Source organism: Sciurus carolinensis, chromosome 5, assembly GCF_902686445.1.
Source record: "Sciurus carolinensis chromosome 5, mSciCar1.2, whole genome shotgun sequence".
In the NCBI taxonomy this organism is placed as follows: domain Eukaryota; kingdom Metazoa; phylum Chordata; class Mammalia; order Rodentia; family Sciuridae; genus Sciurus; species Sciurus carolinensis.
In genome coordinates, this window is record NC_062217.1 from 167,131,149 (window position 1) to 167,260,723 (window position 129,575).

A 129,575-nucleotide genomic window follows, 5' to 3' on the forward strand; every position below is an offset into this window, starting at 1 on the left:
TTTCCCAGTACTTCATACTGTGGATTTGATTTGTAAGGGATACAGGCAAGATTCATTCAAGTGCCCTCAATGAAAAATTAGAAGACGAGGGAGCTAAGAAGCCACAGCCAAGGCAGTGTCCTGGGTCACAGAAGGAGAAGTCACTTGTCCGCATATGTATTTTAAGCTAAATTCTGTGAATGAACTGCTCAGGCCTTGGGGCTTTGCTTTGTGGAAAGGCGGGAATCCGCTGCCTTTATTTTAAAGGTCCTGAGAGGCTGGAGTCTCCCAGTGTAGGACACTGACCGTCCACCTCTCTACTGTTTTTCACAGTCCCTCCTGTGATCCCCCGAGACTGGACCACAAGGCAATTTTGAGGAGTCCACTCAAAACTCCCAGAAACCCTGGGGGAAAAGGGTGGAACAAGGGCCCTGTTCCAGAATGTCACTTAAAATGTGGAAGGATTCTGCCATCCCTGCCCTGGGAGGACAACCAAGCCGCTTCAAGGTTTCCTGGGGATGAAATGTGAGAGAAGATAAACTTCGCTTTCATCTTTTAAACATCAGAAAATAAACAACATCAAAGTGCAGGCTGGATAAGGACTCAATGTACATAAACAAGCAACAGTGCACCAGCGTCCCCGGGGTCTGCGGGAGCTCCGAGAGGACAGCGGGAGTAAAAGTGGGGTGGGAGGCAGAGCTGCACCCAGGACGCCGGTCAGAGAATCTCTGCCCTGCATCACACGCCAGCGCTCCCCTCATCTCCCAGGGAGGCCCGAGATCAACCCATCCGTCCCTCGGCCCCTCCCTGGGTGTGGAAGCCAGGCCACTCCCTGCAGTACCTTTTTCTGAAAAGCCAAGTAGGGTGACACGCATGCATCTTTGGCCCATGATCTGAATGGTGTATCTCCTCTGCTATTAAATTTTTAGGGGGAACACTAGGGTGCTACAATAAAAAACAGGACAGAAGTAAGTGTTGGCAGGATGTGGAGGGAGCGGAGCCCTCGGACGTTGCTAGGTGAGATGCAAGAGTGCAGTGACTTGGGACCTCAGCGTGGCTAACACAGTTACCACGGGACCCCTGCAACTCCACTCCTGGGTGTCCACTTAAGTGAAATGAAAACATACACGAACCTTTACAGCAGCACTGCTCTGAACAGCCAGGAAGCGAACGCCACGTGTGCCCGTCAGTGGATGAATGCGCACGCCCACAGAGGCAGGTAATTGGAAATAAAAGAAACGAGGTACAGACACATGCTGCATTGTGGATGGACCTTGCAGCAGGCTGAGGGAAGGAACCCCGACACGAAGGCCCCGTACTGTATGATCCCTTTATGTGAATTGTCAGGAAGAGGTCAATCCACGATCAATGTAGCACCAGGGGCTGGAGGAGGGGAAACCGGAAGACTGCTAACGGTAAAAAGTTTCTTTTTGGAGTGATGAAATATTTGGAATTAGGTAGTAGTGACGAGCGCACAACATTGTGAACATTTTTTAAAAAACACTGAAATGTATTTAAAAATTCCCAGGTAGAAAAAAAAATTTTTTTTTTTTTTTTTTGGAGCATCTTCTGCTGGAGCCGAGTTCCTACAGGTAACCCTTACGGTAGGCCCATGAGGCTGGGGACAACAGGTTCCACAGTGGAGGAAATCAAAGTCCAGGCACAATCTGGGACTTGCCCAGCATCACCCTGCTCTGAGAAATACGCCACTCCATCCCCACCGGGCCCACCACCCTTCTTTCTCCCACACCACACAAGCTGCAGCCTTTACTTGGACCGTTTTCCAGGCTGCTGATCTCTCATGTTCCTGTTCTGCAACTGCCGAGCTCTCTGGACTGGGCCCCTCCCTCTTTCAGAATGATGGGGGTCTTACCATACACACAGCTGCTGTTTCCCAATGTGGGGTGAGGAACTTCCCACAAATCAGAGGGAGAGCAGCTCCCCAAGGTAAGGAGGGTGGAGAGGGGTCAGCGCTCCTGTGGAGGCCACCTCTCCAAACTCCCATCCTGCCAGAGGCCACCACCAGCAGGAGCTTCAGCAGCTTCTCAAAATCTCCCTTCCTAGCTGGCAACAGAGGAGCCCAGGATCCCCCATCTAAGGCATCTATCTGCCTGTCATCTTTCATAGATCTGAGGGCAAAGGTCATCAGCCTCGGGATTCTTACCAAGTCCAGTCTAAGGCAGGTCTGAAAAAAAAAAAAAGGAGGCGGAGTATTTCCAGTCCTTTAAATGGACCATCCTGTCCCTTATCTCTTCATGACAAATGTCCCTTTCCAAATAATTCTAAAACCAAAAATGGTCAACAGTTGGATTAGAACTCTTGCCCACCCATCTCCTTGAAAGGGCCAAGTACAGCAAACCTACATGGTCAAAGTCACCAACGTCCTTTAGGACTCAAGAGTATGGAAGATGCACCACTGATCTGCCAGAGAAGAATGGCTGTGGATCCTTAGCTTGCTCTGAATACCTGCAGTGCCAGGAGGTCCACCCAGCACCTGGCCAAGGAAATGTCAGAGGGCTGCAGCATAGTCACCCTGTACACACACACACACACGTGCCCACCAGGTGACACTTTTCTTAGGTTGCTTCCACACACCTTATTTTTTGGATCACATTCTTTTGGTGGGGTCATTACCCTGCACTGGAGGTTGGCAAATCCGATGCCAGGTAAGAACCTTGCTCCGCTGCTAATGGCCTCGAAGCCAGCAGAGACCCACAGGCCAGCCCTGCCTACTAACAGCACTGCCAGGGTCTAAGAGCTTGGCTGTGGCCTGGGAGAAGGGTCCTGTTATCTATTTTTCCTGGTGCCAACATGGCTGGGACATCGTGGGAACTCACGATGTCCTAGACCCTCGTGTTAACTAACAGGCAAAACTCCATTGCTATTTCCAGATTCTTGGCGGTATGAAAACAAATTTGTTCCTATTTTCATATTTCTTGGAAATTTTGGAATGAATTGGACTTCGTGCATCCGAGGAAACCAGCCTGGAAGGGTTCAAGGTCCCTGGGATTAGGTGTCCTGAGCGTCTCCCCTCGCCAATACCTCCCCATCTGCACCACCTCTCTCCCACGCTGATCCTTGGGGACCCAGGAAGGAATGAGGACTCCCTCCCTGAGGTGCCAGTGAGCAACCAAGTCAGGGCTTGAACCAATTTTGGTAGGATCCATGTGCCCCAGGTGTACCCCAGGTGTACGCCAGGTGTGCCCCAGGTACAGCTGCTCCCTTCCAACTCCTCTGGCAAGTCACTCCTGCTTGTGGCAAACAGAGTTTTCCAGGTCTGCCTTCTGTGCATTTACATCACACAGCACTCTGTCAACACCTCCGAGCACAGGAAACCATTTGGTAAGACACGAGTATTAAAAAAATAAGCTGTGTGACATTTATTTTGTCTTGTTAACATTAATATCTGTAGAAACATTTTTATTGTCAGTATAAAAATTAACAGGTTTTATTAAATACTTTCTCCAATTTCATAACACATAAAATCAGTTCTTCTGCATTCATGTTGCATGGCTATCACAAAGTGAGTGGGTGTTTCCCAAGCAAAACACAACACTTTCATACAGAATGAACAAGATGGAGCTATTCTGTCTGATGGGCCGGATCTTGAGGTGAGGTCTTGTCAGCAGCAGACGGAAGCAAGCCCTTAAGAAGATGGAAGCAGCCCCCAACTCTCAGCAGAGCATTTCTGTGTTTCCATTTTCTATGATGGTTCTTTGAAGATCCTAAAAGGCTTCTCTGATGCCAAAGAACCTGGAAGCCATTATCGAAATGCACTGAGGAGGACGCAGGCTCATCTGACAAATGTGCGACTCAGGGGCAGAAGGCCAGCTGCCAGAGAGAACCCGTGTCCTAGGGTTCCAGCTGAAGTCTGTCCTCGAGGAATGGATTAAGGCATCTTTGAGCAAGGGCGCTGGTACTATGTGTCTTGGGAAAGCCAGCTAAAAGCAGCACTGGCCACAGACAGAGCTGCATACCAACACCAAACACCTTCCTATGAACAGCTTCCTGTTATATGGGCATTCAGGTGGTTTAAGCATAAAATCATCTGACAGCAGAGTTTAAACACAAATAAATCAAAACTTCTGTTTCCCCAAGTTAGTCATATATCGTAAATATTTCTGTTCTCAAAGGATCTGATAACTAGTTAAGTCCAAGCAATAGATTAACTAGTCCACTGTGCTGCCCGCATAGAAATGCCACTTAAATTACCAAAAAACTATAAATGATTAATTGCTTTTGTATATTACCAATTCATTAATAAATTAATGTTATACCATTTTCCCTGAAAGCAAAAGTATTTTTCCCACCTCTGCTTGGTGAAAATTAAGAAATTCTGTATAAGAACAGCATTTAGCAAATAACTATTAAAAAAAAAAAAAAAAAAAAAAGGAGAGACCAATTTTCTAGGTGCATTGGGACATCCATTTAAAATCAATACAAAAAATAATTCCTTGTAAATATATAATATATATTTATACATAATTTGAATATATTTACATACATCCAGCACCTATATACTGCATTTGTGCTCTGTAAGTGTGTGCTGACATATATTTTCTCCAATTATTACAAAATTAACAAGGAAGGCAGAATGTGTCTGCCTTGAGTCCAAGGGGGCACAGTCAGTACCCACAGTGGGTCGGGGTAGGAGGGGCAGTGGCTCGTGGCTGTTCACTGCTCCAGAAAACACCCTTCTGGCGAAGATGACAGGTTTTCAACTGTATAAATCTCTACACGTGTGCCGATTCCTTTTCCAATTATTTACTCCTCTGATCCATATATACAAGTGGAGACAACAGGCCCTGGGAGAGAAGGCCTGTCTGCTCAGTGTAGGTAGGTTCCAGGCGCGGCCCTGTGCGGGGACAGGAAGACACACTCGTTCATGTTTTAATGCTGCCATTTATGTGTGGAAACTGAGGCAGACAAGGTTCGTAAGGCATAGGGTCCGGAGAAAACACAGAGTCATCCCCTGAAGAACAAGAGCTCCTTGTGTCGGGGTAACTAGGAGAATACTGCTCGAGAGGCTGACTGAGGTCCAAGTAGTCCTGAAAGAAGGGAGAGAGACGTTTTATTTCATCTCGGGTCAGGATAACAAGGTGAATACGGCTCGAGAGGCTGACTGAGGTCCAGGTATTCCTGAAAGAAGGGAGACAAGAGTCGTGTTTCAAACGCAGGTTCCTGAGACGGTGGCACAGCTGGGATGGGACAGGGACCCCCCGGAAGGCCTGCAGCGCCCGCCTCCCCGACCGCCAGGGAGACCTCCCCCAAGCCCAGCTTCATCCACTCCCACTGCAGGTGGCGGGGTCTCCTCAGCCTCTAGGGACCTATGTGAACCCTGGCCAGGTACCCCGTTGCTAAAGCACGCAGTTCAAGTTCAAGACTCAGCAGAGTAGCCCGTCAGGCTGTGGGTCCCTAGGACCCTCTTCCATGAGGGAGACCGTGAAAATTCATTTTCTGAATTACATTTTACTATTACAGTTTCTAGGACAATTTAAGGGGAACACTTCTTCATTCAGGGCCTGATTTTTCAGACGTTTGTAATTCATTATTCTCAGAAGCTCGCTCGATTGAAAATGTAAACAGGTTCGAAAAAGGCCTGGATTCATTCGTGTACATAAATCCACAGTGGGCCGTTAAAGGGAAGCTTAGGGAAATGAAGGTCAAGTTTCAGAGTTCTGAAGGTCTAAGATTCCCAAAAGCTCCGCACTGCTGTGGCTGCTAAGATCCCCCTGCACCCAGGAGAATAGGCCCTCCACCCAGGCAGCTCCTGAGCTAAGGACAGTCGCTCACATTTGCACATGGGTGGAAAAACTCAAAAGAGGAGTAACATCTTATGGCACTCAAATGACATAAAATGATATACAATTCATAACAATTCCAATTTCAGGGTCCATAAAGTTTTAGTAGAACACAGACACCCATTTATTTACATACAGTCTGTGACTGCTTTCAAGCTATGAAGGCAGAGCTTCCACAGAGACCATATGGCCCTCGAAGCTGAAAATATTTACTCTCTGGACCTTTACCGAAAGCATTTGCTGACCCTGCTCTGAAGCCAGGGGAAGATTTCTAAATGGGGACATTCTGGTCTCGCTGCCTCAACCAAGCTGGTATGCTGGGTGGTGGTGCTCACACCACCCAGAAGCCAACCACTTTTCTGTGACACGCGGTTTCACCCAGAGGGGCCCAAAAAGTGCTGACCACAGCAGAAACAGCCTCGGCGTTATCAGAAAGGAGCCCACGGAATGTTGGCGACTATATGTTTTAAAAGACAAAAAAAAAAAAACACTATAATTCATCACCAGGGCTGCCGAGAGAGAGAGTGCCTGTCCAAGAAGGGGGATGTGTTGGTTCCAACAACGTCAGTATTAACCGCACCACTAGAAACAAACACGCCCACCACATCAAAAGAGAACTTTTTGCTTACAATGATAAAAATGAAATTTCGTCCTAAATGGAACCATTTTTCTCAAGCATATGGTAATGATTTTCAGAAGGAAAGAAACTTCAATTTTTATATCCATTAGACAATATGGCATTCTGCTTTTTTATTTTAGGATACTACATATAAATTTCAGTATGAACAGACCCTCTTTAAATGCAAATATATAAATGTGTAACGTGGAGCAGGGAAAGGAATCATTAAAAAAGAACTTTAGTGCTTTCTCCAGTTTCTAAATGAAGCCATAAACTTTCAGATCTGATAGGAAAAAAATAGGAGTATCAGTGGATTTCAAGTCGAGGGTTAAAGGAACTTATACTAGAACCAACAATCTTGGCAGGAGAAGAAAGTTGGTGTCCGCCCCCCCCCTCCAACTGTTCCTTTCAACTTCTGAAGGTCGGCTGCATTCATTTAAATGCAATCTCTCCCTTTAAGCACAAGACACAGTCAACCGCACAAGATAAAGTTGCTGAGTTGAATTTCCTATCGGTCCATTTGACTGTATTTTTATTTATTAAAAAAATCACCGTAACACTGTTCATTAAAAATTGAGTATAATTTTCTAAGATATTTGGGAGATTTTAACATTTTGTTGCGGCACAGACAATTGTATCATCTGGGGTCATTTTTTGTTTTTTTCCCCATGTGAAGGAACACCGTTCCTACATCCTCGTTAAATATCTCAGATTTCATTCATTACTAATTTCCCCCCTGTGGGGTTTTCCTGGACTCTGGTGTTTATCATCTTTCCTGCTCAGAGCCTAACTACACTTTCTTGCCACAGTGCTAATGACCACTCTCTCTCTGGGTTGGGTACCGAGTGCCAGTGTTTCTTTGGGGGGCACAGATTACAAGTATTTTAGAGAAAATAAATACTTTAACAGGTACCAGTTTTCACTAAAAAATCCTAACCATCACTCCCCATGGGATGTTGCGTGTGTTTACATGCACAAAAGAGAGGTAGGTGCAAACCACGGCCATTGCCAGCTGGGATCACCCACGACAGCATGGGTCACGCAGGAGAGCTCACTACGCGCTATCCAGGGTAAGAGGGCACCAGGCGCGCTCACACTCATGACCAGGCACAGACTCGTGAGCGCGAATCCTGAGCTCCTTCCTTCCACGCCCAAATGCTGCAGCTGCACACTTCTCCCCTGCTCTATCCCCCATTCCGGCCACACACTGCCACCAGCAGCCACCAAGAGCCACCATCGTTGGGCGGCCTTGGCCTGGCCTCCGCTTTGGTTTCATTAGTCAGAATTCACAAAGTGCACTTCTGAGAAAGACCGTGGTTCAAGAGCAGCGTGTCGTTCAACTCTGTCTGACCCCTCTGTACCATGACAGACTCCGCCGCAGACTCCAACGGGAGAGTCGGCACTGGTGAAGCCGAGCTTCTCTCCCAACCCCGCAAGTACCTCTGTGCTTCCGGAAGGAGGCTCTTACCTCATTGGTTGTGAGAGTGAGGATCCGGTCCAGGTCCTCCACCAACTGCTTGAACGTGGGTCTCTGCGAGGGCACGGCATGCCAGCAATCCCTCATCGTCATGTACCTGGCGAGAGACGGTCCCCGGGTGAGCTGGTTTAAGTACCCGGCACGCGGCTAGGCCAGCCTTAACAGGCAACATATCCCGAATGATGGAAAGGTGTCAGAACTTTCCAAGCCCCTCCGTGAGGAGGGGTCAGTCACTTTTCAAGGCCCCAGTGCTTGCTTCCTCCGAAAGGCACTGATTTACAAAAACATCGCTTTACCCAAAACGTCCCTGGAAGACATCTAGCTAGACACGCAGCGTGTTCCACTGGCACCCCCGTGACAGTGATGTCCCCAAGGCCTCCCGCTTCCAAGGAGCTTCTGAAGGTCCAGGGAGGAGACGGGTGTGCAGCTGGCCTCCAGCCTTCCACCCGGAACGTGCGGCTGAACACACTTTGGGTTTTGTTTTAAAGATTCCAGTTGACAAAGGCTCCTCAGTTTAAAACAAAATAAAGTGTGAAAACCACAACTTTAAGCAAAAGGTTTCACGAGCTGGTCTGCCCCCGCTGGGCTGCACGCTGACTTCCTGATTAACTCTTGGAGAGACCAACGGTCCTGGCCTTATCTTGACTGGGAGTTTCAACGGACCCTCTGCGTTAGAAACAGCGATAGGAATGACCAGGAGCACAATGAGTGCCTTTCTATAACACACTGTAAAACGGGGCCATTCGTCGGAGGTCCCCCGTACACCTAAGGGCACTCCTGGATTACTGACATAAAATCCCCTCGAAAAGACGCACAACGGAGCGTGGTCTCCCAGACAATCGCTGCTCTTAGTTCACCCCGGGGCTGGAGGGGGCACAGCCTGCTGTTCACAGCGCCACTACGCTTGCACGAGGCACGCCTCACTCACACAACGTAGCTCCACTTAGAGTGCTGGGAAATCAGCTCGTGGTTTTGTGGTCAGAGGCAGTACCCTCAGGACGGGTGCTGGAACAGATTTTTAGTTCCCTGCACTAAGATGTGAGTGAAGTACAGGTGAGCAGACACTGGCTCATTCACTCTGAGCAAGTGCGGCTGACGTCAATCTGCAATGGCAACAACTGTCGGTGGTCAAGGCGTTTCAGAAACACCCACTCAGTTCCCTTGCCAAGCTGGGGCTGGCGACAAGCGCCTCGGCCCTGTGAGGGCGGCCCCATGGCTCCCTAGCTTGCTGCCTGACCGGAGCACCTTCCCGTCACTGAGGCACAGCACGGGGCCCCAGGAAGATCACTGCAGCTGGCTCTGCCCTGGCCCAGGCCGCCAGCCACCTGCCCTCTGTGGCTGAGAGCCCCCTCCGTGCACCGCGGCAGGCTAGTCTTTCTTTTGGACAAGGTGTGATAGATGGAGGAGCTGCCTCAGCTCTGGGCCTGAGCACCGACGGCTTCAGCAACTCTTCTCAGAGCATGTTTAGGAAACAGAGGTAACTCGGGGGACCCGGCAGGGAGAAGATGGCCTTACAGCTCATTGGTGCAGTTGGCTGGCTTATCCATCCTGTGTCCTTCCTTCAGCAGCTTAAAGAGTTCCTCCACGGGAATCCCTGGGTAGGGCGAGCCCCCTAAGGTGAAGATCTCCCACATTAACACCCCGAAGGACCAGCTGCAAAGAAGAGAGAAAATACAGCATAAACGACCCATCCAAACTGCAGGAAAAAAATAAACACCTACTCGCTTCTTGCATTCATTCACAGATAAGTGAGTCCTGCAATTCATCCTCCCGCCCCTTCCCAACTCCAAGGAGCCTCCCCAAATGGTGGGGTATGGGTTCCTCTTGACGGAATTTTCCATCGCTCTTGGTCTCAGACATGGTGATAGAGAGACAAGGACCTCCACTCCTAAACTCCAGGCCCTCTGCTCCTCCCGCCTCACTCTTCCCTACGTGCCTGACACAAGGACTGTGCCTTAGCACTACCAGCAGCTGCCAGAATAAGACCAGCAAGATCATTCTGAGAGAATGGCTGCCCTGGGTGGCTGGTGGACACTCCGTAACTCACTTAGGTGGCACAGGAGTCGGTGTAGGGCCTGAGTCAGGATGGGAGAATGCTGTGCCACAGAGTTTCACGGGAACCCACAGGGCACCATTCACACAGGCTTTTTTTTTTTTTTTAATTATTTTTTAAAATTTTTACAGACTGCATTTTGACTCATTATACACAATTGGGGTACATCTTTAGCCCAAAGGACTTAAAATTAGCATACTACAGTGATGCAGCCACATCAATGTTCATAGCAGCTCAATTCATAATAGCTAGATTGTGGAACCAACCTAGGTGCCCTTCAATAGATGAATGAATAAAGAAACTGTGGTATATATACACGATGGAATATTACTCAGCCATAAAGAAGAATAATATTATGGCATTTGCAGATATATGGATGGAATTAGAGAATATCACACAGGCTTTTTAGAGACCAAAAGTTGGATTTTTTTTTGAGCCTAGTTCAGGGGACTCAATCCCTGGGAAAATCAAGGAGAGACCACAGGTTTAACCCGGGCCATGAAAGCTCTGGAAACTATCCTTATTGACTCTCTGCTGGGTGGGCTCGGGAAATGAAACCATTCCTGGCTTCCTGTGGAGCAAAAGCAGAAGCGTGACGTAGGCAGAAAGAACCGCTGGACTTCAAATGGGAACTAGGACCCTTCCTGCTTGGGCTGCCGAGAGGGTCAACCAGTTGGCAGAGTCTGGGCCTACCCCAGAATCCTCCCGCTCAAACAGACAGAACAGATGGAATGACCTTAAAACAAACAACAACAACAAAAACAACTTTTTCCTTTGGAAAAATTATATACTCCCAGAAACTTGCAAAAATAGTTCCTTTCCAACTTCTCCCCAAGGTAGCAAGATCTTGCAACGGAATCTCCAAAATCTAAAATATCAGTTGGAGCCTGACCCTAACAGCATTTTTAAGTGCATCATAGAAACATTCTGTGATTTCTACCATATTTCTAATAAAAGAGAAGAAGACCAGACCAGATTTTTGTTTTGCTTTTCTAAAGAATCATCCCAGCGAGCAGACATGATGAAGGTCATCTGAACCGACCTTGCCTCACTCCCTGTCCCCTAAGGACAAGCCCGAGTGTGAGCAGGAAGCAGGCAGGATGACTCTAAGGGAGCACAGACAGTGGCCAATGCGGGCTGGCCAGTTGGACAGCCGCTCTGCAGGTGCACACCCGGTGCGCTGGAGGGACACGTGGTCAGGCACCAGGGGTGGGCAGTTCTGCCTCCTGTGCGTTTCGAAGGTGGCAGACTAGTCACGGAGCCCTGGTTAACCAGCCGACCCTAACTCTGATGCTTCCTGGGGCCTTCTATGAACGTGGGGGATGCAGCGGCCACCAAAGGATGCAGCCAGGAAGAGCATGCAACGTTCCTGCAACTGGACCCCACGACAGGGTCGGGGAGCAGAGGTCACTTACACGTCACTCTGGTGTGTATACACTCTGTCGAAAAGGGCCTCAGGAGCCATCCACTTGACGGGAAGCCGCCCCTGCCAGGGAGAAGGAAACGTAGAAACCCACAGATTAAACAAGCTTCTCGCGGGAGGCTCGACAGGCTGCACGCGATGCAAGAGCTGGAACCCTAACGGAGCTCCTGAGTCAGTGGTGAGGGCAGAGACGAGCGCCGGCTGGGCTACGCGGAACCCGTCAGCTTGGGCGCGGTAACGACCTGCCAGCCTTGGGGTCTCAGTACCATTTATCCCCCTGGCCGGGTCCTAGACAAAACTGACCCAGCAACTTCCAGGTCCTGTTCCTGACTGACAAGAGCCACGCCAGACTCCTGGAGGCTGCTGCTTGTTCTGGATAAAAGAATGTTCCGCCTTTCCTAAGATCATCTTAAATACTGCCTGAACTTGCTGATTATGAAGATTACGGCCAAAGGACACGAGTGGGGGGTGGAAGCGCCTTCCAGCTCCCAAGGCCAGGAACGTCCACCTGGGAACCTCCAGCGCTCCCGGCCCCCTTCCCGCTGCCCGCCGTGGACTCACGTTCGTGGTCTTCTTGTAATAGTCTATGTTGTTGATATCTCTGGCCAGTCCAAAGTCTGCTATTTTCATCACATTATTTTCTGTTACCAAAACATTTCTGGCTGCTAAATCTCGATGAATGCACTGAAATCAAGGAGAGAAAGAACGAATTTCAAAATGCTTCAAAGAAACTAAAGCAAATAGGCTCATTTCTTAGAAAGCAGAGAGAACATACATCATGAGTCAAAAATTGGTTGGCCCATCTTCCAAGTGTCCTGCTGGGGCTGGAAGATGAAGCTGGTCAACCATCCGAGAGCCCCGACATGACTGGTATTGATTTTCTAATTATAAATTAATAACTAAACCAAGGCCAGGTCTGCTCATCTCGGGAGCAGAGGTAGACGGATAACCACGCTCTTTGGTCTGCAGCTGCCCCATGGCCCCAGTGGTGTCCTCCTTCCGCTACACACAGAGGCCATTAGAGTGTCCTACGCCTCCGATCCCAACACCTGCTCCTGAAGCCAATTTTGCAAAGAGCTGGTTCAATCCAACATCAGTCTTTACCTCCTGGTCACTTCTCTGACACTCTGCTCCGATACAACTCTGGTCTCAGAAAGGTCTGGTACAACTTTGGTATTTCCTTCCCACAGAGGACGCGTCTCCCTGACCCTCCTCAAGAGGATGAAGCAGCTCTCCACTCAAGACCTGGCGGCCCTCAAACACCCCAAGTTCTTCCTCTCTACAGCTTTGGACACTGCTTGCTTGCTTGCTCATTTTTGAAAACTGTCCCTGCTCTGTGTCCTTGCTCTCGGTTCACTCTCTTCCTCTTCCCAACTCTCTCAGACTCCATGGCTGGCTCATCTTGTCCTCTGTCCCTCGAAAGCAGAGAAAGAGCCCCATTACATCTGTGCGTCTCCATCTGCCCCCGTGGTGTCAATCCCAGATGATGTACACCAATAGTCACAAAGTCCCATCTCCACCCGGCCTCTCCCGAGACCCGTGTTCTCATTTTCAACTCACCGTGGGGACATCCCACACTGGGGTCCCCTTGACGCCTCCAAGGTAAGGCTTCTCCTCCGCTGATTCATACTCCTTTGTCTCTCTCAATCAGAAAGGGACACCCAGCACTCCTTACATACAAGTCCTACTGATTCCAACTCCAAAGTGCCTCTCCAGCCTGTCACCCTACCGCTGCCTCCTCAGTCCAGGCCATGGTCACTGCCTGCTCCCTGGCACTGCCAGACTGCTTGTCCACGCTTCCCGCTCGGCGGGCTCCTCTGCCTCACTTCCCATGACTCATGTTTTAGACGCAGGCAATGGTGCCCCTGCCTGGCTCATCTCACCATCCCATCTATCCGGATCCTCAGCCCCTGTGGGAACACCGGGCCTGCACAGCCCTGTAAGCTGCGCTCGCCACCCACGTGGGTGCTAACAGCTGCAGTGCCTGCTAGAGGGACTGCCAGCGAGGGCTGATGTTTTCCTGGGAGTCCCTCTGGTCTCAGAAAGGTCTAGCCGTTGTAACTTCCGTATTTCCTTCCTATAAATGAAACACACTCATAAGCTGTCGTTTTAGCTGCACTTTAATACACTATGATTTCATCATGGTACGTGATAATTAGGATCCTGAATCCTGTAATTTTGGGAGAGGTAAGGCATAAAGCAGCAAGTAAACAATACCATCCAATGCCTGTATGCAGGTTACCAGCAAAGGGTAACCGTCACAGGACGCAGAGGCTTAGAATCCACTGGATGAGGCTGCAATGGGCCACATTTCCAAACTCCTCTGGGAATAAAAATTAAGGATTCTTAACTCCGCCCACACCCCCAGCTATGTTCACTCACTTCTGTGGGACGGCTGAGCTCAGAAACGGGGAAGCAGGAAGGCCACCAAGCCTGTGCATCCCTGGCCAGACGGGAGCAGGGAACGTGAGCACTCCCAGAGCTGCCTGCAGATCCGCCCGGCTGGGGCCGCCTTCCTGGTCTGGAGGCCTCTTCAGATGGAACTTCCAAGCCCTGGGCCAAACTCCCCGGGTGGTGCACGGCCTCCACCACATGCTCTGCGTGTTTGGCAAGCTACTGGTCAGGAGAAACCGGCTTCCCCTGCCCTGGGCCCCGACCACACATCAGGGCTCTAGGGGAGGAGATGCTGCCTAGGGCTACCCCACCACCAGTCTAGCTCGGACACCCCTCATCCTGGGGAGCCAGGACACACCAAAGGCCCTGTTGGGCTGACAGAAGACTTGGAACCCAGAGCCAGAAAAGGGAAAATAATTTAAAGCAAGCCAGATCCCATCATTCACAGAAATCCAAGTTGTTCTCCAGCCCAAAGAGCCAACTATTTATATAATTAGGGGCCCGAGACAGTCTGGCAACCCCTCCTACAGGAGAAGGGTCGCTCAGGAAGGAAAGCTGACTGCCCCCACCAGGAGGCCTCCGAGACGGGATGAGGGGACTGCCGAACAGGAAAGTCCCACCCGCTCAGGATCCACACTATGGAAGCTTAACTGGATGTGCAATTTCACTAAAAAAGAAAAATTAGTGCACTTTGAACTAAAAACAGCAAGGATTTTATAAACTGTGTAAGGCTCAAATACCCACTATGAACCGCACCCTGTTACCACAGGCACCCTGGTGCTGCTTCACTTGACTGGCTCCCTCTGTCCCCACCACACACCTGGATCTGGAATGTCCCCCACAAGCTCTGGTGTTGAGGCAGTGCAGCAACGTCCAGTTTCGGGGAGATGACGGGATGATGAGGGCTCTGACCTCATCGGTGGACGCAGCAATTTGCTGGATTACGCATCTGAATGGACTGCTAGGTGGCCAATGTAGGCAGGCAGGCATGGCTGGAGGAAGGAGGTGACCACACCTTGTCCCCAGCCCTTCCCTTCCTCTGTGTCTCTAGCTGCCACACACTGAGAGCCTTCCTCCTCACACCCTTCCGCCATGATGGTCGGCCTCACAGGCCCAGAGCAAGGCAGCCGCCAATCACTCCCTGAAACCGCGCTGACCTTTCTTCCACTAAGTTGTTTGTCCCAGGTATTTGTCACAGTGACAAAAGACCAACACACCCGCATACCCCCACACAGGCGACAGCGGAGTGACGCCAGGCACCCTGCGTGACCGCGATATCCCCAGGGCTGAGCACTCAGCCTGGCCAGGGAACGGTCTGCTGAGCCGACCTCCGCCCCTCCTTTCAGGGAGTGGGTGTCTAACGAGGCCATCTCTTTGGCTGAGGGGGAGGCTGGGGGGAGGCAGGCTATGGCCCTTCCCCTGCTTCCTCATTCTCAAGCTTCAGGAATGAACCTTCTGGGTTGGAAGCAGGCGCCTCCCAAGGGGAACATTCTTACAATCTCCATCTCCCACCCTTCGCCTCTATTCCGTAGGTCCTTAACTGCAGGTGGCCTGGGCCAGGGGCTATGGACCATGCAATGCCCTAAGGAAACATTACTGTCCCTCTCATTCTCGATTCTTCTGCAAAGTCAAGGAGCAACTCCCCAGGTTACTAACTAAAGCCCCTGCACAGGAACTTTCCTCAGTCCTACTCGAGTCCAGAGAGGTGAAGACCACCTGGGAGCTGGGTACGGCTGGGTAGAGGAGCAGAGGACTTAGCTCCAGGACCAGCACGTTACTCTGGGGGCCTATAGTTCTCACCCCATAAATAAGGACAGTGATTCTGCCACGCTCGGGCTCAAAGCTTTGCTGTCACTTCCTAACAGTCCTCGGCATCCTTACTTATAAAACTGGGATCTTAGTCCCACCTATTGCAAAGTCGTGCTGAGGGTTACGTAGGATCCTGTAGGCAGGTGCTTGCCACCATATGCCTGGCCAACCACGCTCTGGAAAGGCAGTAATGGTAACGATGCGGCTACTCCCATCCCAACGCCCACCACGAGGGATTCACCGCCCACTGTCATCCTAAAATGTTCTCTCACATTTTGCAAAGTTCATTTGACTCCTAGTTCTTGTTCCCCCCTACTGAGCAACTCCAAACCAAGAAGGGACACAGGTGCACACGGATAGGGTGGTGTGGGGCTCCCACTGGCTTTGCCGGCCAGACCCAACTTGGGTGCTTCTCTCCTCATTCTGAGCACTGATTCCAAGTCTTCGGTTCAACCCAGAGAGTCCTTCAGTGTGTCCTAACTCTCTGGGGCGAGGAGTGTCCACGCTAGACAAGACCGTGCACAGGTCACCTCTCCCCCTTCCTGAAGTCCTCCTTCGGGGCCTCTGCTTCCCTCCTAAACTTCAGCCAGGGCGGGCTCAGCCTCCACTGTCTCCTGCTTTTCACCATCTTGGGATTTGAGAATTTTCCCAGGGTTCCACCTCAGGCTTCCTGGCTTCCTTTTCTAGGTTTCCCCCTGGGTAACTGGTTCACAGCCACAGCTTGAAAGCACCTTTCTCCTCAGCTTTCCAACTGCCTGCCCAGTCCACGGATCTGCATCTGCATGTTTGACACCTTGCTCTGAATGGCTCTCAGATACATGAGCTCTGAATTTTCCACCAAAATCCATTCCCTGCCCTGCCTCCCAATTCCCAAGCCTTCCTTACCTTGGAAAGCTGTACCACATCCAGTTTCTCAAGCTGGAAATCAGGAGCCATTGCTGGCCACCCCTCTCCCTGTACCCAGTCAAGTCATTATCTGTTTTTGTCAGCTTTTTTTTTTTTGCTGCTGTGACTAAAGGACCCAACCAGCACAATGGTAGAGGACAAGTTTAAGGGTTCAGTTTCAGAGGTCTCAGTTCATAAGCAGCTGGCTCCACTCCTCGGGGCTCAAGGTGAAGCAAGACATAATGGTATCATCGGGAAGCAGAGAGTGAGGACTCCACTCACCAGATATAAATACATATCCCAAAGCCACACCTCCAATTCCCACCTCCTCAGCCACAGCTTACCACTTCAGCTACCACTCAGTAATCCCATTAGGGAATAATTCACTGATTAAGACTCTCACAACTCAATCATTTCTCCTCTGAACCTTCCTGCATTGTCTCACATGTGAGCTTTTGGGGGACACCTCACATCCAAACCATAACACTATCCTGACAGCAAAATAAGACTGAAATCACACTCGCAACTTCTTTCAACGTCTTAGAATCCAATAAGCCCTAGCCCAAACCTACCAGCAACTTCCACAGGGACTTGGTGCTTTCCATCTGCCATGCAGGCAGTACGAAGAGCCATCTGAAAAGCACACACCTGGCCCTGTTACTCTTCCTTAATGGTTTCTGACTGCACCAAGGGCCAAGTCTAGGTCCCTGCATGGGGCCCTAAGGTCCTGAATGAATGGGGCCTTATCATACTGTTCACATATCAGTTTTTTACATACTAATTTTGATTCCCACATTAACTGGCAATCTCTTCTCTGATCACTCATGGCTCTTGCTATAAGAGGTCACAGGCTAATCTGGTTTGGAGTGGCAACTGAAGTAGTAGGGTGTGGCTGGAGGAGGTGGGAATTGGGGTGTGGCTTTGGGTATATATCTGTATCTGGCCAGTGGAGTCTCTCTCTGCTTCCTGATGGTGTGAGCTGCTTCCTCTGCCACGCTCTTCCACCATGATGTCCCACCTTACCGGAAGCCCAAGGAATGGAGCTGGCCTTCTATGAACTAAGACCTGTGAAACCATGAACCCTCAAATAAACTTCTCTTCCTCTAGAGCTGTGCTGGTTGGGTCGTTTAGTCACAGTGTGAACAAGCTGACTAAAACAAGGGCTATGTCCATTCTGACCTAGGGCAGGAGGCATCCCGGGAGCCCTTCGGAGTTGAAGGACTGAGCTGCGGCCAGTCCTCCTGCCATTTTATATTACTAGCAGCATCCTTTTGGGTCCAAAAATGCCCTTCCCATCTCCCCCCGAGGGAGAGCTAGGAGTGAACAGGCCCAGGAGTCACCAGGCTGCCTCCAGGTAGACTGCCCTCCCTGTGTTCTACCTGAAAAGCTGCAAAAATTTCAGAGAAAGTGAAAGAGTGCAATGGCTACCCACGGTCACCAAACTGGCTTATTATGCTTTCCTATGTGCTGTTTCTCTTTATGTTCAGCCTACACACACACAAACGCACATGTGTGCACGCGCGCGCGCACACACACACACACACAATATTTTTATGGCTCAGCTCCTTAAAAGCTGTAGATATCACTAACACTTCACATCTAAATTCTTCAGCATTTATAGGGTGAATGAACATCCCTAATCCAAAAATCCAAAATCCAAAACATTTTGAGTACTGACATGTCACAGCTGAAAAATTCCACGCCATAGAACTCCATTTTATGCACAAAATTAATAAAAATGTTGTATAATTATACCTTCAGGCTGTGTATATACGTATTCTGTGTTTAGAGTTGGGTCTTATCCTCAAGATACCAGTAGGTGAATGGAAATATTCCAAACTCTGAAGAAACTCCCAAGTCTCAGACACTTACTTTGATTACAAGCCACTCAATCTGTCTCCTCCACCTTAGCACAGTAACCCTGTGGCCCCTCCAAATTCGACTTTGACATAGTAACGTGAACCACGACATAGGACATGCTCAAGTTTTAATTGTGCACAGTGTCCCGGGTAAAAGCTGGCCCTGCCTCCCAACCCAAAGGAACCAGGCCACACTTCACATGTGGCTGCCGTCTCTCTCACCTCCTTTACTCTGGAATGATCTCCCTGGCACTTTTTTGTCTCTTGATATTGACATTTTGAAGCAATGTCTTGTCAAATGCCGGCATCCTGGATCTGTTTCCTGATGCCTAAGACATTCTGACTGGCAAACTCCCCTGCTTACATGCACATGCAAAATCATAAAACTCAACACTATTTTAATTAGTTTCCTAGAACCTATATCCTGGGAGATTTCACAGGGGCCGGGGGTGGATTTTTTTTTTTTTTTTTTTGAGCTCTAGATTCTCTGGAAAATTTTTTTAAAAACTTAAAATATTTTTAAAAACAAAACAAAATAACAACAAAAACAAACAAAGAAGGCAGAATCTGTGGTAGCCCTGGGCTACGTTCCCACAGGACAGAGAACGGGGCTGTAGCATGGCTGTACCTCAAGTCCACCTCACTCATCAAACTCGCGAGGTCCCTGTGGGGATCCAGGTTTGTGACTGTCCAAGCAGCCCAGGCCCCCAGGTGACAGAAGTCCACACACCCATCAGACCTCAGCTTTCTGGGGACCCAGGAAATGTCTGAGGCTACACCACACTTCCCAGCGAAGAGGAATGGAGCCCATGTGGCTGAGGAGGGGTCTCTGCACCCCTCCCTGAGTGTGGGCTGAGGAAGGGTATCTCAGGTTCCCCAAAATGCCCCCAAGCACATCTGGGTACCTGCTTAACTGCTTCCAGAATAACTCACATGTTTCAAGTTCCTTCGTAAGTGGCATGTTTGGAATGCCAGCGATTTACCTCAGGGGACCTGGCCCACTTTGACCACAGAGGGTCACTCACCCAAGAAGCCAAAAAGAACTCGGACCTCCAGGATTCTGTTTCTAAAATACCCTTTCACTTGATCTTTATTCTTGGAATACTTAAGGCTATAGGAACTCAAAATCCTAAACATGGCACCAAAAGTCTATGTCCCCAAACTCAGTAACTACCAAACAAATGAAGCCCAAACAAAATAAACCAAAAACAATCCCACATCCGAATGACAGGGAACGCCCCTGAGCGAGTCACTCGCCGGACAGCGTCAAACCCAGCTTGTCTCAGAGCAGAGACGTCTTTCCTGCCCCTCTCTGCAGCGTCGTCCTGAGTTTATGAGGCTGCTTTGCTCTTCAGAGTTCGTTAAACTCGAATGCGCATAACGCCATAAATATTTTCCAGGCGGTACGAGACATGCAAGGGCTTGATCTAGGGAATGAGCACATCCCAACCGCCGGGCTCCTTCAAAGGCACTTGGAACTGGCGTTCCCCCAGCCAAAAAGAATGTGAAGGACTCACTTTTTGGGAAGCCAAGTACTCCATGCCTCTGGCCAGTTGGTAGGTGCACGACACCAAGTCCTTGAAGGTCATCTGCTCCTCGGGCACGCGGTTAATGTCATAGGAATATTCCATGCCGGGGGGCCTGCGGGCTCGAAGGTACTCCCGGAGGTTGCCTTTCGAAGCGTACTCAACTATGACATAGAGCGGCCCTGTTGACAGAGAGGACACGCTTCCTGAGGCAGTGGGCCAGGACCTGCCCTGGGGCCACTCAGCAAAGGGTCTTTGGTTGCTGCACCGCCACGTTGCTGTCTGTGGTTCCTACAGTGCTGGGATGAGGGCACACTGGGTAAGGGCTCGACCACTGAGCCGCACAGCCAAGCCGGTTTTTTCCCCCTTAAGTTTTTACATGCAGAAAAGCAGACATTAAAATAGAACACCTGTGTTCTTAGCTCTTCCAAATAAGAATCAATATTTGGTCATGACATCTTCAAAAGGCTTCAAGAAATGACACAAAGAAGTGGTGTGCCCTCCCTGTCACCACCCTCTTGGAAAGCAGCGGCTCTCCTAAATCTGCTCCTCCACTACTTCCTTCCAGTTCATCTTGGCTACCCTACCTGCATCTAGTATTGATAATATATGTATTATTTTTAGTTACAGAAACAAGGAATAAAGAGAGCTTTGCTACATTTTCACTGATACATTATCCTTGTGGAGGATACATTTCACAGATACATTATTCTTTTCTTTTTCTTTTTTTTTTTTTTTTGCCTACTTTTGGATATATTACTCTGTACAGCCCAGGCCAATCATTCTTTTTCACAGTGACACCCTGCTCTGTCCCACACACTACACTTCATCTGTTCCTCTGTATTTGTGGGCATTTAGGTTGCTTCCCGGTCTCCACCATAACAGAGCAGGCAAGGAACATGGCTGTGTGTCCTTCCTCCTACAGACTGTCATAATTTCCCATGGCACACCACAGCCTGCAGGCCAAAGCTTGCCCACTGTCTGTCTGGGTCATTGGCTTCCATTGGCAACAACCAGGTCCATGCATTTCTGCACTCGGGTGGCTCACCCAGGACAGTAGCGAAGAGTGGTTTCTTCAACAGAGACCACAGGGTCCACAAGACTCTAAAATACCTACAAGTGTCCTTTACAGAAAGAGGTTGCCAGTTCCCAAGAAGACCTGAAGGAAAGTTACCAAGACAAACGGGCATTTCAAGTTTATTGATCCGACTGTCACATTGGCTCCCAAAGTGCCAGCAGCCAGGGAATCCCTCTGCTGGGGGAGAGGCACTCCTTCATGCTGCCCCCCTCTTTCCTCCAGAGCGCCTCCTGAGAGCCCACCATCTGTGGCCCACAGCGGGATGGGGTTCCTCGACCCCTACTCTAAGGAATTACTTCTCCACCAAACACAGGGTCTCATCTTCACACAAAAACATAAGGAGGTGGCCTTTTCCCCAAACGCCTCCAGGTCATGACCTCGAGACAGTGGGTCCTGACACCCACCTCTCCCCAGCTCCCAGGTGCAGCACAGAGCCCCCTTCATGTCCAGGGCTGGGGACACCTTACGAATGGTATTTCAACTTTAAACATGCACATGAGGGGGCCCCAGAGCAGGGTCCAGAAGCTCAGCAGCTTCTAGAAGGAGGCCAACTCCCGTCCATGGCTGGGAGGACAGGCGCATTCCCTACTCACCGTCCTGCGTGCAAGCTCCAAGAAGGTTGATGATGTTTTTGTGCTTCCCCATCATCTTCATCATCTCCATCTCCGACACCAGGTCAGACAGGTCCTTCTCTGTGGCATCATCTATGAACATCAGGTGAACCACCAATCAGACATTTCCTCTGACTCGAGGGCTGTCGCGGTTGGTGGCCAAACTCTTGATTGAAACTGAGTAACAGAACCAGGAAGGACTTTCCTAATCATCTCCCTCATTTAATCAGGGGAGTGCCCTGTTCCCAGCCGAAGGGTTCTTCGGGGGTCACTGGAGAAGAGAATCAGAACGCGGGCCTGCGAGGCTAAGGCCGAGTCTTCTGGCGCGGACCTCACAAGCGTGAGCGTGCTTCCCTCTACTGTGAGCAGTCCCATCCTCTGCCACATCTAAGGAATCTTAGAAAACACATCAAACTTCATGGTACCCAAAAGCAACTCCGAGGACAGCAGAAGAAAACACTGTGGGAACATTTGGAATCACTACGGATTTTCTCCAGAGCAAGAATTCCTAACCCAACCCCAGTGGCCCTTGAGACACCCAAAGCTGGCTCAGGAGGCTCCCCACAACTGTGCAGTAAGCGTGCACGTGCACGCGGACTCTTGAGTGGGCCGATGGCCATGGCTCCAATTGGCTACTCAGAGCGGCTCCAGTTCCCATCTTAAAAAAAACCTCAAGCAAGAACAGCACATCCCGCACCCCAAGGACAGACCTCTCTGCCTGGAAACCACAGAAACACTTGGCCTTGGACCTCCTTTCTGAGATCTCTACGATAGGGTGTATAATGTGACCGTCCCCTATAACCCTTCTCATAAAAGAACTCCTGGGGAGCTAAGTTAATGGTCAGACGTTCCTCAGCTCCCATGCAGCAGCCGCAGAGGGTTGGTGCACGCTTTGGACTCCCAGGAGCGCGACCGGGTTGGTGCTCACATCTTGGCTGCTGTTCCCACGTCCTGGGCTCTGCACCAGCCCCAATCCTGTTAGTTCCTTGGTAGCTTCTAAGTGGCTCCCCAAGACCGGACTCATTCCTGTGCCTCTCCCTATGAAGGAAGAGGTGTTCTCCTCCCTGAGCCTCTAGCTCCCTCTTAAAATGCCAAGTTCTTTGTCTGTAAGCTCAAGTGCGAGTCCTGAAGCCAGTGGGCCAAGCCCTGTATCAAGCCATCAATGAGGAGTGGATTCTTTCTGAGCCCATAAAAATACAGAGGGGGTGAAGAATCCCAGGCACCTGCAGAAAGCCCAGGAACAACCCAACCTGGGCAGCTACCACTGACTAACAGAAGCAGGCTTTTCTTTCTTTGTAAGTACACATGGCTCAAGATAAATAGTCTGTCCAAGATGCTGATTTATCCTGAAAACCCCTCAACCTCTAGGTCAACTATGTGCTCTCTGACCCCTGCCATGACAGAGTTCACATGCCACAAAGGGGACATTCTTGATAAGACCCTCCGCGCCCCGCGCCCCCCACTCACCTTTCAACATCTTCACTGCCACGGTGACCGCCTCCTTGGGCTTGTCTTTGTCGATTCCCACTGCTTCAGCCATGACCACTTGCCCAAAGCAACCTTCCCCCAGGGGTTTGCCCAACGTCAGCCTAAACGTGTAAATAGGGGATTAGCGCACGGCATCTGGTGGAGAGGCGCAGTGAGGGAAATTCCAGAACTAAATATAACAATCTTTCAGCAGCTTGCAAAAGCATGGCGCATTTATCATATGGAACTAATGAGACTTAGGGTCCACACGCGCTGGGGTATTTTCTTAGTGAAGTTTCAGAGAATGTCAATTACGGGTGGAACAGCGATTAAGTTTCACGTTTGTGTTCTCCATTTCTTTTCTTTATGGAAGGAAGGCACCCTTGCTAGGGAAGTGGTCGGTGTGCCCCCTCCCCCACCACCACCAAGGGCCAACAACGAGGTGCTTCAGATCTTGAGCCAATTAAACATTTGTAATTTTGAATGTCCCAGAGAACAACGTTAAGGCTGTTCTTATTTTTTGTCCCCGTAAAGTGGCAGCTGTAACAATCACTATTATTCAAATACCAGTAGATTTTATGGTCACATTCCTTGCCAAGTTACAGGATCTGAATCTTAAATGTGTTTCAAGAAATCTTTAATTTATCAATAAAGGAAGAAGAACATCCTAGAAAATGGGGAGCATACTTTTCTGATGTAGGTTTGGAGATCCTTATGACTACCTGAAATTAACAAGGAAGAAACTGTAGCACAAGACTCACAAAGTACAATTCTAAGCCCAGCAGCTCTGTGCCCACTACAAGAATAGCCATACACTGCCCTTGGGCAGTGCCGAAACTAGCAGGACGCAGAGTCTTTGGAATACTTCTGGATATGGTTTCTTAAGCATAACAGCAAAATACTGAGCTGCCATCAGTAAACAGTATTTACGGTAAGTACACAATGGTTTGCAAAAGTTCAGGAAAAAAAAAAAAAAAAAAAAAAAAAAAAAAAAAAAAGAAACCAAACCTGAGGGCAGCGTATGCTATACTGAGGTCATCCTGTTTCCATCCAGAACTAAAATTAAATTTAACATCTTGGCAGAAAATAAACATTTGCATTGGAAAAATGGCTAATTTATGTCCTTCTGCCCCGCTACTACAAGCATAACAATCCTCTCTTTGTACAAATTCTGCCTCCGATCTAATAAACTGCTTCTAAATAGCCTTCATTCATTGGAAATCGGCTCCACCTACATTTGTGCTAAATGCTGTTTGGAAATGCGCAGCACTCAGATTTTCCACACTCGGGGTACCCCCGGGTGGGAGCTAACAGTGCAGCACACACAGACGCCCACTGTTGACCACGGTGTCACAGGTGGCAAAAGCTACAGACCTAACCTGAGGCTGCAAAGTTCCTCACACATGAGCACAACTCCCCTGCTCAGTCCTATATACAGAGGAATGTGTGCAAGAACTCACTTATTTATATAATCACACACAGCCAGGGGCTGGCAGGGTTCACGAGAAACACCCTTTCCTCTCTCCACACTCTGCAGGTAAAGAAACTGTTCTTTGTGTTTCCTCTGTGCCTCACCAGTGCCTGTCCAACAGCCATGCCTGAATGAATGGTGTTTTCCCTACAGTGTACACAAACTGCAAATTACTTCCATTAATACTCTAATTGAATCATACCTGGACAATTACTCGGTACGAGCTTATGATACATGCTCGTATCTCTAAATTGGCTGTTGGAAAAAGTAAGCAATGTGAAATTGTATATAACTCAAAATCACCAGTGACACATACACTTCCTCTCCCTTCCAAAGAGAGCTTGCCATAGGATCTCCAGAAAAGCTGGTCTTTTGGGTTTCCAAATCTGTACATGTACATGAGAGAAGTGTACGTTAAATGTGTCTCTGATACACTCTCAGATACTGCAAATGTTAAGACAAACAGGGAAATTGTTCGTTCATAAGCAGGTCAAGAGAACATTCCAATTGATCTGATACAGAAATAGAATCAGTATTTGCACCCTCCACCACTCTCGAGCTTAGTACAAGGACCCTGAGTGAGCACCAGTCTTCCAGGGAGCTCTGCTTCAGAAGACGGGGCTGGGAGTGGGGGTCTCCACGAGCAGCCTGCGATCGGCCCCCCTGGCTCTATGCCTGCTACCATCATCTCACTGAGGGTTTTCAAGGTTACCAAGACATGAATGGAAATGAAAGGGACTCCCCAGGCCAAGAACTGGGCTCAGTCCTGGGAGGTGTGCAGCATGACCCTCATTTTATAAGAGTCGACTGGCAGAGCCAGGGTTCGAATTCAGCCCAACAGAACCCAAAGTACATGGGCTTGTTCAAGTGACACTAAGAGACACAGGCTCCCACAAGGCCTTCAGAGCTACGAAGCCCAATGGCAACCTTTTATTATTGCAACACCTGTATACCACCCCATGAAGACAATACTGTGGACCACAGAAGTCAAGTATTAGCTTTTCCACCCCAAATTACACTGATAACCATTAAAAACAGCAGCACTGGGTGAAGATTCTAAAGGCAATTTACACTCTAATTTCTCCCAAAGAAATAAACCTGAGAACAATCATTTTCCAGTAACCAGAAGGTGGAATGTCAGGTCTGTTTTACAGACTGGATCCTTCCACTTTTATTCCATTTGACTGGTTTTGAATTGCCTAGAAATTAAAAAAAAATAACCAGATGCCATCTTGTTTGGGACAAGACAGAACTTTGTAGCTCTGATTTAAATAAGCTATTTTGTTTAAAAAAAAAAAAAAAAATCCATTCTTTTGTTTTCCAGGAGCTGTTACCTGGAAAGACAATCTCACTCCTGTTGACATCATCAGAGCAAGACCTTTGCGGTTCAAGACCATAAAATCCAAAGTGTTCATCCTATATTCCCATTTCCATCCAAGTTTCCATTCCGGGCTGTGCCTGCCAGAGGTACTCACTTGTCTCTGGGGAACTCCCATTTTGGGTCCTCTGGCAGCTCGTACTCAGAGACCCCGGCCAGCATCGGGGTGTCGGCCGCTGAGGACAGACGTGTCGTTATCCTCACCAGCGGGGTATTGGAGTTCATGGATGAGCTGGACTCTGCAGAAACCTGGATACAAAATGCAAAGACAGATGTAATCCTGGCTCTACCTGGGAGGGCTGGAAAGTGGCTGGAACCCAGCCAGAGTATCGATTCTTAGAAAGAAAGCGGGTGGAGGCTCAAGAAATCCACGAACCACAACGAAAGCCACTGGACTTCGATCCCTCTGTCCCCCGACTACGCAGCACTTGGATCAGGTTTTCAAAACAAAATATGCACCTAATTCTGATTGAATTATTGAGTCTCCTTTCTATCCTAATTAAGATGGCCACTGCAGGCCCCGCAGGCAGACCTCAGGGGCTTAACCGGACCCCCTCAGTCATCAAACTGCTCCTCCTGCTTCTCACAGACCAACGCTGGGCTCATGACAACTTGTAGGAAATGAATTTTTCCATTTTTCCTCCGTCTCTGGGAATGTAAAGCAGAAAATCTCAAAGAAAAAGCTCTAGGACCTGAATGGGGAAGATGTTCCAGGCCTTACTCAAGGCAACCCCAGACCCAGGCACTGGGCCATTTGGTTGCTCCCCAGTCCTTTGGGAAACTTGTTGATCCCCAAGTTATTCGATGAGAATGAGCTGCCTCTGGTCAGCTTCAGCTTCAGAAGCCAGCATGCTGACAAGGCAGAGGATCCAGGGAAGGACACCTTCATTCAGTCACTGGGGAGCAGGCAGGGCTCTTTGCTCCTGCACCCCGATCCTTTTCATTATGCGTTTGATATGGTAACTATTTCTTAAATACATCACCCTCCTTGGCTGGTGTCTGTAAAGGAAGACCCATGCAGAGCCCGCCTGAAGGCCACCTCTGGGTATGACTATACAATCCCTGCTGGTCACTGGCTGTTGGAACACTACCTTACCCTACACCAGGGTCAAGACTCTGGCCCTAGAGGCAGAACGTGAGGTTAAACGTGAGCCGCCCAAGCAGCCCTCTGGGCCCCTGGCTTCTGTCTCCTGGGAGGGTTGACAGAATGCCCAGCTACACTTACAAACACCTGTCGGTCGAGCTGGCAACAACTGAGTCCAGAAGAACAAATTAGGTTGGGAGGAACATGGCAGATCTTGGACCCTTCTCCCAGGGAACCAGAGGGCCTACACTCCCCGCCCTCACCTACTCAGGAAGCCTCCAGACTACCCTTAAGGCAGGTTAGAAACTCAAGAAGATGCTTAAGAATGAATAGGGGGGTTAACTGAGAAATCAAATTGTTTTCAGTATAAAAATCAAGAAGCAGGCCAAGGCTTAACACAGAATTTTGATTATCTTGTAAAATGTACACGAGTTCATTTCTGACAGACAGGGGGGAAGTTATTGCTCAAGTTTACTATGCACGTATTCTGAGTTATGGTTTATTCATTGTGCTGTATCAAAACCTAAAATTTTGTAGGTGAAAGCCTCACACCCAAGCGTCCAAAGGCAGAACAAGCAGGAAAAGATGAAAGAGAAAATGTATGAGCTCCTGTAAAATCCACTCCCGCAGCCCACCAAGGACACCGTCCAGCAGGGGCCCTTCCTGGGCACAGCCGGCAATGACTTCCAAAAGTCCCACCAGAGTTCACGTGGCATCCCACCTGGCTGTGGTGGGCTGACCTCATCGGCGGGATACATCAGAGAGCAGGAGTTTTCAGAGACTATCAAGTTTCCACTGACCACACCTGAGCTTCATCCGCAAAGAAGGGGCTCAGGAAGACTCAGGAATGGGAGTGGCCAAGGATGCTTCTCCAATCTTTCCTTCCACCCAATTCATTCTGCGTCATGGCTGCGTGCTGTGCTTGCAAAAGCTACAAAAGGTACCTGGTGTTTTCATAAAATAAAAGGATCTTCTGAAAAGTTCTTCCACATGAACCAGCAAAAATCACCACTTGTTGAAGTAGACGTTTGTGCTTGAAGATCACAGGCAAGAAGTTCCAGCCAAACTAGTAAAAGTCGGCCTAGCAATGAGACAAGACAGGCCCCAAATGGCAAGGGTCCAGCAGATTCTGCAGCCAGGACACTCTGCAGGACCACCAGCGTAGACCCCCACCAGGGCACACCAGAGTTCCCAGAACTGCACTGTTGGGGTGCACTGTGTGCCGCCATCGATGGAGGACGGGAAGCGATTGGGAAATCACTGGCAGCCGAGTGCAGATGACGTCAATGTCCAAAAAGCATGTGTGGCTTCTATGCCTCGTCCCCGAAAATCACGGTTCTGAGGAAGGCTCAGGGGATAGGATGTGGGGAAAGCAGCCATCCCATGGAGGGTGAGCATGAAAGCGTTCAACACAGCTCTGGAGGGTCTCTAAGAGATGTAGTCACCGAGGAGGAGAGAACAGCAGTGGAGGAGAGGGTAGACATAGGCCTTACTTCAGAACTTTCTAGACGGTTTGGGTTTTATTACCATGTATGTGAATTTCTTCTATGTTTTAGAAGAAGCACTTTCTCTAACAAATACAGCAAACGCCATCTCTAAAAACGAGAAATGGCAAGACTGTCACTTGTGTTGCTCTCTTTGGCTGTGAGGTCCGCGTGGTGGCCCTCTGCACTGCTGGGTGTGGGCACCCCATTGACTGTCCATGGTCACTCCTGCCTCAGGCAGGTCACATCCCCCACCACTCAGGGTCCTCATGGCAGCTGCAACAAGCGCTAGTTCCGTGAGCTTCGGGAAGCCACGAGACCTTCCCAGCCCGAGGTTCCTCACTCGTTACACAGGAGGCAGGCCCAGCCCCACCTCACAGCGACCAGGGGGCTGGAATGAGCTCCGGTCCTCCGCGAGAGCTCAGTTATATTTGCTCCCAACCCCACTGCATTTTTCCTCGGCGCCTTGAACATCAGTTGTGTCCAGATCCCAGTGAGTACAGATGGCGCCTCTTGTGGACCACCCGGAGCCCCGGGTTGTTGTGGGTGTCAGATATCATTAACTGCAGGAAGGCAACCGGCTGACGGGAGGGCTGCCTGCAGAACAGGATATGACCTAATGGGCACATCTGAGATGGGACACAAGGCCTCTGCTCCCAACCAGGTGGGACAGGGCTCCAGCAAGCAAGATATGAAGAATCCAGGAGTCAGGGGGAGTCCCAGGGTAGGAGAGGGACAGCTAAGAGTAACACAGTCCTAGTGGTAAGCAGGACAGTGAACTCTAACATCCAATCTGACACCAACTGCCTCACGGTGGACCTCTGACTCAAAAGGAGCCTGTGTCCCCTAACTGTGGCAAAACTTCACACCTACGTGCACCTTTGCCCAAACACAGCATCTCCACAGGTTGTAACGTGAGAGCTGTTAAAACAGGGAAGCTAGACCTGTCATCCCAGCAGCTCAGGAGGCTGAGGCAGGAGGATCGCAGGTTCCAAGCCAGCCTCGGCAATTTAGCAAAGCTCTAAGCAACTCAGCGGGTCTCTGCCTTGAAATTTAAAAACAGAAGGGGCGGGGGTGTGGCTCAGTGGTTAAGTGACCCTGGGTTCAATCCCTGGTACCAAAACAAAATGGAAAAGCTATAATAAATAATAGAAATGGAAAACGTTTGCAGACTATGTGGTTCTCTTGAAAATACAAAACCATGTTTACTTATGGGAATTCTGTCGAGATGAAGTGTAGAGATTCAGATTAAATGTACAAATCTGGAAAATACTTTTGTTGTAAAAACACAACGGGGAAGAAGGGAAGAAAAGGCCTAAGTATACGAGAGCACTGAGTTTGATGGCTCTGTCTACAGAGGTGTATCTTAATTTTACCTCCACACATTTTTACTATGCTTTTAAAACCCCCTCCGGGACCGTAAAGCACAACTGGCTTTCTCCTCGCTCCCTCTCCTCCGGCAGCAAGCCTCCTGGAGGGCTTGGCGCAACCCGCCAGGCGGGTCCCCAGGGACGCCCTGCTTCAGGGGCTGCCGGCCTTGGAATCGGGGACCCTGGGCCCCCACGGAAGCCCTCCTTCCTCAACACTATTAGATCATCACTTTTTTTTCCCCCCTTTTCCACAAAATCATAATGTCCCATTACATATTCTTCAATTCCTACCTAAAAACTTGAATTCTGAAGTTTTCTTTCCAATTAATTAAAAAAAATTTTAAAAATGCCCCATTGTGGGTGAGGAGCAAGTGACTGATAAACAATAAATGCTAACACTCCTGACCTGCTTTCCCACCCAGACCTTGCAGGCTTTTTTTTTCAAGCATGTATTTCCAAAGGTTCCAATTCAGCTTCCTTACTTTCCAGAATCTCCCTTTACCACGTGCCATAAATCAAGCTTTACACTAAATGTGCTTTTCTGTAAATTTCCACATACATATGGGAGATTAAGCAACGAAGTGGGGTTGGGTTTTCTCCCCTCCGTTTAAAGGGCCACCATGAAGGCGCTCTCTCTTTATACCAGATAAAACCGAACGCCTTGAGGGGCCTGCGGACAGGAGGGCGGGCAGGAGGGTGCTCTCTGCGTCTGCTCCTGAGGACACCCAGCCCTGGGCCGCAGCTGCCCACGAGCCCGCCCCCTTCAGCTGTGGCCAGCTTCCCAACCAGAGAGGCCTGGGGGACAGCGCTTCTGCCCCAAGCCTTGCCCACCACAACCTGTGGACAGACATGCTGCCGCTGGCTCAAACCCGGGGGTCTGCATGAAGCTCCAGGGGTTCCTTAGGTTGGCTTCTTCCCCTCCATGACAGAAGCTGGGTCCTTAGGCAGGGAGGCTGGTCAGACACCGAGTTTCCCCGTTAACGAGCCTCCGCCTCCCCCAGACTCTTGAGCAACCTGCGGGGCAGTGACGCACTGGCCGGGCAGCCAGTCCTGCTAAGAAGGTCCTGTCAGCCCGAGTCCAGGCCAGAGCTCAGCCAGGCCACGTGTCCTTCAGAGGCTGAGAGATGAGCACTGCCAAGCAGGGACAGGGGCGGGCTGGGGGCCCGCAGAAAGGGCAGGTCCCACCGAGCCGTCCACAACCACGCTCGCTACCAAAGGCTTTCTGACGAGGTTTCGTGAGGCCACTGGACGGCCCTCCCTGCAGGGGACATTCATGGTGTCCAGCTGAAGCACAGCTCCCTTCTGCGGTTTGGTATAACCCGGTGACCACTAATGCAGGGTCCCCAGAACTGGCTCCCGGGTCGCCCACTGCTCTCCTGCACCTTCGCCTCCCTCCCAGCCGCAAAGCTAGCATTAGAGAGACACCGCGATGTTTTCTCTGGTCTTCACTCCACCCGAATTTGGCTGACAGGGTGAAACTGAACTCTGAGAAAACGTCCCCCGCAGCCTGCACCCCGCCTCCCAGCCTCCTGTCAGCTGCTGGGGCAGAGGGACACAGTGTGAGCTGCACAGGACACTTGAATCTCCAGCCTGCCCTACGGATGCTTCTGGCTCCAGAGAAAGGAGCTGACGAACTCCTTTCAGCACACCCAGCTTGTTCCCTGCGCCCCCCCACCGCCACCCCCCACGTGACTTGGGAGCATCACAGGGAGCCAGGCCCTCCCTTCAGCTCATGGGTGTGCAGAGGCTGCTTCTCCATGGCCCCTGGTCGTCCCAAAGGGCCACAGGAGAGCCAGCGGGCTAACCAAGAAGCCCCTCTCTGGGTGGGCGGCTGCTGGTCCCTCTGACGTGCCGAGTGCTCAGGGAACAGCAGCAGGTGAGCAGGGCCAGCACGGTGTCCGAGCCCTGACCCTGAATGGGGAGTGAGTCCCCACCCAGGGGCAATGCCACGCGCCACCTGCCTTTCCCAAAGCATCAAGGCCCATAAAAGGTCTCGAAAATTCATAGTTAACGGAAAGTGATCGCAAAGAATTCCTTCTTGAATACTGGGAAAAGCTCTTTTTGCTTCAAAAAAAATAACATAAATGTCTGTCTTACAACCAGTAAGTCCAGTGCAGATTAGTAAATGTCAAGACAAATCACTTACAACAGGATCAAAACATCAACTTTTCTCCTTCTGAAAGGAGGACAGTGGCGGATGGAGCGCGTGGAGAGAGCCCGTGTGCATTCGTGTTGGGCCAGGAAGATGCCGAGTGTGACCTGTGTCACACAGGAGGCTGAGCCAACACAGGATGCCAGTGGCCTCCTAAGCGCCTGGGGCCAGGGTCCTGGGACAGCTGACGACAGGCTCACCTGTCACCTGGTGAAGACACATTAGCATCCCTTGGGGCCTTTGTGCGGCTCCTCCTTCCAGCATGTTCCAACAACCCTCTCTTACCCAGACACTGGACAGGCCTCTCCCTCTCCACCAAAGGGGCCATTATTGCTCACTGACAGGGGTTCTTGATAAACAACAAATAATGCACCCATTTTACATATACGAAGAGCCGGGGTGTGCTGACACTCCCCAAATAACTCCCAGAGACGTTTCTCCACTCATTTCTCTTATGCTACTTGCCCCTATCCTACACAAGGCAATCACACTTCAAAGAACAGCCCCCAAATAACCATGAGCCTCCTGTGGAGCCTGGGTTGGACCAAGCACCAGGTGAATGACAACTGGGAGGACGGAGGGAAGAAAGCAGGAGGGACCCTGGTCCCCCTGGGCTTGCACAGTGAGCGAGGGGACTTAGGTGGTGGTGGACGATGGCCGGGGGGAGGGAAAACACAGTGACCACCGTGTGTGGAGGGGATTTAAGGGCATCTTCCTCTTTCATATGAAGTAAAAAGAACACCATTGTAATACTGCAAAAAAGAAATGATGACATAATTACAGGACAATAGTCTAGTTACACCAAATTACAGGGTTCTCCTCCTTCCCTATTAGAAAAAATTAATAGCGATGGGAACACTACTCCCTTTTTTCAACTCCCTGTGCCAGATCCCAAATATGGATGCTTTAAGAGCAGCCCAAAGGTGACTGTACGGAGGAAGGGTGGGGCAAAGTCGCCATGTGGCCTGAAGCCACAGCACTATCCTGCCAGGTAAGAGTCATCTTAGGACTGGACTCTCCCAGAAACGGGTCAGGCAACTGGCCCTGGCCCACTACTGCTTCTCTGGCCCCACAAATGACAGTGCTGTCACTCAAAATAACAACAGCATTCTTGGTGGTAGAAATGACCCAAAGGTCCCCCTTCCCCCAGGATCTTGGCACAACTTGATCATCTGCCCGTAATTGACACACACGCAGGTTCTATCCTCAGCCTCCTCGAAGCCAGACCTGCTGGGGAAATGGTCTCAGAGAAGTTAGCAAGGACCCACTCAGCCAGGAGTCTGGAGCTGGTGGAGGTCAGCCCATCCATACCAAAACTGTTGCTGATCAACGGGTCCTTAACACTTCCCAAAGACTTGGCTACCTAAGTCCCAGGACAGGCAGGGGTGGGCAGGAACCCAGAGTGTCCCAAAGCACTTTTAAGAATCATCTGGGACTTATTTAAAACGCAGATTCCTGGTTATATTCAAGATCTGCTGAACAAGAATTGGGCCTGGGACTAAGGAATCTGCGATTTTAGCAAGCACCTCATAAATTCTACTAAAATTTACACTGAAGCAGGGCCATTGAACTGGCTGTGGAACTTGCTACTTAAAAAAAAAAAAAAAAAAGAAAAGAAAGAAAACCACTGTATCAGAATCGAGTTCCAAATACTTTCCTAAAGACTTCACATTCATATTTACTCTCCCCTGTTCCTTCACAGCATTTTCTGACCCTTGGCTTAGGGAACAGTGGAGACCCTATCTTGCCCCATCTCCCAAAGCCAAAATCAACCGATCAAGAGCAAGTATAAGAAAAGCAGCCACCAAAGAGCAAAGTTAAGGTTTTGAAAGCAATCCTTTCCCAGTCCGTGGAAAAACATCCTACCACCAAGCTCATGGCCACACCTGGGACCTACTAATAAAAGTAAGATACATGCGTTCAATGCTATTGGAAGAGTCAGAGGAATTCAGCCAAAATTCATTTTGGAAATAAGTCACTGGCCAATCTAAAACAAACAGTAGTTCAGGTACATCTCTGACCCCCAGGGTTCAGATCTTGACTTAAATCAAAGAGGACCAGGGTTTCTTTTCTCCTAGAGGTATAAGCTCATTCAATATCCATGCCTACCTCATAAAACAAAAAACAAAAAAAATGAGAGCACAGGACACTAATGTGACCTATGATTTGAAGAGATGGCTATACTTGGAGTCTCATTAAACACACAGATGGAGTCACCTCCAGAGTTTTTTCCAGTCCTCCTGAGTAGCTGACTCTCTCGTTACTGTCCTTTCTTGCCCTTGGAACTAGACTTCATTCACCAACTCCTGCAAAGCACTGCGACTTGACTCTCCAAGCTCCAAACGCTCATCTGAGCCCACCAGGCAGCACGAAGGAACCACTGCTGGCACACTGAAGACCACAGAAGGAGGAGGCATCAAGCAGAGGCAAAGCTCCAAGGGCTGGCCGGGTGGTCAGGGAGAAGTAAGGTTCTTTAAACTCTTTATCTACTTTCTGTTACCTGTCTCCGCAGGGGGATGCGCTTGGTCAGCTTGTGCACAGCGGGTTGGCTGCTGAAGTCTGGCTTCTTGGTGGTGGTCTTCATTCGGCAGAGGATGACTGTCACCACCATACAGGCGATGAGGAAGACCCCTACGCAGTAAATGGCTATCTCCAGGTAATCTGGGGAAGCCGTGATCTCCTTCTCTCTTACGGGAGCTGGATTGCAGGTCACAGAGGAGGAACAGAGAAGCAGGCCGCAGAGTTAGGGCAGGGCAGGGATGAGTCACAGCATAACTAAAGGAATCAAGGGCAATGGCCGTTCTCCAAGTAAGGGGGGCTTTCCAGTAACTCCAGGCTGCAGGATGACAGGGGCCCCACTGCCAAGTGCCTCTGGCCTGCGCCTCTCCCAAATGCAAATGACCATGGGTTCCTCACTTTACCACCAGGGATCAGGAGGTCACTGTCTCCAGTCTCAGTGGGCGTCTGCCATCAGTGAGTGGCTGACACCAAGTTACAATGGGCAGGCTACAAGCCATACTCTGTTGGTCATTTGGGCAGAGCTGGACCACTGATTGTACCCATGACAACAGGGCCATCTTTCATGGTGGCCTCTGAAGGCAAACCAAATTTAAAATTCCTAAAAATGAACACACCCCTTTTTTCCTAAGGAGACTGTGATGGTGCTTTATGTCACCGGGGTGGGCTCTTCCAGAGCAAGGCCCCACAAGCTCATTTTCCCCAGATGAACACAGCACTGAGGGAGAAGAGTGTTCAGTTAGGAGGCTGGCCCCAAAAATGTTTGGACAGTTTCTTTAATACAGTCCCACATGTTATTTAATTAAACCAATGCATTCTTCATACAGACAATCCTGATAAAAAATCCTTATACACATAATACACAAAGTTTGTAATACTCCTTAATAACCATTAAGAGTTTTGTATATCTGGTTATACTGATATATATCTGGTTATACTGATATGTCACTTAAGAAAAACGGCACTACATGTTGAGTACATATGTAATGAATTTAGCACATTTTTATATCAGATAATGTTTGCCCCCTTCTTAGTTTTCAATGATCAATCTGTAAGCAGTGTATTTCCAACACAATATATATATATATATTTATCCCCCCCAAAACTGCATTCTTAGTTAATGGGCTAGTATTATCAGGCAAACTGGTTAAGAAGTGCCAGGTAGGCACCTGCAGAATGCAGTACTGCAAGTTAAAGCAAGCTCAACAGGAGAGGCATCTCATCATTTCAAAGCAAATATTCATAAGCAGATTCACAACAAAAGGAAAAACGGATGCAATGGTATTAAAGCTTATACATTTTAATCAGAAAAATATACTTGCAAGATAGTCAAAACTCTCAGCAGCACAGCACAAAATGAAATGATCAATTTATTTTTACTAGATATAAAACAAGCATGCAGGTAGGCACTGTACTCTAAAAACAAGGAATTAATAACTGGAGTGGAACATCATGAGCTAGCAAACCACAGTCTATGCAGTTTCACAAAGGAAATGACAGCAGCAGATGTAACAGAGAACAGTGTTTGTAAAGAAAGACTGACTAGGACAGAGATGTTGGTTAGACTTAGCAGCAATGTTTAGCAACAGGGCTTCACTGATGTTTATTTCTTTGCAGGGCAGAAATAACATCAAGCCCAAGATGGCAAAAGCATGCTCTGTAAGAAAGGCCAACTGAGTCCATTCTATTGCAACATGCAGCAAGCCACCGATTCCCAAGGTAGGTAACACACTGCTTCTGCACACCTACATTCCAGGGTGCTCCCCCCAAGCACCCCAATGGACATCCACCTGCTCACATCTCATTGGAAACACAAGGTGGGACAAGAGGGAGGAAAAGCCACATATGGAATTTCAATAGGATGGAATTTGCAATGAGAAAAAAATTACTTTGGATTTTATAAAGTAATTTCAACTTCTTATGAGAAAGGGGGATGGGCTAATTTATACATTGGCTCAATGACTCACTAAAAATATAAGATCCCTTTGGGTTTTAAGGGTGAAATTTTACTTGATCATAAATGTGAGTGTGGGATCTCCTTGTAAGTGAATTTCCAAGGCAACTTTCTTATCCCTGGGGGATCATTTTGCATATTTTTTAAATCTTTATGCAAGGATAAAAGGGGCCATTTCTGAGAACAGAAGCTGTGTTAATTTTATAGCAATCAACCAAGAAAAGGGAAAAACCCACGGAGAGAAAGAGCAGTATATACCTGGCAGAACTGTCAACCATGCAGAGTGAAAGGATATCCCAATAGAATTACCCGCCAAGCACGTATATTCCCCAGCATCCTCAAAAGTTACATTCCGAATATAGAGAACCTCAATCTCTTTGTCCGTGGTGTTAACACCGGCAGCCTAGAAAACAAAGGAAGCGAGAAAAAGGCTAGACGACAGGAATGACTGGAGGGAGCCACGGAACCACGAGGCCTCCACCGGCGGCTCCAGGAGATGCTGGCCACCGCGAGATTCCAACTGCAGCCATCCACAAAGCCCACAACCGAGACCCTGAGCGACACCGGCCAGCTCACCTCCGCAGGCCCGTCACCACACCGGCTTCACCACCTAGACATGCATGCAATCAAACGCATGGAAAAATCAACCCACAGAGGTCCGTTCTCTTGGTCTTTGCTTTGCTTTGGATTGAGGGATGGTTTTCCAAAGGCACGGTGCCCAAAAGACTAATTGAGCTTCTGGTCTTACTGGCTGCAGATTCCCAGCTTGGGAAAAGGATGGTTCTCTCTACATGGCTGTGTCATAAAGCAAAGCACTGTAAATGAGCCCAGGTAGACACCTCTCATGTCCCCATGGCCCTGTAGGAACCAACCAGGGTGGGAAGGTTGTGATGGTTACCAGATCCTTAATTTCGTTTTTGCAAAACCATCTGGCATTACAAAGCATTGAAAAAGAAAAATGGAAGAAAGCACAATCTCGAGAAGAGAAAAACTGTTTTGGTTTTTCTCCTTTTGTAATAAAACACATTTGCACGTGAGTCATGACAAATTAAGACAGTCGACCTTCCCGCCTTCAACAGCATCCCGTAGTATGTTCACTAGGTAAGATGCACTATCCTCGAACTTGGGATAGGATCAACTATGGAGCTTGGAATTTGTCCAAGAGACTTTCTTGGACAAATAATATCATGCCAATATTTCTCTAAAAATCTGGGGTAGAAGGACAAATGTTTCTGCTGATATTCGAATGGTTCAAATTCAACAGTTGTGGAAGTTTGTGGGTTTAAAAGGGTGCTAACGTGCAGCCTGGACAAGATAAACCAGAAGGGACGACTTAAAAACCGGGTAGGGGCCAAGGGCACTCTTCAGAAGAAATGACAGCAAGCACCTTGAACATCGTGGGCATTTTTCCATGGCTGCTGGCACCGGGCCAGCCGCATCACCAAAGAAAGATTATTATGAATATACCAAGGCCACAGGGGTTATCCTAGAAGCTGCCTGCAGGCTCCCAAAGCACCAAGTCTTTTCAGCTTCTATATCCAGCTCTCTTTTTTTAAAAAAAAAACGAAGACAAAAACAAAAACATTGTTACCTTGCTGTTTTGGCAGGACAGTGAGCCAGGCAGACTGGTTGGCCTGCCCTATATAATTGGAGACCTTACATATATATTCCCCAGCGTCCGCCTCAGTCACATTGAACAGAGCCAGCACTTCTGCATTGGAACTATTTATCCCCGAGTGCTAGAACAGACATAGGAGAACAATATAACGGCCAACCACGAAGGACTGGGCGCTGTCTAGGGTCCCACCACCAACACACCACAAGGACACAACCTCCACTACGTTTAAAGAGCTGTGAGTTGAGGATAAATGAAAAAGGTCCAGCGATGGACATAGCCTGAGGTGACGGAGAGGGAGAGGGTGGGACTGACGGCGGGTGGAATGGGGAGCGGCTGCCCAGGCTGCTCGTCCTTCTCCAGCGTTTTGGCTCCTGGGTATTGGGAGCTGGAGAGATCTGGTGGTTGAGTCGTTCACCATCTACGGTTCTTTTTAAGGACATTCTCTATGGGCAACTCAACCGGAGAGACGCGGTTGGCAGTGGGCAGTGGGCTAAGGGTTAACTTGGCCGCCAAGTGCTACTACCATCCTGGAGAGCAGGCTGGGTCAAAAAACTAGAGAGGCTGATGCTATGGAAATGGAGGCTTGCAAAACACCAGACAAGGAACCCAGGGGGGGAAAACATTGAGTGGGCACAGAAACAGGTCCCAAAGCTTATTGCCTAAACCATGTGTGAATGGATTTCAAAGGTTTGAGGGAATTTTTGTAAAAGAAAAAATGTTCCTAGAAGATGGCTACTTAAGTTTGATCCTAACATATTAATAAAAAACATCAGAGTAACATCAGCTCTTTCCATCAACTCCATCCCACTGACACTGCATGACCACCTTGTAGGGGAGACAGTGTCACAGTCCCCACTTTTATAGAGATGCAGCTAAGCCTCACTGTTTGGTCTAAGATTTTAGGGCTGATAAACAGCTGAACTAGTCTGACTCCAAGTTCAGTTGTTCTTCCCCACCCCACAGTTCCCTTCTGATATTTTATTAGCAAGTCTAAAGATCTGCTAATTCCTCAACATACTGGCCAGCCCAAAAAAGAGAATCGTCTCTCAATTCTAAAAGGAAATCAGAGAACCTGGCCAAACCCGGCACCCTGGGATTTGGAAAGTGCTCACCTTCAGAACCTTGAGGTAGGGCAGCCCGTCGGGCCCATATTTACTGCCGTTCTTTTCGACGTGCTTGATCCACTGGATGTGGGGCTGGGCGTCACTGTACACTTTGCACACGAACTCCACATCCCCGCCAACCACCGTGGAGGCGTTCGCCGGCAGTCCAGCCTGGAGGATGGGCCGGTGGGGGGATCGCTCTGAAGGAGAGAGGGGAGAAAGGAGGAGAAGGGGTGGGAGGAGGAAGAGACCCGTCAATAAGCTGTGCCGTCCAGGAGGCTGGAGGGGGACCCACGCCAAAAATGCCTCCCGTCTGCTGGCCAACTCCTCTGGAATAACACGGAGGCTCCATGTACGACAGAAACAACGGACTTCAAAGGAGACCGCTGGAGCACAGTCCTTGTAAAAAGGATCCTTATTTAGAAAAATCAGAAAAGAATGTATTATATCCCAAGTTACTGGTTATCTGTGGCCAACTAATGAATAAAAGGAAAGATTTTATTTTGATAAAAATCTAAAAGACAAATGGCAACAGGCCTCTTCACTTCTTCTACTTGGGATGGTCTCCAAAACTCAAGGTAACCATAAGCTTAACATCACGGGCCAGTGACAAGACACCTCACACACACCCATGGCTCTCCAGAACCAACCAGGGTGGCGGGTTGTCTGGGTTAGCAGACCTTGACTTGGAACTTCTAGGTCCCAGAACGAGAAGCGAATATGTGTTGTATCAGGCAAACTAATTTGGGATCATTTGTTACTTAAGCCATTCATCTGTCCCCAAACCACCCACACAGGCTGAGTGAAGAACCCAGTCACTGTGAATACCAAAAAGGCTCCTATCCTCATGGTGTCTCCTGAGCATTTCTAAGACTTTGAAAAAACTTGCATCCCTTATTTTAAAATAGAAACTAGAAACTGAAGTCTCTAGACCAAACTAGAAACTGGATTCATCTCCACCATGCAGCTTACTCCACTGATCGGTTCTCAATTCACCCATTCATTCATTTGATAAAAGTGAATGTCACTATATGCCAGGAACTACATGAACAAGCAGATATTCCTTGGCTTACTCAGATGTGGCCCTGAAAGAAACACAGGAGATGCCAGTTCCCAAGGCTAGGCTAAGTTTTAGACTGTCTGGGAGGAGGCCTGACACAGGGAAGGCCCGCCATTGCTTCCCAGGTCTCTTTGTCTCGTAGATCTCTCCCTGCAGAGAGTTCTCCACAAAGTGCAGGCCTTCTTGTCCTGTGACTTTGGGGAAGGCCATTCTCCAGTGGAGAGGGGCTCTCTGCAGAAATTCTGTTGAGGCCACAAGCCAAGGTGTGCTGGTATCTACACCCAAGGTTCCTCAAGAATTAAGTAATAACCAACTGAAAGATGGGCTAAGAACCATAACAGACATTTTTCCAAAGAAGACATACAAATGGCGAACAGGTATATGAAAAAATGCTTCATTACTAATTGTCAGCAAAATACAAATCTAAAGCACCATGGGCTATCACCTCACGCCTGTTAGGATGGCTAGGTGAGGACCTAGAGAGGGGTCTCCCACACACGCTGCTGGTGGGGGTGCAGAACAGTGCAGCTGCTATGAAAAACAAGATAGAGGTTCCTTTAAAAAGTCAAAGCAGAACCACCACATGGTCCCCCTCCGAGGTATCCATCCCACAGAACCAGCTCAGCCTCTGAGACGTTAGCACTCCCATGATCCTAGGTACCACTCACAAGTCGAGATGCTGATTCAGTAACAACCCAAATACCCATCAACTGATGAATGAAAAATTTTAAATGTAGTCTCTGCACACAATGGGAAATGATCAGCTTTAAAAAAAAAATGGAAACCTTGCCTTGGATGATGACATGGATGAAGCTGGAGGGACATGACGCTAGCTGAACAGGGCAGCCGCGGGAGCACGGGCCCTGAAGGGCGCGGCTCACGTGAGGTGCCTGCATTAGCCAGCTGCGTACATTCAGGGTGCAGGCTGGCTGCGAGGGCAGGTGGGGAGTTGCTGATATGGGGCATAAACTTTCAGTCAAACAGGATGAATAAATTCCAGAGATCTATACAACCTTGCACCTTACTCAACAATACACAGTGCACACTTGAAGACGTGCTAGGTCAGCAGATCTCACGCGAGGTGTTTCTACAATAAGCTAAATAAGAAGCAAGCTGCTGTGTCTTGTCCACAAGTTCACATGGCAGTGCCAGCAGGAGCCACACTACATACATCCAATCTTTGCTCCATTCACAAACACGATTCCATCCCCATGCCAGCCTCCTCCTTTCTCCCTGAAGGGTGGGTACCACTGCCTTTAACCTGCAGCTTCAAAAACAATCAAGCGAAATGAGGGTGCCCAGGCCAGCCCAACACACCGAGGATGTCTTCACACCACACCGAGGACCCTGGTGCTGTGCTGTAAATCAGAATGATAGATATCTAGGCCTTTCTATATTTGGCCCTTTCAGATTAAAACATCAGTTAGTGGAATTTCTTGGGCAAGAGCCAGACCATGTGCAAATTGATTTTACTGCACAAGCCTACTGCTGGCCCTTTAAAACTTTTAAGCAAGAAAAAGTACAGTAGTTACCCTTCACACATTTATTTCTGGAATCTCCCATGGCTTCATAGATATCTACATTTTCACATTATAAAGATAAGGATGTCAGAGTCCTCAAGAAGTCATTCATCTGTCCCAATAGCACCCATGCAGGCTGAGCAACCAACCCACAAGTCAAGACTTCCAGTTGTTCTGGGCAGAAACTCTCAAACCTTGGCTTCTTCAAATGTCACAGGAACTCCCCGCCACCCTTGGCTGACATGTGTTCCCAGGCCCAGGACAAGGGGCCTGCTGTGCCCCCAGCAGTGACAGAAGTCTGGTTTCAAGGTGGCTGGCTCCGTCCATGGGAGAGAACCGAGTTCAGTCCACTCACGCTCCTCCACGCACCTCCTACCGGGAGATTTAACTGCCCACGGGAAGCCATCCCCTGGGCTGGACGCTGCCAGCTGGGTTCACAAATACACTCCTTTGAACAGGTCAGGAATTAAGATGGCTCATTCCTTCAATTTTAGTTATCAACTCATTCCCTGGCTCAGTGTTCCACTCAAACACGCGTGTGCGGTGTGTGTGTGTGTGTGTGTTTTGAAGATAAATCTTGACAGTGGGCCTAAGATGTCTTTTCTTTGAAACAAAAGTCCTATAAACTCTTTCATATTATAAGCCAGATTTACCAAATTTCAAAACAAGTCCTCTTTCTGAAACACACGAGATTCTAATAAATCGTTTCACAAGCAAACACTGAGCACGTCATACCCAAAACGCTGCCCGCGAACAAGGAGCGCTTTCAGAGCACGCCGCCTCCGGCCCGCGCCAGCCTGCGGCGGGCAATCCGTCACTGGGCAACACTGGCAGGGCCGGCGCAGAGCTGGAGCCCCGCTTGACTTGCGGTCAGAGCACTGCCGAGCGCCAGTTATTAAGTTATTCCACTGCTATCCCGGCTATTTTCACCCAAAGGAAAAGAGAAACCTGTGCAATGGTTTAATGTTATTGCATTTGCAAATTACGGCATGCCAAATGTTACCGCTGGCAGGCTTGAATCTGTCTTTGCAAATTTTCTCACCTTATATGAAATAGCCTCTTAGCCACCCCTTCACCCCTCAGCTCCTTCTCACTTGAGGTACCAAAAACTGCAAGCAGGGCCGCTCTGTAATAGAAACCTTACACCATCTCCCAAAACTTATTACAGCTGCTTTCGGTATAAACTGAAACCTCCAAGAACGTTATTTAAAATGTTTCTAAAAAGTCAGGAGGACTCATGTTTCGTTTCTCCACATCAGGCTTTGATTTCCTTTGCAACCTTATTCTCTGCCCTTAAACAAGTTGGAGAACGAGGCCTGAAGCTCCTGGAAAAGGTCCCGGAATGGCAGCATCTGCCGAGCGCCACGCTCCTCTTCTTGTCCCCTTTGGACATGGATTGCGCCTTGGTGTCCTCTGCCCTGAGGAGCAGGGATCGGGAAAGGACCACGGTGCCTGGACTTCCGTTCTGACTTCTGAGGTGCTGGGGCGAAAGCTAGGCATGGATGGCCATGACGGAGCTGTCCGGGCAGAGGGGACAGGGCAAGAGCAACAATGGCCCTCCAACAACGACCTGCTGCCGGAACCTCACGGGCCCTGGGCGAGCAGAAGCACCAGGGTTTGCAACTTGTGTCAGCAAGCAGAAACAAAAGGGATTATCCAGGAATTATTTCTGCGTGAGAGACGAGAGCCCAGTGCTGGCTCAGCTCTTCTCTGATGTGATGTGATCAAAAGTCACGCCTCCCCACCAGGGGGGACCTGCCATGTTAAGCACAGTTCTCCAACGGCGTGTTTAACTCAGGTGTTCTATAAGGCAGGTTTCTCTCTCCACGAGGGGAGTGAAATACATTCGCGAACAACCACATGGCCCACGAACAGCTCACCTCCCACTCTCAACTGCAATTTTAAAACAGGTATGTTCTGACTCGGCAGGTCGCACATGCCCCCCACGCGGGCCTGAAGCAGGGCGAGATCCTTCATTTAGAAGAGCGACGTCGAGGTCCCTGTGTGAATTCCAAATTAAGACACAATGGAAAGCTGTCCAAAGGGTGTGGCTGCGGTCGGCGGGACAGGACAGTTGGCCACACTGCTGGAATGAGGTTCCACCGAATCAATGCGTATGTAGTAAACACAGACTGGAGCCCTTGGAACACATTCCCTCCCGCCTTCACCCCCTCCCCCTCCCGCTCCATTTTCAAGTGTCCACTTCACTAAAGCAGAAAGCGCAGCTGCTAAGAGGCTAAGTGTCCACACTGGCCCTCTCAAGCCAGGCTCTGTCGCTGGGGGCCATAACCAGCTACAGACTGCAGAGGAAAACACAGCCTGCTTCATTCCAAGAGGTAATTATGGAGCAAAAGAGAAAAAAGAAAATACCTGTGTGACAAAGAATAAATCTTTGTTAATTGACCATTGAAATTTTACAACATGCCAGTCCTCTGCTGGACATAAGAATAGGTTCGCTCCTAAGAGATCTACAGTTTTTGCTCTGACATGGCTAAGGCCATAAAAAGTCCACAGAGCAGAGAGACTCAGTAAACATGCATCCCAGGGATCAGGAGGAGAACCAGGCTCTTAAATTACACCTATAAATTAATCAAGCCCAGAGCCGCTGGTTTCCCAGCACACACTGGTCTCTCTGAGTATTTCTCCCCCAAAAGTTAGGCAGCACTGGTCACAAAGAACCAGCTCAAAACCACTCCCTCTGGCAGCAAGACACCGAGAGTCTGTGGCTCACAGCAAGTTCCCAGCCTTGATCTGGAAGTGGCCAGTCTCCTGCTCTCCCACCCCCATTCACTGAAGGAGCGTGGATCACCTTGCCTGCTCTGCCTCTAAATTAAAATCAAAATTTAATTACCCTTCCTCCGAAATGGCAGTTTCTTAGCAACTGCAAGGAGCTGAATAGGGAAAGAACACCCTGAGATTTGGAAGGCAAGTGAAAACAACTGAGAATTCTGTTTTCTAAAGCCCAGCCTAGCTTTTTTCTAAAGAATAGGCAGTGGTTGCTTTGATGCATAAAAATGCACCAAACCACTTAGCAGGAGGCTCAGTGAGGAGGAAGAGGAGACCGATCAAAGCCCTCTGAAGTTGGAGGGGCCAGATAACCTGCTGAAGACTTCATGACTCACTACAATCACTAGAGTTCATTGCCTCGTCAAGGCTCCGCCCCAGACACCCAAGCCAGACAGGCTAAATCCAGTTGGGGTCTGAGTTTTGTTTTGTTTTGTTTTCCCCAAGTTTTAAAAATGATCAGCAGAAAAAGGTAAGGCCGGGTTGGGAAGAAGTCGTACACTTTGGGAAGGAGTCCCACTGGTCAGGGTCAGTACTTCAGTTTGCCATGTTCTGAACAGATGAGGGCCCTGGATGCTGGGCACCCTGGGTGACTTAAACAAAACTACACCCTGCAGCTGGCTAGATTGCTGCCCTCTCCTCTTCCAGTGTTGTTCTTCTGCCCCCCTCCCCTCTTTGCTGCACGGTCACCTGGGCGCTTCACCTTCTGGTCAGACATCTGCTTCTGGACACTCGTGCAGAATGGAGCTGGAGATCCAGCATCGTTTTGCAGAGACAGCAGAGTCTGCAGAACGAGCTTGTTTAGGGAAAGATGAAGTGTCTTCCCTGCAGCGCTAAAGTCACAAAGTGACTCGTGAGGCTGCACCATGTGAAATGCTAGAAGCCAAACACCACTAATTCCTTTGTGCTTGTTCACCGGGGTGGACGGGCAGGGTGCAGTGCAGGGGGCGTCTACAGCCTGGGAAGATGAAGCACCTTCCCTGATTGATGTCACAGACCATATGATTTGGTTGAGGACTGAGTAGCTTCTACCTGCAGGGTGTCAATCGGATTTTTTTTTTTTCTTACATTCAATTTAACTTTTATTGTGGTTGAAAACACAGGCTCCACAGAAAGGGGCAGAAAAATCCCAAAACCTGAGTTGTTATCAAAGAGCAGAATTTTTCAGATCATCAAATCAAAGGGGATTCAGTAGAATAAATTAAATAGAATGAATGAATCTTCTGCTTAAGACAAAATACAGGAACGGGGCTGTATGTGTTATTTACACCTACAACGTTTAAGATATCAAGCCCGTGACTTCAAAAAATTAAGCCAGAGCCGACTACTCTTTGGTGACCAGAAAGCCATGCCAAATGCAGATTTTAAAAATGCCTTTCTTTTTGTTAAAAGGAAAAATGGCTTTGAGATAATGAGAAAGTTCCAGAGACGGACAGAGGCAATGGCCACACAACAGTATGAATGTGCTAAACCTCGCAGAAGCATCTATTCAAAAATGCTAAATTAATGGTAAATTTTATGCTATGCATCTCTTACCACCATTTTTGAAGAAAAGATGAGGTGAAGGTGACATTACGACAGAGTGCATAGATACATCTCTAGGGTCACGGGAAACGTCTGTTCTCAGATAGCTAAGCGTGTTTATCTCCTCCAGTTTACTAAATGAGAGCTTTGCTATCTTCAATACAAAGAGTCCACACGAGGTCCCTCCCTGGACCGTGCTCCAGGGTGGACACTGATGTAAACTCCGACGTCAGGTCTCTGCAGGCTCCCTCCTGAGGAGTGGGGGTAAACACAGCTGAGAGCAGTCCTGCAGGGCAGGGACAGGAGCAGTCTCAGGAATGCAAGATTATCAGCTGGTGTCTGCAGAGCTGGGTTTCCTTCATGGGAAAAGCACGCTGGAGAAGTTAGTTGGTTTTCTGGTTTGTTTTTTTTTTTAATTGTTTAGGAATTAAATATACCCTTTTGTTAGAAAGGCTGAACTCCAAATTAGAGTAGTTTTTTCCTAAATGATTTGCAAAAAAAGCTAAAAACCAAACCAGTGGCAAACCCCCAAAGTCAAAATGAATTTCCTTAGGTTTAAAATGTTTCGCAACTATCTAACAAAAAGTAAGACCCCTTTCGATATCTGTCCTATAAAAATATTCACACAGGTGCCTAATAAATAGGTGTAGACAAAGCTTGTCATTGCAGCGTTCTTTTTTTTGTAACTGGAAAACAAAAGATGAGCGCAGCCTCAGTGTGATTAATGACTTTTACTATATGCGTGACAGCCTAGCACACTGCTGCTAGTGAGGATGAAGAAGATCGGCGTGGACGGACACGGAAGGATGTCCACGGCGCAACTGTTCATAGCTTTCATCCGCTTTCATCCTCTGAAACGCCTTTCTTCTAGAGGAAGTCCAGAAAGATCTATGCTAATCTCAGATATGTTTTGCTCCTGGGGTGGATCGAGCAGTAGGAAAAGCTTTCAGCCCATCTGAGCAAACAAGAAATGCCTCCCTTTGGCACCAACAGCACGGGAGGTTGAACAATAAACCCCATTTGTTTTCTTGGGGACAAAACTCAGACACTGGAAATAACTGTGGTCCGAGATATTCCTCGGGACAAGCATCACCTAAAGAGAGGCTTTGAAATGGTCGCCAGATTCCAAAAGGCTCAGATCCAAACTTCAGTTCCCTGCTCTGGTGGGACCGGACGTCTCAGTCAGCCCCCACCCAGCCGGTAACAGCACTCCATGATGATCTTACATACAGGATGGCTTTGCTTCTTTAGGACAAAGCCAAAGATTTAAAGACTACAGCTTTCACCTTTCCATCTCATTCCAGGGCATATACCCAACCAGTAAGATAAGAACTTCCTTTTCCAAATCAATCACAGCTTCCAAGACCCTTCCAGACAGAATAGCCAGTGCTCCTCCCTCCACACCACCACCCCCTGATCTGATGGAGGCACTCTCTGACTCAAGTCCCTACAGGCCTTGGGAGAATCCTACCTGACGATGCTCTAGGAGAAGAAAGAAGGTGGAGTCCACCCAGATCCAGGAATCTCCAACCCACTCGTTCTCTCCCCACTGTGACGGGTTGGGATCTTTCACACTATGCAATGAGGACTCCCAGAGGACCAGTGTGTCCCATTCGAGTGACTGTCCCACGTAAGGCCAAGTTCAGGCTGTGCTGACATTATGGGCTCCACAGACAGAGGGCTCAGCATCACAATAGAGTAAATACAGGCAACGCCAGCTGGAGTGTTCCGATCTATTCTCCAAACAGGGACAATGACAATCTCACTGCCCCATATCTCTCTTCTCAGAAGCAGAACAACTTCTCCAGAGCAACATCAGCGACCTCTGCCATCTCCTCCCCACCAGCCCTGCTATAGTGAGAGATGCAACAGAACCCTTGAAGCCACCCTTCCAATCAGACCCACTCTCCCAGTGAGACAACAGCCTGTCCCATCCTCCCTTCTCCTGCATGTGGAATGAATGGGACATGAGCAGGGGAGTAAGTGGCGGGGTCCTGAGGGAAAGAGTTCGAGAGAGCAAACCAGCGGATGCACCTCTTGGAAGGGGAGGACCTCAGCGGCACCTCCCCACGTGCGCCACAGGGAGGTGGCGTGAAACGTCCCAGCAGGGCCCCTCGGTTTACACAGGTAGCTGTTGATTAAGGTGGGTGAATACTGAACACCCTGCTTCAGAATTTAAACAACATTAAGAACTACGGAAGTCCAAATATAAATAACTCATTAACTTATTTGTCTACTACAGGTTAGTATGCCTCATCTGAAATGCTGGGGACCAAAAATCTTTCAGATTTTGAACTTTCTCAGGTGTCAAAATATGTGCATAGATCTTACCAGCGGAGCATCCCTAAATCTAAACTTTAAAATGCTCCAAAACAAAACTTTTAGATTGCCAATGTGACAATGTTCGGTCTATAATTCGATCAATATGATGCTCAAAAAGTTTCGGATTTCAGCCAGGCAAGGTGGCATATACCTGTAATCCCAGAAATTTGGGAGGCTGAGGCTGGAGGATCACAAGTTCAAAGCCAGCCTCAGCCACTTAGCAAGGCACTAAGCAACTTAGCAAGACCCTGTCTCAAAATAAAACAAAACGGGCTGGGCATATGGCTCAGTGGTTAAGGGCCCCTAGGGTCAATCCCTGGGACCAAAAAAAAAAAAAAGTTTTGGATTTAAGCTTTGGGACTTTCAGATCAGGGATGCTCAGCTGTATTTCAATTTGGTACGCAGAAACCTGGCTAAGTTCTGGAACACTGTGCCTGCTGCACATGAACCCACATCTTCAGGCCAAGCTTTCTGCACCCAGGCCTCACCTGCATCTCACCTGCAGGTACAGCAAAAAGACCTGTTTCTTACATACAACTGCCAAACATTAACCTGATCATAACACTGATCCTAACACTTCTGCATCCTCTTTGCTCACAGTCCCAATGCCAAAGATCAGTCACAGACCAAATATCAGCCCTCTCTCCAGCCACCTCAGCTGGGCCTCCTGCCAGAATCGAAAGCAATCAATAAAGTTTCCTTCCTCAACTGTGGACCAAAGGGCACCTGTCAGCTTGCAGAGGACATGGTAAAAATGCTGATATGGTCAAGTGCTAACATGCCCCATCCACGCTGGCTCCACGGGCACCACCTGCTCCCAGAGCCCAGAGGGAGTCACCTCAGCTGGGAAAGTACTTAGTTGCCAGTCAGTGTTGGAGCCGTCACGCTGTCCGCTGGCCAGCCTTTGTCCCTGGAAGTCCTGCTGCGAAACAGGAATGAAGAACAGCTCTGTCGCAATTGGACACTCATTAAACAGTAGCAACCTGGGGTTTTGAAATTACTGTCCTGGAGGAAGGGCTGAGACCGAGCACTCCTTTAATCAGGGATGGGCTATGGGTCTCACTGGGGACAGGAGAAGGGGTGTGGGATCACCTACTGAGGGTCCCCTGGGGTTGTTACTAACAGCACTGCCCTTCTCACCACCTCGCCCTCTCCGGGCACTGCACAGAAAGTGGGTCACCACCCTCGAGGTACAGCTGAGGAAACTGAGCCTCGGAAACGCCATCACTTCCTAAGGCCATGGAGCTGGCAAAGGATGGAAACAGGATGCAACACCCCTCCAACTCCATGATTCCCACCTGAACCTCCAAAGAGACCCCCACAGGCCAATGGTGGTAACCAAGGGTTTGGAGAAAAGGCCAAAACAGCTGCCCAAGCCAAAAAGCAGCAGCAGGTACGTGCTTCCCGCTCAACCACTGCTCCAGAGTCACTCACAAAGGGCCCTGCCATGACCCACTACCCTGCAAGCCACCTCCATCCCATCTCCGTAGAGGGGCTTTCTGCCTCCCTCCAGCTGAACTGCAGAACTCTACACTGACACACAAGGCCAGCGTCAGCGTCAGGCACCAAGTCTTGGCCTCAGAGCAAGGAATGGAAAAGCATTCACCGGCGGCAAGCTCACAGAGATGGAAAAACCAACGGAGGCCAGGCCAGGAGGCTCGAGGTCAGAAGGCTTCCAGTTCAGAACATCGTAGGACTCTGGAGAGCAGAGATAACAGAGCCCTACAACCAGAAGGGGAGCCTGGGCATGCGGTGCACCGAAGGACTTCCAGGGACTCTCCTCATCACAGGGCAGAACAAAAGCCCATGGCAGGGTGGAAACTCAGTCTAAGACGGGATCCTCCTCAGGAGAAAGGGAGTCGGGATAATCCTGATGCTGCTGGGCCCAGAGATGAACTCGCCTGCTAACTAACTAGGCCACCACCTCCTCACTGATGTGAACGCCACTCTGCTCCACGTTCATGGGGGGTCCACACTCACACTCCAGATGTGGTTCAGGGCCTCTGACTCTAAGTCTCTGAACCATCACACCGGAGCCTCTGTCTTCCCAGGACTGAGGCTGTCCAGTGCCTCTGCACGATCTGTGTAGTCTCTCCTCCTGCTGGGGCTGGGGACTGGGCTGCCAGTCGCTCAGTGCCGGGGGGCTGAGAATGAGTGACGCCTCATTCCTCCTGAACGCACACCTGAGGGGGAGCTAGCAGGAATGGATTCCTTCAAGCTCTCAGGCTGTGTCCCGTCATGTCCAGAGCGGAGTTACAGAGGATTTATGTCAAGGCGAGTCAACAGAGCCATTGTGGTCTGCCACCAGGCAAGTTGGGGCTGGTGCTGAAGCTTGCATGTTCCCCATCCAAACAGAGGGCAGTGCAGCCCCCGATGGGCCCCCACCAGCCACACCAACCCTGACTACTGCTTGCGGCTTCAACTCCAGAGTGGGGGTGAAGTTCTAGAAACTTAAAGCAACAGGGGAGAAGACACGGCTAGCCTCAAAAGTCCAGCCTCAGCAAATGCACTTGTCACCCAAAACACTTAATGCCAGGTGGGTGGTCTCAGGGGGTACAGAACGGGAAACCCAAAGAGGAAAAGTCAAAGGGTCTTTGTGGGTGAGGAAGAGCAACCAGTCTTTTGAATACTTCCACCTCCTGTGGTTTTTGAGCTAGAGGTCAGGTGGGGTAGCAGAAGCTCCTTCTCAGTCACTGATGGTACACACCACAGTGAACACAACAGGAAGGAGCTGCTGTGCACTGAACTCGGAGTCAAGAACACCTAGACTGAGACCTCACTCTGCTGACTTCTTCAAGCCCTTACACAAACCTCTCGCCCTCCTGGGCTAGATTTCCCCTGCGTGGGAAATGGACAGGGTGGAGCTTAGGATCAAAAAGCCAACTCGATGAACTTCAAGCATTTGAACTCTATGATTCTCTTCTGCAAGTGCAGCAACCAAATCAGTCTCAGGATGGCCTGTGATAGTGTCAATCAAAGGTGGAACTAGGAAATGGGAATAGCAGCCACTGGCCAGTTCTGTTGGTACCAAAATGGTATTGAGTCTGTTTAATAAAACTTCTGACTGAGGCAAATGAAAGCTATTCAACATAGCTTCTAACCCTCAAAAGAATCCAGCTTGGGAAGGGAGGAAACTGGCACTGGTGGCTAGTCACCTACATGCCAAGGTGGCATGTTCACCTGCTAACCCACCTGAGGTCTCAAGATAATTGTGGGTTGAATTGTGGCCCAAGAGGAACTGTCTATGTCCAAACCCCTGAACCAAGGAGGTGGATTTATAAAGACACCAAGTCTTTGCAGATGTGATGAAGTTAAGGATATAGAGATTAGACCATCCTGGATTTAGGGTGGGCTCTGAATCCAGTGACACAGGTGTCCTCATTAGACAAAGACAGAGGAAGTTTTGAGATGCAGAAGAGGGATGTGTGAAGGTAGAGACAGACAGAAGTGATACATCTCCAAGTCAAAGAACACCAAGGACTGACTGGAAGTTGTGACAGAGCCATAAAGCTCTGGTGACATCTTGACTTTGGACTTCTGTGTATGTACTATTCCAAACAAACTTGTTGGGGTCATTTGTTATAGCAGTTGTAGGAAACTAATACAACCATCCAAGGAATGAAGCAAGGATCATCATTCCTATCTAACTGATGACAAAACGGAGGTTCAGAAGAGCTAAGTCACTTGTCCCAACTCTCCTGGTACCCAGGTGTGCCCTCAGACAGACCTGCTAACTCATGTCACACCACCAAGCTGCTTCTGTTTCTGACACGCGTGGGTCAAGCACAGCGAGAGTGAAGAGTCCATGACTTATCCTAGATGCAGCTTCTTGGTGGCAGGGCTCCCGACGAACCAGCTTCAGCATCCCTGACTGATGAACCACAGCAAAGACTTACCACCTCCTACAGCCAGCTATTTTTATTATTGCCACAATTCCTGAGACAGGAGCTTCGTGCTCATTTTCCCTTGCAGTAAATGGCTGAAAAGTAATGGTGTCAATTTTAATGAAGATCATGCAGGCTCCTAAAAGGGCTCCCACAAACGCAAGCCTTCCCCTCCCCACAACTGTTTAATTCCAGGGCACGATCACGTCACTTAAATTACACGGCCTTTACATTAAAGTGCTTATGGGGGATACCTTTGCAAGGAAGGATTTCAGTGAAAAGATCTCACCCATTTGATGCTTCCTCACATCTGAGCCACAAACCTATGTATCATAGCAACAAAGATAAAACCTCACGAGAATGTGAGCAAGAATAGAGTTCCTGACCCCCCTGGAGCAGGGGGTCGCTGATAAGCCATGATCACACAATGATACACTAAATTTGGGCCCAGGGGCCACCAGAAACTTGCTGCTGAAGCCTGAATCATTCTTGTTTCCTTTGCTGAGATGTTCAGAAGGACTGCCAACTCCGTAAGTCTACACGAGGCTCTTTCGCTGACTCAATTCTTATTTTATTACTGCTTCTCAAAGCAATTACTAGGGTTCTCAGCAAAGATGAGAGTATTTCACGCCTCCATCTTTACTGAAAATGTCTTATACTCCACTGACTTTTGGCTTCTATTTATAAAGAAGGTTCAAGGCTTGGAAAATTATTGGGAGTGGAGCTTTAATGGATATTCCCAACCAGCATTGTGTCATTATTGGCCCGCACTGAGCTGGGCCATCTCCCAATTTTGTGACATAATCAGGCCTCTCTCTGCATTACTCCATACACTGCAGGCTCCCTCCACATTACCCACTGAATCACACGCTCTTTTCAACAAGACCGATTGCCAGGGGATTAACATTAGACAGCACAATTCCATTATTCAGCAGCCCAATTCAAATCCCAACCCTAAACTCTAAGAGAGATTTCAGGGCTTCACAGGGATGAGCTGCCAGAAAGCTCAAAGGGGAGGCGAGTGAGGGGCTTCTGAATGCTTGACATGACAACTCAACGTAAAAGCCGCCCTAAGCAAGAGCCTGCTGCTACAGTGGCCGTGACAGCACTCTGGGATTCCTGGAGTGGCCCCAGCCAATCTCAGTGAACAATTTATAGACCTATGCCGAGCATGATCCCTGAAGACGGCTAGAGCACCATTGGTTTCTTCCCCCCACAATAAACTACTTAATGACAAAATTAGGTATTTAGAACTTTTCACCCAAGATCTAACTTGCTTCACTTCAAGTCAAATTCAGGACACATGCAGCCCCAAGTAAATTCCAAGTCATGTACTCTTTGCGCTTTATAGTGCATTAATGCCCAAATATATATTAACCATTTTCTTCTCATATTTGACTGTTAGGCCTCTTTGTGTCTGCTTTGTAAAATATATAAACATAGTAATTCTAAGAATCATACCACAAATATCTCTATGAGAAAAGAGGACTCGGAGTCATTCTTTATCCATAGGATAGATAGTATACAAAGGTCTATCAAATTCCACATAAGGCTTCAGAATGACTCAAATGTTCAAATAAATCTTCTTTTCACTCAATGCTTATAAAATGCAAATAAAGGCTTTATCTTGCTTTCTAAAGCAGAGTGTCTTGTGAATTTAACTTCATTTAATTTGACAGAAAAGCAAAATGGTTTTAATTTTCAGTTAACTTAAATCTTCAATTAGCCAAATCTACGCCATTTAGTTAACCTCATCTTTTGAAAGGTTTTTAATGGCTCTGGGGGCAATTCAAGTACCTGTGGAATCTCTCTCTGCAAAGAGTTAACACATTTTACGAAAGAAGAAGAAATAACTCAAGTGAGGCGACACTGGGAGTACCTGCACAGGAAATGAGGTAGGAGGCTGTTGACAGAGCAGAGTGGGTGGACACGTGCTCACAGAGCTACCAATAGTCACATTAAAGCAACACGGGTCCACGCCAGCCCCGAGTCGAGTCTTTACCAGAAGTCAGTAACTTGCACATAGAACAGGGCACACCCATTAGGTAACCCAAAGAAAGGCCCAAGAACAGGGACAGATAGCTTCCACTGCCACTCCCACAACCAGGAGACATCTTAGGTGCAGATCCACAGGTTAGCGATCCTCCGAGACAGAGGAGCACCCTCTTGTCATCAGTTACAACAAAACCCATCCTAACAGGCAAAACTTGGGAAGAAATATGGGCTTGCAAGACACTGGGCTACACGAACTTAAGATGTCTCATTAAAATGCCTCTTCCTCCATGCCCTCTGCCCAAGAGTACTTACAAACTCATCCACGGGGTTCCCTCTGCACAGAGGAAGGGCCTTCCAGGAACAGCCCCTGACCCCGAGTGTCTGGCAACTCCCGACGCAAGGGCCCCTGCAGCCAGTGTGGGCCCAGTGCTGGTGACACCTTTTCCTTTCCTCTTCAGCCCACGAGACACAACTGTCCTTCCTTAGGAAATGTTGCCTCTGTTTTAAAAGCAAAGTTCTCCTACAGCATATCTGACTCCTTTTCCACACACACTTTCAGAAAAATATCTCAGCTTCAAGAACGCTAGACAATTCATACCCTGTCCACCTTATAAAAGGTTAGGTCTGGGGACCCTGAAGACACTGCAAAACCCAGAAAACCCAGCAGATCAGGAATCTGAAGAGGCAAATGACAGAAAAATCCTTCCTGACTCAGTGTTTGTGTGTCGATATAGTGGCAAAAAAATTTTCCCCTTGAGGAACAAGTGAATCCACTTTCGTGGCTTCAACTAGAACAGGCTGTGCAAGGGGCCCTGGAGGAGCGACTCACCGACGACGTCGAGGTGGTAGGTGTGATTGATGGACCCGTACTCGTTCTCTACCACACACGTGTAATTCCCTTTGTCGGAGGGGACCACGCTTTCCATAATAAGACTCCAGTGCTGGTTTCGTACCTGCAAAGATCCAAGTAAAGGTGGTTATTCAATCATCTCCGCACAGAATACCAGGCACTTTGCTTTCTTACTTTAAAATGAAGTTGGTTGGGGCTGGGAATAAAGCTCAGAGGTAGAAAGCGTGCTTGGCATGGGCCAAGGCCCTGGGTTCAACCCCCAGCATCCAAAAAGGAAAGAAAAAAGCAGAACAAGAAGCCCAGGGAGGCAGGGCAGGGAGTGCAAAGAAGAATCACCTGGATTCCACGCTGTGCTCATAAATGGCATTCAGAATGGTAACAAAGGAAAATAATCACCTTTATCGCGTGAACGCCTATGAGGCGGACACTGGTACATTCACACACTCAGGTATACAGGGCGCCTGGGCTGTCATGGATTGACCGATTCCTCCAGGAGAACCTGAGTGACCAGACGGCCTGCACAGCAGCCCACAGTGTCAACACCCTGAGCAGGCGAGCTATGAGGTCACTCATCCACTGGAACCCTCAGCCCTACAGCACCCATGAACCATCCAAAGCTAACACTGATGAGCACCAACTATATGGTAGGCACCTCCCGGAGCCCTCCATCCTGACTGAGCCCAGTTAGTTCTCCCCAGGAGCCACGAGGCAAGTTCCATCACTGTTCCTGAGCTTTCTGGTTTGGAGCCCCTCCCTTCTTTCTTCAAGGTTTTCCCATGCTGTCTAGAAACCTGGAGAAGTTTCAGCTGAGAACAGATCTGCTCTTTCTATCCATCCCCAGTGCTGGTTCAGGAGATGCCTGTTCCCTAGACATATCCAGAATTCCAAATATGGGAGCAATGAATCCTTATGAAACAAGTTATATACCCATTTGTTTGCAAACTTCTTGAGACTTTGCAAAGATAAGCAGCACGTGTAAAAACACACTATGGAGACTCCTACCCAGTCTGCACATATTGAACAGACTAGATTCCAGCATTCTCACCCTGCTTTTGAAACATTTCAATAGACTAAGATTTTTAAACAAAACTGAAGTTTGCTCACCAGGAAAAAAAAAATGCAAATTTCAGTATCTTTAGTGTTCACGGCTTTAATATTTCCATCCAAATCATTGTCAGCATTTTGGACCAGGCACTCCAGAGAAATGGAAAGAAAAAACAAAAAGTGGGGGCCAACTAATCTCAGCTATGGGTTCAGGCATTTCGGGTGACCTTCTGAACCATACCCTGGGCACCACAAGGGTTTTCAGCCTTAATCACTTAAAAACCGATAAGACACACAGAGCCTTTGCGAGCACAGGGGAGGTTCAAGGAACCAAACTAGAGAATAAAGAAGATCGCCTCGTAACTACTCCAGTTATAAAAGCGGGAAGGCAGGTGGCTGTCCTCTCTGCCAACAGAGGTAAGAGATCACAGGCACTGGCCTGGGCCCTGCGGCGTCCACGTTAGCAGTGGCACTTCACAGACTTCCTGCAGTCACCCCCACCGAGTTCAGACAAGACCACCACCCATCACCGCCAGCCCCGTGGAGGATCACCAGGGGACCGGGACTCCTCTCAAGAGCACAGGCATTGAGTCCTGGGCCGTCACCCCACTCAGATGCCACGACCCTGGGGGTCATCTTGCGGTCCCACGTGGAGCTGGTGACAGGAAACTGATCTGTCTCAAGTGAGATTCCTGCCACTGAAGTGCCCCTGGGCATCTGGTCCACCAAGGACAAAGTCTGTCCTCCACTCAGGGAGCCTGTGCGCGTGGCTGGGCCATAACATGTCAGAGAACCACAGCAAAGGGCTAGGTCTCTTTAGGAGGGAGAAAATCCTCCCAGGTGGGGGGGCGTTCTGAAGCAGGAGGTGTGGACACCACAGGGCCCGGCTCTGTGAGACCTACCTCTCAGTCCTGGCCCCTGGGGGCCACCTGCAGCTGCAGGACAGAGAGTCCAAGAGGCAGGTGCCAGCTCTCTGGCTCACCCAGAGGCAGGTGGCCCCACAAGGAGACGCTCCTTCACCCAGGGGTACATATACGGTTCCCCCCTTGCCTCTGAGGCACCAGTCACACGGAGGGCAAGTTAGGCAGGCCGCAGAGGCCAGCGTCACCGAGCCACGTAATCCAGCGTGTAGCCCTGCTGTAAATATTCAGTTCTTTGAGCCCCGCTCAGATGTCATGCGCATAAGCCCTTAATCACAGCACTGCCTGCCTCTGGACCTGCTCCAAACTGTCAATGTCTTTCTTGCGCCTGGACCCAGATTTGGCACATGGCATATTCCAAATGGAACTGAACCTGAACTGCGTGGGGAGGGGACATTAAATCTTGGCATATGCAGCTCGGCATGGCAGCTGCCGTCCCCCGCTCCTGGGGCACGTGGTCAGCCGAGGTCTCTGGTTGGGGCTGTGGCATTCCGCACAAGATCCCTCTTCGGGGACCATGAGCCCTCAATACCGACTTCCTGGAGATGTGCTACAAATATTAATAAGTTAATATTCATAAAATGCTTTGACAATGAGAAGCACATTTACCAAACAGGAGTTCCCCACCCTCCCAGAACCTGGGTGGTGGGTCAACATTGCAACCATGCGGTACTGTTTAATATTCATTTTTTACACCACTGATCCAGTATTTGATTCCTTGACATACCACCAGTCCCGAATGTTACAAGCAGTGGCATTTTCTAAATGGATACCAGTGGGGCTCTGGCTGGCACTTCAGTAGGGGACAGCCTACCACTAATTAGTGGCTGCTTAATAGCAAGCCAAACAGCAACAGTAACTCTATAAAAATTGAGACAAAGCACAAAGTTAAATCCCTGTGTTTCCATGGCAAGCGTCAGTAAAAACTCAAAGCATCTACCCTCCAACAAAACCAACGATGCACCCCTCCTGGCATTTTCTAAGCCCCTCCCCTTCTTAGGGCTCCGATCATTTTGTACAATTATTTTGAACATATGCCATCTTTGCTTACACTGAACAGAGACTGTAAGATACCCAATAAACACTGGAAAAAATGCATAACCTCATTAACAAGCAGGGATATGCAAATTAAAATAATAATGAGACACTGTTATTCACCAGCTGATTAACAAAAATTAGAAGGATCCGTGTCATTCAGTACTTGGAGGGAGGAGGGAGACTCAAACTGAGAACAGGAACATCCATTGAGAGAAACCTTTTTGTAGAAGACTTTGGTGGTACCTATTAAAATTAGCAATGCATTTTTTTTTTCAACCTGGTTAATTCCACTTCTAGGAAACTAGCCCACAGAAATTGCATGATTACTTCAAGGCATGTGAAAAAAACCTGCTTCAAGTGCTGGAACAACCCAAAACTGCAATCCATCAAGTAGAGTCGTTAATAACGTATAGGTCACCCTACAGGAACTAATGTGTAGCTGGTTCCGATGGAACAGTATACAGTCTAAAAGAAGGAGACGATCTCATGTTCAGCCCTGGTAAGATGTCATCAGAGTAAATGATAAATGACAAAAAAAAAAAAAAAAAAAGAAACAGGTTGAATACAAGCAAGGATATTTGTGATTCCATTTTATTAAAAAAAAAAAAAAAAAAAAATCCGAACACTGTACACAGCACAAACCCCCTAAGCTGTGAGCAGGCGGAACGAAAACAGCTGACATCAGAAAGCAGACAGCAAGCTGGGAGCCATGTGCTTTAATTAAACGGTCAGAGTATGAATGCTGTTTACTTCTTCCTCGTTTTCACTTTTCAAACTTAAACAGAAATCACACACACAACAAAAAGTAAATCAGGAAAGTCCCTCAGCCAGCTACGCAGCCCGGGATCCCGCAACACAAGGCTGAGTCCCTGGGCCCAGGGGTCTCTAGCTGACACACACACAGGTCAGGAGGAAAAACCCATGTCAACCAACACACACCCAATTCTTTATTTTCATTCCTGCCCACGGCCAAGTCTTTGTGGAATTCATCCTTATTTTCCATCTGCCAAGTAACAGAATTAGAGAGCACGGGGCTTCAAAACTATGTTCACTGCAGTCCTTTTTAAAATAACATTTCAATACTGAAACAAAGCAGAGAGGAGCTCAGGGCCTGAACTCTCTCGCTCCAGTACAAAAAGCAGATTCCACAAACATTCCACACCCTGTCCACGCGAAGACAAAAGGTGGCCCAGACAGGTCCTCTCAGAATGCTTGTTACCCAAATCTCCCAAGGTGCCTGTTAAATCCTCAGCTACCTTCAGGTGATGACAAGGAATGCAGATTTAGGCTGTGTAGCACCCAAATGTTAAGGTCAAGGGTTAAAGGTCAAAGACCCAAACTGTCACCTGGATGTTTGTCTTCCACATTGCAAAATAAAAAGCCAACATTTCCAAATACCCAGGTGTTCGACAGCAAGTGGAATAAACATCCTGAAGCTGTCCTCTGCGCCAGGTCGAACACTGTCCACGTGACGGTCACCACTCCCATGACTTCCTTCCACCCACAGCAGGGCCTAATGCGTCCAGGAAGACAGCAATCCCTCGAAACCCTGGCCTGTGGGAAGCCACCCCAGGAACTACAAGTCTACACAGGCCAGCTGTCATTAAGATGCATAAAAAACCCTCCTCTCCCACCCCAAGTCCCACTCTCAGCAGGCTCCTGGCTCCAGAACACCCCTTGGAAACAGGCTGGTACAAAGTGGGCTGTCAAGGGCTGTGGCCCTTGTTGCAGCTCGGCATGCAGATGTGACCTTGGTTAGCACCTGTTCATGCTTCAACTCCACATCCACGGAAGTCTGATGTCCAGAGAAGGAGCCACCTGATGGGCTGGGACCAGCAGCAGAAACCTTTCCCTTCCCCTTGGTACACAACCGCTGCGTCTCTCCAGAGGAGGTGGCAGGTGAACCGCAAAACGCAAGGCTGTTCTCTGAGATGTCTGCTGCCTGCGGTGGTCACAAGGTGGGTGACAGCAGGACATCCAGCACCTTTTGAACTTAACTCTAAAACTACATGACCCTCCTCAAAAAGCTCAACAGGGAGCTACAATAGGATCTAACAATTCTACTCCTAGGTATACACCCACAGGAACTGAAAGTGAGGACTCAAACGGATTCTTCACCAAATATAGCACTACTCACAACAAACAAAAGGCAGAAATGACCCAAGTGAAAATGTGGTATATCCACACAATGGAATACTATTCATCCATAAAAATGGAAGTTTTGATTCAAGCTACAAATATGGATGACTCTTGAACACAGTAAGTGAAAGAAGCCAAACACAAAAGCACAAATGCCCTGTGATTCCACTTACGTGAGGGTCCCAGAGCAGGTACATTCATAGACAAAAAGTAGAATCAGAGATCCTAAGGGCTAAGGAAGGGGACATGGGAGATTACAACCTAATGGGTACAGAAAAAGTGTTTTTCATCACACCTAATGGGTGATGAAAAAGTTCTGGAAAACACTGTGCTGGTTGCAAATGATGTGAATATAATTAATGCCTACTGAACCTAAAAATAATTTTAAAAGGTAAATTTGATGGATACTTTACCATAATTTTTAACAAATCTCATAAGCCACAGAGGTCAATGGAAGTTGGGAGATCGGCACTCTACCCACGACTCTGCTCTCAACAGTATTCTGTGGGCCAAGTGGTATTTACTTCCACTGTGATGATTCTGATTCAGTTGTTAATGTTTTTATAAAATGAGGAAGAAACCTCCTTTGAAGGAAGCAGCTTAGTGAGAGCGTGAACTAGAGAAAAGAGCCAGGGTCCCATGGGGTACAGGATGACCTTCTTCTGCAAAAACAAAAAGCACTTGGCAAAGGCACAACCCAGGTGACGGTCAAGGCTGCTGATGCCAACTTACCCCATGTCCTCATCACGGATTGCTCGATCTGGGAGCTGAAATGTCACAGCAGAGGAAAACCTCAGTGAAGTGTAAACACACTAAGACAAGCTGAGGATCCTTTATTCCAAATGCTCAGGACCAGAAGCAGTTCAGATTTAGGGTCCTCCCCCGTCCCCATTGTGGAATATTTGCATATTCATGAGAAGTCTTGGGGATGGGACCCATGTCTAACCAAAAAAGCCATTTACGTTCCCTATGCCTTACACATGAAATCTAAAGGTCATTTTAAGCAGTCTTTTTGGAGCCCCTGTGTTTTGACGGTGACCATCACCAGGCTGTTTGTTATTGGTGTCATGTCGGCACTCAAAAAATCACAGACTTTAGGGCATTCTGGGTCTTGGATTTCCAGATTAGGGACGTTCAACCTCTAAGTACATTAGTACTGAATTTCTCCCTAAACGCACACCCAGGGCTGGGGACAGAGCTCCGTGGGAGTCTTGCCCAGCATGTGGGCACATCTCGCTAGCAGGGTAAACCCAACAGTTACATCGAAAAAGTCATTCAAACAACATCTGAGTAACCAACCCAGAAAACGAAACCTACTTAACCTATGCATCAAAAACACCAGTCCGGGCGTGACGGCCATGAAACACTGTCCTCAGCTGTCTCTCCTAGGTCTGAAACACCCTGGAGGTGGACAGTCCACTCCATGAAGCGCTGCTCTCCGCTGAGGGGCTCCGACCCCAGGACGCTCCAGTCTTGGGCTTCGGGGTCTGTTCACAGACGTCAGGGGAGATGTGTCTCTGTGCTCACTCTTGGGTATGTCCTTCTGCACTGAGAAGTGGCATCAGAGATGGTCTTCAGGAATCCTCTATGGCCAAGTCATTCCACAAACAAGGTGGCAACTGAGGCCTATTCACTACCCCAGGTCTCGTCTTGCATTGCCGCATTACGCTGCAGTGACTGTTCAGAGACCTATGAACTATCCAGCCATCGAGGCAGCTCTTCATTTCAGAAAGGAAAGAAAAAGTCAGAGCTATTGTTTCAGAAGAAAAATGGATGGTGCCACATTTTGGTTCAGCAATTAGCTCACACAGTTCTTGGAGCTGGAAGGGACCAGACGTTCTCTCCTCGCTCCTGACTTTAAGGTGGGGGAGCAGAGGCAGAGCCCAAGGAACTCCCAGTCTTCAGAAGCCAGCCCAGGAGCCAGCCCAGAGCCACCGAGTCGCGGAGTTGGCGTCACTGTCAAAGACTAACGCGTTGCTAGCATTCAACCAGCCCTGAGCGCTTACTCCACAAAACAATCATCTGACCCTTAGTCACCTAGGGACAGCTCGGCAGGAGGCCCCTGAGAAAGGAGACCGAGCCACAGCACGCAGGGTGAGGAGCTGTCCCAGTCACGACTCTGATTTGGTTTTGTTTTTCGTTTTCCCTTCTCCCTTCGCCGGCCACGTGTGCACACCATTCCAGAGGAAGCTGCGTGCAGCAGAGGAGGGCCACCGTGGCCAGACGGGGAGAGGGCGGGCGGGCAGCTGGGCCATTACAGCCCAGCCTCAGTTGATGGAAAGAGCAGATTTACCCAGGAGAAACAAAGATCATAAAAATAACAAACATGTGTTTGTGGGCACTTTCAGGTCTTTGCTTTCTGGGAAATAAAACATGTTGGAAAACTTAACACTTTGCTTGTCCATTCAGGGGCCAAAGGCAGGAGCGGGCGGGGAGTGGGGGATGGACATCAGGCCCTCCCCTTTCATGGAGGCCTCTCGAAGGGAGGGAGGAGGGAGGGAGGAAAGGAGGGAGGGAGGAAGTATTGGGAGTGAGGGAGGGAGGAAGAAAGGGAGGGAGGGAGGAAGGAGGGAAGAAGGGAGGGAGGGAAGGAGGGAGGGAGGGAGAAAGGAAGGAAGGGAAGGAGGGATGGAGGGAGGAAGAAAGGGAGGGAGGGAAGGAGGGAGGTAGGGAGACTGCGAACTGCATAACTAGCTCCTGCAGGGCAGATGCACAGACACTTTTCTTTAAAAGGGTACCTAGGTGATGAAAATACCAGGGGACCACACCCCCAAATGCTGCCCTGCTCAGGCCCTGATGAGGACCAGGAGCCTGAAGCTGACCCAGGTCAGGCAGGCAGCTGGACATGTCCAGTGCCTCTGCTGTTATGCAAACACAATCATCTGCCTTGGATGGGCTCACCTCCCAGGCCACCCCATCCCTCGCCACAGCCAGAGAAAAGTCCAGAAGGACAAGAGGCAGGGCCTCATTGCTCCAGCCAGGGCTCTGCATTCCGAAGGTGTACTGCTCCTCTTCCTTTTGCTGTGTTTCTAAAAAGCAAGATGCATTCTAGGTTTTCGTCCCCATCTGCTCAAATTCCATTCCTCTTCCCCTCCAGAAAAGGCTCCACCAGAGGCCAACAAAGAAGCCCCGGCCGCACGTGTCCCCGTGGGCCAGAGACACTGTGGAGGCTTCCTGTATTGCTTTTAGAACACAGGCGCTCTTTGCTTAGCAGAACATTGTCATAAATAATCAAAACCCAACTGCACCTGTTAAAAATCAAGGCGCATCTCCTCATTAAGCCCCTAGTCTCCCAGCGTATTTTAATCACTAATTCAGATTTGCAAAAAGCTCCTCACCCATAATGATGATGTTGGTCTCATTTATTTTGAGACCAGGACTCTCTGGAGGCTCCTGGGCTTGTTTTATACTTATTTACAAGGCTGCCTTAATTGACAGAATTAGTTAAACGCTGGGATTCTGACCACCATTCTTATGCTTAAATTATATTTAAATAAATTGTTGGAACTGCACCAATTATGTGAGTCTCAGTGAGCTTGGTTAAGACAATCCCAGGGGCCACAATTTAGTAGTTTAACTCTTCCTTCCTCAGCGGCACCGCCTAATGAAATCTTCGTCTACTTGTTATTAAAGATTTTTTGTTGAGGGCCAACCTCCCACACTCATGGTACTTGGTCTAAGGACTGAATTCAAACGTAAGGGTGAATCTCGCCACAGCCTCCTGCCTCCACCAAGTAGGAGTCACGGCAGACGACGGAAGTATTGAGAGCGTCGAAGGCCAACACCCGCCACGATCCACCTGCCTTCCACCTGTTTCACCCTAAACTCTCCCTCCTGCTCTTAGAGATGGACTCAGGCTTTTCCCATTTTCCTCTGGGTTTTGGCTTCCAGCTGACGATTTTTAAATGTTAAACAGGCAAAAACTTGTGTACAGATAATCCTTTAAAGATGAAAACCTGTGTGGGGGGTTTTAGGAAAGGACTCCCGGGCTCTTTCAGGCAGGGGCTCATGTAACCACAGCAGTGGTGGAACAGGGACGTGCCTGCCATCGAGTGATGTTAAACAGGAGGGAGGGACCATCCTACACGGCCCTCCACGGCCACCAAGAACTCCTCCCCCACCTGACTGAAGGATGGGTTCCAAGCAGCTGCATCCAGGATGCACGTTTCTCAGACGGGGCCCAGTGATCTCCACCCCTGCTGGTACTGGTGTCCTCGGATCATCTCCTCCCGAGAGACTTAACAGAAAACCACAGAAGTGCTGGGATGTCACTTCCAGGATGAAGTCGTGACTTCTGTGCTCCACTCTTGGCTCCTTGTTGCTTAACTGAGGACAAGAGGGCAGCTGCCCTATAAAGAGGCCATAGCACGGAGCCCTGGGCAGCCAACTACCAACTTCCTGCCGGGACGTGCACCTGACAACAGCCACAAGGGCAGACCCTTCCCCAGGTGATCCCTCAGGTGAGACCCTACCCTAAGTGGCACCCAGAGGTCAGTGCTGGGAGACATCTAGAGACAGAGAACACACCTGGCTGCACCTGGATTCCTGACCCTCGCAACTGATACAATGCTGTTTAAAGTCACCATGTCTCAGGATAACTTGTTATGCAGCAATAGGTAACTAACATGCCCACTCACATTCCAAATGCACAAAGAATTTCATAAGGAGGTTTCCTCAAGTCCTCTATAACTAAGTTCTAGAAGTTCTCTCCTTCCATACCAAATGGAGATTCTATGGCTCTCTCTCTTTCCAAGACACCCTTCCTGCCAACACAGTCCAAAACTCTTGCTGGATCTCCTTTATTCTGATCACCCCAAGAGCTGACCCCACCTCTCCTGTGCTGTGTCCCCACCAGACACAGCACACTTGTGACTTGGCCCTCATCAGCATTACCCACCGCCAACTCTCCCATCTGCCTCCCTGCTGGACCAGGGCCTCTCTGAGCTGGAGCCACACCCTGGCCTCTTAGCTTCCTTAGAGCCTAGGACAGTGCCGGCACGGAGGTGCTCAATCGACATTTGCAGAACAGATGAACCAAGACCAGAAGGAGCATTTGGGCATCTCCAGGAGGATGCTATCAATCTTAAACCCCCCAAGAGTATTGAGATTAGATTTCAGAGCATCCTAGGATGGGCTCTTCAGAATGCTTGACGACAGAAGACAGTGGCCCACCTGCCTTCTTCCAGGGCTGCTAATGAGTAATCTTTCATGCCCCAGTCTCTAGCCCGTTCACTACGAATACAATCCTGCTCTCCCAGGGCAACTCTACGAGAGACTTCTCAAATTCTGCGCCAGCTTAAGTTTTACAGACCATAAAGCATATAGAAAACAGACTCTCAACTTTCGACCCTTCAGTTATTAAATTCTCCTCATATAAAGAACAATGCAAATGGGGATTGTACTTTAAAATTACATGCAAGTTCAGGGCGGTTTTTTTTAAATATCAAACACTGACACAATCCATTATGATAACCACTTTGTTTTTTTTTAATATTCCTTCTAATTCTTGCTAACTTTGGAGGGCTTTAAGGAGTAAGCAGGTAAGAAGGCTCAATCCTACCTTGTAGCCTCCAATGCGGTGTTCCTGCTTAAACTCCTTCCCGTTCTTCAGCCACCTCATGGTGGGTGTTGGGCTCCCCCCAGCTGGGCAGCGGAACTTGACCGTGTTGGCAGCAGGGACCGCATGTAGTCGCTTCTCCATCTTCTCCGTGTTGGTCCAGTACGGTGCTCCTGATTTGAAAGAAAGCATTACAGTGCATTTAGAAGGACAGCTCCTTCTCCACCAGCCAACTCCAAACAGGTAAGAGCAATCTGCTTTATACGAAAAGGATCTGACTGTTTTTTTAAAATCTTTGAATAATATTTACATTAGGAAAATATTTTCAGTACTTGAATCCAGCTGGCCTCGCAGAAGGTCCCGAGAGGGACTGCTTATTGGTTTATGTCTATTAACAAGGAAAAAAGCATTCAAGGCACCTTCTCTCTCTCATTCTTGGTGCCAGAAAATAATTTCACATCAAGTCATATTTTTAAATGCTACTTTATAGTCACAGTAACAACGCATGCAGTAACAACAGCTCATTCCTTTAAAACTATATCACTCTGGATCATCATACCTTTTAAATGGCCACATATACAGGCAGGTAAAAGCTAGCTGTCCTCAAAAGCCCCAGCAACTCATCCATCAGAGCAATCCATACTGTAAATTATCATTGTACTATGATGAACTAATCCAGAGAGGCATCATTAACTTCTCAGCACTTAATCTGACAAAATACCTCATCACTAAACATATTTTAATTTTTTAATGAAAAGTCTTTTTTGCCCCCCTCTAATGTTGGTTCTGAACCCCAGAATCCTACCAGCACACCTGAGCGGATAACTTGACAGGAGGATACCAATAAATGTTCAGAAAGCTGTGCCCTCTGAGTGGCCCTCACAGCCATAAATACCTCCTATCTTGAGTTTTAAAAAAAATGACTTGTAAGTTTTTCAATCACCAAGTGACTTACGGTTTATAAAAAGCCACAGCATCAATCCAGGATAAGCTATAAATTTTCCAAGCTGGCCAATAAGGGCTATGATCACGGTTGACTGATGCTTCTCATTTGCCAAGCAGCGTGTCCCTAAGAGATTTTACATGTGTGACACATTAATCCTCAATAATCCCTATGCACAGGTGGGGAAACTGAGGCACTGGGTGGTTAAGTAATTGGGTAAAAGCCAGGAGGCTCAGAAGAGGTGTGGGTCAGAACTTGAACCTGATCAGTCTGATGCCAGCGCCCACCACGTTCAGCCCTGCTCTTTATTGCCTCCCCAGGGTTAGAAGCCATGCCTTCAACCACGGTCATATTTAAGACTGGCGTCCAGGGCAGCTGGCTGGGCCATTTTTGCCATACAGAACCTCCACTGAAATGTTGGACAGCAATCTGACTTTTCACAAGCACGCTTCTATCTTAGTAAACTGGTAACCAAAATCCCTGCCCTTCCCTCCCCTAAAGGGTCCATCAACAGGACCTAGAAAGTTCTAGAAGGACGATTCATAACTGTGCTGCTTTCCCGTGAGGGTCAGCCTGAGCAGCAGCACCCATACTCCACAAACCAGAGGCAAAATGGCCCCAGGTAGGGGCCAAGTTCCTGCCCATACCTAGCAGTCTGCCCTGCTCTATAGGTGGCATAGCACGCCCCGAGTACCAATCCCATAGCCTAGCAACCAGACTCCCATGTTACGACTTGGAACTGGAATAGCTGCATCCAAGTATCCACACCTCTTTGCCTCCCTTGCTCTTGAGGGGGCTACGGAAGGTAGGGCTGAGATTCCTTCCCAAGGCCACACAGTGCCTTCCTATCCTCTGGCACACTCAAATGTCAAGGTCAGTGGGATTTAGGAGGCGAGATAGTGCAAAGAGGGCAGAACTGCATAGTGGGTCATCTTGCAGAACAGAGACAGAAGGGAGGAAAGAAGAGGGAGAGAAGAGAGGGGCCACATTCATTCCCTAGACCCCAGATGCACTGGAACAAGCAGGCACTGCTGATGGCCAGCTGGCCTTGGGTGTCTGGTGCCCATCAGCATACCTATTCTTGTGAGGGTTTGCCAGGGTACTGGATTCTCATTTATTACAAGACCCCCAGGGCCAGGCCTACACTGAAACAATTTCAATAATCTTTCATTTTCAAAGCTTCTACTTAGAAAAATCCATCCACTGCCACTGAAAAGAAACCTTTGAGAGCCCAAAATAAATAAAGAGCTTTGTTGCTACACAAAGACTTTTACAAATCTGACCTAAATGAACAGCACACCTCATGCTGTCAGGTGTCTGTACTCACGTCATTTGTTTAAGTAAACACAATGGCCTATTCACGCGCATTAGCTAAACATTAATGTAGTAACTCTTTCAGAGAGCATCAATTACCGCTGAGCTTATCCTGTGGAATGTCTTTTTTTCTTCTCTACATAAAAGAAATCAGCAGATATGTGCTTACATACCATTAGGCATGATTTTTATGTTCCCTAAAAGGTCAAAAAGTGGGATTTGGCTTAAGGATGGTGGAATGTTGATCTTTTCCACTCTGGTTGGGCTAAGCCATCAGAGAGGCTGTACCCAGCACAGGATCGCCCCTGAGCGCCCCCCCCGTGCAGCCTGCCCTGCCCCCTCCACCTCCCGACCTCCACCGGGGCCTTTGTCTTGGTGCCTAAGGAATGACTGCAGGTGAGAGGCAAAGAATTTTGTAGGAATTTCTGGCAGGTAGCCACTTCCCTGGGGTGAAATTTCAATCATCAAAACTATACCTATAAAATCTGCTCGTGCAAAACAGACGTCCAGCCATGCGACAGGGTGTGGGCACACGCTTCTGCGTCTGAGGCTGGAGGTGGGTGGGGCACCACAAAACCCAATCACCGTAAGTTGGAGCAGATCACCTTGGTGGCTACAGCTCGAAGCTGAAATTTCACAACATTCCCTCAAGAACTGCAAGCCATGACTCAACAGAAAGGCCCGGTGATAGAGAGTGGCCGCCCCGAGCCCCTGCTGTGCACCTGACCACCCGCTCTGGGGCTTGCTGCCGTCACACAGGCTCGGGCTCTGGAGGGAGGCTGAGTTCCCACATTTTTTTAAATGCGTCTGATGCTGGGAGAAAGAAATTGCTTAACAGTCTGGGGCTATAGGTCGGAGGTAGAGCGCTTGCCCAGCACAGGTGAGACCATGGATTCAATCCCCAGCACAGCAAAAAAATAAAAAATTAACAGAGGCTTTTCCTGGAATAAACTAGCTCAAGAACATGGGTGATCTAGAAAAATACCAACACATAAGGACAACCACGCGGTGTTCCCCTCAGCAGCAGCCGAGGCCCCCCGTGTACTACTCTTCTCTCCTCAATATTTCCTACCTTTTTTACAGTCCAACTGCATGGAAATGCCAAAGAATCATGACGCAGCTGCAGAGACGCAGCTGGGCACTGGGGACAGGCCACAACCCAAGGAGACTAGACTCAGCTTCACCAGCTTCATCTGGAGAAGGAATTGGCACAACCAATTAAAAGAGCTTCAAAGGCAGAGACGCCCCTGGTACACGGCGGGTGACCGACAGTCAGTCAGCAACCTGAAGAGTGAACCTGCAAGCCAAGGACACACGGCCCTTTGAGCTCAGGTACATGAGTTCCTGCTGGTGACACCTCGCCGGGCAGAACCTTAGGGTGTTGGGAGGTGGGTTTCAAGTCGTGACTTCAGGGAGAACTGCAGCAAGATCTCCGAGGCATCCACGCAAATGTCACCAAATCACCTGTAAGGAACCCACTTGGCTGCACCCATGGCAGAGTCCCTTCCACACTGACCCGCACATTCTTTCTGATGTCACATGTGGCAGAAGAACGATGCTCTCTGAGTCGCTGAATACTAATAATGAGCACATCAGAAGAATAATAAGACCCAGCCACAAGGAACAAATAAAATTCCAACGTCAGGTACGGCAGACCACTCGTTGCCATTTGCCACACCGGAGAGTTACTGCCTGTTAGCGACAGTGTCGAGTGGAATTTTACTTTAATGCAGAAGCGTCTTAAAAAGTGGGTGGTTAAAGAGGGGCTCATGATCCCACAGAAACTTCCCTCCAACACAGCCTTGCCATAAGTCCCCACCCCACGATGATGTGCATCTTTTCCTGGGTCGCCATGGGCTTTGGCACCAGGTGTGATTATGCTGGCGAACAAGGACAGAGGCCCAAATGCACCCTCAGCCTGCAGAGTGGCCACTCCAGAGCTGACTGATGGATGGACTGGCCTGACACATGGACAATGAAAGTTACAAGTTTTAGCTATAGAATCCTCGTTGCTCAGTAAGGTCCCCCCCAAGATCTAACATCCTTCCCAGGTGTCCACGTGCTAGGCAGATACTGATTCTGTCAATAAACGGTGGAATGATAGGGGTTTTATTGACCCTGCAATTTAAACTTAATGAGAAACCATAGGCTACTGAGCCTGTCCCCACAAACACCTTTGCATATCCCCAATACTGACACCTAAGGTTCATGTTCTGCTCTCTCTCTCCAGAACCAAAAAGAGAGCACAGTCCAAGGTTTTAAAGGAAAAACACGGAATCATGTTACAGAGCTGCACCAAAAGAGGCCTCAGCGACCATCTGGCCCGATGGCTGATGTGATCAGTGTCACCCAGAAAGGTTAAGTGATATGATCAAGGTCACACAGCCAGAGGCCCCGCTGAGGCTAGCCCAAGTCCCCAGCTCCCTGAGCAGCGCTCTTTCAACCACTGCGGACGGCCCTGTGAACTCTCCCATAGTAATTAAGTCAAAAGTTCAAGATTTATGTGGGCCATGGACGCTGATGGCTGCCAACTATATTTTTATTGATGCAAAAATAAAAACACACACACACACATACACGCAGCCAGTTTCAGCTCCTAGATTAAGTCACAAACTCCCTAAAGCCCCAGTAAGGCCTCTGCCCTAAGTCTATAATTAGGGCTTTTAAAAATATCACTAATCAGGCCATTTGAATGTTCTGGCCCCGGTGAGGGGACGTCACCATCCTTGAGGCCGCCTGGGGTTCATCTGTTTTCGGTCTGACATGAACTCAGAGGAAGCCCATCTACAGGGCGGAGATGAACTGGGGCAAGAGCCGAGGGGGTGGTCTGTGGCTTCATCTGAGAAATCTCAACCAACTCGAGGCTGAGCAGAAACACATTTTTTTAAAAAACCAAACGAGTAATCCAAGTGAAATGAGTGGAGACCACCAGGCAGCCATGCCCCGCAGGAAGCCCTCCAGCTGCTGGCTGCGCATTGTGATGTGGGAGGCGGAGAAGCAAGGCCACCACCGCTGGCCTGGGCTGAAACGCCCAAGCCAACTTACTGATGGGCTTCTCATTGTCAAGAATTTCCAAAACCACAGGAGGTTTCGGACTTTGTTTTTTGGTTCTTCTCAACTCCTAGAAGTGTCAACACAACCAAGGAAGCGGTGCTCACCAACCCAGATACCATCTCCACCAAGTAAAAATCCCAGAGAAAACAAAGGCAGCTCAGAACTGTTATCATGGGCAGGCTAATCAATGAAATGAGTTTGGAATCTCAGGCCCAATAACCTTTGTTTTCTCCGAGGACTTTAAAAAAAAAAAAAAATTTGCCTTTTTCTCTACATGAGTACAAGGCATCTGCTGGTCTGGACAAGAATGAAATCCAAACAGAAAATTACCTTATCTCTCTCTGTCTCCACTCAATAGAAAGAACCCCTTCAGCAGGAAGAGTCTTAAGGCAGGCATCTCGCATCTTGCCATGGAGTCCCTCTGGCTAAAAAATGGACCTCAACTCTTGTCAATCATGATCTTCCCAGGAACTCAGTCTCAGGCTCTGAGAAACATTAATCACTTAAACCTAAGCTGGAGGTAATGAAAACCCCTGGAGCAAACCAGCATACACGGTTTACTTATCTGCTGCCAGGTAACCCATTACAATCCCTAATACCTAGGGAAAGCAAGGACTAGTTAAGTTATACTTTCCTACGCTAAGGCATAAATTCTGAACCTTTCAAAACCCTCAACCTGGATGCATTTCAAAAACTAGCATTTGAAACTGTAACTTTCTGTCCGAGAGAATGTGTTTCACTGAAGGGCATGTATAGCTACATTATTTCCTGGCAGCCGGCTTGTGATGACGTCACAGTATTATTGCTCTGCTCCGGGAAACATCTAACGCTAGCAAGATGTGAGGTCATCAGCAAGTTAGCTGTTAAAATATGACCAAAGAATGCCTTTCATATCTGTGAAGGGAGAACTTGACTTAAAGAGGGGTGAGGGGCAGCCCCCCTCAATCAGCTCCTGCTGGATTTTCCAAAGCATGTACAAAAGTATGTTAATAGAGGCTGTATTTTAAAAGGGTCTTATGGCCAATACATTTGGAAAAGCCTGGAAAAAGCAAAATTAAACAGATGCTTTACTATAAAATCCCTTAGAGCATGGATTATACTGGTGGACACTGTACATTGCCAAGAAAGGGTTACAGCATGCAACATTTCTAAAATTTCAAAATGCAACTCACTTGGCAGAGATTCATTTGGAACCAGGGTTCCAAGGTATAGTCTTTGGGAAACACTGGCTTATTTTCTTAATATACAGACCAGAACCTAAACATTGCTCTGTTTGTAATGTGATCCATAGAAGATATAGGTAAGGCCTGTAATTCCACAAAATATTCAACCTCCAGGCATGTTCTTGCCCTCAAGAAGTCAGCCATGTACTGGGAAAGGCAGGTTCGAGGTATCAGGTCCTATCATACAAAATGCAATAAAACAGAAAACAAGCCACTTGTTCTGCCTGTATAAACCCAAAGTCCTCCTCGGAGGAGCCTACTCTGGGACTGGATCAGAGATGGGTTAAAAGTTAGGAACAACCTGGAAACTGCACCACTTTTCTATAAAAAGATCAAGCAACACCTTGGTTTTAGTGGATCCCAGTTTCTTGTCCAAAATTCAGCAATCCTGCCTTAGTTTTTCCTTTTTTCTTTTCCCAGGGCTGGAATTGAGCCCAGGGCCTCACCTTCCTTCTTGTTAATTGGGCTGTCGTGGCTGGCCACACCATGCTGTCTGCACCCACCCGGCTCTCCCAGGCAGCCACGCTTGCCTCCTTACTGCTAAGCACCCACACTGGACGAGCAATAGTGCACCAGGGGAGGGAACAACCTGCAGCACATTTCTCAAGCCTAAAGACAGAGAACTAAATATGCAACGTCTTAATCCAGAAAGAGACAAAAATCTCCCCAGCAAAGCCCCAAAATGTCACTGTCGGCACAGTCGGCAGAGCATCACTGGTGAACTTCACTAAAGCCACCCCATTGGGCATTTTCCAGTCAATCGGAGGGCACCAAAGGAATCAATCTGGACACACGGGTGTTTCCAGGTGGCTGGAAAGGCTGAGAATTCTGTGCTTCTACAATTTTCCCTATTAATCAGGTCAGGCATTTGACACTTGAGGTGGCAAAAAATTGTTTTAATGGCAACATCCCTTTCCCGCCTTGCCAATGACCCCAGCCACAGCATTCCTCTGTCCACACAGGGCACAGCTGCTTAATCTCGGCAGCCCCAGGCTGCACCTGTGAATCAGACCAGCCTAATCACACTAACAGATGGCAGAGGCCAAGTAGCCAGCTAAGAACCGCTATCACTTTAAATAGCGTCTAATGTTTCACAGGCACCAACGGAGGCCCCTCCCGGGGACAGCACCTCCCGGGACAGCTAACACTCGCCCTTCACCACCGCAGAGCGCCCATCTCAGGGGCAGAGCACTGTCATTCGAGAGCCAATTACAAAAACCCACAGTGCAAGGTGAAAGTGAGGCACATGCTCCCTCGCTGGCCCTTCCCAGACCTGGCCAGCTCGTGGTCACAGTGGAGACCCAGAGGTCTGTGGCAGGCCAGCCTGCTGAGCCCTTGGAGGGAGGGTCCATGCCCTAGCCTGTTCTACCTGCTGTCACACACACTGCTTCACGTGGATTGGGTGGCGAGCTCTCTGGCAGGGGACCCAACCAGCAGGACAACACAGTTTGCAGGCGAGCCAGCAAAACCAAGCTGATGGAATCTGATGTCCCAATCAGCAGCAAAGGCGCCCACACACAGTATCACTTTAGAGCCGCAAACAACCGTACAAACGTGCTCACTCCACCCCCCGGCGTGAGCCTGGGACACCTCTGACCCTCTCCAGCGCTGCCTTGGGCTCACCGAGTCCCGGTTTTCAAGTCAATCAAAGGAGAACTGCTCTCCACCAACCGGGTTCTGTGGCACCAACAGAGCCAGCAGCCAGCTCGCAGCCTCCAGATCCACACCAGAGCCACAGAACTAAAGAAGCCAGTGACATGCTGGGCTGTGTCGGTGTTTATTAAACAACAACCCCTTAGAAGGCCAGCGCGAACCAAAGCACAAGACGTTCCCACTCGCCTTGTTACCCAGTTCCACAAACAAAATGGCTAATGGCAAACTCTTGTCCAAGGCAGATCCTAAGCCATCAGATCTCGCAGTTCCTGTGCATCAGACTCACACCCAGTTTCTACTTCAGTGAGTCTGGGAAGGTGCCTGAGAATCTGCATTTCCAACAAGTCCCCCACCCTGGTGATGCTGCTGGCCCGGGGACAGCACCTTGAGAACCACTGCCCTAAGCTTCCTCCTGCCTAAAAGTAAAAACTCCATCAACCAAAACAAGTCCCTCTGTGCCCAAGCTACTGGGAGACTCAGGAACAAATCCAAACTTTCACTTAAGTATATTTATCCCAGGTGCCTAACATCTATTTTCTCTTCTTCCTTTAAAAAGCCCTGGACTAAATGAGAGTCTTCAGCAAATGGAACTGGCCCACCTGAACATCCACAGGCAAAATGTTAGGCAGAGATCTTACAAAAATTAACTTAAGACAGATCACGACTGTGATCCAAATGCAAAACAGGACACTACAGAACTCCGAGGAGAGTCCACAGAGCTGACCTTGCTGATGACTTTCTAGATAGCAACACCAAAAGCACAGTAATCCACGGGAGAACGGCTAAGCTGTACTTCATGCAAATGAAAGATTTCTGAGCTGCGAGTGATGCTCAAAGGAATGTAAAGACAAGCCACAGACCAGGAGAAAAGATCTGCAAAAAACACAGGACTGTTATCCAACACATACAAAGGCTCTAAAACTCAACAATAAGAAAGCAAACAAGCCAATTAAAAAGTGAGCCAACCGCCTTAGCAGGCACCGCACCAAAGAAGATACAGGAATGGCAATTAGGCCCGTGAAAAAGGTGCTTCTCATCACTCACCCTGAGGGAAACGCACACCAGAACGAGACCACAACCGCCTGCTCGAAAGGCCAACATCCGAACACTGACAGCACCAAAAGCTGGCGAGGATCTGGGGCATCAAAGCTCTGATCACCACTGGTGGGAATGCAAGATGGCGCAGCCCCTCTGGAAGGAGGTGTGGTGGCTTCCCACAAACCGGACCACACTCCTCCTGCATCATCTCACAATCGCAGCACCCCGTGGTATTTACCCAGGAGAGCTGAAAACGTACGTCTCCACAGAAACCTGCATCCAAGTTTGTAGTGGCTTTACTTCTAAGTGGAGGAACTGAGACGTCCTCCGGTCAGTGAGTGGGTAAGCAAACTGAGGTACATCCGAACTGCGGAGGCGCATCAGTGCTAAAAAGTGAGGGGCTCTCAGGACGTGAAGCCGAGAAGGAAGCCTGAGAAGCACATGGCTCGCTAGCCTGAAGGGAGCCCCTTCAGATACGGGACATCCTGGAAAGGGCCAAAGGCCAGGGCCGCCAGGTGGGCACAGCGGATAACCCCGCGCAACAGCAACGGTGGAGACATGTCCTCAGACCCTTGTCCAAACTCAGAATGCACAACACCACGAGTGACCCTGAGGTGAACTGCGGGCTTCCGGTGGCTCCAAGGCATTCAATTCTGGTATAAAAGACGCAGCCCACTCTGGAAGAGACGTTGACAACGGCAGAGGCTGTGTGTAGGCTACACACAGGGGGCAACAGCGTTTGGGAATCCTTTGTACCTTCCTCTCAATTTTGCCATGAATTTTTTAAGAAACTAACTGTTTTATTATTTAGGCCCTGTTTAAATTTACTTAACCGACAAAATCCTTTTGAGAAAGTTCCGTATATACCACACAAGCAAAGCACCCCAGGACCATCACTATGGGGCATTCCAGTTGTGTCAATGCAGAACGCATCTACGGCTATTCAATCTTCTTTATGTGAGCACTGTGCAAATATTAACTCGTGAACATCTCGTAACCACCTGGAAGATACTGTGGTTGTAATTATTCCCATTTTACAGTCCAAGAAACTGAGGCACAGATGTTCAACGGGGAACTGAGATGTGGTGAAGCAGAACTCAAATCCAGGCTGTGCGGTCCCAAGAGGTCAGTCACATTCTTACCACCAAGTAAAGGGCCCCTCCAGGGTAAGCGCTCAGTATGAACTGCCTGAGAACAAGCAAACACCACGTGGTCCCCTCTCCTGCCACTGTCTACCACGTGAGGCCCGTGTCTTTGAAAGCCAGGGCATCTTGGCCTCAGCACACTGATGCAGGACCAGATAACTGTCTGCCGTGAGGGCTCAGCTGTGCGTTGTAAGCTGTCACCAGCAGCAAACCTAGCCCTGCCTGTGAGATGCCACCCGTGCCCCGCTCCCCTGTGACAACCACACACTGACAGAGGTCCCAGGCACCGTGGGAGGCCGTGGAGAAGACCAAGGCCCGTCTCGGAACAGCGAGAAACCAAAGGACAAAGGAAATCCAAGAGAAAAGCAGTCACTGCTCTCTGAAGAGTGCGACAGACACAGAAGAAAGGACAAGCGGTGGAGAAGGGTGGACAGTGACACGGTTTATTCTCAGGTTTGAAAGTTAGGACAGCAGACGTATGGACAGCGAGGGCCACAGGACACAGTGTGGACCGGAGAGCGGACGCAGAGACGGGTGGCGGCCGGGGCTCCCGTGGCGCTCCTTGCTCAGGCCTCCGGGGCACTGGCTACTTACTCTTGTTGTTACTGTTCTCACTGACAAAGTCCTCGGAGCCGTCTGTGTCGTCCTCGTCATCTCCGGATGAGATGGCATCTGTATGCAAGAGAACATATCCAAGCATGTGTGGTTGCAGAGCCAAAGGCTGCGATCACCTACCGCCGAGCCCTCCTCAAGGCTGAAGCCAACTACCCGGGGACCCACCAAGGCTGAGACCGTGTTCTGTTGCTTTTAATGGCTTAAGCTGTCTCTCTGGAAGGACAGTGGGTCTCTGCTGTGATCCTCGACGTCTCCTGCTTCCATGCTATTTAAAAACACGCTGTCAAATCGGATCTACTGGAACTAGACTTTAAGCTTCTAACAATGTCCAAGTCCCTGACAAATGTACTGATTATGTTATAGCCAACGATTCCTTTTTTCCCCAACAAAACTTTTCAGCATTTGGGGACCCCTTCCAGAAAGAAACGAGTTCCGAACAAAACGTAATCCCTGTGTGGCCCTTTCATCATTAACTAACGTTCTGAGAGCAGAACTTTAAACTTGGCCACAAAGGGGGCCTGTTTGGTCCCCTCCCTGCATGGAAAGAAAGTGTAGAGGAACTCAACTCATATTTTAATAAAGGAGTCAGAAATCTGGAGCATCCACATTTCAATCCTATAACCAAAAATGTCAAAGATGTTGGTGGCATAAAGAAAAAAAACTTTTTCATGTTAAAAGTGTGCCGTCTTAAAACGTTTCCTTGCACCCAAGACCTCTGTCACTCATAAAGATGGGCCTCTCTGGAGCACATAAGAATCTCAAAAATGGATCAGGCAGGTGAGGTGGCATGCACCTGTAGTCCCAGGAGGCTGAGGCAGGAGGATCGCTGGAGCCCAGGAGTCTGAGACGAGCCTGGACAACACAGCAAGACCTTCTCTCAAAAAGTAAATAAACAATTTTTATAAAAACGGGTCAATAACAAACTCTGAAGCTGTGTGCCCAGCAGCAGCCAACTAGCAGATCTCACTATGATTTCACTTGGAAAACAAAAAACAAAACTAAACTAAACTTTAACCAGAAAACAGCTACAGAGAAGAGCGTGTAGCTTGCAGACCAACTCACCTGTGACATTCACCATGAAGTACCAAGTCTCACTGTCTACAGTCCTAGCGGCAGTACAAGCATAGAGGCCGGAGTCTCTAGGCGTGGCACCTTTCACCTGCAAGTACTCCCCAATAAGCACTGTCCTATTGTTGGGCCCCAAGTGAACCCCGTCCTTAGTCCAACTGATGGTGGCGGCATCTCTCAACAGGCAGCGCAGCTCTAGCGGCTCCCCTGGCGCGGCCACGTACACTTCTGGCTGGGAGATTTGGTATTTGGTTGGTGGCTCTGCAGAAAGGTGGGGGAGAAGACAGAGACAGGTGGGAAGCACGGGGAGGAGAGAATGTCCAACAAAGGTCAGGAGAAGCCGTTCCGGTTTAACACATGGCCCCAGGAGGCGTCCATCTCTCCCTGCACCCCAGGAAGCCAGGAAGCAGCCCGCACTCAAGGGTAGACTGAGGCAGACTGAGCCCCGGAAACGGCAGGCAGAGGAAGCACCCGGCAGAGCTGTCCCACCTCCGTTTCCTCAAGCCGAAGCGCTCTGAAAGCACACAGAACCCAGGCTGGAAGGATGTGCCACGGGACCCTGCTGAGGCTGACCACCCGTCCTCGCCCCGGAAAGCCCACTCCATGGCATTTTCCACTTTCCGATGTGTCTGTTCAATACGACAACGTGCGTCCCCATCACTCGCTCTGCCTACTGACCAGTGCCACGCTTGGCCTGTGGTCATAAAGCCCAGGTCCTTAAGATGAAGGGCCTCAGATTCAAAGGAAACCCATGGTCCCTCTACGAGGTGGGTGCCATCCGGAGCCCTGGGGTGCAGACCAGCACTCTGCTGGTCAGGAGACTTCATGCTGGGCTGGGCTGAGCTGGGACACGCCACTTTTCTCAAAACGATAAAAGCCTCCAGGCCTCGAGACCAAAAAACAAAAGAAAAGAATGTCCACAGCTGAGAGGTGGCCTCTGCCATGCGGTGCTGACCCCAGTGCCTCTCACTCCTCCTCACACGGCCTGATCCCATCCACATCCGGGTCCTCGGCCTCCTCAGCTCTCTGTGCCTTTCTCTTCTTAGGGGATGTCCTTCCTTTCTCTCATCCTTGTTCAACCCGACTCATCCCTCAAGCCCAAATCAAGAGCCTCTGCAGAACCCCATAAGTCGCCTGGGAAGAGGGAAGTGGACCTCGTCCCTCCAGGTGCACCGCCCGCCCTCAGCTCCTGGGATGTACACATTTCTCATGAGCACCCCCGTCTCCCCGAGCACACACCGCGCTCCCAGAGACGGGGCGCAGGTCCCACGGGTCAGCGTGTCCTCCGCCTCACCCTGAGTGTGTGGCACACACAGGGAGGCAGGAATGGGCATCATCACAGTCCCCAGAGACGCAGGACAGGACGGCACAGACCCCAGAGGAACCAGCCCATGTGAACTTCTCCAGAGGAGGAGGAGAGAGCTGCTGGCCTTTGAGAACAGCGAGCTTTCGTCCCCACGGTGAGAGCTGTGAGTGGTACGCAGAGCCCCAGGCCGGGAAAACAAAGCCTCCTTCCCAGCACTGGGTCGTGTCACAAGGCAATTGTTTTGCCCGAGTCCACTCAGAGGACAAATCTCCCATGTGACTGAGATAAAGTCAATCCACGCCCTGGTCCCCACTACTGAGGCAGCATCTGAGCCACGAGCCACCGCCACCAGGAACAGCCAACCTGGGCACCCTCCTGAGGCAGGCGAGTCAGAGGGGCCCAGCTGTTAAACAGACTCGAACACAAGGGGTCCGAGGACACAGGCAAACACCCTGAAAGGTGCGGAAAGAGCCCCACGGGCAGGCGAAGGCTGCCCCTTCGAAGGCTGGTTTTCCTCACTTGACAGCTGTTTACTGAACACCACCGGAGGCCACGTCTTGTCCTGGAGGCTCAGAAGCAACACAGGATCCTGCCCTCGTTGAGCCTCCACTGTGTGTGTGTGTGCGGGGGGGGGGGACAGATATAAACATAAAATCCACAAAAAAATACCAAGTGTGTGAGGCGGTCTCCAGCATGGGGAAAGAACACAGCAAGAGAGCGGCCACACAGAAATGGCGGGTGAGGGTCCAACCATGGCGGGGACTGGCCAGCGATGGTCCAGGGGCCAGCCAGCCGGGGCTGGCTTCTATAAGCAGGGTGCTTGGACACAGCCACACTCACAGGTCCTGCATTGTCTGGGCTCTGCTGTGTCACAGGGCAGAGCTGGGTCCTGGCGACAGAGACCCCATGGCCCACACGGCCCGAAGCATCTAGTCTCACCTTGACAGAAGCTGCTCAGCTCCTGTGATGGGAGATGATCAGAGAAGCTCCTCCAAGGAGCAGCCATTCAGGCTGAGAAGCAAAGGACAAAGGGAAATTTGAAAAAGACAATGGGAACTTGGTTGGAAGAGTCTCAGATGGGACCTTCCCAGAGTCAGGAGGCGGCTGAACTGAGGGGCTAACAGACACTTGAAACTCGGGATCCCGATCAGAAAAGGGAGAGGAAGAGAACTATGGGCAGGAAGGCAGATGGCATTTGGCCCCAGATCTCAGACCACCTGCCGCTCCACTCCCAGCATCCAAGGGTCCCAGGTTGGTCCGACACGGGAAGTGATAGGGACCCAAAGGTTACTCTGTCCAACCCCTAAATAGCTGTTTAGAGTTAGGATCAGATGTCATTTGGGTCCCCTGCCTTCAACAATTACAAAAATAGCACAATGTCAAAATGGATTTACATTGATTAGCCTAGGTCACAACATTATCAATAGTTAAGACCACACCATGTGATCAGCAAGTTATCAAGAATGTTCTGGGTCAGGCAATGGTAGTAGTGTGTGCCTGTACTCCCAGCTACTCAGGAGGCTGAGGTAGGAGGATTACAAGTTGGAGGCCAGCCTAAGCAACTTAGACCCTGTCTTGAAAAATAGAAAGAATGTTCTGGAATTTGCTTTCCTCTGAGCCAGAACGTGTCATCAAGGATTCCTGAGTAGGGAAGCAGCTGGGTCAAATCACAAAACTTCCCTCCCTGAAAGGAGAGGCGACTGGGACCCTCATAGCCCATCTGCTCTGTCCCGACCCTCAGATAAGGGAAGGCCACGAGCCGATTCTGTGCCACAGAATGCTCTCAGACTACATTAGGGAGAAGAAAGATAAGCAAGGCATTTGCAATTATGATACAGAAAAATCCCTCTCCTGAGAAAATAGTTATGATTTCTCAGTTTTTAACCTAGGATCCTTAGTTTGGAAAATCCCTTCCTTCACATGAACTCAATGAACCACAAAGTCTTACTGAAACCAGGGGTGTCTGCGCTGCTGGACCAACGTCACCAAAACTCATCCCCACCTGCCAGTAAACAAGGGATGGCATCTTGTTCCGGGTTGAACATGAGATGCTCGGTACTGGGTTGCTGCCGTGGAGGCAAAAAGAACAATGCCAACCCCTCTCCATCCAGTCTAGTTTCTCAGCCACAGGCTCAACAACAAAGAGCAGGGTTGCCCACATGTCCAGCCACCATCCGTGAAGCTCCAAGGAGCCACCTTGTGTGGACTTGACTTTCCAACTATGACTAAGGGGATGACTGCACATCCCAGTGACCCTCCAACGGAGTTTACCCCACTGTGAACACCAGCGTTCAGAGGACAGAGAACATCTGGATTTTACGTCAAGACGCAAAGCGACTTCAGGATGGGCTCCCATCTCAGTGGACAGCTAGGGTGTCTCGAGGTACTAAAAATGGATCTTACTCCCATTAAACCCAGGTCAAAACTGTCATCCAGTTTTCCAATGACATAATAAACCTCAAGGACAGTAAAATGTCTCCCCCACATGCATTAGGAAGATAATGATGTTTATCCATAAAATCGAGCCATGACAACTTCAAAAGCAAATTCAGAGCACGCCCCTCCTTCTCCTCCTCCTCCCTGAGCTAAGCGGTTACTTGCAAAAGGCCCCACCTGGGGGGTCTGCAGTGTTTGCAGCCATGAGTGCAGCCACACCCCTGGGTGTCCCGGGCAGATGCTAGAAGAAGAGGATGCATGAAGAAAAGCAAAGGAAGGGACAAGAGGAGGGACAGGCTGACACCATAAGGAGGGAGGGGAGGGGGGACAACAGGGAGGGCCAGAACGCCAACCAGTGGTCCAGCTTGCAGTTCCCTGCACCGGGGGCACACAGGCCCGGTGAAGCAACCCTGTGCCTGCCCTGCTTGATGGGGCTTGGGCTTCTGTGTCTGAATGCTTCAGGTGACCTCAGAGTCACACCCTGGAGCACCATCCCAGAGTCCCCTCACGCTGCTAGGGAGGGGCCGAGACAATCTGCCCATCTGCTGTGACCAGGGGTGCTGTGCCTGCCACGCCCCGCCTGCCACGCCCCACCTGCCGCCCCAACCTGGACAGCCCGCCTGACACGGGTCACTCCCTCCCAGACTCCGCCTCGCTGCCCAGCCTGCTCTGTGAAATATGACAGTTGACACAGGACAAGGAACTCCCTGGGAAATCTAAACAATGCCTTTTATAGCAATATTCACATTTCCTGGATTTGGTGTTTCTGACGCTACGGCACACTGTTCACCTCTCCCAAGATCCACGGTCCCACCTTCCGCCTCTGTCCTGCCAAAACGCAACAGGGAGAAGGTTCCAGAGGCCACCCGCTCACACCAAATGCTCTTCCAGAGGTTTCCACAGACAGAGGGTTTGTCCCCACATAGTTTCCATAATATAAACTGAAATTCAAAAAGAGGCAAGCAAGCAAGCTGGGATGAACCCTGGGCATTCGTTGTCATGTTACCTCAAACTGCTCAACAAACACAGTGACAAGTTTGCTTTCTGGGCGGGCTCGGGCACTGGCCTCCACCTGCCACGAGCACAGGGCGCATGCTGCACAGGCAGCCGGGGCGGGGGCTTCCCCTCCAGCCTCCAGCCCTGGAAAGCGGGCTCCGCTGCTCTGAGTCAAGGCCAAAGAGCTGGGCAAAATGTCCCAACCTTGGGCTGGGGCCGTGGCTCAGTGGTGGAGCGCTTGCCTAGCATGTGTGAGGTACTGGGTTTGATTCTCAGCACCGCGTATAAATAAGTAAATAAAATTTTAAAAGTCCATCAACAACTAATAAAAACATTAAAAAAAAAAAGTCACAACCAAGAGTCACCTACACAGGTCTGCCCCAGCCTCCTCCCTCCCCGGGAACTCCTGCCCGCCCGTCCACACTCCTCAGGACCCCGGGGGAATTTAGAAATAAGGGGTCTCCAGGCAGGGAGAGGGGAACTGAGGCATGACTCTCCCAGGCCCTCAGCAGATCCAGACAGAGGTCGTGCCCGTGGGTGTGACGTCACACTGACGTCACCAGTGACCAGCTCTGTGGTAATGAGGGGGCGGGGCCTGGCTGCACCCAAGGCACAGCACAGTGGCTCCCTGCTCCGCCCAGCTGAGTCCTCCCCGGGGGGCCAGCGGGGGGCAGATGCTGAGCCCACTGGAGTCTGGAAGGGGCACACTATGTCAGGTACCACTTTCCACTGCCAGCCCAGCAACAGCACCCTCGAGACTGTCGCTTTTTATCGTGCCTGCCTATAAACTTCTCCTCTGTGGTTTCCAAAGTGGCGCCCAAATGCAAACAGAGACCAGCTGGGAAGCCGGAGGCCTGGCCTGGCCAAGCACTCCGTGGTGACACTCCGTGGGCTTCAACTTGGGGTGGAGCTTCGGGGGCACAAAGCAGCTTTCGCCAGTGGGACAACTGAATGCACTGGTTTCCACAGGAAAACGGTTTCCGGGGCAGCCCAGCACAGCGCCTTTCTAGATGTCCAGATGACCCAGTTTCAAGGACCCAGGTGGGCGGCCCGGAACACGCCCCTCCAAGGGTTCTCCCTGCAAAGGGCACCCAGTTCCCACACATTCCCCAGAAAGAGGAAGAAAGGGAGGAAGAGAAAAATCTTTGGACACAGATCTCTCTGGAAGAGGAGGAAGGAAGGGAGGAAAGAGAGAGGGGCGAAGAGGGAGACAGGAAGAAGGAAGGAGGGGAGAAGGGGGAAGGAGGAGCTGAGGGGACAGGGAGGGCTACGCCGGCCCAGGCAGGCTGTCTTGTCACGTCCTGTTGGGGGCTAAACCCATCACCCACAGCTCCTGGCAGGGCTCAGGCCCAGGGACTGTCCCAGGAGCATCTGCAGCAAGAATAGTAAAGTGGCCTCGGGTTCCTAGTGCCCGCCCAGATATTCTGCCACCTGGTACAAGACAAATAAACACCACGCTGAGGGACTGCCAAAAGTCCTGACAGCGCAACGCATGGGATCAAGCTGTAAAAGTCACTGCAAAGTCACAACATATGCAGGTGAGGGCGCCGGGTTCCCCCATCCAATTGGCCAGCACTGCGCCCGGGGCCTCAGGCTGTCTGTCCTGCACAGCCACGCCACAGCCCCGGTCAGACGCTTTGGCTGCACAACACCCAATTCTCTGTCCACAGGATCCAAATCGCTCTCCCAGGCTATTTTTCACAATTGTGAATTGAGGGAATCCAAACAGACAGACAGAGTATGTACAGGCCCACTTGTTAGAAACCCAGAGCTGTTTAACAAGACCGGGGGCTTTGGAAGAGCCCAGCCCCTAGCCCCTACCCTTCCATGCCACGGTCATTGTGAAGCTAGCACAGGAACTTAGCAGAGAGTTACCAAGTGGGGTCCCCTGATGGTGTCCTGCAGCAAGGACGCCTACACAGGCACCAAGACAGCGCCCACGCAGCTGGCCACTTCAGCTCAGACGCCTTACACCCTCCCCTTTACAAGAATCAACTTGTAGAAGATAAAAACCCTGATGTCAAATGCAGGCCTCACAAGGCAGAGGGGCTACTTGTTGTTGAACAGGGTGAGGGGACAGACACTCTGCACAATGTAAAGACCAAAGTTCTCGTTCATGGGGCTGGGGATGTGGCTCAGTGGCAAAGTACTTGCCTAGCATGTGGGAAACCCCAAGTTCAATCCCCAGCACTGCAAAAAAATTTAAAAAGGAAAGAGAAGAAAAAAAGTTCTCATCCTCACGAAATGCTGCCGGCACAAACTTGGGGACAAAAAGTCAACGCAATGAAAAGGTGTCACAGGAAAGGGCTGCAGGCCTTCGTCTTCCCAGTCAACTGTCTAGGTGTCCTGTAGACCTGCACAGGGGCTGAGAAGGTCACACGTCAGAACTCAACGTGCTGTGTCAGCATCACAGGAACCAGGTACCGTCACCAGCACTAACAGCTACCTCTGTGGCAGCAGCCTGACAGCTCCAGACACTCTGGCCTGGCTCCCTCACCACGTGACCAGATGGATCACAACTAATGTCTCCAATATGGTGACCATTAAATTCTATTTCTAGGCACACCCTTCATATAGTTTAGGTCTGTCTATGTGTGACAGGGTGGACAGCTCTCTACATTTGAACGACGTCATACTGACACCCAGGAGAAAATAATCATGTACAAAGAGCTAAGTCCTCGGAATATACTTCTTAAGGAATGGATCAACCTGGTTTGCCTAATACTGGAACCCAAAGTGGAAACTTCACCCCGATTTTGTCTACATCCCCCTCTCTCCCAACCCTGATGTTTCACCTCTCATGACAATGTTCCAAAAGGGAGAGAGACACAAAGGGACAGCTCCCCTAGCCCCGTCACAATACCTGCATTCAACTCTTACATTCATGAGAGCAAAATGCCCACTGGACCATCAAGATGTGCAAATCAAATCAGCTCCGTAGGCATAAAATCCCTAGATATTGGCTGCTCTGCTTGGGCAAGAATTACAAAATTGAGCCTTTGTTCAAAAAGCATGTCCCAAAGAGAGAAGCCACTAAATCCTAGAGCACCCAGGAAGTAGAAACTTGCACCACAAGTTATGTCTAAGTGCTCTGCGCTCCCTGGCTCGGAGATACAATGAGGAGTCTGTCCACAGCCACTCTGCCCGCTGGGTCCTGGGCCTCCTGCCTCTCGAAAATGCACTTGCAGAGAAAGCTGGTGCTTCCCGTGGTCCGCAGGGCTTCTGGGGACACGCTGTTCTGGAAACCTCGTCACCAAAAGCTGGCTCTGCAGACCAAAGGCCCTGGAGCCTCACTGGTCTCAGCAGCAGGCCAGGTATGTTCCCACATTGGGGCATCAGGAAGGGCACCTGGGGCCCCAGGAGGGGAAGGAGTGAGCCACGTGTGCCACCTTTAGTGACGTGATCTTAAGGCGGGGCAGGGGCTTGCTGAAGCGTCACCCTGGAAAACGGAGGCACAGCATTTCCAGTTCTGAAACCGAACCCCCTGCCTCCAAAACCCTTCCTCACCAGCCCCAAGTGGCCTCCTGCATCTTACCAAGTGGCAGATGAATGAGATGCTGCCATCAGTTCCGTGGCCAAGCCCTGAGCCCTGGTGGTACCCTAGCTTTGCCAAGGCTGCGGGCGGTCTCCTCCTGATCCCTTCCCTGGCGAAAAGGCCAGGATGAGGCCAGGGATGCTAAAGACGCAGACTGAGCCGACCTGAGCCCCAGTTCTGCCACTTACACATCGTGTCCTTGGAACAAGCCCTCGGCTTTTCTAATCCTTCATTTTTCTTGTCCTGCAAACTAGGAACCTTAACAAATGAAAGAAGGCCCCCCACCGTGAGAGCTCATCCCTCAGTACCCCCCACGGGCCTCCTGCTGAATGGAGTCACTGCGTTCCGTCCCGGCAGCCTATGCCCAGAGCCCCTCTCCTGCCCCTCGCTCCCCTCACCTATTATGCCCGTCTCCAACACAGCTGTCAGAAAGCCCAGGCAAGGTCCACTCCATGCCCCTTCCATCCATCCATGGAACCTCTGCCACAAGCCTGGCCCCGCTCCACAGTCTCCCTGTCCCCTCCCCCAACCATCAAGGACACCAGGTATTTTAAAAAGCAAATCTGGCCTCCACCTTAAAAAAAAAAGGCACCAACCTTTCCACACAGAATAACCCTAAGGCCCACTTGACCCAGACCACTCTCCCTCACACCACAGAAGGCCCGTCCCACAGGGCACTGTTCCTGCGCCTGCACGCCCCATCCTGCTCCTCTGCCTGGCAGGCTCCTACTCAGTCCACAAAGCCCAGCTCAAATATCTCCTCTGTGAAACCCCCTGCTTCCTGCTGAAGCAGACACTGTTTCTCTGCGTAGGCTGAGCAACAGCCAGTCACGATCTGCCTCCCAGGCCGCTCCATCGACCCACTGGCCACACGTAGAGCTTCCTGGGGTGGAGAATCAACCCAGCACTTCTCAGACTTTACGATCCATAAAGGCCGCGATCCCAGGCCCCAGGTGGGCGGGTCTGGGCTGAGACTCTAGTTGCCGCAGGTTCCCAGATGAGGCTAAGGTTGACATCCAAGGGCCACACTATCGCAGGACAAGAGTTCTAGACCTCCTTCTTCCAGTAATGAGCCACATCAGCACGTGCAGCCCCTTCCCTTCAGGACCCCAGTCCTGGTTTCCAGGACAGAGGCATCTCCAAGTCTCCTGCTGCTGGCCAAGGTCAGCCTAAGGACAAACCCGAGGCCGCTCAGAAGGCCTTTGTAGCCCCTGAAGAGGTACACCTGAGAGAGGCACCCCAGCTTGCGGCTGGCCCCACCCTGGCTGGGGGGCGTCCTGGGCGCCTCTTCATGGGTCATGATTTGATACAAACAGGTCAGCAGACAGCTTTCTCCAGCCCCGTGAGAACCTCAATGTGAATTCCTCTGACTTCAAAACAGGGTTTTCTTTCAAATGAACAAATCTGTCACATCATGTACATGTAAGTTACCTAAGCAGGGATTCCTAGAATGTACCCAAATGGAACTAAACTTGTGAAGATCTTGGGAGATTCATCGTTATCAACGCCCAGGACCAACACCTGCTTGACTGACTTAGCAAGAGAGGCAGCCTGCAGCTTATTAAAATGCCGCCTACTACACCTCCACCTGACCAACCGATGTTTACACGGGTGGCAGGGTAAAACCCCTCGGAATTCCCTAGAGACCAGGATCCCAGCAGGCTCAGGGGTGAATGGCTCATCACCACCCCACAGCATGCTGGGAATAAGCCCGTGAACACCAAACCATGGGCAAGAGGCCCTAGGATTGCACCTCACGTGGCCCAGGAGCTGAGGGCCAGCATTACAAGGGTCACTGGCCTGCATTCCAGAGTGCCCCAGGCCAGCCTTGGAACTGCATTCCAGAACCAGTGTCCAGGGACCGTGGCCTTTCCCGCATGGTTACCTGTGGCTCCCAGAAGCTGCAGCAGGGACAAGCCTGCCTCCCTGACGCTGAAATCATCAATAAACAGTGCATACTCAATGGAAATATTTGTTCTCAGGGTCCCCTAAAGGGCAGATCAATGTCCAAATCCTATGTGACATCCCCCCCACAACCACCACAGAGCAGGCCCTCTCTTGGTGAGTACTTTCAAAATAAAAGAATACTTTTAGTGGCACAACTACAAAAGAAAGGGGGGTCGGGGTTAAGAGTTATTCCAAGAGGGCAGGGCTGCCTCCTGCTTCTTAGGCCGGGACCTTTTGGGGGTATTGTTCAGCACGTTTATTTAAAGGGCTCGGCCTTTCTTCTCTCAGCAGGACCCCAGTTCTAACACCCGTTCAGAGGCTGCAGATGTGTCCCAGGACTGGTCCCCCCAGCAGCATCCCAGCCATCTGCAAATGAAGGGGCAGCAGCTGGAGACTGGGAAGCAGATGGCCCTCCTCATTTGAATGGGTTTGATCCCACTCCTGGGGCTCTGCTAGTTAGGGCCAGGCCCGCATGGTGGCTGGAGGCAGAGACTATAGCCCAAGGAACCCTCAGCAAGAAGCTAGAAGGGAATGACCTCACGGAGGGTTTCCCAAATTCACTTTCAGGAGGGGACAGGGGGCCTCCAGGGTGGGCATGACGTAGCCCCAGCTGGTTTTGTACCACAGGACTGGGAAAGGCGGGTCAGAGTCACAAGGATCACTGTTCTTAGCTGTTTTGCAGAGAAAAGCAAAACTCCCCCTCCTGGGAATGCCGTCCTAGAGGACTGAAATCCACGTGAATTCAGGAAATTCCAAATTAAGATGGCCCCACCATGGTTAACCAGAGCCCTGCCCTAGGCCACATATTTGCATAGAGATAAAAACTTTGAGAAAGCAAACAAATCTGAAGAGTCCCTACCTCTCAGCAGAGTCCCTTTCAAAACCCCAGACCTGCTGGACCTGGGAAGGGTGAGCCTCCCGACATGCTGACCGCTGGGAGCGAGGGGATCTCAGGGGGGCCAGGTGCAGACCAGCACCCGCCAGGCCAAGCTGGACTCTCCCGTCTGCCCAGCCCTTGCCCAGCCCTTGCCATCTCCCTGCTCCCACAATAGCCTGGCAAGAACCTGCCAATCAGGGAGAGACAGCGCCAGAAGAGACCATCAGGGAGCCGGCCACCTGACCTGCTCGAGCGCAGCCCGGCCTGCTCATCAGCTGCACCCCATCACCAGGCAGCCTCTGGGCCACAACAGAAACCAGCAAAGGACAGTGAAGAGGCCAGGCCCTGGATGGTCACCTGGCTGGACGAGGGGCAACCTAGCAGGCAAGATGGCTGGCAGGGAGTCTGGCCAGCAGGTTTGCTGGAGAAGCAGGGTGGATGGCCACCTCCTTGAGGTGAATGTCAGCTGGCAGCAAAAGTCCCCAGCAAATCTTCGACCTGGTACCTAAGCCCACCAGCCTCATTCCACTCCAGCACACTGGCCTCCTGGGGTTCCCCCAACCCCCTGGCCATACCAAGCTTCTCCCCACCCCCCGCAGCATCCTCGCCTTGGGCTGGAACTGGCTCCTCATTTCTACCATTATTTGACACAAACCCCTCTCCCCGCTTGACAGGACTTGAGGCTGTTTCCTGCTTGCTATTCTTTCTCCACAGAACCTGGCTCATAGTAGTGTCTCCACAAATAAAGTGAGAAAAAATGAACGAACAAACTCAAACAAGCCACATGAATGATCCTGCCACCAGAAAAGTCTCTGCTGAGCTCTGAAACCTGAATCGCCCCCAGGGCTGTGAGAATCTGGGGGAAAGCTGCCCTTCTCCTTCCAGGCAGGGATTCCACAGCCTCCCTCCACCAGGAACCCCTCACCTCTACGTGCCAGCAACCCTCGGCGTCCACAGCCACTGTGCGGAAACCTGTGCAGCATGCAGCTTGCTAAACCAGTCCCGCGCGCTTCACGTCCACTGCCACCAATCAGGGTTCACCTATTTTTTAAGCCGCCATATTGAACCTTGCTTTAAAAATGGGCTCTATTCCCTGGCCTCTTTCCCCACTAGGGACACCATTCCTGGCCGAGGAAGGGCAGGTGTCCCTGCTTCTGCCCTTTCATTCTTGGAACTATTTCTCTCTTAAAGAGGGAGTTTCTAGTCTGTTCCTAATCTCTGCAGGGAGGTGACTAGAAGGGCCAGGTAGGCTTTGGTACTTCTCCTTTCCATAATCACTGGTTGTAGGAGGTCCAGGTCCAGGGCCTTGATTTTCCACTGAATTACAAGTCAAAAAAGCTGGAAGAGTGGGGCACAGCGTGTACATCTGTAATCCCAGCAACTTGGGAGGTTGAAGCAGGAGGATCACAAGTTTGAGGTCAGCCTCAACAACTTAGTGAGGCTTTAAGCAACTTAGTGAGGTCCTGTCTCAAAATAAAAAATAAAAAGGGTTGGGGATGTGGCTCCGTGGTTAAATGCCTCTGGGTTCAATCCCATACCAAAAAAAAAGATGCTGGGAAGAAAAGTTTGACATGTTATCAAAGTGGCAAAAAAGGCTAATGGATTGTAGAGTCCAGGGCAGACATCGGAAGCATCTGGGACAAGGAAGATCTGAGGATAGCCTGCCCGCCCTTCTGGTCCCAACTTAGTCTGGTCACTGGGGCCCAGGGCAACAGAGAGGACGGTTTTCTTACTGATAAGATACACCTTACCAGAGGTCATTCTAGAAGAATCACAAAGTGGTATTTGGTATTTCCATTGCCTGAGATTTTTCCTCAAATTACTTTAGGGGAATAGGTGTGAATATGGGAGAAAGAAACAATCACCTGTGTCCTAGTAAGTTTAACAGTACAAAGGCGGATTTAGAGAGGAAAGGAAGAGGGGGCCCTCACAGCATTCCGCAAAATCGCCTCCTCTCAAGAACGAAGAGCCAGCTGTGCACTCTGTCTCTCACTCCTAGGCCTGGTGCCTGCTCACCACCTGGCAGGTCCTGGAGGATCACTTCATCTCCAAGAGTCGCCATGACCTGATCCATAAGATGAGAACAGGGGCCCCGGGGATCTGCCAGGTTGCTCAGAGTAGAGACAATGTGCCGAAGTACCTGGTGAAGCCTCCTGCACAGGGCAGCCCCCTAATGGCAGCCAGCTACCTTCATCACTATCTCACCCTCATTACCTCAGACAAGGGCTAAAGGAACGTGACCTCAGCACCCAGGGCCTATCAAGCAGCTCCCAGGGGGAGGCCATGCAAACGACTGCACAGCTCTGCCACCACCGTGGGTCCCACCACAACTGCCTGAGCAAGCCCCGCCACCGTGCAGCTGGTGGAAGGCAGGTGGCCGCAGGGCGCTCCCTCGCTGACCTGGACAGCAGAGCCCGCCCCACCCACCCCAGCACCGGACAGCCCCTCCGCGACCTTCGCAGGGTCTAGTCACCTCTTGGGAGCCTCCCACAGAAGACTCCTTTGCCCAGACATGTTGTGCCCCGCTGCCCACGGCACAGCTGTGACTGACTTTCCTCGGCAAGGGAGAAAAATGTCAACTCTGAACCACTTGCACTATGAGCAGCAAGAGGGTCACACCTCTAAAATCCTTGAGATAATAAAAAGGGCTGGACAAATCCAGAGCCTAGAGCTGTTTTCTGTTGCATGAATGTAAATGCCTCTCACCAGCTCTATCTTATAGATCTCTAGTTTTAAATTCCCTTTAACAAGGAGGCAGGGTGGGGAAGGGAAGAAACCCTGATTTAGGAAGCGTCTACCCTGGCCAGGAACTGTGGAGGGACTTTACGTCATTTGCATTTAATCTGCACGGTGCCCTTCAAGATAGATATTACCTTTGAGGGTCATTATCTTTGACAAGTGATCTAACTTGTCTAAGGTCAGAGACACAGGAGCTAGTGGAGACATTCGAACTCAGCTCCCAAGGCCAAGTTCCTCTGCAAGTTTGTCTCCAGAAAGAAATCTTATTCATGTCTTTTTTAATGTCATTACAGAATCCGGATTCAACGTATAGTGGAGTCCTGATCTTTCAAAGATGTGAGTAATCTCAAATTATTAATATCACCTAAGATATATTCAATAGTGTGCCAACCACAGCCATCTAAGAAAGCAGCACATCTTTGTGGAAATCCGGGAGGCTTAGCAGGACAGGAAGGAAGCTTTATGAAGGCAGCCACAGGCCTGCAGGGCAATCCCACTGTCAACTGACATCTGAACTTGAAGGGTATGAAGGAATTTAAACTCTCACCCTGACCTCTGCAAAATCCTGACATTCGATTTCTAACAACCCAGCTCCCCTGCACACACAGACCCACACGGTTGGCCTTTTTCCATGTCTGGACACTTTTAAAACATAACAATTGGCCACATATGGAAAAGAAACTTCATAGTCAACTGTCAAGTGTCAATACAGGAGTTCTAAGGTTAGAAAATAATCATGACAATTTATACAGAGTTCACTTTATTCATAATAGACCTGTGAATTGAGCTGTTTCTAGGCAAGGCGCAACATAAATCATGTAAATAAATATGTCCCTTGTTCTCGTTCCTGATTCTATCAGCATTTTTCTTAGGAGCTATTTTTAACCTCCTCATAAAACACGTTCACCATAACCTGAAATTCTATATGCATACATTCCACTCAGAAATGACTTGGGATTTATAGTTCTTTCGTTGGACAAGGGGTTAAAGGAAAGCATACACCACAGCTTAGCTCCCTAACTCAGGCCAGTCAAAAAGAAGAAATTTTTTATTCGTAGGATGTGGCAAAAGTCCACAATGGGGTGTGGACTTTCAGGGGAGCCCAAAAGTGGAATAAATGACACATCCAACATCTTAAAACTCCTACATGGTGCAAGTTTTCCAAAACCAAAATCACTGAAACTCTAAAGCATGCCTACTTGGCTTGACATCAGTCTTCAAGGATGATCACAGTTTACCCCTGGGACTGAACACCTGTTTGTAGAAACGAAATGTAAATGCAAAGGTCTGACATTGATAAACAGAGGCCACTGAAAGCCAGTGGTCATGCTGATGGAGCTACCATCTTGGATTTTCTATCATATCCCAACAAGGGGATAGTAATCAATCAGAGCCAGGGAGGGAGACCACGTGAAAGCGAGACCTCTGTTTATCTCTGAAGGAGACAGACGGGAAGGACAGCCAGAAGCACCCGCAGCCTGTTCAACCACGCTTCTCCTTCACTAAGTGGCCTCAATCCCCCTTCCCTAACCAAGGCCTGAGTGCAACCAAGCCAGGTCACCCAGGAGCCACCTGGGTTACAGCAGGAGGGAACGGGCTGGTTCTGGAGGTTCAAGGCCCCACTTTCCTCAAAGCAGAAGTCATGGTGCACACAGCTCACGTCATCAGGTTTGAGGGCCCCCAACTGGTCAAAGCCAAGCTCGTGGGGATCACTCCAATTTGCCAGAGCCACCATGGGCAAAATGGCACTGAGGCGCACTGTTCAGAGCTCAGTGGCCAGTCACAGGGGCTGTGGACCTCACCACAGTTAGTCCAAGGAAAGGCGAAGCAGGGAGGCGGCTGGAGGAGGAGGTGGAACCACCTGCCACAGCAACCACCAGTTGCTCTCCAGCTCTCACGGGGGACACGGCAAAGACTGCAGGACCTTAGGCTAAAGTCAGCCCTCAAGGAAAAAAACATAGACTTCTCTCTACGGCTGCACACGACCCACTGGATCATCTCTGTTGGGAATCAAAAAGGTGCTGTGGAAAGCCAGACCAGCTGCAGCTCCTAGCTCAGAGGAAGCTGGCACCCCCAAATCGACTTCCCACGTCTTCCTTTAGAGACTAAAATTGGCTTAAAGGGGAATGGAAAGTAAGACGGCTGATGAGCTGGGGTAGGCAGCCTGGAACAGCCACCAGGCTGAGTAACAGTCCACGGAGGGGGTACTGCCTACACTTCACCGAGAATGAACATTAAACAAACTCTTCCTGTTTAAACCCTGCCCCAGCTATTTCCCGACCACGTAATTACTCATTAAGTCTGACTGATATTAGCATCGTTCAGATGGGATGGCGCTGGCTGTGTGAATTCTCACCCTCAACTGGGCCAGAAAGGCTTAAACGACCTTCAGGTCAGGCTGGTGAGGGGCTTTTCGCTGAAGTACACCACGTTCAGTCTTTTAGCTGGTTAAAATAAGCAGGCAACATAAACAGAGGCACACCCCAAATTCAGATCAGAGGGAGTCAGTATAGAAATTTATACAACTGACACTTTTCTGGACTTGCCAGATTTCTGCTCTAGAAGTAATATTAAACACAGCTCTTTGTCTACGAATTGTGAAATACTTTATATACTAATAAAGAATGAGTACTTCATTGTGTATTTAACTGCATAAGCCTGCATTTGGTTTAATTGACCAAGAATAAGTCCTTGTTCCTCAGCTAACTATCAAGTTACAGTCAACTCTTAAATATTAACACTCAAATTGAGGAACAAAGATGCAGATAATGCAAAACAGAAGATTATTTTAAATCATTCACTCTTGGTATGCGGATATATTCTCTTTTTTTTTCCTTTCTTTTAACTTGCAATTAAATGCGTATGGTCGATATTATGGCATTCACAATACTTCTAACAAAGGACTTAAAACCACTCTGGAAGAATCTGACTTAGGGAGGTCTCCATGCAGATCCCACACTCAATTTCTCTGCTATGAACTTGGGACCAACCTGCCCTGGTCCATGTCAGCATTACCCCCAAGGAGACTGCTGGGAAAGTGGCTTTTTTAAAAAGCATGCAAACTACTTGTTTCCCAGGTTGGTGCTTTTTGGAATTGCACTTTGCGAGGGTGGGAAAGTAATTAAGGGTTCAGGGTTGGAAAACCCTTTTTATTTTAGCTCCTACTGGGCGGGTGTAAACAAAGATTCCCTTAATGTCAACAATGACTTAATTAACCAGAGTAGGTGACAACTCAGGAAGAATTTGAAAGTAAGAGTTCCCTTCTCTCTGTAATCAAGCTTCACTACACTCCAGAATATTAATCAGCAGAATCGCACTTGGCATTGAGAACCACTCCCTTCCTGAATCAATAACTGCTCTAACTCCATTCAGCTGTCCCCATAACAATGGGTGACCCTGGAAACAACCAATTTTAATCTGCAATATGAACCTAAATCTTCTAGTGTTTTCTCAAGTCAGTTAGGTAGACCCAAGCCACTGTCACCACCTGAGAGAGGGCCCAAAAGACAAATGTGCACCAGGATATGACACAGGACAATGCTGCAGTGACTGGGCCAACAGAAAAAGTTCTGCAGGAACTTCTCAGGCACATTCCTCTCTGGTCCAACAGACATAATCTAAACTGAGCTTTCAAGTAAGCAAACCAAAAAGCCTTCCAAGATAAGGCCTTCTTAGAAGGTCAGAGTTGAAGATACCGTTAACCCAGGCTATAGCTACGTTAACCACAGAAGCCGGACGGACAGACAGACGGACGGACGGGGACTCACACACATACCAATGTGGCAACTCCAGAACCCAACCTGGAGCTGCTCTGGCTGGCTTTCAGTTGTTAAAAGCTCCTTTCTCACCTACAATTCAGTTACTTTCTAATCACCTCTGACAGCAAAGCAAAACTCAACAGGTGAACTAGTCTTAAAGCTCCAATCAGATGGCAATACTGGACCAATAGACAAGAGACCTGCGGACCCTACAGAGAGCAGGCACCGCTGTCACCTCTGTCCAAGGACAACTCTCTTCTCCAGTGTCTGCTCCTTGACACTGCACCAACTGGCCCACCCAAGGGACTGGGAAGACCCTTCCCCACTTGCTGGGGACACTGCTGACAATAACGTGCACCAGGCGCTTACGAGATGCCAGGCCCGCAGGGGCGATGCCCACGCCTGTGATCCCAGGGAGTCGGGAGGCTGAGGCAGGATGGTCACAAGTTCAAGGTCAACCTCAGCAACACAGTGAGACTCTACATACTTAGTGAGACCCTGTCTCAAAATAAAAATAAAACAGGACTAGGACACAGCTCAGTGAAGTGCCCCAGGGTTCAATCCTCAGTAAGAGAAAGATGCTCTCGGCCCTAGGCTGACTGCTCTTTATGTCCAGGTCAAACAGAAATCCAACAACCTTTTGTGCAGCAACCAGTTAGAAGGCTTCTGAGAATAATACTATTCATCAAATGTTAACAGAGACCCTGAAGACCGGTGTATCAAACCCTCAGATGTCGGAGAAGAAAACTGAGGCCCAGGGGCTCTGTGCCTTTTCAAAGCCCCTTCTTTGGGGGCCGTTGGCACCTCTCTAAACCGCTTTCTTTCATCTTAGGTCTCTCAACTTGGGATGCAAACCTCATGGGAACTATGAGCCCAGAAAAGTACACACAAGGACATGGTAAAGCGTGACCTACAGTTTCAGGAAGTGAGTGCTACACCCTGACCCCAAAGTGATCCACAGGTCCCCCGTCAGGAAGATCTGCTGTCAACAATGCCTGAGTTGTTGGATATAAATTCTTACACAGAACCCCGGGGGCCCGTCACCCCTCTCCCCTGCTCTTCCTTCTCTGCCTCACCTGTCTGTCCCGGCACGTACACATGTAGTTTAGACTTCCTTCAGTAATTAAATGTGGTAAAAGAATTCCACCAGGACCATTTTACACTTTATGTTGAAATAAACTCACAATAGCACTGCCCTGGAAATCCAAAATGAAAAGTGACAGTTTTTTTCTAACCTGGGCCATTCCTGAAGCCCACACTGTAGGAAATCCCAGCTCAGCTTCCTCAGCCTGTGCAGTCATGGACTCAAGGGAAAGCCGGCAATTAGGGAAACATCCATTTTAATTATTAGCAAAATTAAAGAAGTACAGGCATGACTTTCAGAAACCGGGAACAGTTTCCCTCACATTACGCCCTTTTAAAATGCATCACCACTGCAAATTACATTGGCCCTGATGTCACAGCACAAGTCACAAACAGGCGGTTCCATGATGGCCTGGAGCAGTAGCTTGTACCAGCCCCAGACACAACTCCTCCTCCCAGATCCCCTTTGCAGAGACGACAGGCGCCGGGATGTCACTGCACCTGGCAATTATAAAGTCCAGTGCCTCTGTGTCCCCAAGACTGCCCCTTCCTCGCTTACAGATTTGGATGAGAAGTGCCTTGGTCCTGATCCTTTTGTGTGACGCATGCGCAGGGTCCCCCTAGGGACCCACCCCACTCAGACTCTCATCTTTGGATGCCAGCACAGCCCTCCTTGTGGATGTCCCTGTTTGGGCCAAGGAGGCTGGGCTTTCTGTCCCCTCCCAACCCACCCCGCGAGCCCCACGCATTCCCACAGCAGCTCAGCTGAACCCAGACATCACACAGGACCAGGCGGGCTCTCAGAGCCAAGCAGGCACCAGGTGGGCTCGGGGCAAACAGGTTCATTAAGTGGCGATGAGAGCCGGGATCTGCCGTTTTACTCTCGGATTACCACTCGAAAATAACTCGGCTACCGATATTCCCTGCTGATGACAGACTCAACGCTGCACCAAGCGGAGGCTGGGCTAATGAACGCTGTCTCCTCGGAGCTGGGGAAAAGCTTGCAGATCTGCCCAGCTGAACGGGACAGCCAATAGAGTCCTCGCGAGTGGCCTTCGGCTCTTACAGTTAAGTCCCCAAAGACAAAATGCCAATGCCTGCCCTGGGAGACCTGAAGTTCTCAGAGATGAGGGCGACCCCCTGGCACACTCCCTTTCTGGTCTCTCTAAAACAGGCTGCCACTCTGTGGCGCTTGCTTAAGTATTATGAATTACAATGGCTTAAAAGAAGTAGCACGTCAAGCCTCTCTCCGCAGCACTTCAGGGACTTCTCCATAAACAATGAAAATCAAGCGTCAGCATTGCAGAGGCTGGCAATTTCCCTTAGTGGTCCCCTTTGGTCAGAAAACAGCAATTCTTTACTCTGAAAGCAAAATCCCTCCAGCGAGAAAGCTACTGCAGGAGGCTAGAGATGACCGTCACCTTCCCGAGGCACGTCCCTTCCACAGCTCTCCTGGGCACTGGCTGCCTCCCTGCCCAGCAGAGACGCACTCAAACCTGCAAACTACACCTTCTGCTGGCCGCCTGGCAGCCAGGAAAAGGGCGGCCCATTCTGAAACAGGCCATCCCATTCCCTGTCATGTCCCCCAGCCAAATCCCCCAAACAAACTTGGTACCCTGAGAGTGAAATTAAATAACTTACCTTCCGGCTCTATCGTGGTATCCTCAACTAAATTGAAGGAGGGCCGGGCCCGGGACAAGGTTGCCATGGTGACCACGACCAGGCAGATGAACCGACCCCAGTTGACCATGGTTACGGTGCCAATCCCCAGTCCTCTTCCATATCTCCATGTGGACGTTAATCCCATCTGCACACTTCCTCCAGGAGCATGGACCGCCGGCAGGGCCTCAGCCCACGGGGGGCTCAGCAGGCAGGGCGCTGCGGCGGGGCTAGGCTCCCTGCTGTGCTGCTGCAGCAGCCACTGAAAGAGAGAGATGCGGCCGGTCAGTGCGGTCCTCCCCAGCGCCACTCACTTGGACCCAAAGGGGTAAAGCCGTTCCTCGGCATCGCCAGCGTGTGCAAACAGCTCCTTTCCGTTAGGCAAAGGTCTTCCACCTGAGCTCACCTCGGAGCACAGGTGTGTCCACCAGATGGGTCCCCAAGATGTCCAGCTGATCTTTTTTAAAGAGCACTTTTAAGAAACAGTAGCTACACAGCCCAGAGCAACACGCACTGCCCCGGGGGTTAGGCAGTGTGCTCTTCCTCCATCCAACATCGCCTCTCCGAAAGGCAGAAGCGACTCGACCTTAGTTTCAAGGGCAACTACAAACACAAGTTAAAAATGCTCGGGTTGGCAGAACCAGCCTCGTTAACTCCTCGGTCCAGCTGGGCTCTCGGAAGCTGACTGGCGGCGGCGGCTGCCTACAGCCGGGGTTTCAGCTGGGTTGGAGCTGGCGGAGCGTCCAGCAGCACTGCAGCCCCAGAAAGAAAGGAGGCCAGCGGAATCCAAAGAAACCCGGGAAGACTGCAAAACATTCCCACCAGTTTACACTTGTCAGGACTCATTTTCAAATGCAGACGTGTATTTCAATCTTTCGCCAAGCAGCCCCTTACAAAGGACGAACAGAACGGCAATACATTCAAAGCAGCTGATCCAAAAAGGGATTCAAAGCGCAAATTCCTTTCCAGGGACTCAATGGCAGTAAAGGCCTACTAAATGTCCTCGACCTATGTCAAGGGGCTTAAGCAACAGCAGATGCAAACTCTGATGAATAATGCAGGAGGTTAGTAGTGACGATGATGAAATCTAAGTTATCGTGGTAAGTGATGGCCCGGGAACTTTCAGTATGCTCACCTACTGGCAGCAAAGTTGCCAAGCGGAACTCAACTTACTATTCTGTTCCACCCACTTGATCCAAGGCAAAGAGAAGTTTCCAAGCAAGCTCAAAACAATCCAAATAACTTTAAATTCATTCAGTATCTTCAGTGATCGTGTTGGAGCGAAATGCACAAACTTTGGAGAACTTGAATAAAGCAATCCCCAGAAAAGGTAGATCAACCTTGGGCTTCAGGGTCTGTAAACCACATGAAGGAACCACACTGGGGGCGGGCTGAGACCTACAACAGGAACTTCCCTACCCCTCTGCTTTTAGCATGAGGACTTCATGTTTCAAATCACCACCTACAATTGCAACACTGCCAGGGCCTCCCTAAAGCTCTAGCCTAAAAACTGCTTCTTTTAGCCTTGACTGAGGATGGCAACAAGTGCTGGCAAAGGGGATGCACCATGTCCAAGGGCGAGACCATGAAAACCTCTGCGTTAAGGACAGCACAGGTCAAACAGCAAGAAATGTGAGCCTGTGCATGAGTTGTGTGCTCAGACGGCTTGAAGCATTTCTTCCCCGTAACTTCTCTAAAGATAATTCTGTATCTATTTCTACATACAGGCGGGAGGAAGGTACACAAACATTCTCATCGATTTACTAAGCAGCTCCACAATGCAGGGGAATTTTCTGCCTCTGGGGCAACTTGAGTAACAGGCTTGCTTACGTCCTGGCAGGAGGTCTTGCCCCCAGTTGCCTCCCCAGCCACCTCACCAGCCAGCGCCTGCCCCTGCCCAGCAGACACTCCTTAGCCCTAGGCGGACAAAGGTGGACAGTGCCCCTGGCTGAATATCAAGCCATTCACCTGCCCCCACCAATCGGACTAGAAACTTGAATTTCAGCTGTGTGCAGGATCAGGCCCATGGCGACCCCTCCTCAAATCTCTGGAAGGCGGAGACCGAAGGCGGCAGGTCTGCACAGCTCCTCACCAGAGTGGACAAAAGTGTAGTGCGACCTCCTAGGCAGGATAATTAGGTCCCGAGGCTCGGTGTTGGGAACACAGGCCCAGCATGCTGCTGGCGGCCACAATCCCGGCTTCCTGCCTTCAATACCATAATCCTTCCTGGAGTCTGAGCCCCAGTGAAAGCCCCAGCGTGTTTATTTTTCCCCCTGAAAGGGAACTCTCTGCTCAGCCTGTGTGCGGGAGGAGTTGTCACTCTGATGGATGGCTCTTCACGGTCACCCGCCCCTCTGGTCCATTTTCACCTCAGCACAAGCCTGCCCCCAAAGACAGGCAAAGTGACCCACAGAAAGAGCCTGGCTGGGCAGTGGTCCCACACCAGACCTGTGCTGGGTTCTTCAAGGCAGCAGAACATGCCCAAACCCCCACCCTTCCAGAAGGCAGCCAGCACAGCCCGGCCTTACAGGACTCCACCTGTCCTTTGCTAGCTCACCAAATTTTGTTCTGGGGTAGCTTTTGCATGAGCAAAGTCAACAGTGCCAGAAAAGGTAGGAGATGCTGGCCTTAAGTGCAGCAGGCGTCCCAGGAAGCCTCCCTACTGGCCAGAGCTGCGTAGGGCAGAGAGGTATCACGGAGTCAAGTCTAGGGAGGAAGGAAAAATTCCTCAATCTACTGAAATCTCAAATACAAGCAGACCCAGGACCACAATAGCTGTGTTAATGCTTGAAATCCACTGAGCACTCGGGAGCAGCTTAGGGGTGCTCATCATCACCACCCCGGTTTCATTGTAACATTTCTTTCATTTGTCTGCTTGGAATATCCTGTTTTCTCCCCCAACTCGGGGCGCTAAAGAGCTCAGAGAAAAATCTGCATTTTAATTGACATTCCAGCGAGAGGGAGAGGGGCGCCTGATTGCTTTTCTATTCAAACTAAACAGGCTTTTCAGATGAAAATGAGTAGAAGCTGGTGGAAGATTTACAGGGATTTGGGACCAAGGGGACAATGGAGTTTTAAATGTTGATAGCGTTTCACACCAAACACATAATGGGTGCCCTGAGTCTGAAAGCAGGTTTGCCTTTAAGGGTGGGTTTTATTGAGCTGGGGAGAGGAAAGACAGTCTTGGAGGGGAGTTTCAAGGGAGCGGGCTTCGAGCGCAGCGGCGGAGGGCGGTCGCTCCCGGGCCGCCTTCTGCGCCAGCACCCCTGGCCGCAAGGGTCGGAGCCAGCGCCACGCAGGGCCCTCGGCCGACTCCGCGGCGCAGTCCCGGCGCTAAAAGAATGAGCGCGCAAGTTAGAACTCGTCTGCGCTTTCGACATCTCCGAGCGGCAGCAGGCGGAGCAGGCAGAAGAACTAGAAAACGTCGGGCCAGCTCGCCCCCTAGCCCCAGGCGCGCTGCGCTCCCACCTACGCCCACGGCGGCTGCGGGCGAGGGGTGCCCTGCACCAAAATCCAGGACCCGAGCGCCCCTCCCCAAAAGTGCCACCCTTTGGGAGATGGCCCTGCCCACCCCCCAACACACACAGCGGCTCCCTCCCGGGAAGGTCGCCCCTCAGGACCTGGATGGGACGGGGCGGGCGCTCCACGGGCTCAGGAACGAGGCACCCCGAGGATGCCCCTCCCGAGCCCCAGCCAGAGGCGCAGTGCCACCGGCAGGCAGCCCCAGCTGCACGCCCGCTCCCAGCTCGGAGGAAGGTGCGCAGCCGGCAGGTCTGAGATCGCCGAAGTTTTGACAGGGTGTGGGTGTCAGCCGCAGAGGCCGATGTCAGTATCTGAACGAGGGCGCTGGAGGCAGGTCGCCCCAAATGCCAGCCGTCAGCACGCACCCTCCTCCCCATCACCTATCCAGCCAAAGAGGGAGGACAGGGAGCGCCCCCACGGTGCCACCTCGCCCTCACCCTCTGCGGGGGCACCGTGCGCCCTGCGCCGCGGGCTCCCACGGCGCCCACTCTCCCGGCTGGCGAAGCTCCCGGAGGCGTCCGGCGCGGCGATTACCTTGAATGGCAAGGCTCCTCCTCGGTCTGTGCTGTCCCGAAGCCCGGCGTGGGTCGGGATGCAGCAGGCGACGAGCTCGGGGGTGAAACTCCAGCGGGAGAGCGGTCCTCGGGTCCCGGGGGGCGCACAGGCTCCGCGGCTTCACGCGCGCCCCAGGCTGCGGAGGAGCGCGGGCATGACGCCGCGACTGCCCTCGGATTTGGGGAGCGAGGGGAAGAAAGGGCTCGGGCTTGGCGTTTCCTCCTCCAAACTTTGCTCGCAAGTTGCGAAAGCTCGGGACGCGCAGGGAGCCGCGGCCTGGGGCCCGGGGGCTCGCGGCCGCCCCCGCCAGCCCGGGGAGGAGTCGCCGCGCCGGGCCAGGTACGCCGCCCGCAGCCGCGGCGCCGAGCTTTGTGGCGGCCGCGCTCGCTCGCCGCGCTCCGCTCCGCACCGCCGCCCGCTCGGCTCTCCGGCGCTCTCCTGCGCCGCGCCCGCGCCGCCGCCGCCGCCGCCCGCGGGTCACGCCCCCGCTGAAACCCGAGCCGTTTCCTGGACGGCGGCGCCCGCTCTGCCAATCAGCGCCGGCCGGGCCGCCCCGAGCCCCGCGCCGCTCCCGACGCCGCGGAGCCGCCCCGAGACCCCAGCGGGGAGGCGAGGGGCCCGGCCGTGGTGGCGGCGGAGGGGTGCCAAAGTGTCCTCCCAATAAGGCCTGGTCCGCGCCCCGCGCCGCCGCCCCCTGCCTTCCCGGGCGAACGAGGCTGGCCAACGGCTTGCTTTGCGGTGTTTTATGTCAAGTTAGGAAACAGATGACAGAATGTTCTACCTTTAAAAAGTCTTCGTTGTACTGGAGCGAGAAATTTAGTGCAACTGAAGCTTGTGGAGAGGAAGCAACTTGCAACTGTTTGCAGGACGACGTTGCATTTTTCTGTCCTTAAACAACGTCTACCCAGGCCCTTCTATGGAAAGGGCATAGTGAATAGGTGATTTTGCGTAATTCGCTCAGCTACCCTTCAGGACAATCTTCCCGGTTTCTGATAGAGACTGGGGATCAGAGAGGTTAAGTAATTTACCCAGAATCACACAGCCTGGCTACTGGTTGAGCCTGACTTCTTAGCAAAAGCCAAAATCTGAACGAAAAAGAAAAGAGAAAGTGTTGTTTAATATTGTGTTTTTGGATTAATAGAAATTCGAAAGACACTCAAGAGGGCCTGGGGAATGTAGCTAGTGGTAGAATACTTACCTAGCATATGTGAGACCCTGGGTTTGAACCACAGGCAAGAGGAGTAGAGGGCAGGGAGAGACTAAAATCTCAGCTGCCATCAACAGCTATATGACCTTGAGCCAATCAATTCCTCTCTCTGAATCTTAGATTCTTTAACTGCAAAAATCTTATTTCTGATTCGTTAACTGAACACCAGGCTGTAACTGCCCCGAGTTCATATTTTCCATTTGTTTTTTTCACTAGGCCCTGTCTTCTGGATAATTTACTTTTGAATAAAAATAACTCTCCCTTCTCTCTCCTGAGCAGTTGTGTGTAAGTTCAAGGCCACATAGATTAAAACCTTAATTGTTTTCTTTAGAAAAGGTCAGTAAACCCAGAAATGCTTTTGAATTCTCCTGAGGCCTGAAGACTGAAGGAAACCGGGAGAACAAACCCAACCTGTGACATCAAATCCCCTGCCTTTGAAGGGGCAGTTGCCCCTGGCTGACAACATTGCACACTTTATGACGTCTGCAGAAATATTTTTTGAGATGTCACCTGATTCGAAAGTCATTTTGGTCACAGTAGAACCTGCAAGACTTTCACACAGATCACTTAGGAGCTGGGAGTAACCCGTCCATTTAAATGCCTCAGGCACATGGCTACCAAATTATAGTTTGGAAATTTGACAGCGAAAACAGTAGTCTACTTCTCAAGTGAAACTATCAGTCAGGATAGACTTAGCAGGAGGAGTATATTTTGGGTCAAATATACTAACCTGGGTCAGTCCCAGGACCTTTTAATTAGTGGACACTTCATGCTGGTGACACTCGGCCATTCCCTCCCACCCGGTTGTTCTCAAGTTCTCAGACCTGGGATCACAAAAGAGATGTGTCTGAGTGTCTGCCTGCTCCGAGCTGGCACTTACATCTTTATACTTCCCACCAATGGGAAACTGGAGGGTCTGGGGACAGAGTCCTTTCCCATCCTGCAATGGCTCCATCAGCCTTTGAAACGCTGTTAACACATTCTCACATAAATTAATGGTGCAGGAAGCCGGGTCCCTCTCTCCCATTCAGCAATAGCTTGATGCTCGCTGAATGGAAAGGAAGCCTCCGCCTGAAAATGACAAGTCAGAACACCTACTCTAAGGCCCAGATGCAGTTTGCAGAGTTTATTCTCCATGGGGTGAAAAGACAGCAATCCTTCCAAAGCCCCGGCTTCCATCCAGAGGCTCATTTTGAAGTGGGCAAAGCCCACGACAACAAACTTCAGTTCTGAGAGACGCACAGGCACGTTTGGAATTTTTTTTTTCCAAAAAAATCAATTCTGGCATCATATTTAGACTTCAAGTGACCTCAGACGGTCGGGGAAAGCTTTCACACCAGCGAGGCTTCTGAATGAGAAAATAATCTCTTTACAGTTTTTTCTCTTCCCCCTTCAAGTGGCTGGAACCCCTTTTGTTCCGGGGCCTCCCTTGAATGGTGTTGCTAATAAGCCTATTAATGGGCTTCCACGGCCGAGTGTGAATAGGTAAATAAGCCCCAATCTGTTGAGGTTCTGGGGCGAGGGCAGAAAAGCCAGCAAGAACTAAAGGGGACAGTTTGAACCGAGCGACCAAGGCCAGCACAGGTTTCGGCTGAAAGAAGCGCCAGACAAGGGCGCGATTCACCGTCCTCCGCCCCCTGCTGGGGCGCCTTTCTTCCCAATTTTACCCCCTTTACAAAATGTCTTGAGTCGGCATCCCCCCTCTTCTTCCCCCGAAAAGCCCTGAGACGCCCTTCTTTCTTCCTCTCTCGTAATGATACATCAATGGGAAGGAGGGACACCCAGGACACCGGAGCTGGATGCCCCAACGCTTCAAAGGGACAGATTGCGCTGCCGGCCGGTTGGTGGTGGGAAGCGAGAGGCCGGGGGGTGGGACCCTCGCTGCCACGGGCCTCCCTCTCTGCGGACATTGGAAATTTTCCTTTTCATAATTTGTTTTTTTAATGGGTGGCTGTTCCTTCACCCTATTGAAAGGCTAGATGAATAAGGGCTGTGACATTTAAGGGCTCATGAGCCCTGCTGCGGGCTGGGGAGGGGGGGGGGGAGCTGCCTGCGACGCTATGAATTTCATTCCTTAGGCGACATCTCAATAATGTCCACCGCATGAAAGAAGCACCGGAGAGGAGGGATCCAGCCCGGTCCAGGCCTTGAGAAGGCCACTACTCCAGGCCAGGGAGGGGCCGGGTCCCTGGCAGCTGCCGCCCGTCTTCAGGAAGCTGGCATTTAACCGAAGCTAAATCATCGATCCCAGCGCGGAGCCCCTCAAAGCTTCTCAACCGCGAACGGGCCTGAATCTCCAAGCCAAGACCTCCCTGGAGAGAGTCCTTCCTGAAGCACGCCTCCCTGGGAGGTGGCCCGCCCTGCTGCCTGAGTGTGAGAAGCTGCGGACAGCGCTCTTCAATAGCTGGGTGACTCAGGGACAGTTACTTGAGTTCTCAGAGTCTTCCATTCTCTCAGCTGCAAAATGTGAGAAAGAGAGGTCTCTTGGTGGCAGCTGTTGTACGGGCTCCATAGGAGGATGAACAGGTGAGGACAGGACCAACTCCAGACATTTTGGATCAGATGCTAGTCAGGGTTTTCTCCTGGGACTACTGGAGGATTAAACAGAGTGAAGAGCCTGGAACCAGCAGCCCTGCAACATTATTATTATGTTATTACGTTGTTGTTGTTACTGTGGACCTGGTTTTAACAGCCTGAGGCCATTGCTCCCCACATCTCCTCCCACCCTCCTGGCCCTGCTGAACTCTCCTGGCCACCTGAGATGACACTTGTCCTGGGAAGGCAGTCTCAGCTGCTGTCCAGAATACTGTCCTGAGCTAGGCTTTGCTGCAGTCCTGGGGAACCCTGCTCCCACCCCGCTGTCCCTGCAGGGGGCGAGGTGGCACTTTTCACAATGGAGGACACGTTTGGACCCCAAGAAAGAGCTTCTTTAAGACTATGAGGGGCATCTGAACAAAACTGGCCAGGGTGCTATGCCCCGTTGCTGTTTCTTGTGGTTTGAGAGACATGGTAGTGACTCCTAAGGAGACCTGCCATGGTGAGAAGTTCCCCAGGACACCCTCAGTCAACCAGCCAGGTGATTCCACCCACCCATGTCAGGGGCCAGGCCTCTTGCTCTCCACAGAACCGAGATATTTTCAGTAGAACTCATTATTTCCCCAAACATTATTATTTCGAGAAAATAATGGAGTCAGCTCACCTCCCTCCCTTCAAGTGTTCTAAGAAGCATTTGTGTTAGGGTTATTGTTGCTGTAAATGAAGCACTTTCAAGTTCAGGTGCATCAGATGCTCTGACACCTCTATTCACATTCCTATAGTTTCATCAGTTGAATTTGCATGGTCTTCAAAATTGGGGAAGAATTCAGGGCCATTTTGTGGCTCATAGGATGATAATTATCCATAATATTTTTAAAATATATGGAAGTGGGAACTGTTTCTGAATTGCCAAGGTTTGTGTTGAAGAAGTTAATGCTTAAAAGTCTTCTGCGCATCTGTCATTTACCAAGGGTGACCAGGTCTGTTGCTCGAAATGCAATGAAGCAGCAATTTGGGGACCTTGATTGCATTCCAGGGCCTCCCAAAAGCAAAAGCCACTACAAAAGATAGTGGGAGAATAACTGGGAGCCTTTTAATGTGTCTGGATATCAGGGATTGTTATTCATTTGTTTAAGATTACGGCAGCTTGGTTTTGTTGGAAATGTCGGTGTTCTTGGTCTTCTCCATGCCAAAGTGTCTGGGTATTTGCATCAAGTGGCTCGGGAGAAAGGGCACAAACACAAGATAAGCAAAATGGTCACTTGGCCTGTCCTGGCCCACAGCATACAGTGCTTGTGGTCATATTCTTTTGACTTTTCTGACTGTCTGAATAATTTCATAATAAAAAGCTGGAGAAAACACCAGGCAGGATATTCTGGAGTTTGGCCTCAACGCCGCCCTCTTGTGCCACATGCCCCCTCTGGCCCAGGCAAGTCCCCACCTTTGGCCCCTGGCATCTGCCAATCTGAACATATGAAGCAAACGTGATTGGTCAATTAACGGATTAGCCAAACCAGTCAGATGCAATGTTTACAAAGCCCAAAGCCTCCAGATATTTGATGAGCAAGTTGGGGTGTGGAAGGAGCCCCCAGCCAGGGCACACAAGGCTTGGGTTTTCATCTCAGTGCTGTCAAAGGGCTACTGTGTGATTCCAGGGAAGTCACTGAGCATGCTCCAACATACCCTCATCCTTAGCTTCACCTTCTTTTGCATAATGGAGGTCCCCCTCCTTCTAGCTTAAAAGATAAACTTACATATATTCTCTGGCCCACCTCTGAACATTCCCTGCCTCCACCTGGAGATCCAAAGAAGCTCAAACTTGTCATTTGCACATCATCGAAGGTTGGCCTGGTGTTATAGGAACTCAGCCTCCACGTTACAGTATGTTGAAACCACAGTCTCGGAACAGTGCAGTTGACCCCTGTCCACTGGTAATGAGTATCTACCGGAAAAGCCCTGTAATCCTGGCCCGTTGCTGTGTAGGAGCAATTTATGGCCTGTCATTTCTTTGTTGCAAAGACTCCGTGCCTTTCCATCACCCCCACTCCCCACTTCAGGACCACCTCCACCACAACAAGGCTCCCAGCGGACCAGAGAGACACTACGCAAGTGGCTTTAGCCGGGTGGGCAGATCAGGAAGAAGTATCCCGTTCTGTTCCAGCTCGGGCCCCTACCCCTCCTCTGCTCCGCTGTCCAGTTCAGTAACCACTAGCCCACATGAACGTTTAAAGGTAAATTAGCTAAACTTGAGCTCCGTGGCAGCACCAGCCATGTGTCAAGAGCTCCATAACCACGTGCGGCTAGGGCAGCCATGTTGGGCGATGGAGACCTGATGGGACTATTTCCACCACGGGAGATGCTGTGCTGGACTGTACTGAAAGTGTCCTGTTTCCACTCCCTCCTCTGAGCAGTCCAGGCTGCCAGTGGGGTGCAGACCCAAGAACTCTATTTCTCAGGATGAGAGCAGTGTGGGGAACACGCAGGACAAGACCTGGTTCAACAAACAACACCAAGTTCACAGTCGGCAGCATCCCCTCCAACCTGGGCACACTTGATGCAGCCCCTGGTCTCAGAGGGACCTTCTCCAGGCCCCAAGTTCCTCTCTGAGTGGGTTACTGTTCCCCTGGGTCCTCAGAAACTCACATCAAGGCTGTGAGCCTGGAGCCCGAGGATCTAGTGAACCGGCAAGCTGGGACCCTGGGGAAAACCCAGTAGGAACCGACCTGGGGTGAACACTGGGGAGAAAGGGATTCACTGGGGACCCCTAAATTATCACACCAGGGAAGGTTGGCCTCCAGCCCCATCTCTGGCCTCAGGACTGGCCCTGCCTGGCTAGTTTGAGCAGTGGAGGACTGCGATTGTACCCAGTGGGCCCTCAGCAGATGGCTGATGGCCGCCACTGAGCCCCTGCAGGTTCCCACTGTGGCAGCTGGGGAGCCATTTATACAGGGTTCACACACAGTGGCCGAGGTAGGAACAAGCCATTTTAGGGCAAGGCCACCTCGGCAGTGTGGGCTTACTTGTAACGATCTGATTTCCACAGATCATTCTTTTCTGTGGATTTGTGCGGCTTTGTTAAACTGCTTCCCGAGGGTGCCTGTCTACTTTGTCCAAATGTGAAAAGAAGTTCCCTTTAATAAACCAAAGGGGGAGAAACGATGCTGCCAGGATCCTGGAAAACTCCGGGAAGGAGCCGGAGAATACAGAGCAGGACGCACCGTAAAACCACAAACCCAGTAACCCTTTTAGAGTCCCAGCGCTCTTATATTTGTCTCCAGGATGGGGAGAAAGGCCATCAAGGGGGGAAGAGTTCTTTAACAGACTTCTAGGAGGACCCTTGAGCAAAAATTAACTCCTTCGCGGGGTCCGCTGTCCTGCAAACAGGTGGCTCCGGGGAGGCAGGTCGGGCCCCAGGGATCCTTTGTTCTCCGGGCTCCGTGCAGGGACGCGCGCAGCGGGCGCCAGCGCCCCCTTGTGGCAGTGGGCGTCTGCGCGGGCAAAGGGTGGAGGCGCCGGGGACGCGCAGGGCAGGGGGCGGGGGCGGGGGCTTCCAGGACTCCAGCAGCGTGGTCTCGCGGTCTCCCAGCACCCAGCCTGGCCTCGCGATCATTCGGGTGCAGGTGATGAGGGATGGATGTCGAGGCGTGCCTGCAGCAGGAATTCTCATGCTTGCCCCAGCACAGCTGGAACAGAATGTCCTGCCCCAAGGTGGAATCCTGCAGGGTCATGGGGTGACCATGACCTGGAGTGTCACTACCTGCTCTTCCTCCTGTCGGCAAAGTGGCTTTGCCCTAGAGAGGTCGCCCCGCAGTTCCTGCTGGTGGTAGCATCTTTCCATCTGGATCTACGAGGCTAAGGACACGCAGCCCAGCTTCTATTCTGGCCCTTGTCCACCTGGGCAGCCAGCCTCCCTTCCCACCAGCTGCCCACGCCCAAGGCAATCAGTGCCAGCTCTTTGCTGTCTTCTCTCGAAATCCAGCACACCACCCTCCTTCTGCATCTCCACCCCTGCCCTGGAGAGGGACCTTTCTCTAGTCTCTTCTCTACCAGCCACCCCGCCCTTTCAGCAGGTCAGCCAGAGCTGTGGAGGTTCCCCACCTGCAGAACCACAGCAACTGCCTGTGAGCACAAAGGGGGGGCCTGCTGGAGGACGTTCACTGGGTGCTCACCAGGTTCCAGCAACATCCAATGGGTATTCATGTTTCAGTTACAAGGACCCTGTGAGGTTGTGACCCCCCAAGGTAACCAGGGGACCCTGGAGACAGCTTGGTCGAGTTTGCGCAGTCACAGGAAGGAGCGTGGCTTTGAAGCTGTATTTCCCTGGGGTGGGGGATGCATCCTGGTCTGACCTGCACCAGCTGAGCATGGGCCCTACATCTGCCCCTTCCTGGTATCATCTCCTTTGTAGAATGAGGTACCATTGGCTCTTCGGATCTGTGGCTTCCAACATCTGCAGATTCAAACTCAGAGACAATGATTGGGGAAAACATTGCATCTGCACTGAATGTGTGTGGACTTTTTGTGTGTTTCATTATTCCCTAAACAATATAGAATAACAAGTACTTACAGCGTAGTGAGGCAATAGGAGATTTTGGAAGTGGTCTGGAGATAGCTCACAGCATCTGGAAGGATACATGCAGGCTATATGCAAACTCCATGCCATCTTCTGCAAGGGCCTGGAACATCTGCAGAGGTTGGCATCTGTGGGTGGTCATGGAACCAGCACCCCACAGAAACCAAGGGATGATGGAAGGCTAGCAGCCTGTGCAGATTGAATGGACTGCTTTAATGAAGTCCATGGTTAATGATCAATACACGTTATCTGGTGTTATTTCCAGACTCGGACATTGGGACCTCCCTTGCTGGAGTCCCATCCCAATCATGGTCTTACTTCCTGCTACTTTTCTCTCCTGTGACCCTGAACAAGTTGTTCAGCCCTTCTGAGCTTCTGTGTCTTTATTTTTAGGCTGTGACTATTAGATTAACCATCTTTGAGAGAGATTTACCTCTAACACTATGGGATTCAGGAGTGACTTACACAGTCTGGGGCAGAGTGCTTACTCTCTTTTTTCCAAAGATCTCTCAACATCACACAGAAAGTCATCCCCTTGTTAGCTCATCTTTACAGTCAGCAGATTCTTCACTTTATCCAACCAAGGCTTCATTTGTTTTAAATTCCCCTTTGTGCTATCTTCTGTGGACAAGGAAAGGATCCATTTATTTTCTTTGTAAAAATCTCCTTTATGTTTCAAATCAGAAATAAAAGACAATTGTTAGTCTCATCGTCTCCAAATAAGACACGACACCGCTCAAAACATGGAGGGACTGGTCACCAAAGTTAGCAGATGAAAATACAGAATGTCCAGTGAAATTCAAATTCCAGATTTTAAAAAGTTTTAGTACAAATGTGTCCCTGATGTTCCATGAACAGACAGTGTATAGAACACGATTCGTGGTGATTTGAAATTCAGATTGAACTGGGGATTCTTCTCCGGCAGCCCTAGGCTGGGTAGGATCCACTCTCTGAGGACAAGTGTCAGGGCAGGTTCAGGGGAGGAGGCTTTCCTCTCACAACCACTGAGAACTTCTTCCATCCCAGACCCCTGCCAGAGAACTCCTTTAAGTATGGGGGACAGGCTTGTCAGGAACTCTGCAGCGTCTCCCCGGGGTTGGTTTCCAGGCCACTGTTCTGCAGTTTGGGCCTGTTTCTAAGTGACTGATTTATGTATTAGAGAGCTGTATGGATATGTGGCGAGGAGGATGATCATCTGTTACCAAGTCATGTTTCCTCTTGAATGAAGTACTGAGCCTCGGTGTTGAGCCTGTGCTGTTGGGACTGATGACATTTGGTAGTCAAGCGTGCCTCTGAAATGTGCAGCTGTGGTCAGTTCTTGCCACAGTGATGGCCTCCACAAAACCCCAACCTATCACGTCACAGGTTCCACCAGGAACCAGACAGAGTGGTCACTGTCAGCAGGTCCTTGGCAGCTAGTCTCTGGTACCTGTTCTCAAGAGGAAGCCTGGCCACCGCCCAGAGCCCAGTGGCTGTGTACCCAAGAAATGATGTCTCCTGGTTTCTACCTTCTTGCCCAGGGCTAGTGCAGGGGCCTGGGAGGGACTGGCCACAGAGCCTGTGCCAGCAGCCCCTCAGTTACCATGGCTCCCTCGCCCTTTCTCTGCCATTGGATGAGGAGCTCAGGGGTAAACAGAGCCTTGTTCAAGATGGAGACACGTGAGGTCCTGCTACAAATGTGCCCCGCCCTCAGCTCCCTTCCAGCTGTTTCTGGTGCCAGCCCTGCTGCTTTTCCAGACTCTGGTCCTCAGAGCCTGCTTTCTGCCACTCCCAGCAATCCCCTGTGACTCTACCAGAGTCAGCCACCTGCTGTCAGCACCACCTGAAACCATCTCAGGTCCTGGTCATGTCATGCCCAGTGCCGCTACTCTAGACTCAGTTTACCTACTGCCTACCACTGCACGATTCCTAGGCTTTGGATGGGTAAGCCTCATGGGCTCTGGGGTCAGCACACTTGGATCTCTGTCTCTGAACTTGGGAAAACTCACCTAACTTCTTGTTTTAGTCAGCTTTTTCCCTGCTGTGGTTTAAAGGACCCAACCAGAACAACTGTAGAGGAGGAAAGGTTTATTTGCGGGCTCATGGTTTCAGAGGTCTTAGTCCATAGAAGAATGGCTCCGATCCTCAGGGCTCAAGGTGAGGCAGAACATCATGGCGGAAGAACGTGGCAGAGGAAAACAGCTCACATGATGATCAGAAAACAGAGAGAGGGGTCTTCACTCAACAGATACAAATACGTATCCCAAAGCCGCATCCCCAATGCCCACCTTCTCCAGCCACACTCCACCACTTCAGTTGCCACTCAGTCAGTCCCATCCGGGATTAATTCACTGGCTGGGTGAAGACTCTCACAACCCATCATTTCCTCTGAACCTTCTTGCACTGTCTCACAGGTGAGCTTCTGGGGACACCTCGAATCCCAACCATAACTCCTCTCATGCTGTGCCTCAGCTGCTACTCCTGTTTTGTGATGGTTAAGTCACTTTCTATGGCTGCCATCATGAGTCACCACATACTTAAGGGCTTCACACATGTGACCTACAGTCTCACGGCCATAGTCAGAAGTCCAGGTGGGCTTTGCCAAAATGGAGATGTTGCCAAGGCCCTGTTCCTGTTCCAGGGAGGCTCTGCGGAAGAATCTGTCCTGTGCTATAGAGCCCAGATCCCTTCCCTATTAGGGCAGCCAGCAGGGAGCCTCTGTCAGCTCCTTCCTCCATTTTCAAAGCCGACAAGAACAACGAGTCTCTGCCACCTGGCTTCTCCAACTGGAGAGAGTTCTCTGCTTTGAAAGGCTCAGGGGATGAGATGGATCTGATGTCAGACGCTGGGGTCTTTTCACTCAACGACGATGGGAACAAAATCACGTCAGCTGAGTGAAAGGGCAGGCGAGACTTTCCCTGGGGCTTCCTTCAGGAAGGGAGACAGAGCTCCATTGAGAAGATGTCAGGCTGGTTCTCTGAACCAAAGAAGGGAGCCCGTCTTATGGGTTACTTGCAGGGGTGGGGACGCTATTGACTTAGGTGTACTCAATTCAAGTGTCTTTCCTGTGCTAAGGTAAGTTACCCCCGCTGCTCAAGAGCACACATAGAGGGCTCCCTGCTCAATGATGCAAAGCTGGCACATACCATGCCTCCTGGGGTCTGCTGTCAGGCCAAAACCCAAGACCCAGAAGTGCATCTGTCCCTTATCCCCATGGTGGTCCATCTCAGGTTGGCCCAAATAATCTCCCTATTATAAGGGAATGTTAATTCCCTACCCATTTGCAAAGTCTGCTTTTCTAGATTCTGGGGACGAAATCAGGGGCATTTTTGGGGGGGTCCTTTGATCCACTTACCTGGATAATGAATTTGCAGGGGAAATAAGGTACATTCTTTTCCTAGGGCACAAACCAGGTGCCTCGATACCACAGAAATGTCCTGTCTCAGATTTGGTTGCTTGAAGTTCCAAATCAAGGCAGGCTGGGCTGCCTCTGAAGCCCCCAGGAGACCCCTTTCCCTCCTGTTCCGGCTCCTAGTGGTCAGCAGCCGTCCCGGCCAACCTCAGCACCCTCAGCTTGCCACTGCAATGCCTGCTCACTGCTCCTGTCACCACAGTGTCCTCCTGGTGTGTCCACATCAGCTTGATCTTTTTATGAGGACACCTGTCAGGTTGAGTTAGGGCTGGCCTTGTACACTTGTCTTGGTTTGATGACATCTGCCACAAAGATCCTACTTCCAAATGAGGTCACGTTCATAGACACTGGGGGAGAAGACCTCAACATCTATCGTAGGGGGTCATGATTCAACCCCAGACACAGACAATGCTGAAAAAGCAGTTAGCACAGGGCCTGATTCTGGATGGCTTAATAAACAGTAGCGGGAGGCAGTGCCCAGGTCCCGTCCCCTGGGTCACTGTGAGCACAGACCAGGAAGGCAAGTGAGCATGGGGCCAGAACTGGAGAAGTGAGTCTGCTCCTGTCCTTCCTTTCTGGCCGGCCCCGCCCCCTTGAGCTCCTCCTCCAGCCCCTTACTCTGTGTCCCCTGCCCCAGCAGCCATCTCCTCTCTCCTGGTTCATCCAAAGGCACATTGGCCACCGTCCAAGTCCCACTGTGCTGGAAGGCCACCCTCAGGTAGGGCAGGTTGAATGAAGACAGGGGCTGGGGATTCAGGGCTGCCCTTGAGCCCCGCTACTCCCTGGCTGACTGGACAAAAAGGAAGGGGCTGACTCGAGGCCGGTAAGGTTCCCAAGAAAAGCAATTTGGGGACAAGAAACGGCAACCTCTGCCTTTCCTGGTCCAGCGACAGTCGGTCTAGTAAATGTGAACTGCTCTTCCTAGGAAGAAAAATAGCATCGGAACCCTTTTGCCAAGTTAGGCTTCCAGGGCCATCGCTCTTTGGGGTCTGCTTGCCAGGGGCTGATCCCACCCTTGCTCACTCATGTTACTCTGTTGACCTGCCCTAAGATGCAGAGCGGGAGGAAAGGTCTGGTACATCCCTTCACAGCCTGGGGATCTGGCTCTGTGGTTTCAGGACGTCCGCATTTAATAAATTAGAACACGTGCAGGCGCCGAGTGGTCCCCAGCCACAGCAGAGTTTCACGGAGAGCAAAGAACGCCTTCCAAACACTTCAGCATCCTGACCTCTTCTCATTTCCGGAAGCGTCCTTGAACTCACTTCCCCAGGCACACATGGGAATGGAGCTGGAGCAGGACGAGGGACAGCTGTCACTGCTGGGGTAACAGAAGGGACAGGCAGGGCCCCTTGGGCATTGCTTCTCCAGGCTCTCCGCTGGGAGAGGGGGCCTGCCAGGGCCCGGTCTGATCTTCTGGGCCTCGACACTGTCTAACACAGGGCTTGAGAACCATCACTGTGGCTTGTTGAATGAACACATCAATGAAATGATTTGCTATTACCAGAAAGATTGAGGAAGCTATCCCCAGTGCACGTTGGGCTTCGGTCTCAACCCCCGCCAATGCCAGGGGCAGGCGGCCCACCTCCCACAGGCTCAGTCCAAGGCCTGGCTGAGGGCAGAGTGTGCAAGAAAATGCAGCCATTGCTGAGCTGCAGCAGGATTAGGACCCAGCCCTGCAGCCACATGGGGAGGTGGAGCCGTGTGCAGCTGTTTAGATGATGTGTATCTGGTGGATAAATAAACTTCATCTTCCAGGGCTGCCAATCTCTAAACATGCAGAAATATACATTCACTCAGAAACTTTGAGAAAATAAACAAACGTGGTGGTGTTTGAATCTTCCTAGCGCCATGGCCCTGGTCCCCAGCTACTCGCCTTTCAGCTGGTTAATGAACCTGGTTTATGGGTCCCCTCCTGCGGGCCTGCGTGAAGAAGTTCCGCTCTAAGGAAACGCTCTTAGGCTGTGGGGGAGGGAGTGGCCAGCAGCAGATCCTTCCAGTGCAGCGACCAGCTCCAGCAGGGCAGGCCTGAGGTACAAGGCCAGTGACCTTGGCGTGACACAGCATCTGCTGCCAGCCTCTGCTGAGCCCAAGCAGGGAGGCTTGTTACGCCAGGTGAGAGGCACCTGGACAGTAAGCCGGGCCTGCCTCTTCATCATGACTGCGGCACCTCAGAGGGGCATCTGCTCCCTCCAGGCCTCTGTCCCCTTGTGGGACACATAGACAGGAGGAGGAAGGAGATTTGGTTGTGGGGCTCATTTTCGGGCAGGAAGGAGGTTCCAGGAAGCCTCACCACTTCTGGCCTTGACTCGAGCCATGACGGACAGAGTGCACTCACTCTGCAGCGACGCTCACCGAGCGCTTGCCCCTAGTTCCCCGGGAAGCCCTGCAAGGCAGCCGCGCACTCGCTCGCTCATTCATTTGCTGAGAGCCAGCAAGGTCGTGGCCCACTGGTCACAAGTGGTGGCGCTCAGAAAGTGTCCGCCTGCCAGAGGCTTGTGGTCCAGGGACACAGAGGCCAAGCTTGAGGAGATGGAGACCAAGACACATCTTGGGGGTTTGGCCAAGGCCTCACCTAGCAGGTGAGAGAGGAAAGGGACCTGGGTTCTGGTCTAATTCCTGGAGGGAGGGTCTTTCTACCATTTGTGGGAGCTGCACCCTGTCCACACATTAGCTTGGAGTCCAGTGACAAGGGTGGGAAGCAGAGGGGACCCTCCTCCGGAGGGCCCAGGGCTCACTTTGACTGACAGGTTTTGCTGTCAGAGTTAACCTTGGGCTCTGCCCCCTCCCCTTCCCCACACACCCCAGGCAGAAGGGGCCACCATGGCCCTGATACCAGAAGGACACTGGGGCCTGTTGCTGCTGTCACTTGGACATGGCCAGGAACACTGGGGGCCATAAGTAAATCCCTATGGATGCTGAGGAGGTGCCCAGCTCCTCCCTCGGGGCTGAAGACGGTGGTCTCCTCTGTCCCTATGAGGACGGGGACTGATGTGGGAAGTTGCCCTCTGCTGAAAAGGAGGTCCTGCCCTCCCTGCCCAAGGCCACACCACCCCAGGGATAGCCCACGGCCAATGACTGGTGTCAGGTGGAGTGACCAACCTGACTGCCCAGTTGTCAGACTGAGGGGCCCACACTCCAGGAGCCCCCAGTCCTGTGACACTGGTCACCCTTCCTGGTGGAGTGGAGCTGAGACCCAGAGCTTGCCCAGGGAGAGACGACTCTAAGGGCCACCATGGCACCTGGCCATAGCTGTGGCCCAGGTCACTGGGACCAGCCCTGCCCCTTTCCTCCTCCACGGCTGAGGACCTGAGGAGAGCTCCTCCATGGGTCCCTGTGCCCACGGCCCAGCCCCAGAGTCTGTTTCCGGGGTGCCTGACTCAGGCAGGAGTCTTGTTGGCAGCCCTGGCCTCTTAGGGCTGCTCTACAGACATCGGGCGAGGCTTACCAGGGAGCAGAGGCAGCAAGGACACTGGGACAGGGATGGTCACCTGTCTGTGAAATGAATGGTGGGCAAGGTGTCCTGCGAGGACTCCACGGGCCCTAACATTGGAGAGGTCACCAGCCAGGGCCAGCTTCCACTGGCTATCCATACCCTGGCCATCCACACCTTGTTTCTCCATAACAGATGATCCAAAACATAGTGGCTTAATGTGACAACCACTTGCTATCACCCAGTTCTGGGGGCTGAAGGCTCAGCCGGGTGGTTCTTCAGTTCTGTGTTGGCCCCAGAAGTGGCACTGATCCGGAAGCTCACGGGTGCTGGAGGGAACCCACTCTCCTTCATGCAGGTGGCTGGCTGTCGGCAGGAGCAGCTCATTCCCTCCATATGCCTCTCCAGCAGGCTGAGCTCCTCCGCACGGCGCTAGGTCCCAGGCAGACGCCTTCCAAGAATGAAAAGCTACAGCTCCCTTAAGCCGGGCCTTGGAAGTTGCATCCTGTCTGTCGCATCCTTCCAAGCAAAGCCGGTCAGAGGCGGGTTCAGAGTCCTCGCCTTTGGTGGGGAGTGTGGCAAGGAAGCACATCTTCGCCCCGGGAGGTGACGGCCACTGGAGGATGCAGAATTCCCTCCGCTTTGGCTGAATCATTATGGGGCTAAAGACCCCTACTTGTGGGCTGAGGGCTCACTACAGGCTGGGCAGGAGGACCAGTCAGCCACAGCTGGCCAGGGGCCCGGCATTCTGGAGGTACAAAGTCACGGAAAGCGGCGTCATCTGCACCTTGGTCACAACGTGGGAGATGGGTAGGGCTGCTGGCTTGGTTCTGACCTGGCCTCCCTGCCTCTTTTCTTTTTTGAATTCGAATGTTCCTGGTGCAAACAGGGAGCCTCGCTGATCAAAACGCCTCCCTTAGGTCTGCCCTGGTCATCAGACCAGGAAACCCGCTTCCTCTCTGCACCTTTTAGTTCCAAACTCCAAACGCTTGTCCAACACCTGTTTTCCACAAGTGACAGCGCTGTAAACTACACAGAGCGAAGCTTAACCCTAGGCTTGATTCCTGGGAGGAGTTACCACTGCAGAGACAGAGCACACAGGAAGTTTCGAGAGGGGCGTGCGCACTTCTGTTTTTCAACTCATTTCACCTCTCCCTGCCTGGTTTCGTGTACACACACTGCAGATGTTACCTCTCCAGCCCACCAGGGACCTCTGAGCGGGGCCCTCGAGGACCCCCGCACAACCAGAAGACCAGTCTAGCAATTTCTGGGCAAACAGGGGGAAGGGTGGGTGTCAGAAATAGCCTCAAGTGCCTCCCCAACAGGTAATGTGAAAACCACGCCAGGCTTCCAGAAAGCCTTTGCTCAGCCCCAAGGCAACTCCAGAGCACAGGAAGGCAGAGGTGCAGCTCTCCAGTGTGGACAGCCACCGCCCACGGGCGTCCCCGCTCCTCACTGTGACTGACACGTTGCCGTCAGCCGTTGCCACCTATTTTTCTACTTTCCTTAGCAAGGCTTTCCCAGGCAAACCTGAAATCAAATCTAAGGAACCCAAAGACGAGAGTGGGTAGCTGCGTGAAGGCTCGGCAGGGAGGTTTGGGTGAATGGACGAACCTGAGATAAGGAACAGAGAAACTCTGGGCAAGTTCCACTTCATTCAACCAACACGTACCAGCACCTGGCATGCCAGAACCCAGGACAGGGGCAAGCACAGCCTGACGCCTGTCACCAGGGCAACAGGGGTTGGAGGAGCAATGACCCTGGGAGGAGCCAGGAAAGAGCAGGGCTCCTTGCTGCAAAAGTGAACCCTGCGTTGTTCTGAGTGTCCATAAAAAGTCATAACACGCTGGTTCTGCAGCCGTGCAGCCAAGTCCTATCTGGAAAAGTAACACTTTGAACCAGTGATTCATGCCAGGGCCCATGCCACCTGCTGCTGCCTTTTGATCACCCACCATCCCACACTTGTGATGGTGACCCAGCCACCAAATATCCTACAAAGATGGCTCTAGGTTCCCTAGCACTGAAGCGCTGTCGGTAAGCAGACCCTCGGCCACTGAGAAAAGTGGCGTCTGTGATTCGGTCCCAGCGCTCTTGAGCTTAGTGAGTCCTGTTGCTTAGCCTTTCTGTTTGGTCCGAAGACAGAGCCATCCTGGGACGCGGACAGGAGCTGTGCATCTCTCAAGGGAGGCAGCTGTCACCCAGTCTGGCCACCGCAAGGCAAAGGGCAGGTCTCTGCCCCTCTCTGGCTCCAGCATTTCTATCTACAAAACTGCGTGGGAGGCATTAGTCCACCGCTCTGTTCAGGGGCAACGGTGAGGCAGCTGGGACGGTGACAGGGGTGGCTGGGGGTGCCCCTAGGGAGCACATAGCTGCTTAGGGTCCTCTGTGGCTACCTGGTTAGCAGGACAGCAAGTTCACTTTGTGTGGACTGAGCAAGTAACAGAAACTCCTGGGCTCCTCCTGGCTGCTGCCACCCACGACTGACCGTCCCCGTCAGAGGAACGTGCTAGGCTGTGGCGTCACTCTGAGGACCCTTGAGCCCCATGGTGAACAGGCAGGAGCAGAGGAGCCCTTGTGCAGGTGGAGGTGAAGGGGTGCCCAGGGCCAGCCCCCCAGAGGGCCAGGAGGAAGACCTGCCCGCTGCAGAGGACCTGGGGAGCCCTGAGCTGGGGTGTCAGTGTCCCCTGGTCTGGAACCCAAGGGCAAAACTATGCACCCCTGTCACGTAGGTCGGGTTCCATCTAGGGAAGAGCTTCCCCGTTGAGCGAATGTGACGGCACTGAGCTGCTGATCCGAGGTCCTTCCCACCACGCCGCACGGTTCCTTCCAGGCACAGATCCATCCGCCAGCGGCAGCCTTGGGCCCAGACAGGGACTCACGGCAGGGTGAGAATGAGCAGAGCGGGCGGCTCTGTGCCTCGCCCTCCCGCTTCTCCATCCCCACACGCCCACCGGCCCAGCCGGCCTGTCAGCCCGCCCACCCTTGTTTGGGCACCGGCCTCAGGCAGTGCCCTCAGGGATCCGGATGAGTAAGGCAGTGCCCGTGCCCCATAGAATCTACACTGGGGGGAGACAGACCCTAAGCAAGACAGCGGGGACACCCAGAAAGCACAGCAGTGGGGGCAGCATGTGACGGGCCTGGGCTTCTTGGCCCTGGGTCTCTGCCTTCCGCAGGAGGGCAGCCACGTCCCAAGGCAGGTGCCACTCACACTTCAGGGTCCACGCAAACTTGGGGAACTTTTATGAAGGCAGGGACTGGCTCAGTGGTCCTGGGGTGGGGCCCGGATTCTGCATGCCCAACGCGCTCGGGGTGCTGCTGCTGCTGGTCCAGGGGCCACCTACCGTGTAGTGAGGGAGGCTGGGGAGGGGCCAGCAAAGACCCGCAGGCCACCCAGGGTAGAGAAGCCAGCCAGGGCCCTGGCTCCGTCAGTCCCCCAACATGGGGAGCTGCAGTAGAGCTCAGAGGTGCTTCGGCCAGTTGCTAGGGCTGCCAAGACGCTCAAGCAAATAATCCTGCCTGTCCTTTAAAAAGAACCAATCTCTTCCAGCTGGGTTTGTGACCCGGCAGAGGCAGGACAGTTCTAAGATCCATGGAAGCTGAGTGTCAGGTGGTCTTGACCTGAAACCACAGATGCATCTGGGTACCCCGCTGTCCACCCACCTTTGGGTCCCCTCTTCATTCCCGCTGTCCACCCACCTTTGGGTCCCCCTCTTCATTCCCGCTGTCCACCCACCTTTGGGTCCCCTCTTCATTCCCGCTGTCCACCCACCTTTGGGTCCCCTCTTCATTCCCGCTGTCCACCCACCTTTGGGTCCCCTCTTCATTCCTAAATCCCTGAGAGCTGTACCTAGCCCTCGGGTCCTGAGGTGCTGAGGCGGGTTCCCACCTGTGACCTTGACAGCACTGGGGCTCTCTCCCTAACCGCATCCACCCTCCTCAGCACAGGGCCAGCATCGGCCCCTGCTTTTCTTGCAGACCTGGGGCAGAGCAGACCGTCGCTGCTACCGTGAGCAGGTCAGATCCGACACCTGGCAGAGGCTACCCAGCCTCTAAGGGGATAAACCGAGACCCTTAACTGCAAGTTGGGTCGGGGGGAGCCCATCGTCCTGGGGATTCTGCTCAGTTCCGTGAAAGCCCAGGAGGCAGAGGGAAAGACACCAACCAGGAGTCACGGAGGAAGAAGCTTGCGTAAGCATCCCTCTGAGCTGGTGTCCAGAACAGCGTCTAACCCTCCAGGGACCCTCCCCAAGAGACACAGCTCTTGTCCCTGCCACCTCCTTCTCACTCCAGGGGCCTTTGTTTCCACCCCACCTCGATGTCCCTGTGTCCAGCAAACCGGTTGTACCTGAAAAGCAGTGCTGTCTCTTTAACCCCCTTGTGGATCTCCCCGGCTTTCTTTGGCACCAGGGTTGGGCATCTCTGGGAATCTGACCCACATCTGCACAGGATAAGGAACAATTACCAAGCTGAAACATGCTCTGCACCCAGCACACCTCCTAAATTGGTGCTTTACTTAAGCTAATGTTCCTGATTATTCCGGCCTCCCTAGTGCCCCAGCTGAAAAGGTGAGGCCCGCTCCCTGTCTGTCCTCCTCGAGGCCTGGCCTGCCTCCAGTGCACGCACACATACAGATCTTCCAGGTGCCCCAGCGCGGGCCCAGGTCATGAAGCTTCGGCTTATTAGTAATAACCGACTTCACATGCAGAGCCGTTTTGAACTTGTTTCTGGAAAGCTCCTCTGGGCCACAGAATAGAATAGCAGACACTCTGAATATTTGCACGGTTGGGGGAGCACCATGGCCAGGGGGCAAGCTGGCTTTGGCAACTGGACCTGGGGCTGAGCGTCAACTCTGGGGTGTTTACATCTTCATGAGCTGAATCAGTTACATGACGTCATGGTCTAAAGGCACATTATCTGGCAACGAGGAAGCACTTGAGACACGCTAGCTGTTGAAGGTGACGTGCACACTATTGCCCAGCAGGGACGCTTGTGGTGTGTGGTCACCCTAGCCAATGCTGCTTAATGGACAAGATTCTTAGCAGTCACCAAGTTCAACCTATTGGACACAAGAAACTCATGAGCCCTGAACAGGTTACGAGTAGCTTGAAGTCACGCTGCCTATTAGCAGAACCCAGGTTGGGTCACACTGGTTCTGGCCCCAGGTTCAGATTCCCTCTCTGGATGCTAAGCTCCCAGCTGCTATCCCCTTGAACATGGCTGAGAGGAGTTGTGTGGAGGCAGTCTCTAGGCAATCTGCAAGGTCCTGATTTACAAGGAAAACAGTGAACTTCAGAGAAGTCAAGAAACTTACCCAAAGCCACACAGCAGTAAGCACAGTTGCCAGAACAGGAGAGGTCCCTCTCAGTTCGGGCTGGGCTCTCCTCCCTGGGTATGTCACCTTGGGGTTTCTTAGGCCGTGGATGATGGTTGGTATGCTGATATGGGTGACTTTCGGCTCTCCTGTCCTTTCCTGATGTGTTTATTCTGGGGCAATCCAGTTCCACCCGATTACTGGCATGTGATCAAACATCCGGGTCAGAATTCATTGCTCCTGTATAAATCTCCATCAGAGTACAAATGCCTATTGACACGTCTGCTTCTGGAGACTGAGTTCCTTGTATTTATTTATTTTTGGTACTGGGATGCTTTACCCTGAGCTACCTCCCCAGCTCTTTTTATCTTTTATTTTTGAGACAGGTTCTCATTAAGTTGCTGAGGGCCTCACTAAGTTGCCCAGACTGGCCTAGAACTTTGATCCTCCTGCCTCAGCCTCCTGAGCCTCTGGGTTCCAGGAGTGTGCCAGCGTGCACAGCTAGGAGCTGCAGCTCCTTCGAGGGAGGCCTGTGCCTGGCACAGGAACACCCGCAGACTGTGATCCAGGCGGCACCCCGGCGGGAACCAGCGTCCCCCTGCAAGGCCTGAACCCTTGCAGAAAGGGCCCAAAACATCACAGCTGAGTGAAGTGTCCCACCTCCAGTGAAACGGACAAGTGACAGCCCCCCCCCCCCCAGTTCCTCTTCCTGGTTGGGCTTCCATTTCTCTCGTGGAAGGAGACCACCATTCATGGAGGACCACCATTCATCTCTCGTGTGTGCTGAGGCCGGCTCCCCCTGGTTTGCAAGAGCCAACTGTACTGGTCGTCTCTTGCCAAGGCTGTATCCAGGGAAGCAGGGAAGCCACGTGGGTAGCTGCTAACTGGCCATGTGATGTATTTATACCAGAGCAATGGGCAAGCCCTACATATCAGATCTGCCTTCCTTTCTTCCTTCCTTCTTTCCTTCCTTCCTCTCTCCCTCCCCTCCCCTTCCCTCCCCTCCCCTTTCCTTCCCATCTTTCCTTCCTTCCCGTCTTTCCTTCCTTCCTCTTTCCTTCCTTTAACAACATTTAACTGGTAGCTAAATGGTTCACAGTACACTTAGCCTCCTCCTCCTGCCTGCTTGTATTTGTCTTGATGCTCTTTATCCACCACTAGGACCTCCCAATCTTCTTCTACTTTGTCCATTCTCTCCAGAGACCTGTCCTGGTGCCTCTCAATCCTTCTGCTCCTCCCTGGCCGTTGGGGTAGTCACCAAACCCTGTTATAAAAGATGTATCACCTACAACAGACTCTTGACCAACAAGTCTGTTCAGCATGCTGCCTGTAAAGATACGTTTACAGAATTTCTCTCTGATATCTGCTTTACTTGCTAAAAACATTACCCAGTTCTCCTCCCCTTCCCACTTCTGTGTCCCAAACACAGTGTGACCGTTACATTTGGTAATCTCCAACACACATGTGGACTGAGCTTCTTCTAAACAGGCTGAAGTTTCTGTCTCTCAATTCATGAATCTGACTAGGGCGAAAGGCACCCCCTTCCAAGCCAGGCTGCCAAGGAAAGGATCCGAAGCACCCCGCCCCCCAACCCCCATGGAAACGAGCCTGATTTACAGAATTAAGTTTCGGCCAGACGGTTCAGGAGGACGGGACACACAGACTGTGGCAGGCTCTGAGGCTGAAATCCGAGCTGGCGCTTTGCAGCAGGCTTGGTGACTTTTAGCAAAGCCCGCTTGCCGTGCGCAGCTCTTGCCTTGGCGTTCCTGTCCTTTCTGTGGGTTTCCACGGGCTGGGGCTCCTCTCTTCACAGGATGACGCCGAAGCCTGGGCCTTCCACCGCCCTTCCCACTCAGGTTTCCTTACAGAGCTTTTTAAACCAGAAACGAGGCGTCCACCATCTAGAAAGCCTTCTGGAACTCCGGGGCCCTCCGCTCCTCCCGAGCCCGCTGCCCGGGCCGGTTGGCGCTGTGCATGCCTTTCCGGGGAAGGGCCAGGCCAGCCCCCAAAGGCCAGCCCCCAAAGCATGAAATGACGGCTCCTTGCTCGTCTGACTGTCACTCGATTATGATGGGAACAGAACAGAGAGACTGTGGGAGATCTTGCTAAAGATAGAGAATCGTCGAGGTGGAAGAGTTCCACTCTTAATTAAGACGATGAACCCCGCAGCAGCAATGGTCTCAGTGGCCTCTCAAGGGAAGGCCCTGCTCGCCCTCCTGGAGGAGTCTAGCCAGGACTCAACAGAGGCCCCTAGGCCACACGCCACGCGGGGCCTGCTGGCTGCTGGTTAGGAGTGATTCTCATGGGGCTGGGACTGTGGGAGCTGCAAGTTCCTTGGCCACCCAGGAACATCTGGTGGGCAGAAGCCCCTTTAGTTGGTGGCCCCCTTCGGCAGTCTTACCCAGTTTTCCCTCATGTTACTGCACCAAAGCCCGAGTCAGGGCACAGGGGCCGGAGGACTCTGCTTCCAGGACGGGAGCTGTGCGTAGCCAATCCCACGGTGCGCACAGCCACTGAGGTCAGGCGCCTCGCCGCAGAGCTCCGCCATCGTCTTGTCCAACTCTGTACCCGGCAGACAGTCGGTATTATTTTTATTTATTTATTTATTTTTCTGTGCTGGGGATCGAGCCCAGGGCCTTGTGCTTGGGAGGCAAGCGCTCTGCCAACTGAGCGACATCCCCAGCCTGACAGTTTGTACTCTTGAGCGTTTGCTGTATGCCAGGTACAGTTCTAGGCACTGTACTTCTGCTCCTTTTTTTTTTTTTTCTAATTCTTGTGGCAAAATGGATGTAACATCAAATTTACCAGACCAGGCGTGTTTAAGTGCAGCTTCAGTGGCCCTGAGGAATTTGCATGGATGCCCACCTTTGCCAGCATCCTGGACCTTGCTGGACATCCCCAACGGCACCCACCCACCCTCTCGTCCTGTGAGCTGAAGTCTTACCCCTAACAGATGGGGAAACTGAGGCAGAGCAGGGCCGGAACCAGCATCTCTTTAAGGACATGCTGATGTTGGGGGCCTGGCTCTGCAGCAAACCACAGGAAAACGAAGACTCAGCACTGGAGGTAAAGCTGCGCCCTTACCAAGAGCGCGTGTCTATGCCTCTCAGCGAGGGCTTGACACGTGTCTTCCGGAAAAGACCCTCAGGAATCATGTAGGCTTCACGGCGCATCCAGTCTCTGCTGCGAGGACGCAACTCTGACTATAACAGAACTGGCCACAGACCCATCGCAAGGTAGGGGGTGTGGCTGACGGACACTGAAATTTAAATTCCATATAAATTTTTCTATTGTGGCAAAATACAAATTGTGACATTTTACCCTTTGAACCATTTCAAGTGCAGAGTTCGGGGCACTGAGACCTGTCATCTGGCTTAGCTACCTGACACCACCCACCCCAGGGCTGTGTCAACGTCTCCAGGTGAAACTCTGTTCCCATTAAAACCAACTCCCCACCCCACCCCACTGGCAAGCACCTCCTAGCTCTGTGAACTGGACCGTCTAGGGGCCTCGTGGAGGTGGGACTGTGTAGGATTTAGCCTGTGGGGGTCTGAGTTATTGCACTCAGCGTAATGTGAACTTCATATCATTTTCACCTGTCACAAAGTATCATTCTTTGATTTTTTTCAATGATTTAAAAATGTAAAACCCTCTGTCCCCTCAGGAGTTGTGTGACAGCAGGTGGCAGGTTGATTTGGCCCATGGGCCACAGTCTGCCAATCCCTGATCTAACCGTTTTCACAAATGCAAGCCTGACCATCTGCCTTTTACAAACATTTCAAATAAGGCACAGAGAGGCTCAGAGAGGGGTCTATGGTCACACAGCTGCATAGTGCCCATACTCAACCAGAAGCCAGGCATTTACACCCCCAGCGTAGCTAGAGAACAGAGGAGTAATGTGTGGACCCTGAGTTTTTTCACTGCAAGTGGCTCCATGCTGGGTGACTTGGTGAGAAGTCACTGGTGTTGCTGGTGAAGGCACAGAGGGGGTCTCTGCCCGCTTCCCATCTCGGAGCCAAGGTTGGCAGTGCACTAGACGCTCTGCCTCAGAAGTGTCAAGTGTGCCCTGGTCCTCTGACTGCCGTTCACGTCAAGCAGGGGACGGGCGGCAAGAAGTCAGCTCCTCCACACAGTCGCTCCTTCCACTGGAACTTGACTTGCCGGACGCTTGAAGACATTTAAAAGAAAAACCAACACCACTCTCTTCCTTTCTGGTGGCCCAGGCGAACTTGGGTTCACAGCCTGGGCTCTCAGCAACCACCCAGCCAGAATCTTGCTTTCTCCTCCCCGTGAGTCAGAACCTGCACATGTGGGGTTTCTGCAGGCTGGCGCTGTGAGGTGGGGGCAGGAGGGGACCCCAGGGCTCACCCCGCTGCTCAGCCATGCGGACCGCGTTGATGGTCAGCGCTGGGTCTTGATGAGGCCTGCTGTCCTGCTCCTGTCCAATAGCACCAGCCTGAAGGCTGAGCTGAGCTTCAGTGCACGGAGGAACCAGTTCAGGCTGTTTGCAACAGCTGTCCCTCAAAAGCTGGAAGGAATAGATGGTGTGGCGGGAGCAGAGGAGTCCCTGGGTCTTGCTGCATCCTTCAGGTGGCCCACCACCTCCTGTTCAAAGCGCCCACACCAGCAGCCAGGAAGTCAAATCCTTCTGAATGGAGGGGCTCTGCTTGACCTCCGTGATTCAGGGGGAAGCTTCGCTCTGACAGCGTAGAGTGGACCTCAGCACTGAAGAGCTCACCCGGCCTCTGCTGAGCAGCACACACACCCCTGCCCTCCAGGTGCTGCTGCTGAGTGATGGACCTGGATGCTCCTGCAGCCCTGAGGAGCAAGCCCTGTTCTGACAGCCCTAGTCTCAGGAGAGTCTGCAGATACACATAATTGTGAACGAGTGTTTCATCACCTGTAATGAAGAATCTTTATTCACAACAAACCTCACCTTTGGAGGGAAGACGAATGGCTGGGGAAAGCCCACTCTTCAGTGATTCTGGTTCATTGTAATTTCCATGTTGATGAACTGCCAGTCAATATGGCCAGCGTTGGGGTGGGTGGATAATAATGATGGTGATAATCGCAGAGAGGAGAGGGAGAAGCGGTGGCCTCCATGGCTGCTGGTCTGTAGCATAAGGAGCGTGGGCCCGTCTTCCTGCAAGGCGTTTATTCTGCAGGAGCTGCAAACCAGGCAAGGTAAGCTGTGGGCAAGGAGTCCAGAGAGGAGGCTGGCCTCAGAGGCCCGCCGTCTGGGAGGAGAGATGACCCTAGGCATGGAGAGCCCTCACCAAGGCCAGGGTGCTGAGTGCAAACAGGGGGAATTCTGGGAGCCTGAGAAGGGAGGAGGGGCCTCAGGCCTGGGAGGGAGGAGTGACAGTGAGCGTCTGTGGCCACCAGCTCCTCCCGCGTTGGTCTTCAATGTCCTTTTGCCACAGGCCCGACTCTGATCACCCCCTGGTCTCTGGACAAGGGATCTCGCTCATTCCTGATGGTCAGCTTCCTTAACCTTCAAAGGCAGGGCTCCCGCTCAGGCACTAGGTCCAAGGCCCTCAGCTGACCAGAGCATCACCTTACTGTCTTCCGGCTCCTGGCAGCAGGTACCCACCTGAGAAAAGAGCGCTGCCCATCCAGGAGGACTGACGTTGGCATCTGGGGGCGCCTTTGCCGGCGTGGCTCCAAACTTTGGGACCCCAAAGGCCAGAGCCTGAGTCACAGGTGCCCCAGATGAGCAAATGGACCACTGCAGGGCACAGATGTCCTGGCCCTGGGGACAGATGTACAGTTACTGTGGTGGAACCGGGCGATCTGGAGCTTCTACAGGAGCTGCTCGCAGCCAGATTTGGGGCCTGGTAGGAAAGAAGTCACGTGCTTGAGTTTTTCTGTTTTCACTGTGATAAAGTAGAAACTTGTATATCTCACACTATTTTGTTTCCTATGAGAACTCTGACAATTTTGGCTACAGAAAAAAAAAAAAAATTCTGCACAAAGAAGACCATGATCCGAATTACACGTGAGGCAAGGAAAATGACATCAAAACAGATAATAAAGCGTGACAATCTCTACTAAGCAAACAGATATTCCAAAACAAGAAACAGAGGCCCCATTTTTTAAAATGGCAAAAACATAGAGAAGCTGTTCTTAACTTAGAAATAGAAATGACTGGTGTGTATAAAAAATAGTCTAGTAATAAAATAATTTCACATTAAAGCAAATCTCAGACAATTTTGCACCTACAAGATGGCTTAAGAAACCAAAGAGATGCAGTTTTAGCAAGTTGCAGGGACAAAAATCACCCATACACCTTTGGCGGAAGAAAAATTTGGTGAACCTCAGTGATGGTTTTTGACATATGTCAAACATCTTTGTAAAATGTGTTTAGCTCTTGTTCCAGCAATTTTACTTGTAGGATTTGCCCTACGAAAGGAAGAGTGGGTGTACACAAAAGTTTATTTATAAAGTCATTCACTGCAGTATGGATTGTAATTGTGAAAGGCAGGAAACTATCTAAATGACCAGCAGAGAATTAACTAAAAATAGAGCCAAACAATAAAACAGTACAGGACCATTGTACTTTCGAAAAAACGTTTAATGACATGGAAAGATGTTCACGGTAAATTATGTGAAGAAAAACATATTGCAAAACAGTGTGATATGGTGACATTTTTGTGAAAAAAAAAAAAATCCCAACTGGTGTTTACATAGAACAGCATCTGGAAATATGTACTCGGAGGTGTTAATGGAAGTAGGTTCTGAATAGGTGGAATTGTGTGATTTTGTTTTTCTACTCTTCTTTTCCTATTTATTTATATTATCTGAATTTATGCAATAATCATGTTTTTTTTTTTAACAAGGGGACAAGATTATTTGAACAATAAAAATCAACTCAACACACACCTGAGACTGGAAATACTTGCAGCAAAGAAGA

At 50.7% G+C, this 129,575-nt stretch overlaps 1 protein-coding gene across 10 annotated transcripts; it reads right to left on the minus strand.

The window, feature by feature from the left end:
• Positions 1-3,350: 3,350 nt before the first annotated feature.
• Positions 3,351-102,328, minus strand: Fgfr2 (fibroblast growth factor receptor 2). Of its 10 annotated transcripts, none has more exons than XM_047552131.1 (18): positions 102,195-102,328; positions 98,121-98,400; positions 77,797-78,063; positions 76,714-76,791; positions 65,753-65,922; positions 55,031-55,154; positions 39,122-39,312; positions 36,650-36,794; positions 34,421-34,617; positions 25,928-26,079; positions 22,982-23,103; positions 21,497-21,607; positions 19,817-20,007; positions 11,914-12,036; positions 11,345-11,415; positions 9,392-9,529; positions 7,868-7,973; positions 3,351-5,027 (listed from the first exon to the last, which is right to left on the minus strand). In XM_047552131.1, the coding sequence occupies exons 2-18, from the start codon at positions 98,284-98,286 to the stop codon at positions 4,863-4,865; spliced, it is 2,517 nt and encodes an 838-aa protein (XP_047408087.1). In that variant the 5' UTR covers positions 98,287-98,400; positions 102,195-102,328; the 3' UTR covers positions 3,351-4,862. The 10 variants fall into 10 exon arrangements, with proteins under 10 accessions (XP_047408087.1, XP_047408085.1, XP_047408086.1 ...); XM_047552129.1 differs by having other exon boundaries at positions 34,415-34,617; XM_047552130.1 differs by lacking the exon at positions 36,650-36,794 and adding an exon at positions 37,983-38,130.
• Positions 102,329-129,575: the final 27,247 nt, after the last annotated feature.

Coding starts and splice junctions, on each gene's coding strand:
- Fgfr2 (XM_047552127.1), bottom strand. CDS start 98,286: ATGGGATTAACGTCCACATGGAGATATGGAAGAGGACTGGGGATTGGC. Junction 23,104..25,927: donor TGGGAGTTCCCCAGAGACAA/GTGAGTACCTCT, acceptor TTACACGTTTAG/GCTGACGTTGGGCAAACCCC. Junction 20,008..21,496: donor TGGAGCTTGCACGCAGGACG/GTGAGTAGGGAA, acceptor CTCTGTCAACAG/GGCCGCTCTATGTCATAGTT.